The sequence below is a fragment of the Adelges cooleyi genome, unplaced genomic scaffold (assembly GCF_023614345.1).
Source record: "Adelges cooleyi isolate 19-005CV unplaced genomic scaffold, UGA_ACOO_1.1 ACOO_flye_CR_arks_rails_tigmint_CR_PRNA_108, whole genome shotgun sequence".
Classification (NCBI taxonomy): domain Eukaryota; kingdom Metazoa; phylum Arthropoda; class Insecta; order Hemiptera; family Adelgidae; genus Adelges; species Adelges cooleyi.
Window position 1 is genome coordinate 9,831,143 of NW_026095761.1, and position 103,579 is coordinate 9,934,721.

General features: G+C 29.6%; 1 protein-coding gene across 1 annotated transcript; it reads right to left on the reverse strand.

Moving 5' to 3' along the window:
- Positions 1-290: 290 nt before the first annotated feature.
- On the reverse strand, positions 291-56,290 carry LOC126841890 (chaoptin). Its single transcript, XM_050578658.1, has 8 exons — positions 56,101-56,290; positions 44,484-44,583; positions 15,350-15,497; positions 14,581-14,728; positions 10,961-11,071; positions 8,406-10,878; positions 7,806-8,322; positions 291-2,678 (listed from the first exon to the last, which is right to left on the reverse strand). The coding sequence occupies exons 3-8, from the start codon at positions 15,495-15,497 to the stop codon at positions 2,329-2,331; spliced, it is 3,747 nt and encodes a 1,248-aa protein (XP_050434615.1). The 5' UTR covers positions 44,484-44,583; positions 56,101-56,290; the 3' UTR covers positions 291-2,328.
- Positions 56,291-103,579: the final 47,289 nt, after the last annotated feature.

Sequence of the window (103,579 nt, forward strand, 5' to 3'; positions counted from 1 at the left end):
TAGTTTAAATTTGTACTGAAGCATATTTTGAGTGACACCAGTACTGTCAATACATGTTCGCCGCTGATATGAAGTTATATATGATATAAAGAAAAATGCTAGCATGTAAAATAATGAAACAATAATATTTTTTATGAAATATTGATATTTATTTATTATTTACAAAACAAAGCTATAATAGTGGTACATACATGAAATTTAACAACTTTAAGTACATGTCTTAACGGTCTTATTATTAAATAAAATTATATAATACTTACAATAGGTATATAATATTATAGTAGCTGGAAGGATAAATGGTAATATTAACAGGACACTTAATTTTTAACGATTTTAATATACTACAATTATAATATTAATAACATTTTAATTTACATTAAACTATTTACAGTATCATATAAGTTAATGTTTAATTTACCAAATACCGTAAAATTCATCAAAAACTATAATCTTTAAATAGAAAGTAATTTAAAATTATGTTTACCTCTGCCTGGATCATATTGTTCTTGTTAGTCATAATAATTCAAACCTTTAGTGGAACATTTATACAAGCGACAGAACTAAAATCTAAATATTCAATTTTGCATTTAATAGGTTAACCGGAATTTCAAATGTATTTTGATAATTTTTAAAATATTAGTCAAATAAACTTCCTCAGCTTTTTGCAGACCATAACAAATTTTGAATGATTGTGCCATATGGCGTTGTTATCGGTTTTGTATTCATACTGGATATGCAATAAAAATTATTTTAGGTGAGAAAGATAAAATTTTATTAGCGAGCTCCTCACTCACAATGCAGGTCGCCAATTGACATAGCATTTAGGTTAAAGTATTATTATTTTTTTTTATTGATTATGTTTCGGTGAAATTTTCCGTTTGAAACATTATAATTTTATCATTACGGATAATGTTTTCGTGCTCAAACTTTTACTTCATATTCTAATGAATAATCATTTTTTTCGAAAAAACATTGTTAAAAACCTCAGTTCCCCAAAAAGAGATAATAACTCTTAAACTCTTGTGAAACATTGATTTAAATCGAATACTTTAATTTTAGGGTTACGGGAAGAGTTCTACGCTTTGTAACAGAAATTAAATACGAAGAAATAATTTCATTACGGCGTTGTTAAAACAGAATTAATCTGCTATTTTTAAATATTTACAATGGTGTTCTGTTTTGCGAAAAATGCATATTTTTTTATGTACATAAGTGTGTTACTTGATTATTGCATTCAGCATGGAAAATTAAAATTAAAATGAAACGATTTTTTGTACCTATAGTATTCTTCTCTCTCTCTCTCTCAATATAGGTAATTCATTTAATATTCAACCGTGCATACGCATAAACACTATAAAAAATGACTTACACAATGTTCATATAAAATGTCAGTCAGCTACTACAAAGCGAAATCGATCAAACATTCGTATTTAGGTTGGGTGAGACACATATTTTATTTATCAACTGAATGGGTAGATGCCACTACCTATATTATTATAAAGCAAAAAAAAAAAAATAGAAAATAATTACCAACTTTTGATTATTACTTTGATAAATGTAGTATTTGTATTTACCCAACTTCACCTTTTGTAAGTAGTTTTGGTTTTTATTTGTACTACATGGGATGGCTATAACAAGACATTTTTAAATGAAGTAATAGTGATTAGTAGGTATACGTTTACTTAAATCGCTCGAACCTCATAACAAAATGTTATCCTAAAATCAAGGTCGTTTGGATTTAAATTTATTCAAGACCGAATATCTACGAAGAGACCCTGTTTATAGTTGTTATATTTTTGCAAAATGTCATCTCATTAATAACGAAGCATAATATTGTTATTTTTCAACGCTAATTGTTATGTGCAGAATATGTTTATTATTTATATAAAGTGACGGAAAAAAAATGGATACATAATGTAGTTTTTGTAAAACATTAAACTGTACACAAAATTGTATAAAATACGATATAGTATAGTTAAGTTATAGCGCGTACGTCGATTATTATCACAAGGCTGGATTTTTTTTTTTTTTTTATATGACTGCAAACAATTAAATCATTGTATTTACTGTGGTTTAATTATTTCTAATTAATTTTTAATGTACATAATATATATATACATAAAATAACGTTATTAAGCCGTTTGCATACCGTTATTGGCTTTCGAAAAATCGTTTTATCCGGCTACGGCCGAACGGGAGGAAACCCTAAAAAAAAACTACATTAGGCATCACAGACTTTTTGACGAAGCCAAAAGAAGAAACGATGGCAAAACAGATAAAATGATATATTATACACAATTGACACGGTGCATGCAAATGGCCTAGAGCTCAGCATACGTTACACCAGACCGAGGCCAAATAGAAAACCACCAGTGCTCGGAGCAAACACACGATCAAGTGAGACGTCTTTGCGGCCGTGTTGCCCGTCCCGCTACCGCTCAGCGCACTGGCCTTGCACCGCAAATCCTCGGGGTAGATGTCGGCTACGGGCACCCTAGCACCACCGTTCCGGGGGTCTGAGCACATGACTCGTCGCACGGTCGAATGTGCCATTTGAGCTTCGGCCATTCCAAGAGTGTGCACCTGTACCGCTTCCCTGAGCCATCGTCGCAGCCATTGGCCCAACCACAATAGTCCGCAATCACATTGCAAAGGATTGTCGTCCAGGAACAAGCCTCCTGCAACAGGTTTAAACAAAATATGATGTACGCTATTATAGGCCATACGCGCCATTACAAAATATATTAACACGGATATGTTATTGGGCTGGACGCAAGAAGAAATGGCCATTGTCATGTCGCTATTTTCGCGGTACACTTTCACTTTCAGTCAGAGATGAGAGATTACAGATAAGTGATACGAGATAAGAGGCAAAATACGAGTGATAACATGATATCCTTGATTACATTTTTTTCCGTGGAGCGCAGAAAATAATAGGTAGGCAGATATAACAGTGGTAATTAGGTAAGCGTGAGTGAACTGGCTGGGACTTGCAGTAAGATCCAGTTAAATTTCAAAAGACGTCCCGAATTGAAAACGGCAAGCGAGAAGACCCTTATCAGCCATAGAAGTGGATTATTAAAGTCAATAACCAAATGGTACAGCAAGTAATAAGAGTTTGTTCTGCATCACTCTAGGAGTTGGAAGACGAAGAAAAAGAAGCACCATAATACCTTTGCCGTAAAAAATTGTTAAATGTTGGCATTTGAATAAGACCTTTTAGTTTATGTTTGGTTTCAACTCTTTGCATTTACAGTAAGTTTAATCGTTTTTAATAAGTCATTATTTTCAATGGACTACCAATAAACATTGAGATAATAAAAGTACGAGAATCAGTAATGAATATTTATTAAATATGTTTGTTTATTATTTGAGGATTGTAATGAATTGTTCACTTATAAGCAGTAAATATAAAATCGCGTGTTTTCCATTAATTCGATCAATTTTTGTCTTCAAGTTTAAAAGTTATAAAATATGTAAGTTTATAGCCAAAAAAACAAATGTAAATTTTGTAAAAGATAAACAAACTGTTTTTTTTTTTAAATTAAAACTATTTGACATAAAGGAAAATAAAATTAAAAAAATTTCTAGTAATACATAACATTTCATATAAAAATTAAAAAAATAATTAATATTAAAGATAACTTATTTTTGCTATATTAACTTTGCATTACTCTAAAACAAAATATTGTTTATTTTTTAAACTTTTACTGTCTTTTTTCGTAATGGGTTTATAGTGGTTCTCTTATGCATAAAAATAAGTAATCAAATATGTAGTATGGAAGTATAAGCAATGCTGTATTACATCCCTGATGTATTTTTTTCTCAAGTGTTTTACATGAAATCCACGGAGTTAATACACTATAAAAAAGACTTTTTTATAAGGAGTATTTAAAGTGTTGCTCTTTTTTACACATTTTATCTTATACATGGAACATGGTAAATTGATAAAAGCAACGCGGCAATCTTAAAACACGGCGTTCAAATATTTAAAGAAGGCATAATGTGCTGATCGAAGTATATTTTCTATTGTTCGATTCTTAAATCATATTTCTATACATGTGTCAAGTAAACGTGTTCGGAATATATTTAGATTAAACTGACTTTTAAGTCTATTGTATAATGACATTCATTTAAAATGTTTATGTTTTATTGAAAAATCAAATTATATCTCATATCTTAAAATTAAGTAAATATTTTAGTAGATCTAAAATGTGTATTATTTATAGTATGTATCAACTAAACATCAGAGTTTTTTTAGTAAATTAATTAAAATTAACTGGTTTTGTTTAAGAACTCTGTGCTTGAAATTCACTAATTCTGTCAGTACCTAAGCAGTAGGTAATTAATTATTAAAATAATAAATTTTGAAAGTCCAATAAGGACATCACTGCTACAGAAACTTAGGAATAATAACATTTCAAATGGCAACTCATCAGTAAAACTAATTCCAATAAATTGTATTTAAATTGACTCCTTATAATATCATTGTAACACTCAAATTAATTATGTGCATATTTTGTCTTCAGTATTTAATAGTATTAAATATAAACAACAAGTTGCCTGTAGTTTTTAAAAATCTTTTAAATTTAAATTTCTAATGAAAAAATTTAATAAATTCTCTCAAAGCCTCTTATATACGATTTAACATTACATTTTGTATTTGTACTTTATATTGGGATTTATTATTATAAAATAAAGTATGTACAACAAAATGTAGCTATTGCTACTTTTTTACCTAGAACAAGAAGTTAAATTTACTAGCTGTTGTTAAATGTATCTATTGTTGAGAGTAGCAATACTTATTTGCATATAACTTTTACTAACATTTATGTTGAATAATATAATTTTATTTTAAATTAATTAATACTCGTATTTAAATTTGAATAAGTACTTTATTGTAGTTATTACTAAAAATGTTATGCTTTAATGAACGTTTAGGACACCAGATAAAATTTAAAAAAAAATGTATTCTCTTACATTCGCTTTGAAACAAAAAATAAAATTATTATTGTATTGAAAACAGAGTAACTGTATGCTATAATACAACAGTATGGGATCTAGAAATTAAAAACAACATTTATATGTTTAGAACAAAAAAATTTCTTTGAAGAAAATATTTGAACCATTTTGTTAATTGTGTGCTTTAAAAAAAAAACGCTTGATGAAATCTTCGATTTTTAACTTATTTGGGTTTTGTGTATGGTAGAAATTAGACTATTAGAGTTGTGATACTTTTAACATTTTAAATTATAACGAATAATCCATTTTAAATACTAGTATGCTCCCTTCAAAATTTCAAGAAGGATATTATAACTAAACTTGTGTTCATACGTATAAGGTTTAACAGTAAACATTATTTTCCTTATATGAACTTTAATATTTTGAGAATCTTTTCTGTGTCGAAAGTAATTACATTTGTGGCTTCGAGTGATATTTTACTTTTTAAAAATCAAAATTCGTTTAGAATATATTTTTAAATTATTACTGTTTAGCTATTTTCAAGATTCGTATAATGTATTATACCACTTTATTCTTTTGAAAATTTAATTAAAGCAAAACGTTGATGGTATTTTCCGGTTTAAAGTCGACTGACAGACAACATACTTTGCATTTGTAAAGGATTTTAAAAAAACCGTTCTACTCAAGATGTAGGAAAATACGACAATCACAATGAAATGTTGGTTATTTTTTATTTCCTTATGTATACAAATATCAGTGACGCGGTCATCACAATACATGTATACTACATTATCTCTATTTAAAAAAATAAAACAATATTCTACCTTTGGGCCCAACAACTTATGAACTAATATAAAATTATGGAGTATTTCTATACTCCATATTATGTATTGACAAACAAGCGCCATTCGTTTGACCCGATCGACTTATGAACTTTTCACTTATAATAACATAAAGGACTTTCAAATGATAATGGAAAAAATGGACTTATCATTTACTTTATGGTCGTTTTTTTGATCTTAATACTCGTATTCTAAGTTTTCACTCGTGCTAAATGTCTTGTATTAAACTTACAACCATACTATCTTTTATAACTCACTTTATATTTCATTTTTTATTTTACTCATTTTTGTTTTAATTCTTTAATATTTCCTAATTGTCCATTGCGGCACATAAAACACGAGTTGTATAATCAAAAAGTATTAAAGTCGTTTTTTGAACTCAGTATAATTTATTGTAATAGTGTGTTAAATATTTACCTAATATGTTATTAAAAAATAAATCGTTTATTCGACTTACATGATGTATGCAATTTCGATAAGCTACATTAAAAATGTAAAAAAAACGACTTGGCAGTTAGCTTTGTGACAGACAGGAGAATACTTTTAGTTTGCTGTGCATTTGTTTATGAAATTTAACTGTTGATTTTTTTGTTTAATGCAAACAAAATAATGTCCTATACAACTGTCGCAATAAAAATGTCTAACAAAATGTTACCTTTACCTTTGTAACGTTCATTTTTTATTCTCTCCGCTATGCACTTATAATGTCTCCCTCCCTCGAACGACTACAATATCCGCCCTACCATAATAATATACTTCCAAAAGCGATTATTATTGTACAGTTGTCACCGTACACTATCACGACAGGTTTAATGTATGACATTTTTCACGTAGCTTCATGCCAAAGTACCGAATGAATTGTTAATAAGTATTTAAAAAAAAAAATGTCGATTTGCAAAACGTACATTTTGTACCTGATATTTAAAAAAAAAGTTTTTCAAATACTAATATTTTAACGTATCAAAAAAGGCGGTTGCGGTGACGTCGGCATGTCATTACGATAACGTTTTGCTTGACGGTTTACTGTGGTACGGTATATTCGAAATGTGTTTATCGACCAAACGTTGGCCAAGAGTGCGAAGAGAACGTATAGAAGAAAATCATAAATGGATTAACAAATAAAACACAAAACAACCGAGAAAAAAAAACAACCGTCCGAAATTGGAGAGCGCGTGTGTGGCTCTACAAAAAGTCGCGACACCACGAATGTGACTGTGGCGTTGATGAGGAGGAGAAGGAAAAGTAGTATGCGACGGCGGTCTTAGAAGTAGAAAAATATATCCGCACGGACACAGATGTGCTTTAATATAACCACCCTTGTGATGTTTTCCTCGTCTGCGGTGGTGCGAAGGACCACTGTTGCCATCTCCGTTCGCGTATAGTGTATACACTCTCTTTTGCTTGTCAAGCGGCACTCCGTCAGCACTTCACTTTGCCACTGTGACACTAGCCCTTTAGCAAGAAGAAACAAAAAACAAACTTCCGCACACTTGTCAGTCTAAATACTCGACGTGCTCGGTACTCTTTTTCCTTCCCTTACCGCCACCACGTCGGCGGTCGGTCTGCAGTCTCACCCCTTTAGTGTTTTTTTGTTTTTTTCCCGGTAGACACAAATGAAAAAACCCACTATGTTTGCATGGCACGAACAATGGCTGGTCCGCAAATAAACCACGTGTGACGTTGTTAAAAAATGTATTTACTTGGTCGTTCAATTCGTATCAAAACCCTCCGTTGTCTTTTTACTGTTTTTTTTTAAGTGACTTACATGTGCGGTGCCCGCTGAAAATCTTTCTTGTTTGGTATTGTGTACACTGGTTTTATTTCTACCGAAGTTCAACTGTATACCGTTGTACATAGTGCTACTAATTTCTCTATTTTATATATTATATAATATTTGGATTGTGTTTTTTTTTTAAACATTAAGACGAAATATTCGATAATATTTTAAAAAATAATTTACCTAACCGATTAAAAGTAACTATAGATCACGAAAAACCATACCTTTTAAAACATTCGTTCCGGAGTTTTCCCATGTAGTGTAATTAGAGTACACGGTCGACGGATTGAGTGAAGTGAGTTTGTTCCCCGTTAAGTCCAAAGTGAGTTTGGGCACACCAACCAACGGCAACAGCAAATCGGCTGGCAAATCTTCAATGGCAGTGTTTCTTATACTGATAGCTAGTCTATCGCCAGCCCCTAATTTTAGATCCGCAAATGTTAACGGGTCCAGTATCCGTAGTTTAGATCCTGTAATGTCCACGGATTCCAACTTCGGACCACAAGGATCCACTATGGGTCCTGGTAGTCGGGGTCGGTTTACATAGACCGACACGCTTCGTATGGAACGCACAGCAGCACAAACTATTTGCCCGAGATTCGGTCTCCAATCAGTGGCCAACGAACGGAGCGAAGATAGTTTGGATAGTGACCCTGCGTCGAAACGGTCCAAATAGTATAGCTGCTGTACTTTTAAGTGCTGCAATCGAAATAGATCTGTAAAACTCGCTTTAGTAATAGTCTGAAACAATATAATATACAATTCAATTAAATACGGCTTACTTTTTTTATATTTATTACACATTCAGAATTGAAAGGAATTACCTTTATAGGATTAGACGATAAATCTAATGATTTCAGAGATGGTAATAATGACCATACGTTCGCTGGAGAATAGGAAAGCTCGTTGTGGTCAATGTAGAGCGTTCTGAGCTTGGTCAACATTTCCATTGAATTTCTAGATATCGTTTTTAACTTGTTATGAGACAAACGGAGTGTAACTAAATTGGGAAGCGGAAACGGTGGAGTTTCACTTAGCCCTACGTTAGCCAAATTCAAATGTTTGATGTTTTGGACATAATGAAACAATTCCTTAAAGTTTGCTCTGATATTATTTAAAGATAAATCCAGTGATAATAAACTCGCAAGTCCTATAAATGCATTATCTGGAATAATAGTTAACTTATTATCAGCCAAACTTAAATTGGTCAGTTTTGATATTCCCGAAAATGTTGTGCCGTCAATATGATCTATTCGGTTGCCTGCAAGTGAAAGATGCTTTAACGTCGATCCCGTCTTCATCAGAACGCCTGTTGGTACTGTTAGTAGGCGATTGTTGGACAAATCCAAAGATTCAAGAGGCGTACTCGAATGAACATCCCAGCTTAGAGACTTTAAATTATTTCCGGCCAATGATAAGATCCTGAGTTTTGGTAACGTTGCAAACTGTTCAGTGTATAACTGATGTAATTTATTATCAGACAACTCGAGCACTTGTAAAGAAGTCAAATTACAAAATGCCTTTGAAGCTATGGATGTGATACCGTTTCCAGACAATGATATGACTTCCAAATTAAATAAATTAACGAATTCGGAGTTGTAAATTTTAAGAATTTTATTGTGGTCTAGATATAGCTCTTTGATTGAGCCTGATACTAGATATAAAAGTTCAAATGGCACGTCTTGTAAATTATTATAACTTAAATCTAAAAGTTTCACGTGAATGGGTGTTAGAGGGTCATCGACTGGAGCACGTTCAATGTAGTTTTTTGATACATTTAATGACAAAGGTTGTTTTGAATTTGTCGAGTTTATGAATGACGTTATTCGCAATTCTTTTAGTTGGTTTTCTTGTAAGTCGACGCGTTTTAAATTCGGTAGATGATTGAACGCTGCTGGTTGAATATATTCAACTTTATTGAACGACAAATCAACATTTAACAAACGAGGAAGATCATTGAACGCGTGTGCCATGATTTCGATAATTTTGTTTCTTGAGACGGTAACAGTTTGTAGCTGCTGTAAATTTGAAAATGTATTCGGCTCCAATGACATTAAATTGTTTTGATTCAGTCTTATGTCGTGAAGACGGGTTAGATTTGAAGCCGAAAATGTCCCAGGAGCTATTACAGAAATTTTGTTTGATTCCATGTTAAGGTACTGCAATTTTTCCAGCGAATTGAGTGAATCAACTGATACAGATAGTATATCGTTGTTATCCAACACCAGCCACATTAGAGACTTGAGGTGTTTGAGTATTTTCACTGGGAAATTATCATAGTAAACACCGAAACTTATTTCTAAGCTTTCGAGTGATGAGGATAAATCAATGAATACATCCGCATCTACATAATGAATATTGTTAAAAGACAAACTCAGTTCTCTTAACGAAATGGTTTTTTTAAATGGTCTCCCGGTGAGTTCCGTCAACTTGTTGTTCATTAACAGTAGAGTATCCAAGTGTTCAGCCCAAACTCCAAAGCAGTTTTCTTTAATTTCGTGTATAAAATTATATCCTAAATTTAGATGTGATAGTTTAGTGCAGTTGTCTAATGCAATACTAGGAATTTCCGTCAAACGATTCCCCGATAATGATAACGACCGTAAACTGGAAGATACGCCTGAAAAATCTTCTGAATCCAAGTGACCAAGATCATTAAATGATAAATACAGAAACTTTAGATTCTTCAGTGTTCTCACAGCCGTTGGAATTTCACCGAGTAAGTTATGTTCAAGATCTAAATATTCTAGTATTCTTTCCAACCCTTCGAAAGTTTTATGGTCTAAACTCCGAAGTCGATTACGGGATAAGTACATACGAACTGATCTTAATCCGTCAAACGCATTTGCTTCTAAGACTTCTATACGGTTCATATCCAAATGTAGATTTCGAACTTCTGAACGGCCGCCAAACATGCGACCTGACCAACTCTCTAGACGATTCATGCCTAGGTCTAAAACCTCCAGTTTGACAAATCTGTTTGGTATTATGTTGGTTATATTTTTTATGTAATTATCCCGTATATATAATCTGTTTAGCGAAGTCCCTAATTCAGTAATGGACACTGGAAACTCTTCCAAGAAGTTATTCGATATGCTTAATGTCTCGAGTAATGGCGGAGTTTTGATGGATGCTGGAACCGAAGTAAGCAAATTATTATCTAAATTCAAAGTAGACAGTGTTCGTAAATTTGAAAAGAAATCCGGAAATGTAGTTAAATCATTTTCGCCGATAAATAAATGTTGTAAAGTATCCTCTAGATGGCCCCAGTGAGGGTCTATAACTTCAATGTTATTGCTGAAATAAATATGAAGAAAATTAAAAAAAAAAAATCATGGTAATTAATTTTAAAAAGTTAATTTTAAGACATATAAATTACCCGTGTAAATTTAGCCAGTCTAAGTTTCTTATATTATTTAAAGATTTTAATGGTACACTGTTTAATTGGTTATAACTGAGATCAAGTGCTCTGAGTACCGAACCGGATAATCTGTAAAAAAAAAACAATTGTTTAAACAGATATTAGTATTTATAAAAATAGGTTATCTTATAATACATTTTAAGAGTAAGAGACAACATGACCGAGTAGGGTTAAATATAATTAACATTACCTAGTAAATTATTTATAAGTATGACAAAATAAATATTCAAATTAAATCTTTCAATATGTACATTTTATTTCTCATATAAAAATGAAAATGATATATGTTATTTAATAACATGTTTGAATTGTAGTATAAATTTATACTATCAAGTAGAATTTGATACATTGAGTTTTATCATTAAAATACTAAAACTATTAGTAAAGTTTTTAGTAAGTTTTAAATATATATGGTAATTGTCATTTCAATTTTTATAGCAAATGCAGCTAATTTGAATAGTTAGTTTCTAATTCTTTTTCACTTTATGCTATCAATTAAAATGAAAACAAATCACCTAACTTAAAGACAGATATTATGTATTTAATTCGACAAAAATATGCTCTGTAACTGTACATTGTTGCTTTACCGAAATAAAACTTATGAAAAATATTTGTTTTAATTTATTCTTTTAACAATATTTGTCTTTGTTGACTTTTAACAAACATATACAAAATACATTTTTAAGCTATATAAACTGCAGATGAAAAAGTTACAATTCAACAGTTTATTGATTCTGACAAGCTTAAAAATCTTGGCAATTATTTTCTTTAAAATGTATAAAAAAATCAGTCAAAACATTCTCATCTGGTGTAGAGAACTTGCGGATTTCCTTTTGAACATTGTTATTAAATATTTACTGAAGTTCATTTTTTCAGCTTAATTTATTTTTAGTTTTGCGTCGTGATTTAAAAACACAGCAAACTTTTTGCTAACGTTCGAGCGGTAAGTAGAAACTGATTGAAGTTAATAAGTATTTTCTCATTAAATCACCACAGTAAAAATCTCCATAATTTTCTGGCAACAGAATATTGTAATGGAAGTTTCCAATTTAAAACTTTTATCAGTAAATGAAAACCTTTAAAGAGTATTGTGAATATTTACTATCAAAAATATAAAATTTAAAAATAATATACTTAAGTATACCTATTACATAGGTAATACGTAATGTGGTATATCTATAACACATGCAATACTTGTAAATTAAAATATTGAATTAAACGTGATATTAAAAATAGCAATACAGTCACCGTGGCAATGTATTTTATAACCTCTATAAAATCAACGGTTTGGACTAAGTCATAAAAAAAACATTTTAACATTAATTTTTATTTTTTTAATACTTTTTATTATTTAGTACTCGAAAGCATATAATTAATATTTTTTAGTCAACTAGTATAAAATCTTAAAAATAAATCTTCTCAAAATAAGCTAATACGGTTAAGGTGGCGTTTTTTAAATAATTGGATTATATAAAATATTTAATATCAAAGTTTTTAATATAAACATGTAATACAATATATTTGTTAAAATTTGGTCAAAAGAAAAGCCAATGGACGTTTTCGAAAACATTCAATTGTTGATTTTTTAAACATGTTAAATGTTTAGTAATTTTAATTATTTTAAGAATAATGCACTAATATTTAATTATACCTTTATTTTAAGAAAAAAAGTATTTTTTTCCCTGAAATATTCAGTCATGATCAAATGTTTTACGATTATATTTTATTCTATAACTTAACACTTTTGTGTTTCACTTTACACGCTAAGTGCTGAAGTTATGGATAAGTATGTTTATAATCCACAAAAGGGAAAATAAAGAGCAGATGACTACACTCCCGTAGGACAAAGTGTATACATTAGGACACATTGTTAGCAAACAAAATTATCACTCCTTGTCGTTACCTACGTTAAAAGCACGAAGTGTATATTACATGTAATAATAACAAACAACAGATTGTTTATAAAGCTGTGGCAATGACAGCTGTGGGTTTTAATAAATATATACACAATTTAACTTATCGTAGCTACTATATAGACTATTATGTACACGAAAGTATAACAGTGTCTTTGTGTAATTTATAAACATATGATTTAACTTTAAGGAACTCAGTTCCGGTTATTTATTAAATGGTACCTAAATTATTATAGAAGAATTTTCAACTATTTGACAACCTAAAAGTTGAGTTTCTTAAAGTAGAATTACAACTGATGTTATATGACGCCATTATACCGTCGATAAATGTAATTTAAAAAAACATGCACCTGCATAATGTTACCATCTTCAAAATAAGATACATATTATCCAAATTCAACGTTGATATGTTAATTTATTAAGAAATTATGAAATCGCAAAATTATTTAGGTTTTTTGTTTAAAATTTAAAAATATTTAGTTTGGAAATATTTTGGTTTATCTTACACTGACACATTCTACTCAGATAGAAAAGTTAAAGTCTTCATTTTAATGTTTTATCTTTTTTTAGCAGCCATCGTACCAGTGACGTGATGGCTGATATGGTGAAAAAGTTTTAAAAAGTTGCTGTTTTTCCTGTAATCGAAAAATAGCCAGGAAAAAAAAACAAAACATTAAAATCCTGGTTTTATTTTTAAAGGTGTTCAAATCGCCTCAGTAATTTAGTATTTATACGGGCTGTAGTGTAGCGAACAAACGTTGACTTAACCTAAAGCCAATAAGCATTATACAAGTTTATTAAAAATCGTTATCGTGCCTTTTATCATGAACAAAAATGATCAAAACATCAGTACCTAAATGTGAATAATATACCATATGTAAATACTTGAGAATTGAGAATTTTAAATGAAGAAGAGTCGTGAATTAATATTTGATCCGACTAAATCGTTTATAATTCATATTAGTTCAGCACGTATTACAATTCCGAGTTGCCAAGGGTGTGTTTGCTAATTAACGCGAGAATGGACATAAACAACTTTTGTTATGTGTGACACTAAAAACGATAGATAAACTTAACGCGTACAATCCTCCAGAGTAGTTACCTCGTTTCCGAGACTATCGACTTAAGTATTCTGTCTTGAAAAAAAAACTGTACTTCTTTGTCCATTTTCATTGTCTCGTACAACTAGGTATATTATAGTATGTCACCGACGCGACTACTCAAATTTTTCCTACCTTGTCCATTTATTAACGTTTGAAATATATTCGTGGAATTAGCTTCATACGATTTGCACACATCTTCGTATCAGTGAGATAGTATTCAAATTGTTGTTGTACGCATATCACAAATTCATTACAATATTTTTTTTGGTAAAAAAACGCTTTTTTTTTAGTCGATTATAGCTTTAAACTATAGTCTTTTCACATATGTCATATGTACATATTTTATTTCTTATTTATTATAATTACCAATAAAATTGTCATTACTTGACTGTTCACACGTGGTACATTAAACTAGATATTATATCCCATAACCGTTTCCATTGTAAAATCACGTTTTTGAATGAAAATTACACAGAAAATGGGATTACTTTAGATATCCAGTTTTGGTCCCAGTCCCAATAGTAATTTTAAATTAGCAAAAGTTATGTTCAAGTATACTCACGCAAAAGCTCTATCTGCTACAAAGCCAATTTTGTTGCTCATTAGCCGTAAGGATTCTATGTGCGTTCCTTGTAGTACGTCGTTTTCCACGGTTTCTATTTCGGATGACATGACGTCCATATGACTTATTCGTGTGCCAGCTGGTACTTCTAAAACACACATTTCTTGAATTAACCAAACTTACTTGTTTGGTTGAGATTTCCATTTTTTGCGCAAATTATTACATAAGCACAATTGGACAAGTAATCTCGTATTAAACATAAAAATCATTCATTGCATACAGAACTTAATTTATGTTATTACACCAATATTAAAGGTTATCCGCTTTAGTCGTAACCTTATACCGCGTTGTACTGTTTATATTTACTGTTCATTTAAATAACTAGGCAATATATACTTATAATGACACTTATCTTAAATTAATTCATTGTATTTATTCAAATTATGAAAAATGCTAATTTTTAAAATGTGATCTTCAAATGTGTCATAACATTATTGTTTTATTGATTATATTATAATAAACAAGTTATACCGAAAAAACTAAAGCAATAAGAATTATCAAACTATGATATATTTATTTATATTTTAAATAGTACCTAGCTTTAAGTATTTTTATAGCAATACGAGAGCTGCTAACTCTATTCACTTTTTCCTGATGGTACTTATATTTAAAAAATTTAAACGATAATTTTACAAAAAATAAATAACAACGTTCGGTTTTTTTTTAAATCATAATACGGTCTTATAAGTTTGTGAATATAAAATATTACCTGGTATTGAATGTAAAAGAACAGCTACACATGAAATGTGCATTCTTAAGGCTTCGTCTGTTTTGCATGTGCACATGCTGTTGAATGCACAAAAATTTGCCGACGTAGTCGTAAGCATGATTAGTAGGATTGGAAAACATAATTTCATCTGAAAAAATAGTTAAATATTTATATGAATTTACATTTTTTAATTTCTATTTATATATATATATAATGATAATTAAAATTGTATAATCGTATTCTAAGTTTTTTAATAAAAACAATATTAAATACAGCTCGTTTTAAATCATTATTACTTAAAAATATATTTGTTCATTTAATTATTTGCCCATAAAATATGAATGTCCATAAAAAAACATAACAGGTACGCATAAAAAAATACTTTTATTTTTTTAGTAAAAGCAATTTAAATTACTGTTGATGTTTAAAATCATATATTAAAAACATTTTTATGGTACTTTTGAAATTTTATTTTATACTATGTACACTAGGATATTTAGTTTAGCCTACGTTTAGTGTAAATTTGTTTGATAATATTAATCTTCTGAAAAAATTACCAATCTGGTTGTTCAATAATATTTTATTCGACATTTTAATTAAAAATTGGCTGTATTGCATGTCATATATCCTAAAAATGACTTAATAAACAAATACATTTGTTATGTATTATTTAATTATCTATTTATTAGTTTTATAGTTATGACTTATGTTTTTATCACAAGCTCATAATACGTGTGCTGTCATAAAGCTTAAAAACAAACGCGCTCTCAGAAAATATTAGAACTTTTTTTTAACCACTGAGCGCAAAAACAAAAAGGTAGTCAATTATGGTAAATACTTCAACCATACTTCAACGAAAAATGTAGAAAACATAAATATTTTTTGATTGTTGTTTGAGACATTTCTGACCTATTTAATCGGCGTACTGATACTTTTTTTCTTTTTACATGCATTGATTTTTGTACGTTGGCTAGAGTATGAGACATAGCAATACTATTTGGGTTACAAAGTAGTCTGTTTAAGTAGAAAACATTTTTTTATTTTTTACATGTGTATCGACATTAAAATATTTGCATTTATCAGAATAAAATTAGCTGCCTCGACCCCCAACGATTATATTAAATTATTTAACTTGTTGTTTGTATATTTACTATTAAATACAGGTCAAAGTAATTTTTTCTCAAAAACGTTAATTCGTATATGTATCAACAGTGCGGCCCGTAGCCTTTGTGTATTAGCATAAGCCTAAATAGCTAACGATGGAGTTTATGATAATAATTGTCAAATACGTTCAACACATCGCATTGTCCCAACCACAGCTTGTCCAAATTTACAAACTAGACATGAAGCGTTTGCTGTTTGCATATTAAGCCTATCGGAACGTTAATTTACTGTGAATGCAAATGACGCCCTGCAAGTAAATAATGTGGCTTACAATCAGCATGGTAATTGTTTAAGAACGCGACTAGCGCAAACTACATATAACTGGTTATATTATGATTTCAATAGAGGAGAAGGTGTAAATAAAATAAAGCAATCGTTTTATATTTTATTCGTTATTAAATAGCATACTATTTAAACTGGAAAATTATAAGAAACATCTTAAAAATTAGTTTTACAATTTAATTTGTAATTCAAACGAACCACGAGTATTTTGAGAAGTCCGAGTTAAGTCTAAAATGACCTTTTATTGATTACTAAGTAATTTGCTATTAAAAACGCATTATAACGCGGTATCGATGTTATTTCAGGAATCAGGGTTGATTTAAGAGCTTTTCTGTTCAATTCAAACAAGTTTGTAGTTATTAACGTTGTAGCGTTTGTGTATACAAAAAATGAGCCAGTAATAAACAATGAAGTTTTTTTTATTGACAATTAGTTTAAATGAGTTTGCTCAACGATTACTTGTTAGCATTGTTAAAAATTAAATGCAGTATCATCTTCATTATTTACCACAAATATGGTTTAATTAAAAAAAAAAAAGGAAATTATTTTTTATCGGACAACTCAGCAGTTTTAAGATGTTTTATGAAACTGTTTTAAAATGGTTTATTTATTTTTTATTTTTCAGATTCACTGATAATTACGAATGTAATTGGCTCTTTCAGTAAACCAAATTGTAAACAGAAATCCTAATATTACTGTCCACTAATGCTAGACTTATGAATAAAGCTATTATTCAACAGAATAATAGAATTTGCAACTTTAAAGGATAAACACAAGACAGGTTATAAATTATAATATGAATCAATAACATCTACGAGCTTTTAGACAACTTTAAGCAAAAAGGGTTTAGGAAAGGATAGACATTTATAATAACAGACAGCTGCGTGGAATATTCTTAGGGTAATATCCTTTGTAAGTGTAGGTAGCTACCCTATTTCGTGATACTGGAGTTTAATAACGCATTTACAAAAGTAACTGATGTTTTGCAAATTTATGTCTTTTCGGTTAATTGCGACTTTATAAACTATTGGATTAGATCAGTACTGGCGTATTTTATCAATTATAATTGAGAACTAAACGTGTTTCTAATGTATTCTGTAACCTGATTGTTTGGCCGAACTTGATTGTTATTAATACCTACATTGAATAAATACTATTCATCGTTTAAACTCACCTTTATCCACCATATATATATATACACACCCATGTTTATGTAATAATGATTTGTAACAATTTGTATTGCGTTAAAATGTGAAACAAGCGAGAATAAACTAAAACGGGTTATTTTACAAAAAAAAAATAAAGGTGTAAAATTAAATTTAAAAAAAAAAACCGTTCAATAAAATCAGGTTATAATCAGATTTAAAAGTAAAATTGAAAATCAAGGGTCACTGCGGATACGGAAGTAATCGAAGGTATATTGAAAAACAAATTGCTTCCAGTTTTCCGTCAGTAGTATTTGCTTTTTTTAATGTTTATTTTGCATAATTAGTTTTATTTTTGCCATTGCCATCGGATGCTGGTGAGACAGTTTCTAAGAAAAGAAATTGTATCTGTCAATAGTGCCACTGGAAATTTTAAGTGCTTACTGAGCTTACCGAGGTCCCACCGGGATTTACTTTTGGTCATAGGTTTTCAAACCAAGTGTTGTTAAATATCAGACGAACAGTTTAACGGTCAACCATTTAACCCTTTCTCCCTCAAAAAGAGCAAACCGAATGAGAGATTCCCAATGTTTACTTGGGTCTCATATATTAAACCTTTCTAATGGTCACTCCATTAATCATAAACTCGACGACTGCGATACCCTTTAAAATTTACTGTTGAATTGATAAACGGTGTTGTTATGTTTTAGCTTTTGCGCAGACACTTGATAATTCGAATTTAGTTATCTTGGGTACACGGTAAGTACCTACTTTTGAATAGCTGTAGGTAACGTTCCAATAAAAAAGCAACGTTAATTTATTGACTTATAAAGCAAAAATATGTATTTTAAGTAATTGTAAAAACTTTTAAACTATTTTAACATCACATTTTTGACAGAAAATCAAATATCACTAACACAAAATATGTTTGTAAATATTATTTAATATATATTTTTAAAATAATTTACTATTTATAAAATGGTTATTTTTAAAAACATCATACTCGTTAATGCTTATAATATTTTTCACGATACAACAAATTTCAAAAAAACATCTATAAAATATTAATATTTTCAGTTAGTTGTGTGGTAAGGTGTCTTTTACTTTTCATAGGTGTATTATTTTTACAGATCATCGGTTAAACTACCACGTAAAGCAACGTACAAAAAAACATGATCTTACGATGCCACATGACTATAAAAGTGTTGAAAACCAAATAAAAAAAACACTTATCAAAAATACCACTAATAATAAATGTATTATAATTAAAATCTGTAGATCTATGTTGTTATAATTTTAATAACGTATCCAGTGGGTACTTATATCAAACTTGCGATTAATTTGTTATATGATTTTAATTCCTGGTAACATTTTTAATCCATACATTTCAAAAAGCAATTACATAATTTCGTTTATGTTAAACTAAATTAATTAATGACTAATTTGTACACCCAAATAAATACATATATTATACGTTAAACGGCTTCTAAAGCATTTAGATAACCAACAATACCTGTATCTTAGTAACTAAAGTTCTTACGTTAGTAGCTCGCAGTTGACAATTTTTAATTACAGCGTTATTATATACCTACAATAAATTACAAATGCATATATTTAGACGTATATATAGACCATCTATATAGGATTTAAAAAACAAACCACAAACTTTTTGTTTTAAATAACAGACATTTTATTTTTATTATCTAATAATCAGTTGGAATAAAATAATAAATTCGGTGATTTATTAATTTGTTTGCGAAATAGAAGTTTATTAGACAGGTACTTTAAAAACTTTCTTAAATTCATACTGAGGCAAAATGTACGTGATTTTAAAGTTTTAAGAAAGTATTCGCACACAAATGAAATAAATTGATGTTGCAACATTATTTTATGCGTTACAATTTTCTTGGAAACCTATCAGTACTCGTGCGGTGTATGAGTTGTGGATTAATGTAACATTTAGTAAACTTTAGTACATATATACTCAACCGAGCCGGGGATGAAGGTCCTGGATTTGATGTTATTCAGATATTATTTTTTTACTGATCTAAGTTTAAAGACGAGTGAAAAGTAGAATATATATTCTATTCAACTAAAATTGTTCAATTCTACAATAATATTTAAACGATATTGAAAAAGGTAATTATTTGAAATTTTAAATACTAAACAATTAATTTAAATTTAGGCTCAGACAAAAAACAAATATTGAAAAAACCAACCCAATTCATCGAAAAAACAAAATGTTAAAACCGAGTTTCACTTATAATATACTTGGTATGTATATAAATAATAATGAATTTAAGGGATGAAAAGCGTTCAGAGATGAGATATGAAATTTAATATTTCATATAATTCATTTTAAAATATACAATGTACGGGTTTTTTTTATTTATAATATATATACAGTAAAATGATATAGTTTATTATTCTAATAGGCAAAATGTGCGTGGCATTTCAATATGTACCTACTTTCGACAGTGTTTTTAAAGTGTCCTCGTGTATATTCAATATCACCGCACAGGGTATGTTTTTTTTACTGATCTAATCTAAGTTTAAAGCATAAAACACGTGTGAATAATTAAACTTTCAGTAAAGTCAATATTTGGACATGCATACATCCACTTTAGCTGCAGGTTAAGTAACTTTTTGTCTAAAAGTATGAAAACACGAAGGTGAAGTAAAACCTTTAATAATATATTCTTGGTGAACATTTTCGACATTAAGTATTAAAATTTCTAAAGTACCGAATAGCGTTTTACTTGTTGTTTGTCAAAGTCTGTTTATGCTAAGGATTAAATCAGTTTTGAACATATCAGGGATTAGATTATAGTTTCCTTTAAGTTTGGCCTACTACGATAATTAAATATTATAATATATTTTTATGTCTGATATTAATCTTTACGAATATTTGCCACATTTACATAGTATATTTTAGTTTATAAAACTGTCAAATCCTCGTGACTAAAATTATGTATCTAGAGCCACTTTGTCTGAATTATGTTTTATTTATTTCAATGATACTTTTTACACTATATAAATTACCATTTTACAAAATCGAAATAATACTATTTGCAATTGAATCCAATTAAGAAAACGGGATAGACATAGTTGTAGAATAAAAACATTGGTATTGTAATTTATATAGTGTTAAAATTTCATTGAATTTGCATAGAAGCTTAAAATTATTTAAAATTGTTAGTTCCGTTTTAATGATAATATTCACATTAACTACTGTATTCGAATGTTATTATTTTAGTTTAATATGTAACAGGGGTTTTTAAATATAATATAAAATATGAATGTTTATAAACCATTTAAGTGGGTACACTTTTAAAACTTTTCGATCTTCATTTAATTACATGTAAAACACGTAAGTAAAATCTGTTGGCAAATCCACATTTGTTGTTTTTTTTTTGTTTTGTTACGTGACCGAAATTAGCATTCGGCAATGACTATCACGTATAAAAAACAGTTTTTTTTTTAACCGTTTATACCTATACCTTATAATACTATAAACATTAAAGTTGTACAATAACGAATATTACAGTCGTTAAAATATTTGCAGCAAGTTTACCCTGCCTGACCGAATTTTTTATCTATAACTAAAATCTAAAAATTACCAACCTCGTAATGGTTGCAAAATATAGTTAAAGAACGGCACAATGTTGTAGAGATCATTAGTGACTGGCCAAGTTAATTATTAAGGTCGCTTTCCCCCTGCCCTCTTTTTCCTGCTAGCCTTTTTTTTTTATAGTTTCTAGTACTTTTTTTATTTGTTCTTATTTTTGGGCGGTGACATTGTGCGTTGGTTTTTTTGAGATTCGAAACCCCGATAGTATAGGAGGTATATTTCGAGTTAAACATGGAATATGTATATAATATTTTAAACGGATAGCGTGTGGACATTTAAGGTCAAATCTAGAAATTGTTGCTTCGCTAATCATATAAAAGTACGCTATTATATTCTTAATACAAAAAATTATATAGATTTACCTTTGTATATTGTAACTATTGTTGATACTTTAGGGGCTCATTCTATATAATTTAACAGTACTTATAATTTATGTATTATTATTATTACTATTGCTTTACCTCCGTTGTGTGGAATACGTTACAGATATTATTATCTTATAAAATGGAGTAGTTTATGCACAAATTTTTAGAGTACTGCTCACTATTATCACTATTTTTAGTATAATATCATATTTACATAATAATTTAACATCTAAAAATGTTCATAACGGAAACGTTCGTTAATTCATAAAAGAACGTTCATATATATTTTTTTCTATGGCAACATCTGGTTGTAGTTTGTTAGGAAAAGGCCAAACAACGCGTTACTTCTCGAATTTTAAGTAAAACATTATTATACCGGCCGGTCGGTAATATTTTATCAAATGCACGAGGTGTAGACGAGCAAGGGGAGAATACCCCATTTTACCGGAACCTGTACCTACTCTAAACACCCGTAAAGATACTTACATAGTTGATGTTCTAAAGTTAAAGGTATCGGTTAATGTTAAGAGAACAACAGCTGGATGGATTTTTACTCAGAAATTGGGTTTGACGGTAGCTTTTGCAATCTCTAGCTGGAAAGTGACCAATCGATAAAGGTCGTTCACTATGATATTTGTCGCATTGTAACTTTTGCTTACACTCTTCTATTGCATACGAACGACGTGTCACACTTTGATATTACCAATCTCGTATTGAGATAATGATTAAAAGTCTTAAGTTAAAAGTTTATCGTCTGCTTCTCCGACAAATATCTTAAAATGTTTAAATCACATAAAGTAAAATCGTCACTTACTTTTGTATAATTATAATAATGTATAATTCTATAGCCATCATTTTTATCCCAAAAAGGATATAAAAAATGTATAATCTATCTAATAATGTAATTTTTGCAGACAGAAAGAAGGTTTTATGGTACAATTTTTTAATCTTGAAGAGAGAATTTTTTTAATTTATTATGAAATACGGGGTTTTACGTTATCTTACTAATATACTACTAGTGTAGCGATAAATAAATAGATATATTAACTATCAGATATATGAACACTTAGCGTCAACAACACCCGCGAACTCAAAAAAATAAAAAATAAAAATGCAAAAAGAAAAATGTTATTTGCAATGAACTGTTTTGTTCTTACAAACAAATTATGCACAAAGAACTTTTTAATTAAATTGCTATTATGTTATTTAAATAAATAATTAAATTGCTCTACCCAATTTTAGTTGTAAAACAGTTGAGTTATTTTAAGTTGGCTAGGTGTAGTGTCTCCTCATAAAGACTTGACGCAATCATACTTTATGTATAAATTGATATTAATGATTTTACAAGAATAATAACGGTTTAGCACTACAAAATACTACAAATTGACAGTAAGAATCAGATTCTTTTGTCAAAATTTATAATTGTACAATATTTTCCTAATATTTTATTTTTGACTTATTTTTCGTATGATATCATCTTGAATTAATTTTACTAACTGACATACTTATAAATGCTTACACACTTGACATATGTTCTACTCTACTTCTTTACGGGACTGAAGGGAGACACACGCAATAGTTGTCTTGGTGACGGCCACTAAAACCTTTATGGCATTTCCCTGTAACTAAACAAAAATTCGCCGAAAAATAAATTCTCTCCCCACCCTCTATTGCCTATCTTATACTCGATAGGATTTGTCAACGCCGTCTACGTTTAATCCGGGTACCCAATGTTTTGATAGGTTTCAGTAAAATGATAACATATCAAATCCGCTCTCTGCCCCCATTTCCCTCTTAACCAACCACTATATAGATATATGTATACATATATAGATAGATGGGGTTATTTACCAGTTTTCATTGCGCCCTCTGGCTTAAGTGTGGTTTCTAATATCCAAGTTTATCCGACTGCCAATTCCACAACGTTATTGAAACGCCGAGTGTGTTCGCCAAAAGGGCGAGACTAGTACAGATGAAAGCGTGTAAGGTGTACATAACGTTCGCATCTAAAATTGCAAAACCTTAATAAACACACTTACACACACATATAGGAAAGATTCGGCTACAAACGAGAACCGCAATCGTTTTACAATTCAAAAAAATAAATGAATATAATAAAAATACAATATAGATAATATGTACTGTAATATTATCCACCACAAAATATATTAAGGGATATTAAATTAATGATCAAAACTAAGTAAAGTTACAAACAATTTATTCGTCAACTGTAACATGAATTAGTTTAAGTAATAAAAAAATAGAATATTAAAAAGCACCATTAACCACGAACATTGATACACAGTTCAATAGTAAAAAAACGCGTATTTCGGTAGGAATGATAAGTTTCAACAAATCCTAAACCAGTGGTACCTATTACACAAAATCTCCAGTTACTTCATTCGATTTAAGCAAATCATTTTCTATGCACGGCCATCAGAAATGAGTCAGAGCCTTTTTAATGAAAATACAATTTTTAGTTTGACCCAATCACATTTTACCGAATTGTAGAAATGACAATTTATTAAATGTTTAAAAAAATACATTTTAATTACATTATGCGGACAAAATACTTTTTAGTTCAATACGATTAATCACAGTACACCAAACGATGTGCCTATATAATATAGTGCCTTGAGCTGCGGGACTTCGTATTTAATAATACGGTCTACAAAGCGTTAAATCATTTTCTTGACCCATATTCGCACATGAATTCAAAATGAAATGTTTTTAAAGAATACGTAGGACGTGTCTCTAGTGATTCGTTTTAGTTCTGTGACTGCTGATTGCACTGTTCGTGAACCGAGACGTGACACATTGTAGGTATGCCCTCCAGGGGGAAGAATATTGAGAATTCACAGGACACCGCACGTTCTTTTATACGGCACAAACAACAATAAATACATTTCCCATACAATTACAGGCAATGCCGGCGGCGGAGTATTTTTAAAATAATAAATATTGTTTCAAGCGTTTTTAATGGGTTTTTGGACAGTTTCAATAATTCCAAACGTTTTTCCCGTAGTCGGAACACTTTATACGGAACGCGTACAATTATACTAAGTAGATTGCTATACTGAGACACGCATGTCATAATATATTATTATTATTATCATGTAATAATAATAATAGTATTTTACAAATTATTACAGAAATATTCTGTGATTCGTATGATATACATATATATATATATATATATATATATATATATATATATTAATTTCTGTTATAATATTCACTCATAAAAACGTCAAAATAATAATAATAATAACAAACGGAAGTGTTAGTTCAACGAGAGAGAGAGATATAAAGTCTAGAAAGCCATAGTATAAATAATATGTACAGATAAATTGGCACAAGACAAATGCCTTATTATTTCAGTTTTAGACGGCGATAGACCCAGAGACGGTGGTCGATAGGAAAAATCAGTCTGCTGTGGTAGGAAAGAGAGTTACACAGGTTTTAAGAGTGGCAATAAATCAAGACCGTTTTATGCGGGTTGGAGGCAAGTGTCCCCCCCTCCACCCTTACACCGGCATGTGACTGTGATAAGGTTAGGGTGCGGCGCCGTCCGCCTTCCGAACAAAACTAATTTCCTGCGGGAGCTTTCGTGCTAGGTAGGTTTTATTATTATTATTTTATTTATTTATTATGTTTTTTTTTTAGAGGGATACGAAGTATGCATGTGCGCAATGATACACGACCAAAAATAATAACAATAAAATAATACTGCCATGAGTCGTTGCAGTATTCAACTTTTATACAACATCAAATTGGTAAACATATCCATGATAATTTTATTTAATTTACACAAAACGATAGTCGTAAAAGATACCATAATAATAATAATACCGCAGTGTTGTATATTAACCTGCAAGATATGACTGCCATATGTAACACAGCACTGATAATACTTATAAAATGATGTAACAATTAATAAAAATAACATCTTATTGGGCTTAAACCAAAGCAGCCCTTTATAATGTCAAAGGTAATTTATTTATTAAATTAACCATTGGTCGTATAAAGGTAAAATTATTGATTTTAATACGTTTTTCTAACTTTAAATACTCTTGAAGTAACACCATCTACTTCTCACCCTATTACTGTTGTCGCAGAGTATAACGCAAATATTATATTAATACGAATTGAAAATAATTTACTGTGTTTCCATAATGCAATGTAACATAATCAACATAATGTAACATATTCTCATCCATGTTGTCGTTAGTCAGCTGACGCTTCGGACCCATTGCAATGTCCAAAATGAACATCATGGATGGATCCGAAAATGATCAAACTAATAGTTCAATCCATGAAAATTTTAACATCCATAACATATTTATATACGATACTAATTCTATATTAACCGTGGATTCGTTGAAAATTGGTATGTATTACGAAAAATGAAGTTAATTAGGAAGTCTTGTACTCGGAGGAACAAATTTCGTAACTATGGTACAATGGGAGGACAATAGACGGTTAGTATATTAAAATTTAATAAAAAGATGGTAATATTAAGGTCTTAAATACAAAACAGTAATGAAAAATGCAATATAATTTTTACAGAACTAATGAAAACTATACAGTTTCCACAACGGGTGTGTAATAATTGTTATTATCATAAATAAGTCAGCTTTTTTTATTTACTATGCTCGTTGACACTATCTAGAATTTGGTATTAATTATTATACAAGATACGCACATTTGACAAAAAACTGTTGATATTAAAAACATACATTCAGGATTATGAACTTGTATATAAATATAGTATTTGTTTAATACCTTGTATTTTTTAAAAATTAAATCTATAGATAATAGATAATAATACCTCCCCGTCAGGAAATACCCAGAGCGACTCTGTATGGAACAGTTCTGGGACAGTCGGTGCTGTTAGGGTATGTATTTAGTACACACTATACACGAATAGTTTTTATTTTACTTTTTATGTTGAAATCCATGTATTACACACATAACTTGGTTAAATAAAATATATTACAAACGAAATTAAATTTATTAGGTGTTATTCTAACAAAATTTACTCGAGTGTCATTTAAAACATTAAAGTTACAATATATTCTGTTGATAGTCCAGACTGTAGCGTTGGGTTTACATCGAAACTACATAGGTATAGTTGATATTATATTGTTAAATTCTTTTTTCCCCGATAAAATATTACCCTTGTCCAAACCGGATCGTTAATTTTCACCAGTAAGTGGTTTTTTCGATCTATCCCGGTAACTTTTGAAAAATGCGATTAGGTGTAAAAAAAAAACAAAATTTTTCCCTATAGTCACTTTTTAAAAATTGTCATTTATTCCGAGCGCACTCATACACAGATTTTCGACAGCTTTAAGATTAATCTACTATATGTCAACCTCATTTCTGGATAGTGGGCGTCATTTATATAGGTACGAGCAACATAGCAAAGTATTTATTAATAAATCCACTGCCGTTACGATCCAATTAAGACGCCGGCAATCTAAATCATTTCCACTTGTGGAACGTCTTTTGTCACGCAAACGGCACGCAGGCATAAATTCAACTACCTACCATCTTAAGTGGCTTACTACTGCAGTATACTTAACATTGAAACGAATACAACAATTTACATATTATAAGGTGTCGTTCGACTTTTAACATAATATGTAATAACGAGACGTGTGACAACCATTTTCACAGTCATGTTTAATCAGCATTAAACATGGACCTAGTTAAAATTTACGTATTATTATCGACCTAAAACGTCGAAATTAAAATAGTTGAAATCATTTTTAGATGCATATCATAATTTTTTCGGAACCCCAAAAAAATATGCCACTATAAGAATGTATCTCAGTAAGTTGATTTCATTGATTGATATTTTACATATTATACCCCTTTACACGCCATTAAATTAACATATTAAATAATTTTTACTTTTCTAGAGTATATTTTCGTGTTAACATTAATTCAATGAAGATACTTTGAATGTATAATTTATTGAAAAATTTGATTGCATACACGTATGTAGTAAAATTGCCTATATAACGCGCCGTTCAATTTTTTTAACAACATTTTTTAATTCTTTCACTTACACTTAACCATATAATATGTTCCGCGACCGATCACATCTCTTATATGTGTGACTTGTGCAAACAAGAGTAATGCGTTTTGATTCCTGTGCAGGCATGGTGTCTCGTGGAACAGAACATAGATGATATTATGGAGATGAAAACTTACTTTTTTATATATTACTTCAAATAACTTGTATTACGTTGTATGTTAAAATATTATAAATGTAAAACTAAAAAACACATGGAAATTATTAACTTATCATCTTTGTAAAAACTTAAACTTTAAAAAGAAATAATACACATACATTAATAGTATAATTGTTATAAAATAGAAGCAGGCTTAATTGTTTTAATCTTAAATTTGTTAACTAGAACTTACATTCAATTGCGCTGTATTCATACATAAGTTGATTACAATTAATGTAAGTGGTATTATTAAGATTAGTATATTATGTACTGTACTTAAGTAACCATTTAGAATAACATGTAAATGTAAATTGAATATTGTTGGTGTGAACTAATAAACTTTGTAACAAAGTATGGTTATTGTATATATGTTTTATGTCATCGTCACGCATTCTTGCTCAATGGTTTTTATTTTTAGTGAAAAGTTTTGTTTATTATTTTGAAAAGTTTAACACATATTTCTATAACCAGCAAGGTCAGAGGCAAGAACTTCTTACCACATGCCGTCATAAATCAACCAGACGAGCTGTTCTAATGAATGGTTTAGAACGTTGCATTATTTAATATAAAAGTGGTTTGCTCAGTTACTGAACGGGTCTGATAATGTTTTAATGACACTTCACTGTCGAGATTAACAACAAATCTAAAATCATTGGTATATTTTTAACACTAATATAGATAGTATAAAACATGATGATTTGTTACAGTTCCTGAAACAATAGAATAATATTGATTTTAATTAATAAACTGTAAATCTCGTCTCCCGCCAGAATTTTTTTCAAATAACATAACCATAGATGACATTACTCTTGAACTTTTAATTTATTTTAAGCTAAAGACGATTTATAAATGGTAAACTTGCTAGTAGCATTTTAACTACAAGTCATGGTTTAAGTAAGTCATAGTTTAACCCTGGCATGGAAATTATACTCGAATATATTATATTATTCAAAATGATCTGTACGTAGGTATATCTGACATGTTTTGTTGAACACGAAATGATTTAGTTACATCTCGCACTTGTTGTTATTTAGGTATTATTAGTACTGACTTTACCATTTAACTGTCAGACGTTTCGTTTTTGCCGTTGTTTAAGCATGGAACACGACCAGGTACACGGCCGTACACTGACAACATTAAATAGGGCCCTAACACAATCACGTGTTAGTATATATTTCCCCAAGTCGGATTTCTCTTTTAGACCGGACGAATGTCTTCCGGCTTTGTTATTTACATGAAATCGCAGTTTAAGCAACGTGCCCTTCGGTGATATTTTTTTCCTCGAAGAGGTAAAAACAACGATGGGTATCTAATATTTTCACCGCTAACGAAATGTGCTCGATTTTGCCCTTTTGTCCGCCGCTTTATTCCCTCTGTTTTCACCTTGTCCATAATGTGCACCCCGCCGGTTCGAACACAACAGGAAACAACGCGGAAACGGCATTTTTCACTTGGGACTTTGATGGATTGTATTGAAATCAAAATGTCGCTGGTCGAGGGCGATTAATTATACCACGTGCTGTGCAATCGAAATCACAGAATAGATAAATATATATAATATATATCTAGTGCATTGGAAACTTACTGAGACGAAAACGTTCCATTTTCTAGAATAAATATAACCAATAAGTCTTAGGCCCATTGATTTTATTATTGAATAGCCAATCGTCATTACGATATTGGAATTTTTAACTATTATTTTATATTATCTATTTATGAAATAATCATGTTGCTTATATTAATTTATAATTTTCTATTTATTCAAAAACATAGTTTCCTTCAATATGAACATTTTATTGTTTTTCGTTACTTTTCTTTTATTAGCAATACATATTTTTTATATATATAAAGACCTATCTGGGATATGTATCTGCATACAGATTTTTATCCAGGTTTTTATTCATTGCGACGGCTTTAATGAAAGTGTAGGTGGCTCAATTGTTCTCACATACCTAACCCTTCCCACGCCACTTGTCTGTTACCGTGATGACATAGAACAATCAGCATAGTTCTTTGTGATTGAAATCTATTTTGAAAACGTTGAATCAATAAAAAAAAAAGTACGATTAATTCAAATTTATTATTTTAGACTACCCTGAATCCTAGAATTTATACGGGGATTCTGCATTATTTGAAAAACACGATACGAAAAACAATAGTTTTTCTGACAGTGACTTTTTCGCTTGGTGGTATTCAGAAATAAGCTTATTAAAATTAATTGCTGAGCTGTAATAACATACCCGTATCATTCTCTGGCGTTTCGTCACAAATTGATTAAAACTATATCATATGTTTAGGTTTTATTATTTTACTAGCGGAAAATGTAATTTGTTTCAAAAGTGTGTACTTTTATGGGAACACAAGCCAGCGGGGTTTCTTTTCCTTTCACACGAGTCCACTGAAATATTGACCGCAAAAATATTCTCATTTTAGGTAGAAAATACCCTGTATGCGTATCAATACAAATTCTAAATAATAAATATTACATTCACGTTTATATGTGTGTGTATACAGTTATACGCAAAGTCACGGCAAAAGAACTAATATTTATTTCTCCATAAAAATGCAACCTAGGAAAAACCATATTATATTGCAGTCGGATAAAAAAGTACAAGTATTACTTTACAAAGCTTTGCGACGTTCATGTCCTTTACAAACATAGGCGAGAAATTTTTAGCCGTTTTGTGTACAAGTACTGGTGTATTATTTAACTTTATCTTGACCAGAGGTGATTTGCAAGCGAAATGAATCTATAAGAGCACCACGACTAGTTCAAAAGCCCTCACTAACACAATTTTTCCAGAATATTTATGATTTTAAGTATTAGGATAACGCTCGTTTAATAATAATTTTCTTTACAGTATTAACTTAATGAATACTACCAATTTAATTGTATAAGTGGCTTTAAAGAAATCTTTAAAATTAATTCTACGATGGGCACTAAAAAACTTAAATCCATTAAGTTAAATGGTTTAATTGGTTAAATGTACATCTTAAAAAACGAATTCAATATTTAAATGACATCTTTGTAATTTTGTAACATTATATAATATATACCAAAAAAAGCGTTTCTGAGAGTGGAGTTCTATATAAATCTTAATAGTAGGTATACAAGATTATTCACGACTACGAATTATAATAATTGGACGTAAGTCCAATTATTTACTACTTGAAAAATATGTACATCCAAACATTCATACATTAAGGCTATAATAAAATTGTTTATTCTTATTTATTATTTAGTAAAAGAAATGTGTTCTATAAATTTTAATCATTTTATTGGTAAAAAAGAACTTATTCAAGATACACAAAAAAAAAAATTATTTGTCATAATCATTTTCATGGATTTTTTTAATATAATGTTAATTAGTTTTTGGAAAAATAACGAAAACAGTTTAATAGTAAATGCAAACATTTTATTTTATATTGATTAAATTTGTATTTATTCTTTATTGCACTCAATTGGGAAAAATAAAATATAAATACAGTATGCTAATGATTAAAAACATACGTGGTACACACGAGGTACTTTTGAGTATTATATTACGATACGGCACTATAAAGTCGAAATTGCATTATTTCGGATTTATTAAAAAATAAAAAAACACTCATAGCTATTTATATTCAAATCTTGTGTCGCACCATCGACATGCGAGGCACACGAGACAATTTTAAGAGATTTTGGTTGATGTGAACAAACACAATGTAAAAAAAAATGTCGTTGACTTCGGCTAAAAATATTAAGAAGGAATTTACACTATAATAACCGCATTCTAAATCGCGTTTATATAATATTATATGATTTTCTTTCGTTTCTTCACTTGTGTGCGTGTATTCGCTATTATTCTTCTATTTGCACGCACTGTTTCAGTTATATATAAATATATACATAAGCAAACGATGTTATCGTTTTGCTTATATTGTCATAGCCGGCGTACTTGGCAATAGCAGTACATAAAAACACGACAACGACCGGCAACGTCAGCGATAATCATTCGAAAACCAAATAATATATATATATATATATACAGTAAAAACAATACAAAACAAAGGATATTTCTTTTTGACTGAAAATCTCCGACTCCCATCGTGTATTACAATAATAACAATAACATCGGTTGCCGCGGTGAGAACAATTTTTCATAATTATTATTCTTTCTTTATACCTAATCCTTTTTATATATATATATATATAAGAACATTTATTCCTATTGTGTAAACAGTACCTAAAATATACAAGCACGCAAGTTATCTTCGTCTTATTGATTTCTCAAAAAAAAATTCATTGTGTATACAACATAAAGTTTGCCGTTTTTAACGCTTCTTTGTACCGACCACCAAGTTTTCTTGCGATTTTAATTTATGTTTTCCTTTTTCCCGCAGATTAATTTAAGTTTTTCACGTGCGTCAGGAGCTCACGACACCTGTGGCTAGTCCGAGAAAACTTTTACGCACCTAAAACAAAATATCGAAAAACCTTTAAAAACCGTGACGTTTCATATTGCCGTTTTCTATACCAGTTTAAATGTGACCGCCCTTCGATTCGATTTGCCGGCTGTCTTATGTGAAATTGAAAACAATGATTGATTACACTCTAATGTTCCAATTGAATATTTGAGTTGGTAAAATATACAACAGCGGTTTTGCATATTTTCAAGAAATATATAAATCTTTCATTTTGTTTTCAATAAATAAAATCTTAAAGAAGTGATTGTTTATCGTATTAATAACGTTTATTAGCAATAGGAAGTAGCAATTCATTTTTAGAAGAATTCGAAATTACGGGAAAAAGTGTCTGACTTTAAAGGAGAAACAAATCAACTAACTAAGATGTTTTTTCATATATTTATATGTATGTTATTAGAAACTTTAATAACTATTTACTCAAGCTGGTTCAATCAACATTTTCAGAAAATTATTTTTAGTTTTAGTTAATAAAACGCTATCCTTTAAATTTCAAACGTTGATAGAGCTCTAGAATATACTAAAAATGTTTACAACAATTTGAATATTGCCTAATATTGTAACATAGCATCAGCAAAAATGTTTTCAAAAAGAAAAGCTAAAAAATATCAATTACTTCAAAAGAAAACTAAATAAATACATATATTATACCATTTTAAAAGTAATTAAATACTGTTCCCGAATGCTCCATCAATATTGTTTTGATTTCCTGATTAAAACGAATTAAAATTAACATAATAATTAAGATAAAATTTGTTGCGTTTTTCGTCCCACTAGATTCGCCTCTGCATAAACCAGTTATTGATAAACGATATTATAAATATTATTTGACTCGTTAAAAACATTAAACTTCAATGATTTGGCATTGACTCAAGTAGGGTCCTTTGAAGCATGTTCGTTGAATATGATTTTATGATTAACACTTACATAATTGTATTTGTTATTATTTTGTGTATTGATAAAATACATTTGTTTCATAATCTACCTGTATACTGAATTAAAAAACATTTTACACCCGTAGGCGGGTAATTACTAGTATTTAGAAATTGTTTTACATAAATACCTTAAATGGCTGAGAGGATAATTAAAATGTTTGTAACGACTTCAAATAAAAAAGTTTGTTTTGTTTAATGTCTTTCAACATAAATAATCTGGTTACAATAAGGTAAGTTATTTAACTCAATAATATTATAAATTACAAAGTGTATCTCGGCCTCGGTCTTGTTTCCCACATAAAAGAGATTTATGTCAGAGACTTACCATTTCTTTCAACCTCCCAAACAGTGTTCCGGTGAATACAATTAAGACGATCAATGGCAGGCATCGTAAAATGCTTCCCGTTGTAAATATTAAGGTTATACAGTGTTATATTATATTATACAGTGTTTGGTTTTTTGAAGTGCTGACTAATTGCAAACAATCGTAAAACATTTTTAATTTTAAATACGAAACCAGATTATAAGACCAATAATATTTCCATAGATGTATTTTGTTTAAATTTTTTTCCAATATTTTTATCGAATTTTCGGCTTACAGTTAGGTAGTAGAAAATGTTTTTAATTGTATTGACATCTACATATAATACAATTGTTTTAATTTAATTAAATTCAGTATCAAACCTATGGTTTTTAATATTAATTCTATAATCTAGGTTTTTACTTTTTTTATAAAAGGCAGTTCTGTGAAATGTACAAAAATTGACGATGAAGTGTAAAATATTATACCTCCATAAAATTATGATATTGACAACCATAAAATACTTGATAAATATTTTAAATGACACCCTTCAATGTAAACATTTTGAGATTATCAAAGCCTGCCAGTTTGCGTTAAATTTAAAATAATCTTAATGGCATAGAAGTATGAAAATTCCTATAATTGTAATAAACTAAGATTAAAACTTTATTATATTTGAAGAAAGTTAATAAATTATAACCAAATATAGAACGCACATAGAGTTTTGCTCTTAAATGACCTTTAATGGCTTCTTAAAGTTTATTTTTTTCACAAAAATACTATTTTCTCGATTTATTCTTTTCCAATCATAACTTAAGAAAAATCCATCTATGAATTTTTGATGACTTATTCCTGAGGCTTATTCTATAAAAAAGTAAGTATTTTATGTGCACCATACTAACACTTTATTTTGTCTCAGTAGCCAGTATCTAACCTTTATGAACCAAAAGAAAAAATTACAATAACGCAGTACGGATAAAAAAAACATATAATATTCAATTGTGTAGGTATTACTTAAAAGTCTTTTATTTCTTTATTTTCTAGCTCTATATGTTTTGTATTATTGTACAAAATCTGAGGAAAACACAATATACCTTTATAACTGAATTCATTTATATAATGGAGACCTAAAATCAACAAAATATTTTATCATTCTCTTGTACAGTAATTGCTTTTTCTTACAAACAAAAAAAAAATGTACAAATTATACAAGAAAAATAAACATGCTCCGAAGCTAAAAATACAATTTGTAATGACTTCAACTTCTCAACATTGTAAAAGCAAATATTATTTTAAAATAAATTGCTTACAAGAATCGCAAGTAATTCAAATTAAATATGTATGTACATTATACACCTAACATTGCAATTAGAATATTGTTCATTAATTTGATGCCCAAGGTACTCCTTTGGGCGTATAATAATATTTTGCAATATTCATTTATTGAGTCGGGCTATTCATTATTATTAAGTTGTATTTATAGCGCACGCCGGTATAACTCAACAACGCAACTAGAATGTTATAAATATTTATTAAAAATTGCCGAAATTCAAAAACCTCCAGGTGCCGAGTGCAGGTAGGTGTAACCTAACGCGTGGGGTCTAAAATATATATTTGTCTACACTCCCACGGGAGTTTAAATGTATAATGCACTTTCTTCAGTGACTTGTTTTTAATAACTATATCAACAAACACATATTTGAAACATCTACCGCCTTAATTAGAGTTACATATTTAATGGTAAATTTTAGCAACAACCCTCAAGCGCTTAGTTTGTTTGCTGTGTATTTGCACGGAACAAACAGCTTATAATTGACTTAAACCAGCAAGGGTTTTTAACCCTTACTATACACACACTATCCTACACACAATTGTTTACAAAAGTATAGATTGCATAAAATGGTTTAAATAATTATCAGTAAACACGTACACGACTGGATAAATTAATCCTACGACTTTTTTAACCAAATGGATTTGATTTTACTGTCGAAAGCTTAATCATATGATGTTTTAGGTCCATTTTTTATCAAAATGTGTATCTAGTATAAAATAGAATGCGTTTGTTTTTTTGCAAAAACGCGGGAAATAAAATAGTCCATATTTCAACCATTAAATAAATAAACGTAAAGGAAAAACTCTGGAAAAATCGTCATTTTGTCTACATAGTTATCAAATTTATATTTAATTACAACAAATATAATTATTTGTATAGTTTATATACCTATACTTAGAAGTATTAGGAAATTGATTTATGTGAAAATTGTTTAGTCTAAACAGTAGCTATTTACAGATGTATTTATTTTATTCAGGAAGGAATTAATTTAACGAGTTCTAATGGTTAACAGTAATAATCTGCATTAAAATACTTAAACAATTTCTCAAACAACTATATTTTTTTTTACACGTCATATTCGTGGCAAAGAAGAACCAAGTAGTAATTTATAAAACGTTTTGCGACGCAGTAATGTTAAACGCCAAGGAAAACTTGTTTTCGCTATTCTGCGTTGGACAGGTTGGCATTAATACATTTCTATGGGCTATGTAATTATATAGTTATTTAGTATAATATAATAACTGTATAAATGCATTTTGCCGGCTCATAACGATAATACGTATTTAGTTTTGTTTAGAACAAGTTTTGAATTAATCGAAAAGATCTTAAAATGTATAATATATATCATAATCATTTTTTAATAATACCGTAAAGTATAAACGACAGTAATTATTTGATACAACAGAATATTACTATCCGTAAATGTTTACCTTTTTTTTTTTTTTTATTGACTTTTATTGAAAAACATACAATCTGCAAATTATATTTTACAATGAGTATTTTTATAAACTATTTACAATAAACTATACACATGATTAACATGAGGAGGATACCCCACATTAGGTGCACCTCAATAAATGTTTACCTATGAAAATAATAATATCGAAAGTCATAAAACCTATACACAACGGCTATTGTGTTGCTCTTCTCCGGTCGGTCGCGTTTTTTTTTAGCAGAATCTATAACACTATAGACCCGTGTAGTTTTAGACTATCTTACGAGTGCGTTAACGTGACCATTGCCGTGATGATACTTACGGCCACACAGACGTCGGTGCTGGCGATGCCGGTATAGGTTCACAACACGTGTCAAACTGACGTTTATATAGGGTCGTATCAGGGTCTAGGTTTAATTTCTCGCTGTACCACGTCAAACATAAGTGAAATATATTGGACGATCACGTGCAACGATATCGGACCGGAGTGCAAAACTTAAATTATTGAGCAGCACTTAAACGTACAGTGAATCGCCATTCTAGATTTTTGCCGTGTATATATATGTACATGACGGTGCGTTGTATGGCCGGCAACGTTATTTTGGCCGTGTTACAGCTGATAGTGTAGTTTGGGTTGGATAAAGCGCATCATCCCCCGTCTATAGGTTCCACGGAAATCCCAACACCGCGCACTGCCGTTATTGCCGGCGGTTAGTCTCGTCATTGAACAAGTCCTGTACGGTCCCTTCGATGACAAATGGGCTACATCGCCACCGTTTTTCCCCGTATACTCTTACCCGTAACCCTTCCTCCGTTCCCCTCTGCCGACGAACCATCGGCCGCCCGTGTTTTCGGTAAACCGACTGCAGTTAACGTTTCGATGATTTCTACAAGTGTTCTCATTTGTGCTGCGGGGTTAAGAGCAAAACGAGTACCGCACGAGAGATTAATAGTGGCCAATATAAGTTGTATAGGTTCTGGACGGCAGCAGCCGCGCATTTAGCTATAATGTACGCTATGAGAACTGCACGTTAAACGGTATGGTATTATGACGAGCTCGTGCGTTTTGCGAACAAACACACAGTATAGAGGTAATCACCACACGAACCTTTTCGCTCTCCAAGACTTGGGAAATTAAGACTATTACGCGTACGACCGTGCCCTAGAGTACACTCCGGCATGCGTTCCAAAATACCACACTAAGGACAGATAGTGTGATTTTTTTGTATTCAATTTTAAATTGCCCTTCGCCATTCGTATTATAACAAACAATTTAATCAACTGTTTTTTTTTTGTTGTATGTCTGATGTTCATCATGCGGTGCCTATAAATAGCACATTAATCAATAACGATTTTTTTTTTTTAAATTGAACAAAAGCCTCGGTCGCATAAACCACTGGCTATAAACTGCAGGTTATAACTAGTTATCTTACATACTATAATTACAATTTTTTTTACATACTATTGTTTGGCTTTGAAAGTAATTTAGTATGTACAATATTGTTTTTTACATAAGTTTTTACAAGTCAGATTGCAAAATGACATTGACAATTTCAACAACGAAATTATTAATTTAATTTGGTTTTTTTTCTTCAAATTAATATTTTTCCGGTAGGCGATGATTACCACCCACAAGTTTGATTTTAGTCAATATAAAATTTTAACTCATTAGAACTTAAAAAAAACCGATAATTTTGAGCGCAGGTTCTCATAAGACTAAGGTATGTTATCAACAGTCACACGATATAAAATAGTGTTTAAAAAAAAAGTGCACGAAACATCATAATATTTTATTGGCAGTATAATGCCAATAATGCCAATAATTGTATATTGTTCCAGCGTCATCTGTTAAGATATTGTTATTTCTAAGTTATAAAAAAATGACAACGTACATTTTAAGTTATTCTCTTACAATAAGTGTTGTTAATAAATATAAGCAATAACAGTAACTTAATAACTCCAAATATTTATAAGGAATAGAATAGAGAAAAACACTCCAACGATGCGTGTGTGCTAATATTTATAGGAAACCAACCAACAATAATTATTATTGATGTATTATGTCCGTTCGAGGTGACAATACAAGGAATTGACAGCACACTAATTCCCTTCAGCATTACATATTGTATGTTTACCTTCACTAATGTCGACTACAAACAAATTGGCGGATTAGAAGTTTGTCCACTTCGGCCGCTGCCAAACAATCAAAATGGGATTTTTTTGGAATTTCCTATAAACTCGAGTACTCTATATATCTAGACAGATCATGCGGGCGGGGCCACCGACTACCAGTTTGTTTGACGTCGATATAAGTAAAAATAAAATAAAATATTATAAATAAACTATGTCGATCGACAGGCTGACGTTGAAAATTATTATAATTTATAGTACATTGACCTATAGAGAGCCTAAGGGGTTTAATATAAAATACGGTTAGGTAGTTACGTTTCCCTGGGAAAGTTAGTTTTTGAATCTCGAAATGGGAGTAAGGCTGAACAGGAATATTATTATGTGAGAATTGGAATATTGTTATCGATGGTACTATGACAAATAAGCAATCTGCCCGTGAATGTGTGTATGTAATTCCCATGCCTGTCGATAGCGCCTACGCGGATTTGAATTTTTTCTTAAAAATTTACCTGTTTATTTCTTCAGTTGTCCAGATGATTGGATCATTTATTTTTATTATGACGAATATTATATGTAACTATGGGATATGAATTCATCAAAATAGTTAAATATGATCACTGATTGGGTTTGAGGAAGTTTTGTGCCAACGATTTGGCAACGTTTTTTGTTTTAGTCACTATAATTAATTTTCTGTTTATGATACTTCAGTTAACGTTATTTTTTTTTTTTTTAATGTGTAACATATATTCATCTATAGGTAATTCGTGTTCTATTACGTTTTGCATGCAAATCATAACGATTAATGTGAAAAACTGATTTCCTTTTTATTCGATGCTTTTAAAAATACACAACAACCGCAATAATATCAATAAAACAAACCCGTATACGTGTTTATTATTGAAAGCAGTGCATTAGTATAAAATGACACTTTATATGGCCCCGTTTACGGTTGAATGCTTTGTATTCATTTGATGTACAATTTAAGGACATATATTTCATAAAAATGGAATAACACTTTGGCGTGAAAGTAAAATAAGCTAAATATGACAATATCTAAACAACCAATGGGCTATCAAATATTTTTTATTTTTAATAGGCAAAAGTTTTTGCATCAATATTATAATCGTTATGATGATTATGTATAAATATAAAACGACTTAGAATCGTTTTCTACTTGCGTGCTAAACGAAAGGAAAAACACAATGTGCTCGGCAATGAAAAGATATGTAAATAATTTGGTTTATATATTGATAAGTACATAGAACCCACGATTAAATATTGTACTTAAAGAAAATGTTTAAATGAGTTTTTGCATAAAATATTTTGGTCACGCCAAGCAAAGTATACCATTACTACTATAATATGCGCATTTTTGCTGACAAAGGATCAAATAACCATAGTATAATATACTGTAGTTTAAAGTTTTAGCTTGCTTAATTATATGTTAGCAAAGGTTTTTTATTTACTTTAGAATTATTCGACAACTTACTTCAAATATATAAAAGAAATTAATCGAGTAAAATAAGTGTTATTATACATTGCAGAATTTTTAAAAATAATTTACTTTTCTATTATAATAATATGTTTGAAGAATTCAAAAAAAAAACTATTATTTTTACATTATGATTGTATTAAATATAAATTAAATCTAAATCCAAAAAGCTTATGACATTAATAAGTGATTTGCGAAACAGTTGTTTTACTACGAGTGACATTAAGTATAGTATGAGACGTGAAACGTTATCATGAGAGCAAAGGATAACAGATAAGGATCAGCTGATATCTTGTCGAGTATTTTTCAATTGAATAATTTATTTAATACCAAATTGTTGTTTCTCTAATTTAAGCCAGCATTAATAACACTTCATATATCTTATATTTTATAAGTCAAACATATTGTGTTTCCTTCGCAATCTCTATGCAATAGTCTTATAAAAAAAAAACCATTTCAATTTAATTTTCTTTGAAACTCGCCTGAGGATAGCTTAGGTTTTTCACGTTTGAAGTTTTCAATACCGTTTTCTTAATATATATATATATATACTTAAATAAATAAATAAAACCTTATATGTACATAAAATTCCACTGGCCACGAAAAAGAACCTTGTGCTTTTATAGTTCATCGACCCTGTTGTACATTTATAATATATTAATGTCCGTAGAATTTATTTGAGTTTAACTATGCCTACATGTTTAGAGGCTTTTAGGTTATTAAATTGTGCCTAAAACTCGAGTTACTGATCTGTGTACATAGCTGTAATTATAATCCACAATTAAATATGTCATGAGTATAAAATGGTATATGATAATACAATGAACGAAATCTGTATAATTAATTAAACAAATATTTCGAATAAAAAATTCTATATAATTATGACAAAAGCCATTGAATGAGAATTAAAAAAAAAAAAAAATCAAAATTGGCCACTTATAGGGGAATTGTCTACAGCGTCTGAAAGCCAGCAATCTAGATAGTTAAATAGTTACATTGAGAACCATTAAAGAAAATGGTCGCTTTTTAAAATTTAATTAAACATTTGCTGTGCATTGGATTTAAAATGGGCAAACGGTTATTTTTTAAATCCTGGCCATTTATCCCGCAAACAAAAGTAATATGTATTTATTATTTAGCAATGAAGAACAAAACATTACAGTTTTATACAAAAATGAAACGGCATACAGAGTTGATCGAATCAATAACACATTTATTTATAATACATTTTATAATTATTATAACCAATATCATAAAATATTCCAATCGCTATTAAGGGAATTTTAATAATTTCGTTGTTAGCAGCAATGCAGTAAAATTGCATACCTAGTGCGCCGTCACTTTATTTTATAACAATATATACATAGTAATAATTACAATTATTGATATAACACCAATATTAACGTCTCGTCGTAAAAATGCTTCTGGGAGTTATTACTAAGAGGGCCCCAGACTAAAAATAAATAAAAGGAGGCCGAACAAAAAAAAAAAATGTTTAATATACAATCTGGCAAGATATACATAATAACGTCTTTTGCTCACAATTCCGATCTTTTAGGCACAAGCATTTCTCTCCTTATTTTTTCTCCCATTACTATTCACTACGTGACGTTATTAGACGCACAAAAGCGTCGTAGAGATAAACAAGACGCTTTTTTGCTTCATTTTTTTTATTTATTTTTTTTATAATTGAGTTCCCTTTTTTAGTCCGGTCATTAATCAGAAAATCTTGACGCGTGTTCTAACCACTGACATATCATACGTGTACACGCATAATTAAGAAAACACAACTTTATTAATATTTACATATATATATATATATATATATAAGAGAAATATAAGAGTCTACTCAGTCTGTAAAAGATCTATAGCGACTTAGTAAAATATTTCGCCGCTATTGCTCAGCGAAACTAACCGACATTTTGTTGCGAATTTGACAATAGGGAACGCTCCCTAATTAACAGTACTAATGCTCGTTAAGCTACCCCAATTCGTAGTAATAGGATGGCGGAAAGATAATGGCGAAACAAAAGATGGTAAAAATACATTTTCTCACAGCCTGTATAGGGTTAAACTTAATCGACATTCATATAGGATCTCATCGAGAAGTGTTTTATCAGATGAGCCAGTTTCAAAATGTTTTAATTGTTTTTGACACATGACGGTTGTTTGGATGTTCTTCGACTATTACACGACACAAGTCTTAAAATTATTAAATGTTATATAAAAGTGAATATAATAGAAAACCCCGTATAAATATGACTCAAAACTTAATTTTGTTTGGCAATGTTCTTTTAAAAATCAAACAAAGGAAAGAAACGTGTAGTAGTATAATTATGTGTAGAGTTGCGTATTTTTATTAGTTATAAAGATATTTTCTTAATGAGAATTTTTCCGTCAAAATTAGGTTAACATAATATTTGATTAATGAATATAATAATACTAAAAATTGCTTAATGATTATTGCTGAGATCAAAACTTTAGTTATAGTTTGTATTATTAAAAAGTTATTGGTTTAATTGGAGTCATTGTAAATAAACGGATCAAAATATGTAAAAAAAACTTATTTATTCTGTACACAGTTTCATGTACCAGATCGACTTTGTAGGTCGGATGGATTAAATGACTGATAAAATAATACAATAATAAAAACAAAAGAAAAATGCAAATTCGTTAATTGATTGCACGTGTAATAAACACATAACTACAAGCGGCGATTTATAGGTAAATAAAGACATTGCAGTATGTTATATAAATAAAAATCATTTTGTTATAATGCAAGCATTTAAGAAAAAAAAACTATAAATTTGATACAACGCGTTGTTTAATCGCACTCTTTGGAATTACTCATTAACAATTTAGAACATTAGAAAAGAGATAAAAGAAATGATTTTAACAAGGCCCGACAAAAGGAGACGGGGGTATAAAGTTTTGGCACAGTTTTTTTGCTACCGTGGAAGGTACTTAGGTTTCTTGCTTGCATTATACAACGCTGAGACATACACACCTGGGCCAAAAAAGTTGGACGAGTGATACGGTCGGGTGAGCATATTAATTTCCAACAAATGCCTGTAACACGAATGTTGTCGAGGGACTTTTTTCCCGGTTATAATCTCACGAATAATCCACCAACGATTCATTTACCATACAAGAATTACCATAAACGAATTAGTATACCGAATACATACTCTTTATAAAATATTATTTGCTCCATTGCCGGTTTCTATAAAAAAATCACAAATAAATTATTGTAGCACGGATTCTTTTTTAATTAAAACAAACAACTTTTAATCCATGACCGAGTCTGTGGCATTGAGTGGATTTTGTATTTTTTACATGTCAATTGTACGAATACCAATTTTATTTTTAATCTCGCACAGAACGTAAGATCTTATATTTCTACCCTTTTTGTAGGAAAATTGTTTCCTAAAATACTACACTCTCATTTTAAGTCTGAAACATAATCATCTTGAATTGGATCTTTTTTTCTCTCTACAAAAAGCCTCCAGTAACGAAATAAAAGTATCATATATCATATTTTTACTTTTATTTCATAAGACATCAAACACCTTCTGTCGTCGTTTCGAGGAACAGAATTCTCGTTAAATCATCTCGTTCTTTTGAATCAAAAAGTAATTTCCAACTCGTTAAGCATTGATCATCGACATCAATATTTCATAAGCTTAGTATCTACAATATTGGATTATGGTGATAGATAAAAGAAACATTAATTTTCAGGAACGTAATTTATAAATTAAAATTAATTTAAAAAAAAAAACATATTTCTTTTTCTTTAAAATATATTAAGACACATACTCGGTTGGCAAATCATTTAATGCACGAGAAAAGTATAAGTTCTGGATATTTATATAAACTTTTTTTCTGCGGAGAGCAAACCTCGTGATTTATTATATTAGCCTATTTTCGGAATGAAGGATTGTCTTGTACAGTCGTATTTACCAATCCTTAAACATTTTGTTAGCGTCTAGCATCTGGCAAAGGCCAGTTTTATTCAAAAATGTCAAATAGGTCTACCGTAATAAATAACCTGCTACTAAGTAAAACGTTGGTTTCTTTTGAGCACAATCTATAATTTTCCCTTCTTGACTAAAACCCAAATATTATGACATCGGAAATTATTGTCATTCGGGTCACTGCTGTAGATTTACCTACCAAATCTCAACAAAAAAAAACAACACAAAAATACACACTGACCTTAAAAAGAAGATGGTGTATCCGTCCAGCCAATTCGTTTTCAAATTATATTTTCTTTTCTTCGTCTCATCGTGCGGTGCTCGCAGTTTTTCGATCCAAACTGCAACGGGAAAAAAATGGTTCGTTTAATGTTTAGTACATTGTTTTTTCCCTATAGTTTTCGTATTGCGGAGTCACCGATTTTTTTTTTTTTTGCGTATGAGAAAACAATATAATCTATACCCTTAGGCACAAAAATGTGGCATAGTCATTAATCTCGATTAACGTTGGTTCCCAAACATTTTCCCGCCTGAAGAATTTTCGGGTATTTTAACTAAGTACCTCTCTCGGCCCGGGAAAGGACCCTCCTCTACTGTTTTCTCAGTCGTTCCTTTGCAACGTTCCAAAAGGTCGGCTCATTAATTCAAAGTTGTCTTACGTACAACGGTCGCCCAAACGGTAAACAAGCGGACAATTTGTGGTGCAACTAAACCGTGAGACTATAAAATCGGTTTCTATCTGTCTTTATTCCAGTCCATTCGGTGTAAGAGCTAACAAGGAGGAGATACATTCTCTAATGTACTATCCGAGATTCAAAAACGGCAAGGGTGCAATGCGCTATCTGGGGTTATATTGCGTTGGTATTTCCATAATATTTATTAATTATTTAGAAAAAAATACAATTTATTTTGGAGATGCCCACGAAAATAATTAATTTCTTGGTACAAAAAAATCGGATTGTGAAACTTTCAAACATTAGCATCATTTAAATATTTACATAGCCGTAGTGTATAAGTTAATAATTATATTATTTAGAAAATGTACACAAGTGTTTTACCTACTCACAAACTATAGTGGTATGCGAAATATTTTTAATATAAAAGCCAAATGCCGTGAAACCATTGCATACATTATTTTTTATACTAATTGTCACTATGAATTAAGATTAGAGCCACTGAGAAGTACCTAACTTTCTAGTTCTATGAGTTTTTTCAAGCGGTGTCTCTTTACAAAAATGCTAAAAACCGACTATGTACACTACTTTGACGATACAATTATATAGGTCAATCATACATAAGTTATGCATCAATTATTGGTATTAACTTCATTCATCACCCACAAGAACTAATAGAATGTGTTGTTATTAAGATGACTATAACCAATTCCAGTTGGTTTTACTCACACACTCAAGACATTAAATGTTATTTACATAATTAGCGGTGCCTCTTTAAGTGTTTGTGTTAAGTAGATTGCCCGAATTTCGAAAACCTTATATCTTACATCTTGAGGGTTGTGGGGACGTTGCTCACACAGCCGTTGCTAGTAGGCCTAAAATAAGCCAAACGATTAACGCTACGATTGTGTGAAAACCAACAGACATCAACACTTACTTGAAAATGCAACGCTTGGGAAATTAAATTATACGTTTTATAGCTTAGTCTTGAATTTAAATAATTTGTTGACAATGTATTACTAATGTAATTGGTCTATAATCCATATACAAAAATCTCAAAAAAAAAAAAAAAGATAACTCAAATTATTTTATATTTAATGTATACACAATATGCACATATATTATAATATTTTATAGCACACTGCATATTTTTTCTGGTAAACGAAACGCAGCTCATAAATGTAACCTGTATAGTTTTAAAATCTTCAATGAAGAAACCCGTTAATGAGAGATTATCCTTTTGGGAAATGTTGGAAATGTTCCAGGACCTTTTTTTCTAATGGAGAAAAAGGTTGTAGAGATTTAAATGGATATCTGAAAACTTACAACTCAGCGTTTCTACTTTTTTTTTACTTGATAATTTAAAGGACTTACAGTAGTAATAATATTGTATTACATTAGTAAGAAAAAATTAACATTAAACAGGTTTGTTCCAAATAATTTTTTAATAAATTTACTAAATTACTATTTTATTTTTAATTAAAAAATATACATATATTTTTCATTTTCACCGGTTTATTGTTCAGGATTTATTGTTTAATCTTTACAATTCACATACAAAAGCCTTATAAAAAGTTAAAAATTATTTATTTTAAAATACTTTGTTCTAAGTAGGTATATATAATAATTGTTCTTAGAATTTGTTATAACCAAGAAATATCAAAAGTCAGGTAATAATATTTTTGAAGGTTTACCACTATCTGAAAAAATAATAATTTGACAAATCAACTTTTGCCCAAATAGCTACATACAGCCCTAACAGAACAATTTTGATTAATTGTCTTAAACCATATTAACTACCTGAGAGTTTTAAAATATTTTTATATTTATACGTTTGTATTATAAAACACTGTTGTTGGTTTGGACAAAGCAAAGCTGTAAATCTATGTATTGATAACTCGATTATTATTGTAGACCGCAGTGAATATTTGAATTAATCCGTAGCTTTACAGCACTAGCAAACTAATTAAACAATGAACGTTTATCTGATACGATGGAACTCTGAAATCGAAGAATGTTTAATACGGAAGTATTAATAACGGTAATGGGTTGTAGTCGGGAGGATTAAGGAGTACAATTTGTGAATTGAATCTGTATTATATTACTAATGCGAGAGGTTTGGAGATGTAAAGGGTAAATCTGTTGTTCATAGTTGTGTTCATAATAATTATTTCCTATGGCGTTGAGAGGAGGGTAGATGCTATATTTATTTTTAAACTATTGCAAAAAAATGTGATTAAACTGTAGAAATTCCACATTCGATTACAACCGTGTATTAACATTTGAAACTGCAAATATAATTAATTATGGTTTTAAACATACTTTTTAGGGTTTACCGCTTACAATAATTGTAATTATTACAATTTGCAGTCATTTAAAGTTTGATAATTTGGATGATTTGGATTTTAAATTGAATTTTAGAGAATTGAAGGAATAATAATTGCATAATAGATTTAAAAAAAATAGTATATATAGTACTAGTATTAGTATAGATCAGAAATCGTAACTAAGAGGTACATATTATTGGACCGAAAATTTAAAAAGTTCATCTCTTTCCTTTTAAATTGAGAAAAATGCCCAACACATATTTACATATTTTTCAACTTAAAACTACGGCGTGCTACAACTTTTTAAAATTAAAAAATTAATTCCAATTTTTTATGGAATATAAGCCGATACACGTTGGCAAACCAAAAAATTATCATAAAAACTTTCCCCTAGAAGGGGTGGAAACTTTTACTTTACTTCTCTTTAAAACGAAGTTTTAGGACTTAATCTCTGAAAATTTTACTAAAAATCTTACACAAACCTTTTTTTCTTTAACAAAATACCAAAAATAAAGGGGAAAATTACACTCGAACTGGTAAATTTCTAGGTAGGCGATAGCTATGACGTGTAAGTAGACCAACAGTCAACGGGTATTTGAAAATATTTTCAATTTATTGTTAATTACTAAACATATAATGTAAAGCACATTATAGCTTTTAAAGTGTTTTTATCGATTATTGTATTTCTACCATCTACAGATTCGCATCGGAGCGTTTATTTTAAAGTGATTGAATCACTTTCAGCTGTAGTAATTCGGATAGACCTGTAACTTTCTCTGTTCAAAAAATGCACTATCCTCACTAAAACTGTAATAAAAAAAGTCCAGAGTTGGGCAGGATTATTAATCCCGGATTACTGGATTACTTTTTAATTAATTCAAGTAATCCAAGATTAATTAAATTAAAAATAATCCGTTATTCCAATACGTTGGATTAATGGATTACAAATAATCCAATACGGATTACAATTAATCCATCATGGATTACAAAGAATCCAAAAATTCAGGATTACTTGGATTAAAAATAATCGGCTTAGAAGATATCGCCTCCAGTAAAAATAAAACACATTATTTAAAAAACAAACAATACCTCCCAGCTCCGCATAAAAGTAAAAAATGATTTAAAAACATTTTAATTGTTAACAAATCGTTATTTAAATACAATTTTTTTGAATTACTGGAATAAAAGAATATCCCTGGATTGATAATGTAATCCGTTAACTAGGGATTACTGGATTAAATATAATCCTTGATACAAAAATTTAGGATTACTGAAATATATGTAATCCAATTTTTTTATTAATCGTAGATTACGAGTAATCCGCAATCACTCTGTAATCGATTACGGATTGTAATTCATTTCGCCCATATCTGATTATAGGTTTTTTTTAATACAAATAAAACGTTTGGTGTATTGAGTATTCATATACTTAAATTCATATATATATATAAGATTTCGTCCGACGCAAAATGAATATATTTTTCATAATATTCTTAAAAATTGATATAGCAGTATTTAAAAATTACTCAATTTAATTATTCAGTTCAACTAAGCTAAGTTTTAAAAATCGCGTGTCAAATGGAATTTACTATATGAATAAAATAGTAAGCCGATAGCATCACAGAAGTCGTTACAAGTAAATTAATTTACCCTGTACCTATTTAGTTAACTATTACTTTTTAGTTTTTATAACCGTTAAATTCAACTAAGCGCAAAAAATTGTTTTTCCATTTTGTGTTTAATTATATATATTTTTAACCGCTATTGGCTAACTAAAAATACTAGTATTAAAGGGAAATAATCAGTGTTAAAAAAGAACACTTAAATGAACTATTTATGAATTATCTTTCAACATGCAACAACCTACTTAACTACGAAAATAAAACATATATAATATAAATATTATATAAAAATAATAATAATAACCTATTACAAATTGCCTTCCCTGTAGGCGCCATGACTTTGATATCCAATCATATTATACGTATGGTTCTTTGGAAATATTTTTGTTATATTGACATTTTAGTATGTTATAAAATTACACATGTTGTTCGTCATTGTTTTTTTTTTTTATATTCATGTAACATGAAATTCCAAACAGCACAATAGCAACTGAAAATTACAATGGAAAAAAAATAGTGATTATGCGATTTAATGTTTTCAAATACGGCATACCTATGTAAAATTGTTCGTGATAAGCAATACCGTATGGTTATGGGCGTAGTTTTGTCTAGCTAAATCCGCTTAAAACCACCAGTAAAAATGTTAAGATATGCAATTTAAATGTATTTGAAATCATGAAATCTGTGATTTTTGTTCCAACAATTCGTGACTATAATATATGGACAAAATACTTTTACTCGCATGTATACATATTGCGTGTATGACCAGGGAACCCCAACTTGGGTAACTGTGTCATTACGACTGTAACAAAAAAAAAAAAAAGGATAAAGACCAATACGATGAAAATTAACATTCCTTTTTTTTTTTACTTCGATAAATTAGCATTAGGTACCTATGTAATATTTTTATGTAAATATTTATCGGTAATATAATACGACCTATAATTGCACCCTCTAAAAGAGTTTTGACCTTTTTACTTATAGTTTATAATTGGTATCAAAACTACCAGGTACCTATGTAAACGCGAGTAAGGGAGCTTTGCACTTAATTATAATATGTATTGACTTTCACGGTGTATGCCAACACGATGTTATATTAATTACTCGACAAAAAACGTTCAGCTTCGTTGCTTGTTATCAATTTGAAAAAGGGGATAAATGTGCCAGGGATGATAAGAGATACATAAAAGCAATTATATTTTGAAAGTAATAATAGATTATAATACTTTATTCGCGTAATGGAGAGTTGACACAACTCGTACTGTTATTGGTTTTAAAAATAAACGTTTTATGTAATCTGCAAAATAACGTATCTAAACATTTAAATTTTTTCAAGGAGAGAAAGTCTACTTAACTATGTACTAAATTGGAATATATTTCAGACGGTATTCCATTATCGACCAGTGAGCTGTCAGAAGAAACTACCAAAAAGCTAAATAAATAATTTTGTAAAATATGAAAGTATACTAGGATAATACAGCGCAAAACTTGAAATAATACGTTTTTCGTAGTTAAACATATTTGCAATTAATTTGTTGTGAATGTTAAGTAGTTGACATTTACATAAAGGATTGTATTATTCATTAAATATCTTATGGATTCAATTACGCAGCATATTGTGTCATGTTGTAACTGTGTTCTTACTTCATATTCGTCAAATATTTACTATTAATATTCAAACTTGACTTATTGAAATATATTATAAAAAATAAAAAATCTAGTTCTCTAGTACCTTTTTAAATAGAAATATTATCATGTTTTTATCGTATTCCCTTTATTTGGTGCCGACAGTGGCCATTTGCGTTTTATGGAAATGTCTCTTTTCTGCTCTCAACAAATTTTTAACATACATTTTTGCCCATATGCGACTGCAGGACATGTCCCGTTTTAACTCTAAATATGCTTTTTGGTATAAGGATCAAAATCGCGCGACTAAGTTTACCGAAAAATTAGACATGTTGCTTTTCTGAACTCAGCGATTCAAGTAATAACACAAATTAAACAAATCTACTAAGTATTTTTTTTTTTTTTAACATTTGTCCAAGTTTTAAATATTTATAGTTTAAAATTGTATAATGTTTAAATCAGTAAAAAAAAAATAAGAATAATAATAGTACTTATGAAATATTCTTAATAACAAATAAAGTTTTTTTTTTTTATTCGAAGAAACTTTAGTAAAACATAATCTGTAGATAAAATGTATGTGGTAGATAATCAGTTAATACTATTTTACTTTAAGAATAGAATAATTTTACTGTTAGTTGACATTTTATTTACGCTTGTACAGATTATTCGAGAACTGGTACTAACCGTTTTATTTTATCGGTGCCATTACATTACTCAAATGCAAATTATCTACTTTCGCCAGTAATACATCGTCATCATGTTTATACAATCACTATTTGGATGTTAGCCAAACATGTTTGCAGTAAAAAGCGCGTAAATCTTTTTAAAGTGCACCTAAGTGTTAGCACTGTGGATATTACTTCATTCGCAGTTCGAAAAATAGAAGAGGCGTTAAAATATAACAAAAGTCTATCCTATATAGACTTTTTGGTTAATTGAAAAATCAAAATGAAACGAAGAAAAGAAAAATAAATGAAACAGCTGCTCCGAACGACAGTGTAATGATTTTTCTTCTGAGTCTAACGTTTTCCGAAACTAATTAGGTTTTACTATCGCGCCAAATATCTTAACTTTGTTCGCCCTTCGCCAATGAACGTTGCACAATACAAATAATATGAATTCTTGTAACAATTTCAAAAAATCCAAATCAATTACAGTCAAAGGAGCTATTATTGAGATCAGTTAACGTCTCTTTCGTTTTAACTTCCGGAAAACATACAACGGAGAAATGTAATTTTAATATCTACCATAAGAATTATTTTATTATTAATCTAAGACTGTACATTTACATTTTGCGGATATACAAATTGTACACTAAACTAACAAATAATTGTACAATTACACGTATATTAGTTTGGTAATAACATAAGTGCATATTAAATTTACACTTAATAATAAGAGCAGCAAACTTTCAAGTGAAAAAATGCATACAATCAATGCTTATTATTATTATTAAATAATTATTATAACATCAAATATTTATACAGAAAAACAAAATGAGCTGTTACGTTATTATTTTACTTGCGACAATTTTTTTTAATCCAGAAAAAATGATTTATGGGCAAATATTAATAATTTTTTGAGATTAGATTTTTTTTTTTCGTAGAAAACAAAGTAAAGTAACTATATGTATAAAAAAAAAATTTCAATAACGCACAACCAGCACATATACGATACGGATAAAATCACTGAACTGATAATTTTGATATGTAAATATTAAAGTATCAAATTATTTATGGTGCGATAGACACGTATCATTGAAATGGTCTAATACGTTCGTCGCGTTATATACAATTTCGGTTTATAATATAACGTGATCAATAAGATCAATATATATTTCACAGCTGTATCTCGTTTTCAATATCTAAAAATGGGAGAAATTATATCGACGGCTCGAGTGCCATAATAGTGAATTTTAGCTAACATTTTTAAAGCCATCAATGATTTATAGTTCTTAATATCAGAGAGAAAGAGAATTGAAATTATGAATATTCAAACATCGTTAAAGTACATTTTTTTCACATCATATTTAGAATTTATAGGTTCAATAAAATTGTAAGGCTGTGAAGACGCTACACACGACACGGATTAACGGGTTCGGTAGACAAAATTTTATAATTAACATAGAGATCACAGACAACTTATTCGTCAGATGACTTTTTAAGCCGTAGTAGTTTTTGTAGGAAAAAAGTCTTATAAACTTTTTCAATTATCCGTAAATACATCTTTATTTGTTGTCGCTTTGTCACATAGCGGATTAAACATCTTTGCTTAAAGTTTATCACCAATTGTATCAAATTGTGTAAAGAGAATCACAGCTCTTCCGTGGATTTTTTTTTATAACTTGAAACAACTTCGGGACTTTTCAGAATGTTCTCACAGTAAGCGGAAAGAAGTCGTTTTCTTCATGATCGGATAACCTTTTAATTAATTAGTACACGACAAGAGTAATCAATATTAAGGCTGCTTTCTCGAGGTATATAAATACATACACGTCAGAACCGGTATTGCATCACTGTCTCGAAAGACACATCTGATCCTTGTTTTGGCTGCATTGCCCGCAGTTTCCATCTCCAGAGGGATCTCCTAATAGCTAATCGTATCTCAAAGTTTCATCAAACCCCGGCAATCTATTGGCTTTGGGATTTTCCCGTGGGCTGATATGTTTTCACGGTGCGTCAAAAGTTAAAGGGTTATTATTATTACTTGGGGAACGAAACTTTTCTCTTTAACCCACGTGGACAGTTCAGTATAGTTAATTGATAGGGATACTATAATATCGAGTTATCGGATTATATAATTTGTGTAATATTTAATATGTTTTTATTTAAACTACAAAATATATTATCATACTATTCTATAAAAATGTTTTTAAATTCTTTGAAATATATACATTAAAGGTAACAACAATGTCGAATACTTTATTTGTTTGAATTTACAAACTTTTCAACTTTGACTACGACTAAACTTAAAAATATTATACGAATAGTTTTGAAATAACTTTTAAACGCGAATTATGTATTATAATGATTATAATAAACGCATTCAGCTATACAAAATTACATTTTCTACATTTCTGTGCAACGGTATTAATTTGTTGGTTGCTTATGTTATTTTATTATTATATTCATAAACTTTAGAACAAACACATAATAAAATAATACAGTTTAATAAAGCAATTTGTGACACACTTATCAATTACTTTCTGTTGAGATTTTGTCTTATTTCTAAAAAGTTGAAAATCTGGAAGTGAGTAATTTTAAAAGTTAACGGCAAATAACTTACTGGGCGATTATGATTTATCTACCAAGTACATTACTTGAAGAGTTCTATATGAACATGAATTTATAACGAAGGGGCATTACTTTTATGATTATGTTATGCTTTAGAAAAATCTTTGAATTGCGTTAATGATTGATGTCAAACGTTGATAAGTTCACAATATATTTTTACAACACGTAGCCAGGTATATATAGTCATTAATTCTCATTATTAACTTTTGTTGTCTTTTTAAGATTTTATAAATAAACAACCTTATCTACGTTTCAAGTAAATGATTTATAATTGCACGAAAAATAAAATATAAAACGAGTAAATTTAGTAGATATTTAACATTAATATTCATACCTTAAATGGCTCGAAACAAAAATACCGAATTCTTCAACATAATATTTGTTTCATTCCTATTTAAAGTTTTAAAAAAACTATAAATATGCCTCTTATATATTATTTATTTTAAACGTATTTCAAAAAAATACAATATGGACATATTATAATGTACTAACTATACGTTTAATGGCACTTGATTTTTATGTGTAGTGAATTCAGTTTTAACATGTCACAGAGAAAAAAAAAGGATTGTAACTTGTAATAAATAACCCATTTTTTTAACGAATCTCATAATGAGTTTGCACTCGCAATAATGAGGGTGAAATGACAACTAGCAGGGTTGAAGGGTCAAACTTTTTCTAAAATGACTGAGCTTAACGGGAATTTGAAACGAACATTTAAAAAAAAATAGCTTTACTACACGTTTTGCTATAATGTTTGGGGACAATAATTTTAATAAAGTTTCCCTTCCCCCTCTTCAAAAAACCCCTTTGTACACTCAAAGAAGTGACCAATTACGAATCCTAAAAAGTTGTCTTCACTTTAAGGTGTTTGGAAAGTATTTCAGTATAAAAAAAAAAATAAGGATAACTAAAAACTTAAAATTTTTCAACTTAAAGCGGAATCATAAACACTAGTTTTATTGTTTAAGACAAGAACATAAATAATTTACACTAGTATTTTACACCTCAAAAAATGTGTACACAAAATATAATAAGCATAATTAACTCGAAAAAGCTGACATAAGCATGTGTCTAATAATAATTGTACTACTTAGAGTGAAATGTTATATTTTACTGTGTAATTGTACAGTTTTAAAACGTATTAATTATTAGTGCATGCAGTCTGTTTTTAAGGAGTTTAAAGGCAATATTTAATAAAAGGGTGGTTTTAATAAATTTTAACCATGCCAATTAATTTACCGGTTAATTTTTTTAAACTACAAGGTATTATTTTTTATTTAAGTAATTTTTTCTGTGAGTAAAAACCATTTTTTTTTTTATTTTAGACTGAAAAGCCAGACAAAATGTCGACAACTTTGGATGGTCCAATGTCAATTCAGTTTCTTGTAATTGAATAAATTAAATTTCCAATAATTTTAATGTTAAAACTCAATTTTTTTTACAAGAAATCAGAAATCAATTTCCCACATAACCTAGTTAAGTTGTTAAAGAGCTTGTATAATTTTACAGGACCAAACTAAGTAGTCGAAAGTTCGTCTGACGTTTTGGTCTATAACGTCAAAAAAACAGACTGCATAGTATCCTTTAAAAGTGATAAAATTACCTTCAAGAAAACACTTTTGTAGTTAGTACGTTGTACAGATATTTGACGTCAGTAAAAAACACTACAAAGACAATAATATCTTTATAATTAATGACCTTCACCAATAAAAAATCAAATCAGTAATACTAAATAATACAGAATATAGATACACATTGCCTTCTGTCTAATATTATCATACCTTGTGATGTACATAAAATGCGTTTTACTTGCTTAATGATAGTTTTCTAGGAAAAACGCGCCCATGAAACGAAAAGCGGATGACTAGTGACATCATTATAAAACCAATTGCTTCTTGACTCCGTATCGAAGCGAAATATTATGTTTTTTTAATGTAAAAATGCAATAGAGTGTAGCCGTAGGTATAAAAGAAAAAAAATCAAAGGAATGTTTAATACAATAAAACTTCAGTATAAATATTTATACTTTTACTATGTAATTTTGTCTATGTAAACGTTGACTGTTCGCTACATGCATCTGTAATTATTTTACCACTTTCTCCCCTCTCCCCCGTACTTTTTTAAGAACAATACAAATATTTAACGCCTTATCGTAAGATTTTGAAATTTTAAAATCGTTTTTTTTTTTTTTATATTATCTACATTCTACACTGTAAAATATGACTTTTTGCTATTTTATTTTTAGCAATGCACAAGAATGCAAGGTAGGTAGGTAGTATTATATTTATATATTGTTATGAAATTGTCTTTACCCACCTCTCGGCACGTGCGTATCCAATTATCGCGGTTACATCAAAATGTGTTGTTCGAAACAATCTCGTACACAGCGGGTGAACTTAAACTTCCGCGGAAAGACTTGTGCGGAAATTCGAAGACGACAAACGGATAATAATGTCGACGATCGCTGAGAACTATACGCGTGCGGTGACCAACGACAACCACGGCGGTAAACACGGCACTGCCCGTAGGTTAGGTTTGATCGCGTACCGTCCAACGACGAGGTCGCGCATGGCCTTTTACCGACAAACGTATCCTTTGCTTTAGCCTTTGCCGCTACCGCCGCCGCCGCCACACTCTTGCTTCACACAGACACAGTTAGACACAAAATCCGAAAAAGAAAAAAAAATGTATATAAAAAACATGGTTTTCAGATATTAATAATAACCGTCACGACGTTCTCGTATTATATATATATATAAGAATAAATATATATTCGGTATATCTCTCTCTCTATATATATATATATTGACGTTTCTCATCCTATATAATAGTAGACACAGAAATATGTAAGCACGCCTTGCGAAGGTACTGACAGTTTGTTAATAAAACATTTTCCAAGTACGAACCGTTATTATGTATTTGTGTTATTATTATTTTTTAATTAATTTACAATGAAAGCGACCGTAAATATACATGATATTTGTGTAACTAGAACTTGCGCTTACCAACGGGAACGGATTGAATCTCTTCTTCGCCTGTCTACTTCTACTGCTAAATCATTCTACTCGGTAATCTCTTTTATCCGTATTACTTACCCGTGTTTTATGTTTTGTATTATTTACTACAATAGTGTTATAGTAATAGTTCTTCGAAAATAACGATTTGCAATTAGGTATATTTGGTTATTATTTTATGCTATGGAGAAATTTAAGTAAGAGTAAGTATTTAAGAGTTGTTTGACTTAGTTGTATAAATTTCCGGTTAAGATAAGATAGCATTAATATAACCCGTATAACAAAAGATTATTTTAGAGGATCGTTCGGATATTTTACACAATCAAAGCGATTCGACGAACAACGTTTATTTTTAATTACAGTTTTTAGAAAGGTCGTAAAACTTTATGGATTTTCAATGGGATTCCTGGTTGTAATGCTGAGAATGTATTCTCTTAAGTTTGTTATTAAAATTATACATAGCATATGTGTACGAAATGAAGACGGATAACTTATTCACTTCATAGTTCACAGCGTATAAACGTTAGAATTGCGTATAATTGGTTGAGCGCGATTCACATGAGTTTCCTGTTAATTTTGCTTAAGGAACATTGGAATTTCTATAACTACCCTTTCCCCGGTTGACTTCCACGCCAGTTGACAATAAAATCGAGGCACATTCCAATGCGATGTGTTCAAATATACACGATTCCACTCCTTTGGCTGACTGTCATAGAGATTCCAATGAGTGCACATGACCTACAATAACCTTATATCTATATTACAATAATATGTACACAATAAATAAGTACCACTTCTTTTATTTTATTTCATGACAATTAGACGTTTTTTTTCTGTATAAACGTTACATAATGCTTTCTGGGAATAAATCCAACTTTGTAATTGTTTATCACTATAATCTGACCAATCCGATTTACATAAAATGTATGAAAATGTGTCAAGTCATTGCAAAATATTGTTTTTAAGTTTTTGAGCCAGTAATGGCAATGTTCAGTCATACAGTTTTTGCCGTATATTCCTATAGAAACCATAAATACATAATAAAAGTACAAGTAATAACAAACCAATTTGATAACAAAAAAAAACAAAAATGAAATGCAACAAGATTGGCAATATAGGATTGAAAGCCGTCTGTGATAACGGTACTTATTTAAACATATCTAAGTTTATTTGCATTTATCTAGATGGTAGCGTTATACGATTAAATGCGTTTTGTACAGAATACCCAAAAAGATGTACAAATGGCTCGATACTGATCAATACGGACAGAATAAGTATCAGTTACAAAATTGGAAAGACATACAACATAAAAGTTAAACTATTCAACCTGACTTCGAGATCCCAAATTATTCAGATACAACCGATGACAAATAAACTGTTTAAACTTCCAGATGAGACGACAGTGAGTGTTTACATTGGACAAGGTCTATTTAAAATACAAGGCCTTACGCTTGTAAGTAAGCTAATTAAGGAAAATAGGGAATTTTAATCGTTTTCTAATTGTATCCGCATTTTCCTGCTACTTTGAACCGAATAACGTAAAAGTATGCTAAATTATGCACTAGGGGTTGAAATACAAATATGAATATTCTAATTATAACAACTCATACTGGAAGTTACCATAATATACAAATCAGAATAATATACGAGCTTTACACAAAATCGTCACTAGCGTATTTAAATCCAGTTTGGATTACAACTTAGCGGTTGACTGACTATCAAAACAACCGTCAACATTTGTTTTGTTAATTCATTGTTGTTTTTAGCTTCAATGCGAAACTGTTCAACGTCAAGGTTTTACAATGATTTGTTTTGAGTCTGTAAACACAATAACTTTTTTTCTAGACTCGAATGGAATATTTTTCTTTTCTTTTTTTATTATTATTAAAATATTATGTACAATAATATGTTGAATACATTATGCGACTAATACAAATTACTATACATATTATTCAATATTAGATTCGAGGCTATTAATTTTAAAATATATTACTTTCAATCTTCAATCTATTTATTGGACTCTATAACAAAGACTCCTATAATCAAACCCTACCTCGATATTTTATTTAAAAAAAAAAAGACAATTCGCATGTTTATCTGTGCGTGTAAGAATTATGTAACACGCCATACTAACAAGCTGAAAATAAACAAATTTACTTCATGTACATTGTACATTAACTTTAGAACATCGTTTCAATGTGAAACAACTCCGGTTGAACAGTTTTTAACTTTTCATCAGATTTTGATACAGTTAATACAATTGACCTTCGATAATTATTCAAGCTTTCCTTAAAAAATAATTAAATGTTCCATCTGAAGAACGTGCTATTGACTACTTTTGCGGTTTTCGTTTTTTTTGTGCAATATAATGCTATGATTCGATTCTATTACAAAAAACCTAACACTTCCCAGCATTTTTTATCGCATAACCATCTTGCAATAAACGTGGAAATCTATTAAACTCATTGATAAAAGTTTTGTTTTTCTTTGATGCTTTGCAATTTATGGATTGGTTCTGAGTACGTTATTCAAACCGTACCTCCAGTTATTTTATTTTATAATACAAAAAGTATATTATTATATATCTATCGCTATGCGCAATTTAAACCAAACTTAATACACTTATGACTACCAAGAAAAAATACTTGGGGAATGAGATACCGTAGCACCTCTAGGAGGGTGAGGGTAGAAAGGAGTGTCATGTAAAACAAATTTAATAGGAGCAACTTTCACCCATTGATTTCAATTCCAAATATTTGTTGTAAAATAATTTTAAATAATTGAGTTTTATTTAATTGAATGTTTGATACTAGGATTTAAGTAATGTAGTCTGCTAAAAATATTGAAATCGTATAATTTTGTCATGTAATTAACACGGTATTAATCTATCAAATATTATGTCAAATTGTATGAAATGTTAAATTTATTTTATACTTTTTAGATAACAATGCTATCAAATTGCTCACGCTGTATAACTATAATGTTCGTGTCATACAGTATTACCGAACACAAGGACTACTTGCGATTGAAGAATCCTACAGGCGATAGTGACTTGGCTATAGAAATTTGTGCAATGCCCGAGTTATATTGTCATTTACCTAAAACCATAGATTTTGGAAAAATCAATATCGGAATGACGTACGCAATGCAAACATTTCCTTGTTAAATAATTTTTATACAAAAGACATAAACAATACAAATGTTTGTGTTGTCTAGGGTTTCGAAAAAGTTAACTTTGTTTCCACGAGTTCAACCATACCATTTTCGAATTTTTATTCCTATCCACAAAGGGGGATTTACCGTGGAACCGACTAGTGGTAGTATTCAATATAATTTAAAGAATTAAGGTAAGTATTTAAAAATCGTAATGCAGCGTTAAATTATGTCCAGGCGAAGTTACAAGAGAACTTCCAGTAGAGGTCACATTGACATACACTGCCTCTGCGTACGTCACCCTTTCCGTTGATATTGTGCTGTATTTTTCGGATCAGTGTCAAGCACCTAAGAGCATTCTAGTAAACGCCGTTACAAAACCTACCGGATGGTAAAATATTCTAATTTTGTGTAAAAACATTATTTTTGACTTGAATCTGGTCGAAGGTTTAATTGTATTAAGTGTCCTGATAAACGGAATAAACATTTGACTGTTTTATTATTATTGAAATCTAAAAGAATACACAACTACATTTTCTCCATAATTGGCTTTACTAACAACAGTTTACTAAAAACAAAACATAATAACGACAAAACAAATTATAATTTACACATTCTTTACAATCATCACTTATAACTGTTCTGTATAAAACGCAGTATTATTTCACTATAAGACATTACAAGCAAATATATTCGCCGAGCTGAAACGGTACATTTTATACTGTACCATCATTGTTAAAATTAAAGTAATTAATTTACAAATTGTGTCAAGCAATACGGTTGTTGAGCCTATTGGAGTAACAGGAAATCACAAAGAGCCGTTCAAATTTCAAGCGCATAGCTTTAACAACAAACTCGAAATAAAATCTAAAAGTATCACTCCTGTTCTCAATCGAACAGATATCAACAAAATGTTGATGGAAAAAAACAGACAATTAGCCGATTACGAGTGGCTCAGTAAGCAACAGTCAATATAAGTCAACACTATATTATCAGGTTTAAAACCGATACAATAGCTAATGAATTGTTAACAACAATCAGGTTGTTTCGGTGAACCTGAACATGTTTACCGTCACGAGTATTTAGAGAAGTCAAAAGATTTTATAGAAGCTGCTCAACGGTTCAGCGGTACTACAATTCAAATAACAAAACATGGAATACCACAATGCAAGAAAGTGTCTCCCACACTGCGCGATGAAATAATCAAGGAACGCGTAGACAAATGGAAATGTTACAAAGTAATGAAATTGCATAAAAATATACGGCAAACTTTCATAATTTAACTCAGAACAAACTTTTCATGTATTTGGACGATTCTTCTGGTGATCAAACGACACCGATAAGACTAAGAGAACGGAGCATTCGGATGAATCACATAGTCAGTTTTGGGCTTACATACGCCAAACCGGCCGAGTTATATATGCTGACTCGACATACTTAAATTAATTATCGTTATATATTTTAGGAAGTCAGCGATTATGCATTTAGCCCAGTAATCGGCGCAGATTGGTGGATACGATTTCAAGTGTACAACAAATTTGTCAATGCTGTGAGAATAATTATTGTTAAAGTCCGTTTGGAAAAGAGACTAAAACTTTTTAGATCACTCATATTGTTACATAAATCGAGTGTTTGTTGCAAATAACTTTTAGACTAACGTCCAATTTATTATTCGGATTTGCTAGTTATATTATGTTATATTACACTGTAGGTATTATAGTTTAAATAATTGCTTTTCTAAAATATGGTTTTATTATTTGCATATTTAAATTATGCCTGATGTGAATGTTTGTGGCGTACAATATTTTATAATTAATATTGTAGTATCTTTTATTTACCGAATACTTCCATGTTTATTATTTATTACATTTGTGACTATAATGATATAGTTGTGTGGATAATAATTCCAAAAGTCTGCCGATAAAACATTTAATAACGAACGGTAAATAAGATGTTATTTGAAATGCAAAACATTTATAATGAAATTGTTCATCGCTAATTTAATAATATGACCTTGTGGAAAAAGCCATATCATTAAACATTTATACTATAATTTCGCGATTTAGCTATTTTGCTGATGGTTCTAATTTTTCTTATGTAAATACGGATAGTACCTACTATTATTATTGTTATTATACAGGGTTTGATTAAAAATAAGATCATCAAGGGTTTTGAAACTATAAAGGTTTTTTTTGATAATGGTTATTTATTTTTTTTTTTGCTTCTTTATACCTATACATTTTTGGGGTTCTAGTGGCTCGATTTCTTTACACAGCATTTGTATACCTGGTTAATATAAGAATAAAAAAAAGTTTGAATGCTTTCAAAATGTTTTTTTGTTCCACGAAATTTTTTATCATTAACCGCATTTTTCTATCGAACAAACGCAATAAAAGTAATTTATCAAATTCCAATTTATTATCACGTCCAACCCAATGACACCCTAAGAACAAGCGTTGACCTAGATGTTAACTGACATTCTTTTCTTTTTAAATTAATTATCACCAGAAATTAAAACATTTTTTCATTAAACGATGATATTCTATAACTTTTTGTATTCAAATATTAATAACAGTACTGTGATCATCGAGTAGGTTTAATTAATAATTAATAATAAATAGGTTAGTAGCGATATGTTATATACATTTACTGTAAACGTTGTAATAGTGCAACTAAACCAAAAGCGAAATTGGATTTCGTTTCAAACGACAACGAGTTAGACTGATAATAAGTAATAATGTTAAAAAATCCAATGCATAGTAAATAATACAATGAAGTATAGGTACGGATATTAAAAACCTACATGACAAAAGGTAATTTACTAAAACAAAACAAAAATAACACGTGCTGTACGGCCCCGTGACATGCTTTTGTAGTAGGTACTATAATATTTATAATAAAGATTATATACTGGCTTACTGCAGAGGTCACGGAAGTTACATTATTAAAAAAAAAGTACCTATCTTTGTTTTCATACCAATAATCGAGCAATCCAATTATCTAATAAAAATAATTTTAACGCTGTCCTGGTAAATGAACACCCCGTTTATAGTGAAAAAACTTAAAATGGACAAAAATTGTTTTGTTCACTTATTATAATTTAAGACTATTTGATAAAAATGTATTTTGTTTTTTTTAACTATAATGATAATTAGATATAATACATAATACATGATGATCATTACGAATTATAGAAATGTCACCAGAGGAATTTAAGATACATTGTAAATATTTAATAAAATATATAATTTTGTCTAATTATTTTCAAGTCAAGTATAACCCGTTGATTTTCTATATAGTTTAATTATAACTTTTTAAATTTTCATTTCTAATAAAACATGATTATAAACGCAGATCATTGTAGAGCGACAATAAGACAGTAGATACTAGATACTGAAAATTACAGTACCTACTCGTCTGTTATGGTTTTGTGTAATTTTGTTTTATTATGTAACATTTTTTTTAAGTACACGTTGTTTAACAGCTGTAGCGTACAATATTATACAAATAGGGAAATGTAGATAATAAGCACATTATACCGAGTTTGTTGGATGGCGAAAATTCATAAACTATATAGCACAAAATTTCTAGGAATTACTAAAACTTTTGTAGGCAGTTATATTGTCGGTAAAATATTACAACTCTGTATTATATTTATCACGTGTGACCACTTAGGTTGTTTTTCCTTTTTCGAGGGACCGATGCAATTGGCGCGTCAAAACTTTAAACACAGGAAACTAAGATTGTTATTATTGTGATCGTAAACGATTTGGAGGCGATTGTAGTTTGCCCGGACAAGAACACGGCCGCCGCCGCCGCCGCCTGAGACCGTTCTCTCTTCCACAGCAATAAAACTTTTATTACCTTATTGTTAGGGATAATCGACCCGAAAAGTGATCTTCCTCGCGCGTTCTAACGTTTATGAAGCGGTTGTTATTATTATTATTAGAATCTAAAACTCCCGGTGAAGGTAAAGGTGGCAATATTAAAACTTTTCAGCATTTAAACGCGCTCGTGTATTATATTGCACGTTATAACAACGTTCAAAGTTCCCACTTTTTATTGAAAATAATGTCAACTCCCCAACATCGAGAGCGTAATTTCTAAGAGTCTAGTCCCGTCACAGTTTACCTAGGTAATACCGCCGGTAACGGAGAACTATATAAACTTTAATATTCGGTAGAGCGATCGACAACGCTGATGGATTTCAATTTCTGAGTATATTTTGTACACGAGCGGATACACAATTCCGAGGTTGCTAACTTTTGTACAGTAATTAATTTCTATTCGGCGAAAAAAAAAAAAGAACATTTATTTATACCTTTTTTTTTTGTCGAAACGGAAAAATATTAATTACAATTTTAATTCAGTCGAAAGCCGGATGTGCGTCCGCTACAGTATACAGGAGCAGATGTATAATACAAAAAGTTTTATTCCAACTCTACTATATTATTCACAGTGATTGTGTTGGCTAGGTATTTGTTGCCGCTTATTGATTACCTAGTGCATTTGATGCTATTAGAAACCCTGATAGTACAAAATATAATATTGGTCTTTACTATATTATTTAGAGAAATAATTTTAATTAGCGTTCTTACGATGTCTACAAGTTAGTTATCGACACCAAATAAATATTAAAAGTACGTGGAAATAGATTTCATGCACATTTTTTTTTATCACCGCAAAGACCTCTCAGAGTTGTGAGCTATAATTTAACTTAACCGATTATTGTACTTGCAGCCTGACCGTAGTAAAACTACCGTACCGTCTAATATAAGAACTTAAAGTGAGGTATGGGATTTTTATAAGTCACGCGTATACGGCAACGAATTTTACAGTGACGCCCTTTTAAACTTTGTAAATGCAATTAATGCATTTAAACGGAACTTTGAAGTCTAGAAACAATGAGTTAACCACAGGTCAATGCGAAATGAGCTTGTATAGAACTTTTGTTGTATAATAGTTTCATCTAACGACTAATTAAATTCGTTTGAATAAACAGAAAATCCATAGTAATTTATATTATTCATTTTAAAGGCACTAAGTCTTATCAAGCTATGTAGTATATAAGTAAGATCTTGTCCATTTGAATGCCGCATATTAAAATATTATAATATTTGCCTTTAATATGAATTTTGTTTATTTTAGTATAGTCAATAAAGCTGTTTATATGATATTTCCTAAGTGTATTATATTTGAGCTAGTATGATTGGCCGAAATCACGAAATCGACATAAATTTAAGCTAAGTATAATGGTTAATTTGAGTATTTTACAAAGCACTTGACTGCCAAATACTCTTCACGTCAAAATTAATTCAAATAAATGTAGATAATGCAATTTGGAAAAGTTTATGTATTGCAAGTTTATACGTATCAGTCGAAGCGAAAAATGTGGTGTATTACTAAGAACGCTGATGCGAATCCATTCCCCTATGACATTTATCCCCTTCGACGATACCTTATCATTATTGTTATCTCCGCTTTGTTACCGGACGATTAGGCATCTAAAGTTGTTATAGGAACCGCCGTTACTTCTACCGTATTGTTCCTATATTTACTTACTTCTGATATTGTTTTTCCACGACAAACAAAATATATTATTTTATATTTTTAGCGTCTCTTACGGTTGTCCAACCATCAGTTTCACTCACTAGAAACTCAGATATATTTGTTTTTTTTTTGTACTAGTGGTTTTATATAAACTATACATAATATAATGAATAACATAAACTATATAAACATAATATTATAGTTTTTCATTGACTTTATGTACTCTATTTGTTTTTGTTATACATTAAAATGTGTACTAAGATGATCTTACATATTTAAATACAAAATAAATTGAAAACCAGTTTGTCATTTAGGGTGATAATATTTATTATATAATATGATACACTGTACAAAAATTCCAAGTATAAAAGTTAAAATATGTTTATATTATGATATGAATTGTAATGCAATCAAATATAGAAATATAATTTTAAAAATTGTGCGATCAATATAAAATACTTGATAGTTTTTTGTGAGGGACAGCGTTTACACTGGCATATTTTTTAAAGCCCCTCTCTGAAATATCCTCGCCAGTTATTATCTATATTATTTTGTATAAGACGGTGAATCATATCATATAAATAACGGTATATAGTAAAAGAGTTGTGGTTAAGCCAGTTTATAATACACCAATACTTTTATAGCGTAAACCTATATAGCCCTAAAAAATCATAGAAACATCATATTTATAAGTTTTGTTTCATTATACTTTATGAAGCAAAGAATGTCTTATAGTATAGTTCTCTAACCTTACAATGAAGTAATTAATTTAATATTGTATTTCCTTATGTAATAAAAACAAATATTATTGCTCTGTTATATCTACTTAGTTGTTATTGTTATAGTGTACTGTATTCTTATTGAAATTTGTGATATGGCATAAATTATAAGAATTGTATATAATATTATAAGTATATTTTTTTAATAAAGAAGTGACTACATTTTTTTGTTGACTGATATGTAAAAATATGTAGCATGTGGTAGGGTTCCATGTTGATAAATTGCTTAAAATGGAACAAAAGCGGGTCGAATAGAATTTATAAGGTACTTAGTATTTTGTACATGTTTTCTTTTGTAGAGCGAAAAATCCAGCACTTTTTTGCTATTCAGAAAGCTTAAAACGAACATTAACCTTTTTTTTATGGCCAAATACAATAACCAATACTCAGCGAAGTTCCAAATACTTGTTCAACGGTATCGTCGAAAAGGTTCAATAGACATTGTAATACCAGACAATGTAAGTGGCTACTTCACGTTTATTGGCAGAAAATAACATTCCCAGACAGAAATCTTTTTTTTTTTCATTAAAATGTCCAATAAACAAACTGGTATTAAACTGTTAATCTAAAAGTATGAATGATTGCCAATATTATACAATTAATGTGGGTGTATTATATTTATATAATTATACAAAACTATTGTAAAATCATAATACCTAATAGTTTATTTTTAATTATCCTGAATATATAATATTATGTCCAGTATCAGTATAAATTAAATAAATTAAATAAATGGAAAAATTACTGTTTGAAATATTATGCGCACCCGAAAATTGGTTTCTAATTCTCACCACTAAGACCAATCACCGTCAAACTGCAAGCGTCTATTTGTAATAAGAAAAAAATTAGCTGCCATAAACTAGAGACAGGCTTACTTAAGAAACGTATTAACTAACAAATATTTCAAATAATGTTATTATTGTCATATTAAATATTTTTATTTGTTGACCAAGAGTTTATCTGTTCAACATTTTAGTCAAACATTAGTAATTAAATATTGTTTTTAGTTTGGGTTACATAAACACAAATTACAGCTATTACGTTACTGAATTTTTTGAGTTGTAGAATATGTTTAAATAAACATATTAAGTATTTTAAAGTCCCTAGTCTCCGGCTTGGTTAAATAATTGAATAGTATTAAAATAATCACTGTTTTTATAAGTCCCTACTCCATGTTCGCTTCTTGCTTTCCGACCCATAACTATGTTCTTGTTGGGTTTAAAACATAATTATAACATAGTAATTGGTAAAAGTTAAAGAGAAAAAGAGAAACGAAAATATTAAGAAGCTTTAGGAAAGTATATGTATTATAGCTGGGATATATTTAGAGAAGAAATGCATAGTTAAACAGTTAAAAGGTTTTAGTGATAAACATATTTCATGGAAATTCGAAGTATCTATTACACCACTTCAAAAAAACAAGTATTCATCGCTAAAAATTTCCCCGAAACCTGATACCTCTTTAGAATATTTAAGTGTAACAAGAACATTACTTAATTTTTGATAGTGTTAGTTAAATTGTTGTTAGACTGTCCAATTGAATCCGTTATAATAGAAATTAGCAAAATAAGGCAAGGTATCTACTTAGTTTATTACATTGAAATATAACAAAATTAACCTACACTATACAATTTACCCAAACACGTTGACGAGTCTATAATGAAATATATTATGTACCTATAAATATTATTTGAGTAGTTAACAAGAGTATATTCATTGAAATATATAGCTAACTATAATAATAACGCAGTCATATACTGAAATCATTCATTGATTTTTTTATGAACAAAATATAAAGCAAGCTAAAGCTCTTCGAAATCATTTAAATTCATTGTATTTTAAAACACTCTAAAACCCAGCATATACTTGACCGTATATGAGAGTACTGAATATGTGAAACAAAGCGATTGAGTGTTATTGTTGAAAATAAAAAGGGATTGTTTCACGCTACATATAAAAAAATTAACACATTATTTATTTTTGTTTTTTTACTTACTAGTTATAATTATTAAAAATTGGGTTAGCAGAAAAAATTGGTACTATTTTTGAAGATATAAACATAACCTATAATAGGGCTAAGAATGAAACATTAATTGCAAACTTTTTTTAATTATACTACATTTATAAATAATAATTTCATATGTTTTTTTCATATCAAATTAGTTTTCATCTATTTTATTATTATTTTTTCTTCTATCTTCAGCATTAAAGGCCATTTAGGTCCATTGCTGCATCACATACTTCCTCCCATCTCTTTCTACCCAGCGCCACTTCTTTGTAATTTTCCACTCTTGGTATTGTTAGGTCCGTTGCGACTTTATTAAACAATCGTTGCTTAGGCCTACCTGAGAGTCTCTTCCCTTGTGGTTTCATTTTTGTTTAGTATATATAAATTACCTATACAAGCTGTAAATAATTATTTTTTTAATAAGTGCAATTGATATGCTAGTTTTAAGTGAACGGAGTGTGGCCTTCATGGTGTGGCGAGATTAGCTTTATTCAATTAGAAGGCCCCATTTTCGTTCTAAACATTTCTGGAGTCACCTGGAATATTGAGAACGAATAATTTAGAAATTATTTGTAGGGCTACGGTGGTTGGATAATTTGGAGTTAAATTGTTTGTAGGAAGTTTGGTGACATCATAAACTGTTGGTATTGAGAGACCATTGAATTAAGTTTAAGGTTTTTTCGGAGTTTGAAGTAAGGGCTATGAAAACTTCTGCAAAATCACCAGTAGGCGTATGGTCAGTTGTAGGTTGATCTAAAGTGAATAAGAGAAAGGCTGATACTACGTTTTGACAGATCACAGCTTGGATGAAGTTTCTTTTAGTTATGTATAATTTTAGCCGCGAGTGTTGAAGAAGTTTTTAAATTGAGTTGAGGTGACGGATTTATCTATTTAAATATTAATAAAGTTAATATAATACAGCAGAAGAAACATTTTTGTAGATTAGGCACCGTGTTTTTAATTTTTTAAATAAATTATACTTATTATGATAGAGTGAATATTTTTGGTCGATTTGGATTAGAACATACCTATAAAACCAATGTTAGTAAAATATTTTTATTGAATTAACGAAACAACATTTGACTACTATTGCAATAAAAAATATATATATAATTTTTCACACCACTATAATAGGCAATGACCATTAAATATCTATTAATTAATAATAATTAATATGTGAAAGGAAATTTAGGAGTGGCGCCAAATTATAACAAAAAATAGTTTTGAAGAAGGCTTGTTGAAAAAAGAAAGGAAAGTTAAATTGTAAAATGGGCAAGAGAGACCAGCGTAGAATGATTAAGGCGTCAGAGAAGAAGTGGTGAATTAGGATAATATGGAGATGTGTGGACTGTGGAGTGAATAAAGAAACAGCGATAGATGGTGATCTGTGAAGAGAAAGAGGATTTGGCTAGCTGTCATTTTGTATGGGATAAGACGAAGAGGCTAGTGTAGTCTAAAATCTCCAAGCTTTATGCGACAGATCAATTTTTTTCATAGAGATTTACATCACCCAGTTATTTTTTAAACATTATATCGATAACCATAAGACCCATACATGAAAAGTCATTTATTTTTTTATCATACCAAATTTAGGGGAAAAAATTGTATATGTGTGGTTTACATTATATATTATTTTATTATAATAACCAATAAAAAAACAATAAAAAACAACAAAGTATTACAATTTGTTTTATCGATCAATTATTATGATAAAACACAAACTAATAACATTATATTATTATAAAGTTATTTTATATTTTGTTCTATTCCGTTTCCTCTAGTGTACGTTTTTGCACACTGTATAAGTCTCCTCTTCGACAGTACGTGCTTGTTGTAACAATTTAAAAAAGCGTTTGTTCGTTCTTTATAAGTTATAACAGTTAAAATGGCCATTTTTATACTTGAATGGCCATTGTGTAATATACGTTTGGACCAATATTTTATTTATGCCATACAAATAAACAAGCATATAAATAATAAGTTTATTGCAATCTATAGAACAAATATACTCAGTAAACATAATATTATATTATGCCGAAATTCATAAAACGAATAATTGCATAGTTATTTGTTGGGTGTAAGTAATTCATTACAGAAGAACACAGTCACTTTAGTGTGTAATCCAAGATATGCATTCATTAATTTAGCAACGAAACATTAATATCACAGCTTGCTTATGTGTTAATGTTTGCAGCTTGGAAAAATAATTATTAACAGAGCTCAAGTCATAACACCAATTTAGCAGACCGGCTTTAGAAGTTATTTTGAATTTAGCAAACTCGCGGTTGTATAAAATCATAATATAGTACGCTTTTATAGATCTTGAACTCATATTTTTCATTAAAATACTTCACATTTATTAGAATTTATATTAAGTTTAAAACAAAAATAGTAATTAAGTAACGTAGTAATGAATTTATTATTCATATTATTATCATAATATTAATATTATTCATATTTATTTATCTTGTGACTAAACAATAGAACAATTTTTCAGTTATCTATAAAATAAAATATTTAAGAGTAGTGTAATTATTAACAAGCAATTGTTTACCTAACTATTTAATTAAAAAAAAAATAAGTTGTATAGTAGTTAGTTGGTATTTTTTTAATAAACTATTCATTAAATGGCTATAATACTTATAATCCATAAGTTCATACTTCCATAATTGAAATATGCGCTGTTTCTAACTATATGGAGAATATATCTTTGAATTTAAGCTCACGTGATCCTCTTGAGCCAATTTATTTATATATATATATATAAACCTACGGGTACCTATAAACTTTTCAGTCGATGTTGCCAACAATCCCAAGCCCTACGTCTGTTTTGTTTGTCCGTTGTTTTTACTGGTACGCTTCTCCCTCTTACTAGCTCCCATTCTTACTTTTCTCCATATCCTTACCTCGTTCACCGTCTCCGGTCGATTGATAAACGTTCCTGATAATGGGCGTATAAAGGAGTGGTTAAAAGTCACACAGTCTGTCCATAAATTTCTCAAACAATCGAATGGGGTTTCCGACATTGCCATGCAGAATACAATTCTCGAGACTTGGCCAGTAAACTTTTGACTTCGCATTCGGTAGCCTTTGTACAAGAAACTGCGTTGGGTCCCAATCGCAGCTCACCCGAGAGAACAACTTACTGTATCAATAAGTAATTATTTCGCAAAAAAAAAAAACGTATAGTCAGAATCCATACTAGAACTACAAAAAATATAATTAAAGAAAAATGTGTTATAATAAGAATATATCACTTGTTCTATCGTGTTAATCTTTCATAAACATTTGAATATTTTATAAGAAGGTGACTGCGGTTTTCTTTAAAAAATATAAATATAGTGATCGTAACTAGTACAGAATCGAAATTTTAATTTCTAAGATTAAAACTGTAAACGTGATCACACATTTATTTATTTATATAATATCTATGGGTGTATCACAATGATCTGATTGATTTACAGACATTTTATAATCAATTATGTAAGATCATCGTAGCGTACGTAGTACGTACATATAAGTAATTTTTAATATTATCAGAAATAATTGCTGTATTCTGCAGAATCTATCATTTATTAACGCTGTATTGTTAAAACTCATATAGCCTAAGGTGAACTTTGTAAAGTTATTATAATTTACTGTGTGTACCGTAATTTTGGTTCAGGATTTTGTTTCATCAAGTCCACTATTAAAATTATCCACTTAATATCAAACGCATTAACGAATGAAACGAACAATTATCTTCGTTTAAGTTTTAATCGCTTACACTAAATCCAAGAAAATAAAATTAATGCAATATTTTAACTCGTTTAATTAGGAACATTAAATAATTTTTATCTCAAAGTAAAAATTAATTATTATTATTACACTTTAGGTAATTTTGGGAGTTGATTAATTGCACTTAATTTAAGACTGTTAAACATCGGTTAGGTGATTAATAATATTAACCGCAGCTGTCTGACTAACGAGGCGATGTTTAAAAATGTTACTTTTATTTATTCGAGAAAATATAACTAATAACTATGCAGCACGGTGAACCTCTTATAAAATAATAGCTAGACAGATGCAATCGTCCTGTTTAAGTCTAGATGACGACGCTGTACATACGTTGCACGTATTTGGTTAGGTTGGGTTAGTTATGGATTTAAATTGGACGATTTTAATAACGGTACTAAAAGATAAATTTGAAAATTCAAAAGTTTTAATGTCAATATTTGAATATGCTCATAAATTATTTGTGCCGAATTTTTGAAAGCATTTTGTTAAAGCTGTTTTATAAGCATAAATTATTAGTCCTGAAATTGTTTTTAACCCTATAGAGCCACCGATTTACGCCAAAGTGTTTTTAATGATGGTAATTTATCACATTTAAATTTATTACAGTCTCCGGACCAGTGACCGGCGCGTTACTAAATTAAAACTTTGTATTAAATCTTTTTTTTTTATAAAATATTTGAATGACATTTTTTTTTTTTCAGTTCAAAATATTTTTAAAAATTTTAAAATGACAGTCAGTAATAGCGTTTAATAATTATATTATGTATTTATTTTTATATTAAATTATAATTATGTAAAATTAAAATGTTACTTTTTTTCTATTTCACTGTTGTGCACATTGATTCAACGTAAAAATAACAATTAATTCAATGCTTCATGTTGACATGAAACTTCCTATAAACGTTTGTACAACACATTATTGTACAGTGGGTACATACATGTAAATACATAAAAAACAAAGCAGATTGATGTCAATTTACAATAAACGATAAAACATCCATGAAGCCTGGAAATTCGTTTTAGAATATAGAGCAATAAATTGATTTTACAACAAAAAATAATAATTTTTCTGACGTTATTTTTAAAAGTTTCTACATTAAAATCAATAGCAATAAATAAATCACAATTAATCAAAAGTTATAGTTTTATTTTAGTATTGATTAATAGATTTGCATAGGTATGTAGTTTTTACATTCACCCAAATGTTTGTACACAAAACAAATAATTTTAATCCTACTCAAAGTATTTTTCTCTACCGAATCGGCTATTCAAAGTGAAAATAAAATTGATTTCACTAAGTACATAGCGTAGTATTGATTAATGTATGTTTGCGATCAACTAAACATGATTTTCCCCGCTTTCTGTTAAATTAAATCTGTCAATTTGAAATGTTTGTCCTTTTACATAGAATTCGGTCATGTGTATAAAATGTGTAACCAGGAAATCAGTGTAATTACACTCAGTTAATTTTATGCTTACAACGTCACAAGTGAAATATATTTTATTTTATAGTTTCAATAAACTAAAAATTAAATATCAACCATTAAAAGTCTAACTGAAATTACCGAAATTGCTCTTAGAGCGTTGAAATTAATTCGTATAATTTATGTAATTAAAACTAAAATTGTTTGAACATTTTAAAATTATTTATTACATAATATCTACTGTATGTGTGTTGCTGCTGTGTAAAACTAAAGTAAAAGAAAACCATTAACTAAAGAGTGAAAAAATGTTTTAAACAAAAGTAGATAGTCTTATTTATTAGGTAGTACAAAAACAAAAATAAGACTATACTTATAAATTATTACCAATGTAATAAAACAAAAATGTAATGATTTCCTGTTGAAATTTAAATAATAAATTACTATTACTGCTCGTTAAAATATGTCCAATAACGTTCAAAAATTACATTTGAAAAACATTCCACTGAAGAGAGAGAGGATTCTATTGGTTACAATACATTTTTAGAATTTCTTCATGAGATAGAGCATGCTATTAAAAATACACTATTTTAAACGGTTTTATTTTATGGTATTAGTGATCAGCTTTGAGAGACAAGGGAGGAATTAAAGAAGATTGATAAATAGAATAAAATGTTACGAGGACGAGGGGGATTTGAGAACTAATAAAGACTTGTGGAGTGAGGGGATTTTGTTGGTTGATAATAATTGATGATTTAGATAATAATGTGAAGTTCTAAATATTTATCCATCGGTCATTATTTTCTTAACATAATATTCTGCTTTTAATAGGCAAACCAAATATGTATGCTGTTATTGGATTTTTAAAAATTATGCCCAAACACTAATACTTTAAAATAATATTTGAACTTGAATATTATGTATTATAATATGTTTGATAATAAAATATAATAAAGATTTTATTTGGAACTTTTATAGCTAACTGCAGGCGCGTGGCTGAGTGAGATAAGACAACCCACGGTCGCAGGTTCGAATCTCGGCCACTGGCGGTTGGTTCCTCAGGGCGGGCAACTGTCTGGGGGGGAAAATGGCCCATGCACGTCTCTCTGGGGCCAACTTGTTTGGTAGCGTTAGGTCGGCAGTCAGCTGTAAGCTCAAAAATATCAAATCTAAACCGTCTAAGCCCGGATCGGTGGGGATAACGGATGTTAAACGTAAGAAGATTTGAAACTTTTATAGCTAGAAAAATTCAAAATTTCTTTAAAGAATATTTCCACAAAATGTATGAACGGCCGCGCGTGTTTTAAGCGTTAATTGTCATACTCGTCGATTTAGTTTGTAACATTTTAAGGTCCGCCTAGAGAAATGATCATTTGGTTATGCATTTTGATTATTATTGTTTCTATATAGTCGTCTAAACGACCTGTATATAATATAATATTGCGTGAAATAATTTGTGATCCGGATGAAGTTGATAGTCCCCGCAGATCCTAGTAGGATCAGGAAAATATTATGTTTCTTACGCCACGGCACAGGAAGTGCTGAAAATTCGGGAAATCCGCTTTTAATTTGAACAGCCGGGCACCGTTCACCGTTGGTTCTACGGCGTGGAAAATGATATTATACATTATTTAACGAAGTTCCATTATTTATCTGACAAGAGGGAAATGTCGGGTACATCGGTGACTGTCATTCATTTTAAATTAATTCTTCGCCGGATTTTACGGCATGACCTAGGGAGTTTATCGGATGGGTTTCGTCGCAGGTAAAAAAAAAAAAGTTCAAAAACACACAAGCGCGTACACAGAAATGTCAATTTCGTATACAATAACTCTTCTTGTAGTTAAAAAAAATAAATAAAATCCCATATATATACGTATATTATGTTATTTCGTATGTGTATTAGGTATGTATATTAAAAAGTAATGGGTAAATAACAAAAAAAAAACAAAACGAAATCTATTAGGCCGTACGTCAACTGGTCAAAGTACACGGCAGACAGTCGTTTGAGTTAATAACGTTTCGATTTTCAAACGTCATAATGCTTTTTTCTCTACTTGCGCCACCACCACCACTACTCTACCGTGGACCTATGTATTTTGTCGGAAGCGGAAAAAATATGGCCCTATATAGCCATTGTTGTTGGACGAAGTTATAGCCGCTGTCAATTACAGACACACGCAGTTTGTTCACGGTGCCGGAGGAGGAGAAACAGGACAGGTCGCTGTCGCCTTATATCGGAAATACAGCCAATAACTATACTATAGTATTGTCGCTGATGCCGCCACCAAACGAACGAACATCCCGGTTATAATTAAATTGTGATTGGTAGAATATTATTAGTATTCGTTTGGAATTTGTCGAATACGTCTAAAATAATACCAACCTATTTTTATTTACAACCACATTTGCAATGGAAATAAAATACTATGTTAATACCTCGCTGTTAAAGGTAAAATTATATCATTTTAATTAAATGATAAATTACAGTAAGTTCCAAAACTTAAATTAATATTGCTCCGAAACTGTAGGTATGTATATGCTAACTAGCTGTACAACAAAAATTAAAAATTTACTAGAACATAGTATTACCAACAATATAATGCACAACACAATATTGCCCACCAATCTAAAGTGTAACCGACGCACCATCTTGGAAAAACTTCAAAATAATTAGAGACAATTTACGTTTTCACGAATAAACGTTGAACACAATCTCTTATCCCCCTTTGTCTCTAGTTGCTAAATAATAATACTCAACTTACGGAATACTGTAAGCACAAACAAATAACTTCTAAGAATTGATACCTCAGCAACATAAAAGATGCATCCAAATTTACACTGATGTTTCTAAAAACAGTGTTATGCCATCATTAGCAATTCTGTTTAATTAGCACTTACTTTAATTATAAACACCTACTCCAAAATTGAACTAGCACGTCACATCCAAGAAAGTATACCAAGTAATAAAAAACAAATATATTTCATGGTGACCTGGCATGGCGGTGACATAAAAATGAATAGAAAATCTTCTTGTTATCCCGAACTAACTTAACTTAACTTATCAATACTTAGTAAAATATCGATAAGACTACTTCATCTTAAAGCATATTAAATGAAAACACGTCAATAATAATAACTCATTGCTTAATAATGATTTAGGTAAGTAGGCACATATGTTTTCTTTTATCAAACAAAAATAGGGAAAACAATTTGCAAACGGATTTTATGTAATTTTACCATTTTTACAAGGCAAATGCCATTAACTCATTTTAAATAACAAATTAATCGTAAGTACAATTTTAGTCATTCATAAACGCGTAATAGTCACTTTAGTTTATTAAAAGTTAAATTTGTATAACAAAGTAATAGTATAATAGCATTATCGTTTTTATAAATTATATCTGTCGCATATGAAATAAAATATATTCACGCGTAGATTTATGAAGTCACATCAATTCTTGGTGTCACGTTGTCTAACAGAGTAATATTATTTTAATTTGAAAAAAACATTGACACAAATCACATCAGTATGATGTATTTTTTTTTATTAAATATTCAATTCAACTGAAAATATCAAACCCTCTTTAATGTCCTTTTGTTTTTAGAGCTATGCACTAATACATTTTGATTTCGGTATTTGCATTTGCTGCGTTAAAGGAAAACATTTCAACATTTGTTGTGTTTATACTATATTATACTGATTTTCCAAAACCATAACACTGCCAGTACTTTAAAACTTAATTTACAATAGAAAAAAAAACTAGTTGTCTAAAAAAAAAATGAAGAGACAAATAATTACAAATTACATTATCCACTATTGAAAAAAATACTACACATATACATTTTTTAATTATTTTGAGTGTTACAGGATTTTTGGAGTACATATGAATATTTTTATGTATTTAAAACTATTTTTGTTTATTCGATAATATGATATTTTACAATCAAATCTTTTATGCTATTAAATCGGTCATTTAAAACGATATTATATGTAATTGTTTTTACAAAAAAGACTTTTAGTCAAAGTTGATTTTTTTATAAGTAGTTATGTATTGTGTGTAAAAATTACTTATGTCATTTTTGAAATGACCGATTCAATTACGGTAAGTAGTTTCATTCCAATAAGGCGAAAAAATAATGTAGTTAGATCAGTTTTTGTTTTATGCATGAAATAAGGAGAGATATGGTTCAACATATAAAAACTGAAGTTTAAAACAACTTACATCTATTTTTATAGGTGTTACAAAATTAGGTACTTACTTTGAGTGATTATAGTATAGATATAGACAACTATATATCAGTATATATTTTAATCTATGGTGTAGAGCTAACAACCACTTTTATACTCCCTGGACCCAGACGGCGCGGCGCTTGTTAAATATTTATATTGGATCAAAAGCCATTAACTTCAAACTATATATTTTGCTGTAATACACTTAACAGCTGTGTAAATACGACCAAGTTAAACGATAAATCACTGAAATAGCTAATAAATAATAACATTTAGAGTTATTTGAAGCTATCAATTTTTGATATTTAATTATATAGAGACACATTTCGAAAACTTAGGGTCGTTTTTATCAATTAATAGTGGCCTGATAGTATGATAATCAACATATTATATAATTATCCGAATACAACATAATATTAATCTATATTTTTTATTAATATTACTAGCATGATTTATTCTGAAACATAACTGAAACCCCTTTATAAAGTATAAAGATTTTTGAAATAAATGAGTTAAAGTAAATGAGTACAATTTTTTATTTGAAGTAAATATATCAATATCGTTGGTTGTTATTCAAACAAATTATCACTGAACTCGCATGACTATACATTTTAATTTTTTGTTATATTCATTCGCTTTACCAACTTCATATTATTATTTTGGTAACTAAGGATATTTAATATTGTTGTTAAATGTTAAATTATAATCGATTTTATATGTCTAAAATCTCAAAATATACCTAGGCTATATAACATATTTTTTAATTTTTAAAAGTAGAACATGAACAAATAATTTATTTATTTTGACGATGTAGTAGTATTACGTTGAAAATATTAAATTGTCACTTAAATCTATGATTCTTCCAAACATATCTACTACTGCCATTGCATTTCATTTAAAAAACAAAAATACACAAATGGGTGACCCATTATGGGCTTAAATTTGTATGAAATCGTACAGGCAAGTTTTATAAAAGTATAGTTATAGTTAGTGTCTAATGGTGTTGGTACCGTAGAATTGTGATAATTGTATGCTAACCAACAATTGTTGATTTAGTAGTAAACAGATAATACAATAATAATTAAACGTAAAATGTATAATAAACCAAATATCTTATAGCTCGATAGCTGACAAATAATATAGTATTAACTGTTAAAACTTTTCAATATAATGGAAAATGTGGCCTGTATACGTACTTCTGAATACAGCTGGGCTGTATTTATAGACTACTAATCCACTTATGGAAAATATTAACCCCGATACGGTATTACGAGTATTCGATAATATACATGCATATTCTGTTTATACAGCTCTGTTTAAGGCCCGATATTATTTTAAACAATAGCATTATTTACGTTCGACCGCTTCGATTGGGAAAGGTAAACAAACACATAATATACATACCGACTGTCATTCACCAGTGCGATAGTAGATAGATTAAATTTTCCTCGTTCCCTTTCCTTTGACAATATTATTCTGTTTATCTCATGTGAAATTATACATTTCATTAATCTGCCAATAATATCAATATAATATGGCTTGACCATTTTACTGGTCATCGTTTTGACATAATTTTGGGAAAGTTATAGCAACATTGATTAGCCTTAGGATAGTATAATATACTATTTAGTAACCGTATCTATTATCAAATGTTGAACCTCGGGTCTTCTTTAGTTTACATTCAAAATAAAAACAGTCAATAGCTAGGGGGAAAAAATTATTTTATTTCGAAACTAAACATTATTATAAAACTAATAACTATAAATGTGGTTCGTGACACTTTTTTGAGAGTCATTACATGTAAAGTCAAATGCAAGCATATAATTGTGGCTCTCGTAAAGTGCATAATATTCCTTATATTACAGTAAAATTGAGTCCCATAGGTTTTACTTTGGAGTGTAATTTTCTCACTGTATTTTACACAAGTACATGGACATACTTATTTAAATACAAATATTTTGTATAATAGTTGTACTTACTATTCATAGAACATCACAGTATACTCTACGACTGTTATTAAATCAAGTTTGACTACAACCAATTTGTTTATTATTTTTAGTGTATAATAATCACAATACACATTATAATTGACCAACAGATTAAATATTCTTACGCGTACTACTAAAAGAGCGGTGTGTACGCTTAAGTAAATTACAATAAGTTGTATGAGAGCGTGGCGATTGCATAAACTGTTCTCCAATAGAACATCAAGGGTTAGTTTATCTAAAATGTCGGGTTAACTTCTGGCGACTGAAAGAAATAAAAATGCACCACAAGACGTTCATTTGTCCTTCAGTAAATATATACAATACCCGTTCATATACATGTACATGCCCTTTAAATTTTCAATTTGTTGGTACTTGTGTGACTACAATAGGCACAACAGCTTTGGTCGTTATTGTCAAGTGTGTCTTTAGACTGCCGGCCGGTACAGTTGCTCTTATACCATATTGCTTCTAAGCATGTATGTATATATAAAACGGAATTCAGCCATAAACTTGAAATGTTTGGTTCTATTACATTAAAAAACGTTTGTAATGATGTATTGAGTGCAATGAGCATGTATGTATAACTAGACAGCAGATTATAAAACTAATGCATAAAAAATACCGTTAAAATGTCTTGATTATAACCAATTTAAAACAATATATTAATTTCTTTTTATATTAAAGAAGCACATTGTTGTGTATGCGATATTTTATGTTTATAATACGATATTCATTGATAATAAAATACATTAGATTCAAATTATTTTTCGGCTGTATTAATCATAGATAGGTACGCTTATTAATTACACAATTGTTTATACTCTTTTACTTATTCTATACAGCTAAATGTACGTATACAGTGTACATGTAATATGTTTAATGAACTTATTGTGTTGCTTGAAAATCAGCCTTAAGCTGAGACCTTAAGGTTTAAGTAAATAAGTTAACATTTTTTGTTGCTTTTTTGGTAGTCTTTCGCTGTCTTTTATTGAAAATTCAATATCTGTATCATGTGTGTTTGTTGTTAGGTTTGCAATATATTATAGCCGCATGTTTGTGCGTGAAAAACAAAAAAGTATCAAGGTTTAAGGGCCATTATGTGGTCGGTTTGAGTCATTGTCAAACATGACCCCTGTTCATAAATCACGTGTCTGCTTGATTACATGACCCTCATAATTCATTAAAGAATTTGGGATCATACAAATTAGGTCAAATGAGCATAATATTATATTCATTATAATTTACATCGGCACACCGTTTAAGTTTTAATATCAGAGATTAAAAATTAGACCTTCGTTGCAATTGCGCTTGAGTACAATATTGTATTCTTACTTTTCTTTAAGTTTAAAGTTCACTGACCATCTATTAGAAGGTAAATTGTTTATTTTTTTGAGCCTATTTGTTTCTGGTATTTCATATTAAGTGGTGAACAAATATGATACAAACCGAGAATATTAGGATAACGGTACCTACACAAGCGTTCGGTTTTTATTTAATCAACAAGTTTGTTTAGAGTTGGCGAAATGTTCACAAAAATAAGTAATAATTACTTATTCAAATACACATCGATTTATTATCTACAGAACGAATACACATCTAGCAGTCAAAAATTAGTTTTGTACAAAAACTAACTTTTAATGATTTAAAAACTTGAACTGAGTTTAAACATCATCGTTGTTATAAAAAGTGAACAAATTTAATTTTAACATTGATAAAATACTAACTGTTTATTGTGTACAAATGTATACGTATAAAGTTTAAAACAATACTTTAAAGCTTGTACAGTGTAGACTATACAAGACTTTATATAATAATAATTTTGTTAAAAGACTACTTTAAAAACTTTGAAGTGTACTTTGAACACTACTCGGTCGAGAAAACATGACTGCAACTATGGACATATAAAATATACTGGTAGGAAACAAGCAATGCACTCAGTATAGTCGCGATAATGGAACAGTGACTATGTCTCTTCTGCAATGGGTTCGAAACAGAAAGATCCCAAAATGATCAAGTTAATAGTTTAATCAATGAAAATTTAAAAACACATTCACTCGTTTTTATTTGAAGAGCACAGGGGAAGAAGGGTAGTAGTCCATTTATGAAATTGTTTTTTTCAAATAGTTTTTTTTTTCAACATATGCCATTAAATCTTTTATTTATGTCAATAGATTGTTTAAATAAATACATTTTTTTATTAGAGTAGCACTTGATGTGATTTTTTTATCCTTATGTAAGAGGGAGAGGAATTCACGAACTTTGTTTTTGCTATACTCTAAAATTTTCGTACATGGACTACTAACCTTGTTTCCCTGTGTCCTACATTTGTTTATTACATTTTTTTTAAATCGTCCCCACCCTGCAAACGCATAACAGGGATTCTACTTTCTATCATTTTTCATTGATTAAGTTTAAAGCACACACTATAAAAAGTTGTAATTTGCGTAGAAAGTAATTTATTTTTCACAAATTAAATTTTAAATATTTGTAATTACTTAGGAAATGTTAAAATTAATAAACTACATTATTTATAATTAATTTCATTTCATTATAATTATTATAACACCGTAAGTATAAAACCTAAAATGTAAATTAAATTAAACTTTTCAAACATTTTTTATCATATCACTTTTATCCTGTACGGTGACCTATACTCTTGTTTTTAAGTAAAAACTCCATATGAAAAATTGTGAATTGTACATAATATAATTTATGTTATGAAATGAAATATGGTTTTAGGGGTTTTAAATAACAAACTAGAATATCGGATAGTGTATGATGATCTAACAAACTTGATACTATAATTTTGCGATAGCCACATCAGTCAAATATACCTATAATAACCGTTGCAGCAACTATTTAGGCGGATGTAAAGTTGTAATGTTTTCTGCGTTTCCGAAATCATAAAAACTCTGCGTTTTATGTACACTATGTATAATATAAAAAATAATAGCTCATTATTAATATTTATTTTGACTTGCAAAAAGGAATTTAATTTCACAATAATTTGAATACTACAAAAACTGAAGAAAAAAATATATCTCCGACTTATTGTTCTGAAAATTGTAATTTATATTTATTAGCATACTACGTTTAAAAACCAAGCACATTTCGGATGCTATGTATTACTTCCGCAGAAATCCAAGAAAATCACAATTGAGTTTAACCCGAACGGAAAAACGTCTGTATTTGAACATTGACCGTTAGAAAATGTTAATATAATTTGGATTTTTTTCGCAAAAGAAGTAAAAGTAATTGTATTATGAAAAACGCACAGTAAGTGCATAATATATAATGCTAATTTAATAACTATTATTGTTATGTATTATAATATGATATGTTCTATAAAAAAATCTGGTTTAGGTAGCTTCTCGCTTTAGGTGTAGGTATTACCTTATAAAAAATATTGACTGAGCCGTGGACATAGACAATTATAGTACTCCAAGTAAACCCCAAGTATGCTAAGTAACCCCCTAATATTCCAAGTAAACTTGAATTATTCACAGTGACTATGTGTAAACATCTTATAAATAGTATTTAATTTTTTATTTGTTTTGTTCCTTAATGATTTATCACATATTTTTACTTTAATTGGTTAGTAATTAATTGTTTATGCAAAAAATCAAATTTACCATATCGACAAATATTTAATTTCCGTCAGATTTACTTCCGCAACGGTTTCACCGATTTACACCTAGCCAAGACACCATAATTGTTTACACATTAAATAAACAGCAGTTTCGCTTGTAGCCCTTTCAGCTAATTTCGTAGTGTACTGATAATGTCTGATAGTGTACTTATTATTATCAACATTACTGTTGAATAGATATAATTTAGTTTGTTAGTAATAACTCTAGTTACCTAATTACCTAATTTTAGAATGTATAAACATGTATATACTAATTATTGTCATTGGCCATATTTTTTAATGGGCAAAAAACAGTATAAAAATCATAAAAAATTGCATCGCGTTTGAATCAAAATATTTTACAAGCTTACAACATTATTGTGGATCTCGATATTTTCGTTTTTAACTTGAAACTTATGACTTTAGGTTTTTTTTATGAGAACCTTTTTTTCGGTTGTTTAAATTTATGTCGCATAAAATTTTCTGTAAAACCGTTTCGCTTAGTCATAAAAAATAAATAAAATACCGCAACACTTTATACTTTTACACTCCTTCCGAGATTGAACAAGACGGTGGAGTTCTGCAAAAAATAAAACGTTTCTCTTGCTGGTTTTCATTACTAATTCTTTTTAGAACATCTTGTTAACGTCGTCAAGATAGCAAAATAAGAAATCTATTTTACTTTTACACGTGTACATAACCACGCTATCAAATTGCGCATCTTTAATGGCAAATAACGAAAATCTACAGACCTAATCGCAAAAGAAGTGAAATTTAATTGAGAAACTACATAAAACAAACTATTTTCCCCGAAATTATCTTAATAAAAAAATAAGTAATTCTACAATGTATCTTGTAGTTTATCGGTACTAAATTACAAAAACAGAAAAAAACCGGGCATCACCCGTCATGTATACATCTCATCTCATATGCATATAAATGATGCATATATTTTATTTATTGATTCGCGGTATGACGGTTGTGTATAGACAAAGCGTAGGAACATCTATTCCGCGACTGCAGCATCTCCTCGCCGCGGTAGGTAACGGTTATTATTCTCGGCTCGGTAGTGGGTTTGTGTTTTTATCCTACTTGTTTTTTTTTTTGTTCGCACGTTTCGACCCTCGTAAGTTTTTGCAAGCAAACACCGCGCTGACCTATAGGCGCCGCGCCTCTTTTCTTTTTAGATGTATTTTTATACGGCACACACACCCACACGCGGGCAAAACAAATATTACTTTAGCGCAACAGGATCGATCTATAGACACTTCACCGCGGACACCACTGGTTATATGTATATATATATACAAGGGGTAGGGGTGCCCGGACGTCTTCCACCGACCGTTGCCTTGTGAAGTCTCGATGTGCGGTGTGCGGGCCGGCGGCAGTTAGGTCGGAAGCAATGATAATAACTCGCGGCCGGCATCGACGAGCCCGTTTGTTTCGCGCGCTTTTGAACGACCTGCGTCCGAGGCCGACAGTGCTGGAGCTCAAGTTTATAACAGTTGTAATTCACCCTGCGCGATTTGCGACGGCCAGAAAAAGGAACGACGCCGCCAAAGCCTAGAGGTTATGCGGCCGGAAGATACATAATATATATATATTGGGTTTGTAGTGCGAAAACAAAAGGTTTTTCGGTTAAAAGCGAAAAACGGTCGAACTCCGGGATATTTTCCGCGTGTATCTATTTTATACTATGTACACTAAAAACGCCGATTGATATTCCGTACGCAGTTTCGCTTGGCTCTGTCAACACGGGTTTAATTACTACCGTAGCCTGACAAGATATACGAAAGAGATTTCGGGTGTTACAATGTGAAAAACTAGTCAATTGAATGGTGGGGTTACCTATGCAGAAAGTATATCTATCCCACAAAAACATAAAAAACGAGACTTCGATACTACTAATGTCTTTTTGCGCGTTTTACAAAATACAATAAAACAATTTTGATTGTAGTGTGACCGGCGTACATTTCTTACCTGAATGACAGTGTGAATAAATATGACTGGGGTACATTCATATACCACGCAAACAGTGACGGGTTAAACATTTGTTTTGTAAAACATTAAAATTTGATAATTTAATTATTTCCCCAAACACAGATTTGGTGGCTGCTCTCTGCATAACGCTATTCAATTAAAGATAATTAGAAACAGGTGAAGGTTCAAGGTTTAAGTTACAACTGAACGGGCCTCAGAACCATGGCCATCGTGAGATACAGAGACGCTTATTTTTGTATTATAAAGACAATTTTTTACTTGATAGACGACCATTTGATTTGCTATAATACCTTGAAAAAATATTGTGCATAGAGGAAATGTAATAGAAATTGAATAGAATTTTGATTAATTAAAGATGTTATAAAGCATATAGTACAGCAATTGTGAGAAGGATCAGCATTTACTCTCGTCTTCATTGCCTGCCGTCTAGAAATTCATATTTCATTTAAAAAACTTTACTTTAAACTACATCTCAAACGATAATATTATACTAAAAACCTCACTATCCACTAGTAAAAAAAAAATATATTAAAATTATTTTGCGTGTGACGTGACTTTTGGTAAATACTTTAGCACGTGTACGATAATATAAGTGTAATTACGCAATTTTATGCTGATTTATTTTTTTTTTTCGACCGTAGAAAAATATTTCAAACATAATGCTAATAACCCCATACGTAAACACGTGCTTGTCAACCGTAACAGTATACACCGTCATCTAAAACAACACTAAAGATAATAATAGCTAATAATAATAACCATGATAATAATGGGTAATCAAAGTTATAAAGTGTATTTTTTTTTTTAACAAAAATTATACAATAAATGCAAACAGGGAGCAAAAAGGGGTATCAACATTTTCTTAACTTACCTACCTTGCCGCACAATAATTATTACTACCGTGATTAAACGTATATACCTACCGTGTTAAGCGGGATAATTAGACTTTTCACCCTTTTTTTTTCTTTCTACTTTTGCGACCTAAATATTTTAATCCAAATCTAATCGCGATTTTGTTTTTCGTTTTTATAATAATACAAATAACAATAGCGTTCGTTCCTTAATTACGTTATTATTTATATACATATATGTATTTATTTTGTAGTCCGTGTCGGCACACAAACAACTCATTTTTATACTTCACGATAAATTAAAGAAAATATCATTCACCGTTAACACCTTACTCGCCATACTCCCCCAAAACGCATAATTTAAACAGGTACTCTTTTATTTACATTTATTAATTGTAACGTCAAAAATCCTATACAATATTTCATACTTGATAAATTATCGTCCGTAAAATTATATAATAACCAATGGTTACAAGGCAAAGGGCCTAAGCGAGATTTTCATGGTTTTCAAGAAGGCCAAACATTGTTTTTTGCGGTATTTCCAATTTTAATTAGCGATAACATTTATATGAAATACTTGAAACGTTACAGCTACACTTTTGTTCAATACATATGTTCTGTATACTATTCATTATACATGGTATGTCAATTAAAACTTCAATTTAGCTTAATATATTTTCCATTGAAATCTCCTGGTAATGTTGTTACACTTGTGTTTTGCTATGAAATCTATACTTTGTATATAATGGTTAAGTTGAAAATATCTGGAGAGTAAAAATAATCAGACTCTTTTTAGACAACATGTTTTTAGACTAAATTATACTAAATGATATATTTAGTATAACTATCAAACAACTTTTTTAATCGTGTTTTGGGATAATATTAACTTTTGTAACTTAAACAATAAATATCGTATGATAAATATTTCATTATGACTTTTTAATTGCAAAATAATCTATGAAATATAAATGAAAGAGAAACCTTTTCGAAATGCACATGTTTACTGTGATTTTCAAAACGAATTTAAAATGATTAAACATTTTTCAATCAAATCATAAAGTAGACTTCCTTTTGAAACATATTTTCAATAAGGTTTCTTTGAAGTCTCACAGCATGCAGTTTTCATAACGCGTGTAGGACAGCGCTCGTGACTTTACCCTAACTTATATATTAAGTATAAAGTACACATATTGTGGGCTGAAATTATTTAGTTACTTTTTATGTCAACTACAATAACTAAGGAGGTAATCCTTAGTTGCTTTAGGAATTGTGTTACTACTTGAACTGTGTGATGTCTGAACCTTTGACAAAATACTATTTTGTAATTACTATTATCAATTGTATGAATTCACCCAAACAATATAATAAGTTCATAAAAAATGCCATTACAATTTAATAAATGCTTTTAAGTATACAAACTTTTTAAAAATTAAACTTGTTTAGTTTGTGTTTTCATTGTCTTGGTAAATATCGTAAGACATTAAAAATTAAAACTGAATTATAACTCTGAACACAGTGTAAAAATATATTTTCTTAATATACTACTCGTATATTGTTTTATCTCGCATTCATGCTGTACGTTTAAATAATTGAAATCTTTCCGAGCACGGGTACTTAAATGCGGCTCTTTGATTTAAGTATGCTAACACATAAAAAGTAGGTAATAGGCAGCACGGGCGATTATTAATCTAACGTTCGCGATTATTTTTTATTAATATTTTCCTTGAAATGTAATAAAGAGAATATTACATTTTTAGCGAAAAAATCATTATAACCGTTTGTGCACACGAGGTAAAGGTATATAGTGTAGCGCTTTCCACATAAATGAGCTATTAGGATATTATTTATAAATACTTGCCCATTGGGGCAGGGTGGCCCCGGGTTATCTACGTTAGTATTATACCGGCAAAATACTAATAACACGTTAGCAATAGCAACCATTGCGTTTTTAGAAGGTTTTTAACCCGAATTAAATACCCAACGTTAACTTTATGTTAATAACGGGGTATTTTTTTTTAATTTACCACAAACCCAATCCAGGTTATAGTCTCAGAAATGTTTAACGATTATACCGCACGCGAGATGGTCTACAACGAGTTCGACTTTTTATTTTGCAATCCTCTTTTGAACGAGGCATTAAAGCATGACAGGGTGGAAACAACGAATGACATTTTAATCCATCCGTGACGAGGTGAACCCGGTAACTTACACAAAATGCAATTGAATTCAACAACGAAGGGAAGAAAGCGAAAGAGTCTCGTTAAAGCCGGTCAAATTGTATGACGTTTAACGATTTTTATGATTTAACAAAAAAGAAAACTGTAATTACCTCGAGCGAGCTTCGGTTGACGAGCAAAAAATTGAATTAAAGCGAACATCTCAAATGGGTTACCTTTGTCTGGGTTTTCTTCAACTGTAAACGACTGCGTTTATAAAAAAATCACAAATATACGTACAATTGTCCACAATAAAATACAATATTTATTAAAATAAGTATTTTATTCATTAATAGTAAAACAAGTATTAATTTAAATTAATCAAATACTAACGATTAACAATAAAACAAAATTAATTGAGTTGCATTGGTTTTTTTTTACATCAGTCGACAGGCAATGTTTTTTCATAATCAATCATTTAGCATAACACACATGGTTTTCTTAAAAATATTTATAGTACTTATATTATGTAAGAGAGGGTATGTTAACATAATATTAAAATAGTCCATTCCTAATTTCCACCTACTAATAATACAATTTATAGTATTTGTCAAAATCATGTTTTTTTTTTAAGGAAATTAATTATTTAAAACATTTATTGACTATTATTATCAACATAATATGTTTTGCGTCAAACTTCATTAGAACACTTAGAAAATATTTCCAATTAAACAGTTGTAAAATCCTGATATAGGTTATTATAGATATTAATTTAGGGCAGACAACTGTCTAGAGAAAGAGACTATCAGCCTCCTCTTAGGCGAATGAACTAAGCCTTAAACCCTACTCCCGGTCAATAATAGCCATACGCGATAATAATAAAAATAATAATAGATATTAATGGATAATTATTAAAACATATATTAATTTACACAATATATTGATTTCTAGCCACTGATTTTACCATTATCGAAAATTAATATTACCGAAAATTTAGATAAATAAAAAAAGCCCGTATAAAATAATATTTTTTATTTGTTTCATGTAAGTAAAATATACTGTCAATTTTTCAACTATTTGCGTATTAAGAACATTTAATTGAAATAAATAAATGTTATATACTTACTGTGCTCTATCAAATAAATTATTAATGTATGCTTTCTAGAATTTAATCGAGTAGTAAATGCCGAGTGAATGTAGTGACTTCATATATTATGTATTTTGATGCATTCCGTATACGTTAAATACAATTTTAAAGTAATTCAAACTAATTGTATCTCACAGAGGCATATAACAAAATTGTTTGTATAATACTCTTCCAAGTACCGAGTGTATATGTTTATTATTTACCATCGTTAATTCATTGAATAATTCAATTTCCTCGAAAAAACCGTTCAACAATAATAACACAATATTATACACATTTAAAATTAGTTTTGTATTCTGATGCCATTTTAATAGGAACTACACGAACTCTACCTTATGACATAAGACTAACTAGTTTGAATGACTGTATGAAATGTAATGATGTGAAGTAAATTTTCCTAACATTAATGAACATTAACTTGTAATAGTAGGTATAGATAGGTATATTTTAAATATCCTCAGAGCACACACGGCGTTTTGTATAGATGATTTTATAGCATGAAAGCATCTTGACACATTATAGGTGTTGTATATTTTAGTATTATTATTTTGTCGGTCTTACTTAAGTATAAAATCCTACGTCATACGCGTGAATGATAAAAATATTATATAATTTACTTGATTTAAGGAAATTCAATTTTTCAAAAGTACCACCATGCACTAATAATCAATTTTGTCATAAGTACTCTAACGTTAAAATTAATGTTTATACTACTTGTTTGCTCTTCATTGGTGAATAATATATGTAGTGCATTTAAAGTACACGGTACAGAATATAATACTGAAATATAAATACACGTTTAAGTATTAGTGTTTTCTACGAATTTTCTCCGTTCTCACTCTGCTGGCTTTTTTATGTATATACATTGTAATCATTAAGATTTTCAAGGAAAACGACTGAATATTGGCATTGGGAAATTAAGAAAACACTAGAATTTTCGCTGTTATCACAATAAGATTTTTAACAAGCTTTGAAAAACTAACGCAGCTGTAGAATTGACGTCGATCAAATATTTTATTTCGTTTTTGCATAGTTGATTGCTTTATATAAGCAATCAAAAAAGTTTAAGCCAAAAAACAAATTGTAAAATCAGAATTTAAAAAATTTGTCAAGTAATAAAATATTAAAAAATACTATTTACCGTAAAACGGTTTTGTGGTAAAAAGTATTTTTAATATTTAACTATAAATACATTTTACTCAAGTCTTTTTGAGAGAAAAAATCGTGTTGGTTATCTAAACAGAATAATGACCCAACAGCGTTCCTTGATATTGTTTGTTCAAATTTATCATATTTCACGCGTTTATACAGCTTATGTTTTGGTATTCAAACAACAAACTCCACTCGTTTATATTTTATTTAAAACCATAAATGATTTATTATGTAAATTATACTGCTACTCAGTTGAGTGATTTTTTAAAATCAGCCCTTAACCCCATGAGTATAAAGAGATGCAAGTACGTCTACCCGACTATATGGGAATCATTCGTTACAAATAAGCGCCTCCTTTAGAATTCGCTCATCCCACCTATTGAGTGTATTTATAAAAATACAAATAAAATATATATATATACATATATTAGTCACGCAAAGTTTAAAAAAAATTGTATATATATTATATACATGGTATTCAGAGTGGAAATCAAATAATTATTTTGCTCACGTTACTCCGGATTAGAGTAACCAACTATATAGGTCATACTTTGTTTTGCCGGCAGTTGAAACTTCTTTCCCATTTCGCGGACATACTAGTTATTCAGAGAGTTTTGCCGGTTTTGTACTCTCGCCACGTATCCGTGAAAAATCGCACTATTCTGGAGCTGTAAAAAAAAATATATTGCCAACGGTTCAAATAGTACTCCAACACGGTTTCAATCTTAATGCTAGGTAAACGTACCGTATATTTTTTGCAAACTATTTGCATACACATTTTATTTAAGGCCAACGCAATTCATTCGCCATCTCGGCTATCTTTTGAGATCGTCATAAACGCTGCCGACCACAAGCTTAACGTTTATGACCGACCACCACCAGTGGCGTGCACTTTATTTGACAGTCTAACAAGATGATATTGGTTTTTTTTATATTCTCCGTGCGACTGCTCATCCGAACGGTTAGTGACCGTAATAGTAACAATATATATATATATATATATAGATGGATATAAAGCAACGGCGGACTTAAATCAATCTAGTCCACATACGGACCGAGCATATGTATATTGCCTATACATAAACTTTTATGGCCACATGTTTTATAACGCACTCACAAATACTATTTATGTCGATGCAGTTAATTTTGTATTGACAAAAATACTTAAGCGTTACCCTGCATGCCTCCGATATCCGTAAAAAAAAAATCCTTTCGCCATTTACGTTAAATTAATTATAACCGTTTAAATTTTTTTACAAAACAAAACCAAAATCACAAAAAAAAAAAGCACTGCAATCATTGGGTGTGTATACCAGCTGTACGCCGTGTCGCATATAGGTAATAATATAACAATAATAATTATGTTGTGTTTAATACACGCTTATAATAATTATTATTGTTTCGCCACGACCAGCTATTACTGTTTAAATAAATCGAGGTTTAAATGTATGCTATTATAGTACCTACCTATATGTGCCCTTATAGTGTAGTTGTTATACTTTTGGATTACCGCGAATACTGCTAGTGGTGTCCAATGTAAACAGTATTTACAACGTTTGCCCACATATTGTGAGCGCAACACGAGTATCGTTTTCAGATTTACCCGAATGCACACATAATATATTATGGCGTTCCGTGTTTTCTACCTTAAACTTTTGGTCGGAATTATTTATGGTTGACTACCGTGGGAGAAATGCGACTCGCACCGTATCCGATAAATAGGTACATTGAAAATGACCTGTCCCATACTGCCACTTGTCAAAATGAATAACCGGCCTCTTCTTAGCGTTTCGCAAGTTTTACATTTTCACTCCGCGCGCGCACAACTGATCAGCCAACACGATAACTTTAACGTTTCGATTAACGTTTGTGCGGTTTGTAAACCACATATTTCAATTTTTTGAAAAGTGCCCAAGTTTTTAACGGAAAAGCCGCAGGAGCTACATTATATTATGTACCGTCGCTTAGTATAACGTACCTTAAGGTTTTGAGAAGTCATTCATTTCGAAAAATCTACAATGTTGTACCTACGCCTATTTTGTGTAGGAATTTGTATGCAAGTTCGGACGGAGATCGTCGAGAATGCATTGCGTTAGTATGACCATTATAATATGTATACTGTGTACATTCTACAAGTAATTAACTCGGAGTGTACATTTTACTGGGATAAACAAAATCGTTTGTTTTATATTTAAAAAGTTTTACGCGTAGACCATAAAGTTTAATATAATATTGTATTTCTTTCACATTGATAATATTGTATGCCGTGGACATACCGAAAAATGTGTCTAGCAACCGTGTCCGTCACGCTATAGAGAAAAACAAAAATTATAATATTATTATTATTATATATCTTTAAAACGAGGAGTAGATAACAATAATAGAGGGAGAACAAATTACAGAAGAATGTGCAGTACTTTAAACGTGCTGATAACATGATGATTTTTTTTATTTTGTAACCATTAAAAAATATAAAACATTTCGTAATTACGTTGATCTTGGGAAACAAATTGTATAAAACAAAGGATTTGAAATATTTTTAACACTTATGTAAATATAAAACCGAAAATAAATGGACGCTTGATTGTGTTCATGCATAACATTATGTATTATGTTCAATGAATTTAGATGAATTTAAAAAAAAAACGGATTAGGTTGTAGTCAGAGCTACGACCGGAAATGATATGTCCGTCTTGCCATGTTCATTGAAGCCACACTATTGGTTTACTGTGAATAGAATAAAGGTTTAAGAATAGTCTACAAATTCACAAAAAAAAAATGCAAGTAAATTGAGCCAGTAGTTTCAGAGATTAAGTACCTTTGTAAGTATAAAGCATCCTTTGCGCCGTCCCCGTGTAGATTACTTCTAAAGAAGTACATTTGAGACAGTCGACTGTTGAAAGTGAACATTTTCTTACTTGTTACCAAATTTATAGGCGTGTTCACGTCAACAAATATATTTGCCTAATAATGCAAGGTTTATCCTTGCATATATAGTTAAATATGGACAATTATTTCCTAAATTAAACGTAACTAAAAGATCAGAGTACGGTTTCTTTCCATTAAAAATATCAAATTATTGCCATGCGAATAATCAATCATTAATGATTGTGCATAATAATTTGACAAGCATATTGAATTTTAAACAGTAACAGAAGTTGCAATGCTCCTAAAAAAAGGGGTTTCAGTTTTCGTAGGAAGGGTTTCTTTCTTTTAACGTTTTCGCTCAAAAAAAATAATCCGAAAATATATAAAAATATATATATATTGTTGATGCAATGTTATCACTAGATAAAAAAAAATACTTAATGTTAATCCGATTCCCAATTGCAATTGGTATTAAAGCAGAGAATAATGTTTTAAAAGTTGTTTCAAATTTAACGCGGTTGGATTTCAGACGTTTTAGACAGATAAATTTATCCCAAGGGATTAAAAAAAACGGAAGACAGTCGCAATTGACTAAAGCTAAATAAACTGTACAATCTTTTTACGAGAAAGCTCGAAGTTGGTAATTTTATACGAGTACTTATTTGATTTTTTATTTATATATTTGTACTTAATAGTTTATTGACGTTTAAAAAAGCTTGTGCTGTGTTATACCAATTCCCATGAATTAATCTTTAGTCGTATAAATATTAAATTTATAAAAAAAAGTATAAATGTATATTCAAAAGGTTCAACTTCATTTAAAGATAAAATCCCAAGGAAATTTTCCATGTCATACTGGAAATATTGTTGTATATGAATATGAAATGTTACATTATTAAAAAAATAATATTATGTTTCTGCGGACGCGATTATAATTTTCAGCTATATTGAAAACATGATACTCTGTTGTTATATGTCATTATCATTTGATATTTGTATATTATAGTCTTCGCTTGAATGCACATCAAAAGAGTATTCTTTTTATAATTTTACACATTTGACATTTTTCTCAATTCGTATGCTCTTGATTACAGAAACGTTAAATGAAAATGGCATAGTGTTCAATATAGTAGAAAATTCATCCAAAATCGACCTTTGAAATATCAGATGAATTGACTTTCCTAAGCCCACAATGTCAGACATTACGTTTATTCATTTTGTAAATGGTATAACTACACAAACATGTTTCAGTGGATATAAATGTTTATTGGAACTGAAAACAGAAAATTATATTATCTACTCTTATAAAAAAAATAAAAATAATCTTCTATTCCAGTAATGTAAGCAACTTGATGTATTTTCTTGTATGTTATGCGCCTTAGCGTTTGAGCAGTGCTTTTATTTTTGGAATTGTCGTGAACCGTGGCTGTTTTATGTCAAACGACTGAAGGAATATGTTTTCAAAGCTCTAAAGAAGAGCAATTTATTAAATCATCTTATGTGAACCAATTTTTGTAAATAGGTTTTTAAAATGCGTATCTAAAATAATTGTATAAATTTGTTTATGACCTATGTGCTATTATTCGACTTTCATACTATCTCGGCCTCTGCGATGGACAAAAATTGTATATTATATTAACTAAAATGGGTTTTACTCATAGACAAAATTATTTTAAATAAAAATAATACCATGAAGCTTATACAAATTAACCGGTAGATTAATTAACATGGTCAAAATTTATTAAAACCCATTTTTTCTTAAATATTGACTATACAAAACTCCTTAAAAATGGTCAATATCCATGGGCCTTAAGTGCAAAAAAATGAAATGTAATAAATTGTCTACAATTGTTTAAATAATGTTCTTGGCTATTCAACACTTCTGATTTCTTATGATGGTAATCAAAAAATAAAATACACTAAAATATAGTAGTGTCTCCGAATAGTTTCTCAGATTTTCTTTGAATCAAATTAAAAATAATTCATATACGGAAGGTATTTATTATATCAGCTATACTTATGTATATAAATTATTTTAATTATAGTGAAATGTTAAAATATATATATATATATATATATATTACAGTAAATAATATGCTATTTATTTATATTATTCGCCGACAAAGTTTATACTACTTTAATAATTACACGTTAATACGACAAATTTAAACTACTTGAATAATATTTTGCACGCAGGTGTACCTACGGTTTATTTACGTCATCTGTTTGTGACTTGTTTACGGCCGAAAAGTTGATGGACAAAGGGTATGTGCTTCTGCTATATTATAATAATAATTATTATATTATCACACATGTGTTTGTTTTTGTGTAAGTCAGCGCGGTGTACTATGTGTTATGTAGTATATACGCTGAAGTCATTGTTTGTAACTAAATTACAAGCTGTTGTTTTAGAAACGGAGACACGATTGTTTTGGCAAGGACAATAAGGCGCAAGTGTGTTTTTTTTTATTATAAAAAGTGCTCTAATTATCTCGTAAGTGTATATAGGTACATAATATATAAATTAGAACAATATAATAATATAATATTATGGTTCCTACTATAATATTTATATTGTTCGGAAACAATGTCGAGTGTCTCTGATGTAGCCTGCGAGTGTACATAATAATAATAATATAGACAACCCTTTCTTTCTTCACCGCGTCCGTGTGCACATAATAATAATATTATGGCGCGTCGGGTTCATTTGAAAGGGATTATTATTAAAAACCGTATTTCATTTCGTTGCTAAAGCGGCGAGGAGGACCATACGAAACAGGGTTTCCTCCGAGTCGGTTGTGGAAATTTCCCTACTAAGTGGCAAGCGGACGCTTTGTGTCAGGAATAACGAGTAGCAACACATCGTTATAAATGTGTGTGTGTATAATATGAGTCGGTGCAAAACTTCTCGGTCCCTCTTAATGCCGTTTCCCCTATCGTTTGTGAATATTTTCACCTTTTGCGGTTATATATGTTGCGCGGTAAGCTTTTTTTTTTTTTTATTATTATTATTCAAATATATTTTTGTTTTCCCGTGCGCGAACGTACCGTCCGACCGGAGCCGGCCATCTGATTATCCGCAAAAATCGGCAATGATAAAAAATAAACATCTTCATTTTTGCGCTGTATAATAATCATAATCATAATCACATGTACTCGGTAGTCTGTGCGAAGCATATAAATCAAACGCGGCCGTCGCGGAACGTGCGAGGGTTATTTTTTGACGTTTTATTGGTGTCGACCGCTGCCGTTGGAGTCCCGAGGGCGTTAATGAACCGACGACGAGCTGAAAAGATTAATCACCCGGCCGGTATGATCGAAAAGTTCGGACTAATGAAAATTATAAATTATGTTCTTCCAATGGGCTGGTTGTTGATATTATTTTAAGGCAACCGAAACTTTAGAAAATCGATGTGACGTTCAATGGTAAAAAAAAAAAAAAAGCCTAGATACAATGTTTTCTGTTCAAACGTTGTATTCAAAATATTGTACTCGACTTGCTGTTTTTTTTTTTTTAACAATATTCTTAGCCGTTAAAGTAGTTTTTATTTTTTTTAAAAATCCTTTTATTATTTTCGCTTTTCACTGCTCGCTAAAATCGAGAATGACTACCGACATTTGATAACCTGTACGAAACACGGCAACATCCCAGAATTGTAAAAACTAAAACATAGTACAGTTGTAACATTATTTGTGGGTACAAAGAACAAACGCACTCTAAAATATATAACTATAGAAAATCGTGCACAAATCCAAATGCTTTAAAACTTAAATAGTAAACAAATAAATTATTCATTATGATTAACTGAGCTCATTGAAAGTTGAGTTGTTATTATTGGAAAATTGAGATTATTGGTATTGGTTAAAATTTAAAAAAAATTCTCTTATAGTAACACTTACAATCAAATTTCCAAAAAATTAATTTAGGGTACACCACCATACTTTTGGTAGACTCAATTTACTAGTTGAAGTATACATTTAAATAATTTGTATGTTATTTTAAATCTCTTGTAACGAATATAATATTTTTACCGAACATTAATTTATCCACGGTAAACAAAAGTTATTGCAAAAAATATTAAGATTATTTTATAACCTACCTATACCTATTTGTTAAAAATATTTGTTTAATAAGCTGTATTTGTGTTTACTGATTTCTACATTAATGTAACTCCATATTCTAACTAATAATCGATTATCTCTAGTATTATAAAGTGTTTAAATTTTAATTGTGTTTATTTTAACATAGCAAAAATGTTTATTACATAAAAATGAATTCAAAAAGATCGGATTATTTTTAAACTACTATTATTAATTGTAGAACAAAACTATTATTGCGTATGTAAAATTTAATAAATACATTTTTGTGTTTAATAAACCTACACTTTTGGCGGTATCATAATTTAATTCAGCATAAATAACAAGCAGTAGTAGTGCACATATATTATTCAACGCAAAACGAAAAAGTAACAAAAGGAATAGGAACAATGAAAAAATAATTTTTAATTTCTCCGTTAAAAAAAAAATGTATTTATTTTTAACGGTCTAGAATTATCGAATTATTTTTGTTGCTTTACGTGGGATTAAGTTGAAAAATCTTCACAACAATTCGCGGCACAACCAAACTTGTCGGACGCCATGATAATTATTCATTGTTCCTTCTAGGACTTATGCTAATGAATTGGAAATTAAAGGGAGGCAAAATATCCCGGAGAACTGTTGCAGATTAGTCTTTTTTTAACCGCTGGCTATTTCGCTTGTTCTCCGCGGGCATTAAGTTCGGTACATTTAATCTGGAAACGCTGATAATAATTAAAAGAAACCATCCCGTCGCGTCACCTCAGATCCTTCTATAGTCCCCCGTATAGCTCGAGAGGATGGCACTCATTGGGGGCATTATCGGTGATTTTCTGCGATTGAAAATTTAACGAACCGTTAACATCAAATCGGCTGCATAAATCGCCAGACACGAGATTAAACACACCAACAGTCGTGTCGGCCATTGCGAATTTATGCCACAACTGTTTTCACTGATCCCAGTGACAATTTTCAATTTGAACCTCAATTACTTTCAATTGTATTTTAAATAACGTGCACAGTATTCTATGAACACGTGTATATTATTTAGGTAAAATACATATAACAATACGTCTAAAGGCAAAGTAAAAAAAAAAAAAATGGAAATTTATGTATTATAAACCAAATAATTGAATCTCTACAGTAAGACCATATAAATGTTTTGTTATTTTTAGAACCGACGAATGGCTTATATTATTTGTTTTTTTAGCAACAATGACATTTGAGTTATAAATTTGCACCTAAAATGTCTTAACCGTCCGCTATATGTAAAATAAGTCTGTAAAATATTTTAGTTTTGTTTATTTTACTATAAATATAATTATAGTTCATTATTATGTATTTATAATTATGTTTTTTTAGTTTCGTAGCGATAGCTATGAAGGTATTGATTTTATAATGATGTGTTTTTTTTGTGTCTAAAGTCACGATAACTTTTTTTTTTTAGTAGTGTAATGACCCTAGACCTCCACACGAAGTTCTTTAGTGGGGCCCAGTATTCTTTGTGAGAAATAAATGAATAATTATAAGATATAGGTTATTTTACTAAACTTTGCTAATAGGCATACATTTAACTTTAAGTTCATTTTTTTCTATTTCCTTTTTAGTTTCTCCAAAGATTTCGAAGTCATCCACACGCGGCAATAGAGTTGTATCACCAGTTACTTTTATTTCCCTATTTTCACATGTATATAACAATGCAACTTTCTGGTAACAAAACATACGATGCACTCGAATAATAACGGAATTGGATTTCAAACAGCCCATAGACCTACTAGCCAAAAACGTGATAAGATGAGATTACCAGAAATTATTATAAAATATTTAAAAAGAAAATTTACTTATGTATGAACACATAATTTGAGTGAGAATATTGTACACACACACACTAAGAGAGGATTAAAAAGAAATAGGATAGTTGTCGCATGTGGATTCGGGTTGCATTACAATAAGAATTACGAATAGGTAAGGAGTAGGACCAACATACAGACAATTATCACACTGGCAAGTGACCATTAAAAGACAATAGGCTATATAATGACTCAAAGAATAATTTAAGTAAGACTTGTGGGACCCGATAATGATGAGGTTAATCAATTTACTGTCTTCGCGGTACGAATCTAAAAACAAGAACGTGCAAAATTATTACTGGTTCACCTCACCGTAGTATTATAACACAGAGTGAAATAGTAATTATTAATTTACTGTAAATGTTGTAAACAAAATGAAACACACAAACCGCCGTGACGTATAATACGGTCGGTTTAAGAACCTAACCGACCAAAGTCCGCAGACATCTTAAAGGAAGCGAAAAGAGACAAAGTAAAAGCGGCAGCACCAACAGTTAAGATTACCGAAAATCCTTATTTCGCCGTCGTTTCTTATATCTATTATTACTCAATGCAGCGGTACAAATATAACGACGAACAGACGAAGGGAACAAAAGCCAAGAGCCAAGTCGGCAGCGGATCAACGCGACCGATGTCGGATGACGGGCGAAAAGTTTCATCGGACACGGAAGAGGATTAGGGAAACTCATTATATTTAAATTAAACAAAACCCCGTGGAAACTATTTTTATTAATGTCTGCCAGCCGAAGGCACGTTTTCCCCCTTTTATTTTCTTTTTATTATCACAATATACTGTAATTAATTCATCATCATTTTTTTTTCCCCAGTTCGAGTGATGATCTCCCGACGTGATTTTGTATACTTATCATCCGAAGCGGAAATATACGGGGCGACCGAAAGCCACAAGGGTAGAAAATGCCAGTGGCAGGTGATGTCAGCAAAACCTATATAGTATACAAAACAAATGAAAAAATTCCAACGTAATTTCTAATAAAATCTCATTTCTCATGGTATTTTTAAATTTGCTTTTTTTCTCACTTTTAAATTAAATCACGTCTGCGAAGGAAAATAATCCGTAAAACTCCACACAAACAAAAAAATGTCAAGTATATACGAAAAGTTTTATAACGAAAAATATTAACTTTAAAAAAATACAAGTATATTTGTATGTTTAGGTATATACATATATCGACGTATTGAAACACAAACATTATGTACCTACTGTATTTTGTTTTACCTACTTATGGTTTAACATTAACATAATAATATTATTATGTATTATAATATATGCATTTGATTTTTATAACTTCGATGCGTTGGGTTGGCATTGGTTTTACAATGATGTGTTTTGACTTTTGTTTCAATTTGTTTTGAATAATTTCGTATTGACGACATATATTTTTTTAATGTGTCGCGACTATTTTATATTTTTTTTAGACCTCGGATTGTTTTACTTTGCTTAGCACATATCCCACCGATAAATATCATAGTATTATATTATAATTAGTGTTAAACTGATAAAAGTTTCAAGCGACCACGTCTTATTAAAAAAAAAGAGAGAAAATGCTTATTTATAGGTGCATACTATTGGTTAAATTTAAACTTATAACGAGAGTTTTTTAAACGTTTGAATTAGTTTTGTACTACTATCTTTATTTCTAATAATACAGTCTTATTAAACTGTACTTATTTTTGTTAAACTGATGTAACATCTCCTGTTACATTTAGGTTATATTTCACTTTTAATAATAATCGGTTGATTGACATTAAGTCATAACTAAAATAGTATACAACAAAATATGTTACATCACTTAATTGTAAAACTAGAATATCCAAAGGTTGTGTGAATTTTATAGTAATTTAAATTCATTAAAAACCATAAATAATTAGGCCATAATTCTGTGATAGGATTGCAAAATTTGATGTATCATCTTTTATCAATTTTTTTTTTACAGGTTCAAACCTAACCAAAAATACATTTTTAGCTCAGTTTAAAATTACTGGAATCATTTATTATACTAATAGAAATATTTTTAGAATTTTAGTATCAATTAACTTGTTGGAATGAATGTGATATAGCAACTTTTTTCACCTTACCAGAGTTATATGATTTTTTTACTTATTAATTTGTGAATATGCATAATACGTCATGTAGAGTAATGCATTTTAAAGGATAGAGTAAGTTTCATCATGTAATCAACTTGAGTGGTTCATTAATTCTAATTTTCTTAATTTCTATACAAGTATATTATATAAGTTATTACAACAATGCACATTTCGAAGTTATCCACATTGCTTGTCATTGGAACTGTTTATACAGAGAGAACTCATTTAAATTCATTATCTTAATTATCTTTTACTTAGTCTCGAAAAGTTTATTCAGCATTATCTTTGTTTTTTTAACTGTGAGAAAACTACACAGCGTGTGAAACGTGAATATTTGAAAAAGTAACAGATAAAATACGAGTACAGTGGATTTTGCTTTTATCACTGATTACGGAATGACTTATTACTTATTCGCCTTTAAAGCTCAATTTAAAATAAAACTGTACTATAATATTTGCTACCAATATTTCAAATCTGGTTATAAAATTAATACTTGTTTCGTGAAAGTTAAATTTAGAAGCCACAAAAGTAATCTATAATAAAAAAAAACATTAAGTAATTGTTGTGCTATTGTAAAAATAAATTAATTTAAAACCTATTCATTATATTTTAAAAATTAGTTGAGTCTCATAACATTTCCAACATTTTTTTTTATCTATACCTAGGTATTTTTTTCAAGAAAAAATATAAAAAAAATTATTATTTAAATAAAAATCTAGATTGTATTCCATTTATAAAAAATATAAACAAGTAATAAAAAAAATGTAATTTTTCTCGGTTAAGTTCATAAAATATAGTAAAATGATAAAAATTGTAATTTAACAGAAAAAAAGGATATACGCGTATCCGCTTTGAATAAAAATATTATATAAGGTTATTACTTATTAAATTTAAGCACTTGCAACTGCAAATGGTTTTTTTTTTGTCTATTTGCAGTATTTTCAACTTTGGGATTGCCATTAATAATTTACACAAGAGCTACAAATGTGTAGTGCGGTCCCTGTTTGCGTTGTATACAAAGAGGATCTTGAACCAAAATGAAACAATAGTACACGTCTTACTTTATTCAATATTTTATTAGTGAAAACTGTAAATAATTTAATGAGTTTACCACTTTTCCCTCTTGACCTTAGTTATACTCTGCACAGTATATCTAAGGTGCACGTCAGCAATCACAGTCCCATGTATTATTCGACAATAGGATTATACTTGCATTTGTAAACTTAATAATCTATTGACTAAGAAATAATTTTTAGAGTAAGAATTTTAAATAAAATTGTACTTATTTTCCATATTGAATACCCTTTGATTGTGATTCTATGCATTTTTAACTTAGATAGAACTTGATAAAAAGAGAAGAGAAACTAAATACTAAAATTAAAATTATAGAAAATAGTTGAATGCTCCTATTATAATACAACATAAAATTACATTGTCTCTTACAAATTATATAATTATACATAGAACAAATGAATCAAGTTAAGAAAATCACATCGTGTTTGCATTCTGTGTGTAGAAATTCTGATCTAGATACTTAAGCATTTGTTTTATTTACTTAGGATATTTCTTTTAGCGCTTAAACAAGAGATTTTTATAAGTGGGTAGGTAAACTATAAACTATAGGCCACCGCGTAAGAGTTTGTAATTAAACTCACTGCGGTATTGAAGTTGTATTAAATTCTCCAGTGACCACTTTTCATGGAATTTGTCAAACAACTTAGAAGGCTTGTAATTGTGTAGGCAATGATTGAATTTGCAATGTAACAATCCAAGTCATTGCCTAACCTCTATACAACCGTTATTAAACACAAGTTCAAATAAGTTCTTTAGAGGCAAAACCACTATAATATTGGTTTATGATATTTACAAAGCCCCGACAACGTTTGCAGTCGCCACGTTTCTACTTCAATATTAAAATACAGGTCACTGTGTAATATTCAAATGTATACTAAATACTTGTATGATATTAACAAATATCTCTCTACCTACTTAAAGTTATATTTAATAAAACCAACTTGTTGATACCAAACTAAAA

Bases quoted from the DNA above. Each gene is read 5' to 3' on its own strand.
- LOC126841890 (XM_050578658.1), bottom strand. From the start codon at position 15,497: ATGAAATTATGTTTTCCAATCCTACTAATCATGCTTACGACTACGTCG. The intron at 14,729-15,349 runs GTAATATTTTAT...TGTGTGTTTTAG, and splicing joins TCTTTTACATTCAATACCAG to AAGTACCAGCTGGCACACGA. The intron at 8,323-8,405 runs GTAATTCCTTTC...ATATTGTTTCAG, and splicing joins TATCGTCTAATCCTATAAAG to ACTATTACTAAAGCGAGTTT.